At 36.0% G+C, this 144179-nt stretch overlaps 5 protein-coding genes across 9 annotated transcripts in view; 1 reads left to right on the forward strand and 4 right to left on the reverse strand.

Annotated features, from left to right (window-relative positions):
* The window catches only part of LOC113051913 (leucine-rich repeat serine/threonine-protein kinase 1-like), a 79929-nt gene extending 68846 nt beyond the window's left edge, over positions 1–11083 (forward strand). For 3 of the 4 annotated variants that reach the window (XM_026216090.1, XM_026216092.1, XM_026216091.1), the window contains 4 exons: positions 281–397; positions 3005–3900; positions 7070–7171; positions 8921–11083. In XM_026216090.1, coding sequence (XP_026071875.1) covers positions 281–397; positions 3005–3900; positions 7070–7171; positions 8921–9098 — 1293 coding nt within the window. In that variant the 3' untranslated portion in view covers positions 9099–11083. Of the gene's footprint in view, positions 1–280; positions 398–1437; positions 2224–3004; positions 3901–7069; positions 7172–8920 lie in introns of those variants that run through there. The other variant, XM_026216093.1, reaches the window with a different exon arrangement.
* Positions 11084–24191: 13108 nt separating this feature from the next.
* Positions 24192–80685, reverse strand: LOC113051916 (chondroitin sulfate synthase 1-like). The gene is made up of 3 exons (XM_026216097.1): positions 79893–80685; positions 75292–75787; positions 24192–27021 (listed from the first exon to the last, which is right to left on the reverse strand). The coding sequence occupies exons 1-3, from the start codon at positions 80198–80200 to the stop codon at positions 25423–25425; spliced, it is 2403 nt and encodes an 800-aa protein (XP_026071882.1). The 5' UTR covers positions 80201–80685; the 3' UTR covers positions 24192–25422.
* Positions 80686–82965: 2280 nt separating this feature from the next.
* On the reverse strand, positions 82966–86746 carry LOC113051928 (selenoprotein S). 2 transcript variants are annotated; one of them, XM_026216119.1, is made up of 6 exons: positions 86531–86746; positions 85247–85378; positions 85054–85160; positions 84896–84985; positions 84739–84808; positions 82966–83788 (listed from the first exon to the last, which is right to left on the reverse strand). In XM_026216119.1, the coding sequence occupies exons 1-6, from the start codon at positions 86607–86609 to the stop codon at positions 83709–83711; spliced, it is 558 nt and encodes a 185-aa protein (XP_026071904.1). In that variant the 5' UTR covers positions 86610–86746; the 3' UTR covers positions 82966–83708. The 2 variants fall into 2 exon arrangements, with proteins under 2 accessions (XP_026071904.1, XP_026071902.1); XM_026216117.1 differs by having other exon boundaries at positions 84739–84811; positions 86531–86744.
* A 674-nt stretch (positions 86747–87420) lies between these two features.
* LOC113051927 (U2 small nuclear ribonucleoprotein A'-like) lies at positions 87421–92413 on the reverse strand. The gene is made up of 9 exons (XM_026216116.1): positions 92199–92413; positions 91981–92128; positions 91095–91173; positions 90940–90986; positions 90747–90849; positions 89084–89163; positions 88698–88770; positions 87951–88044; positions 87421–87680 (listed from the first exon to the last, which is right to left on the reverse strand). Exons 1-9 carry the CDS (start codon positions 92278–92280, stop codon positions 87547–87549), a joined length of 840 nt encoding a protein of 279 aa, XP_026071901.1. The 5' UTR covers positions 92281–92413; the 3' UTR covers positions 87421–87546.
* A 2652-nt stretch (positions 92414–95065) lies between these two features.
* Positions 95066–144179, reverse strand: part of LOC113051929 (proprotein convertase subtilisin/kexin type 6-like) — a 52008-nt gene continuing 2894 nt past the window's right edge. Inside the window, exons 2-21 of the mRNA XM_026216120.1 lie at positions 143140–143244; positions 140208–140318; positions 137181–137324; positions 135940–136016; positions 133921–134009; positions 129920–130092; positions 128922–129134; positions 125587–125687; positions 124819–124922; positions 123669–123786; positions 115742–115930; positions 110488–110624; positions 109458–109607; positions 108196–108298; positions 106674–106870; positions 104481–104568; positions 102134–102237; positions 100685–100814; positions 97109–97221; positions 95066–95319 (exon numbers count right to left, since the gene is read on the reverse strand). Coding sequence (XP_026071905.1) covers positions 95219–95319; positions 97109–97221; positions 100685–100814; positions 102134–102237; positions 104481–104568; positions 106674–106870; positions 108196–108298; positions 109458–109607; positions 110488–110624; positions 115742–115930; positions 123669–123786; positions 124819–124922; positions 125587–125687; positions 128922–129134; positions 129920–130092; positions 133921–134009; positions 135940–136016; positions 137181–137324; positions 140208–140318; positions 143140–143244 — 2547 coding nt within the window. The 3' untranslated portion in view covers positions 95066–95218. The remainder of the gene's footprint in view (positions 95320–97108; positions 97222–100684; positions 100815–102133; positions 102238–104480; positions 104569–106673; positions 106871–108195; positions 108299–109457; positions 109608–110487; positions 110625–115741; positions 115931–123668; positions 123787–124818; positions 124923–125586; positions 125688–128921; positions 129135–129919; positions 130093–133920; positions 134010–135939; positions 136017–137180; positions 137325–140207; positions 140319–143139; positions 143245–144179) is intronic.

The following is a 144179-nucleotide window of genomic DNA, read 5'->3' on the forward strand; positions in this document are numbered from 1 at the left end:
TTATATTGCAATCCCCATCTTTACACACAAACCACCCGAAGTAGTGCATATACCAAGAAAAGATGCATGCTTTTTAATGCACAGAATGAAAGGGTGTGCAAATGCTTTATTCAGTGAACTTCTGATGGAGCTGAACATCCTGAAATTCACTTGTCCCGATAAGAAGTGAACAAAAATGGTTCTGAATACGGTCTATTTCTCGAGTCCCAACCCTCTTTGTGAGTGAACACAGCAGATGAATGGAGATGTTTATCTTGATACCTTGTTGCTGTTTCTGCAGGAACAGGAAGTCTTTATCTACAGCCTGAAAGAGATGTGTCCCTTGAGTCACCCGCAGAAACTGCTCTCCTGTCCGGCTGTGGTCACCTGTCTCTTTTTACTGCCCGCCAGGAAAGAGGTCAGTGCCCCGGCGTGCAGTCATTGTCATGTGAACTATGCTTATGCTGATCCTGTTCTTGCATGGGTTGTTTTTCTCTCTTGCTTTGGATATACAATGTAAAAACTAAATATAACAAAGGAATCATCTCAAATAGTTCCTCACAAAAATGTCATTTGCTAAAAATGTTCTCACCCTCAAACCATCCAAGATTTTTACATGGGAGCAGATTTTTGGAGAAATGTAGCATTGCATCACTTGTTCACCAGTGAGTGGATCCACTGCAGTGAATGGGTGCCGTCAGAACGAGAGTCCAAGCAGCTGATAAAAACATCACAATAATCCACACCATCAATTAATGTCTTATGAAAAGCTGGATGTTTTTAAGAAATAATTCCATCATAACGGTGTTAAAACAACTTTAAACTGTTGTTTCCAATCAAAATATGAGTCCATAATACACAATAATGCTTCCTCCAGTGAAAAACGTCCATCCCCTGTTGTCTCTCACTTCAAAAACTAGCCACATTTTTGTTTAGAGCCGTTTTGGACTGTTTCTGCATGTAAACGCTGTTTGATCTTTGCAGTTTTCTCCCCTGATTCAGACTTTTCACTGGAGAGGACAATTTTATGAAATAGATTAGCAATGGTTTGAAGTTAAAAACATCTTAATGATGGATTTGTTTCTTACAAACATGCAGCTTTTCCTTTCACAAGATGTTAACTGAAGGACTGGGGTGGTGTGGATTACTTGTGGATTACTGTGATGTTTTTATCAGCTGTTTGGACTCTCATTCTGACGGCACCCATTCACTGCAGAGGATCCACTGGTGAGCAAGTGATGTAATGCTACATTTCTCTAAATCTGGTAAAGAAACAAACTCATCTACATCTTGCACAGCCTGAGAGTTTGCAAAATTTCATTTTTGATAGTCAAACTATTCCCCCGAGTATTAAAAACAGTTAACAAGTGCCAAAACTCTCTAAAACCAGCAAATCAGACTCAATTGTTGGCCAGGTAAGAACAGCAGGCTCTCTCATTTGAAGTCTGTGTTATCCAGGTGTTCCCGCTCTCCCTCTCTTCAGCGGACGTCCCAGTGACAGATTCAGTCCTCAGTGCCTCTCCAAACACACTCTAATACGAGTCTCGCTCCCTTTGAAGTGCCCTCGGTCCATTCCCTGCAGGTCACTGAGGATTTCAGAAGCAGTTGTGCAGATCGGTGAAGGAGCATGCAGCTGGTTGAGGGCTGTCAGGACCGTTTTAGGGAGGAAACGCTTTACATTTGGCACTTGTTCAAAAATGCATGCGAAGGCGGACTGAAATATTCAGAGAATGAGTGTTGTGTATGGTTTGATGGGATGTTGTTTGGGTTTAGTATGACTCTTCGGACAGCAAGGCCGTTTAGAAGTTAACTACATCCGAGCAGTTCACTACAGAATTGCTAATCTGCTTAAATTATTAAACAAAGTTGTTCTTACAGAAGAAACGTGTGATTTCTATATGACTAGTGGCAACTGATGAATCACAGTCTTCTGGTTTTGCTCCAGGCAAAAAGGATAAACCAAAAGATTGCATGTGACAAAAAAGCTAGAGATGATGTGAATCAACCGTTTAAACTAGAGTTCATCCACATGCACATTGTCTGTACAGCTCTCAGAAATCTTGTGCTGAAATATGCACGTTTCGAGTTCATAGCGGCACCAAACTGAATTTCCAAATGTATGCGTTATGTATTATATGACAACTTATTTCTTGTGATCTCCACGTAATGGAAAAGTACAAGTTTCTGGCTAATAGGGGAGCATTATAGATTTTTTTTTTTTTTTTGGTGCCGCTAGTAGTGAAGACCATACAAACTTTTTATTTTATTTTATTTATTTTTTATAAAAACTATTTTATTAATAATCATATTAACGGAAGCAACTATTATATTGAGTAAAAATGTATATAGTATTACTTAAAAATGTATTATTATATATTATTGTATTGGATTATAATATTATCTTGATATATAGATTTACAAATGTTATTAACAAATAACTTTAAATGTAATATTCTATCGAGTAAACATAAAAAAATTATATTAAAATAAGCAGATATTGTATTGTGTAAAAATATCATAACAGAGTAGTGTGTATATATGTATATATGTAAATGTGTATGTATATATATATATATATATATATATATATATATATATATATATATATATGTGTATATGTGTGTGTGTATATGTATGTATATATATATATATATTCGTGTCACATAATATATATATAATACAACCATTAATACAATTATTAGTGTAATATTTTTACATTTATTATATGCAACATATACATATTAATATATGTAAAGAATATTATATTCATAAATAACAATAATGATCAAGTCAATAAGTACAATTTCATAATATAATATATTACATAATATACTTTTATGTTATAATAATGTACATTTATACAAATAAATGTGTTATATTAATGCGAGAAAATATAATTATATATATACATATATTTATAAAAATGCACAAGTAACAAGTATTATTGTTTTAAGGAAAAGAATGTAACCTGATATAATAAAGAGTGATCTAAAACATGTATTTAGAGTATGTCCCTGTGTTTCAGTGTCTCCCGCAGGTGTTTGCCGGCATGTCTGACGGTCTCGTGGTGGTTTATTCCCTGGTGGATGACATCCCTGTAGAAGGTGAGACTTACATCTGCTCGCACACCATTAACAAGCATCTTCTGAACATGGAGGACTCGGACCCTCGGCAGCGACCGTACCCCGTGCGCAGCATCGTCCCGGTGTGCTCCGGATCAGAGGTGTGGTACACCAACGGCCCCGGCGTGCTGGTCATCGACAGCCTGTCGCTTCAGCCCGTCCGCCGCCTCGAGCCATATCTGCCTCCGTCCCGCCTGGTGTCCATGGTCTCGTCCGCCAGCTGCTGGGGCGAGGAGGCCGTCTGGTGTCTGGACGATCACACCAGCACACTTCTGATGTATCACGCCGCCAGCTACCAGATCTGCGCTACATACAGCTGCAGCGACGCTAACCCGCTGCGGGACGTTTTCCCCGTCCAGAGGCCGGCTGGGGCTATGACCCCTGTGACCCCTGATCCTGACATAGAGGAAGAGTCTCTTCCGGCCGCCCTGGAGCCGGTGAAGGTGACGGTCACACACAGCGAGGACGCAGGGACGCAGATCTTGTGCCAGCAGGACTCGCTGGATTACTGCTCCATGACGTCCTCGGGCTTCAGCTCGGAGCAGCTGGATCAGATCGGCCATTTCCCTCACGTGGAGCGCTCCAGTTCGGGAGCCCTGAGCTCTCTGACCAGCTCCAGCAGCATGCCTTTATCCACAGACTTCGAGGAGATGGACAAACCGCCGGACGAGCCGGTTTCACCTGAATCATATCCTTCTGGGAGCGCAACAGATCCAGAACTAGCGGCTCAAAGCCAGACACCAGAGCAGCTGAAGGCCTTGAGCATCATTTCTGTCAACAACACCATCTGGGTGCCCAGGTATGACTCGCACTTCACAAGACCTCTCAGTATTTGCATTAGAAAAAAACATGATTATTACATTTTGAAATACTTGTTTTTTATTTAGATTCTTTTTGATGCCATGCCAAAATCATGTAAGAAAAATAAATAAATAATGTTTGTATTTTTATTCGTAAAACATGCATTGAATTAATCAAAAGTGACTGAAAAGACACAAAGCAGTCTTAAGTCTCTGGGGTATATTTGTAGCAATAGCCAAAAAATACATTTTATGGGTGAAAATTATCGATTTTTCTTCTATGCCAAAAATCATTAGTATATTAAATTTCCTACCGTAAATATATCCAAACTGGTTGTCAAAATATTGTCTGATCCTAACAAACCATATATCAACTTTGAAATGAGATGTATAAATCTCATTTTCGAAAAATTTACCCTTATGACTGGTTTTGTTCTCCGTGGTCACATTTATGATGTTATAGAATATTTATTTTCCAGTAAATGGCTTTCGATCATTCAAAAGTTTGGGGTTGATATGATTTTTTTTTTTGTACGTTTTCAAAATGTTATTTAGAGATCGGCCGATAATTGATTTTACCGATATTTTCCCCAATATTAATCCGATGTTATGGCACTTTACTTTCTTTTTGGTAAATTTAATGAATCCTTTAATGAAAGTATAAATTTCTTGACATAACACACACAGTTTCTGCCAATCTCATGTTAATCTTGAGTAGTGGTCGACCGATATATCGGCAAGACCGATAAGTTTTTCTCCTTGGCCATTGTGTTCAAGGCAGGACTTTTATTTTGACGGCGCGTCAGATACAGTTTTGCTCTTCTCTCTGAAAACAAATAGTAAATATTTGTAATTCAGAGCGGTATGAAATCAACATTAACCATTTGTTTTCTGCACATTACTGCTCTTCTTACAGTAAAATGTAATATATCTTTTAGACCTCGTACTCTTTTCTTGTTTACAAAGACGCTTAATTTGGAAATCCCTCACAATACAGTAGTAAAGTTGGTTGAAGGTTCAGTTTCATGAAAACTGTAAAACTTTAGTGTAGAAGAGGCATTGTAGACAGATTAAAACCCAGCCTAACCTGGTTTTCAGAGGTTGGATATGCTCTTCATGCAACAGTCATCGCTGGTTTTGTAGCAGTGCTTGTGTTAACAGTCCTTTCCTCTCAATAGCAGTTTCTCAGCTGACACAGGCTGCTCTGAACCTAGTTTGGGTCCAAAACTGCGTGATTGGAGTTGTTTGTGTAGAATTAGACTCGGACTATGATAAATGTTTTTCCAGGAGCGACAAAGGGACGTGTCCTGCATCAATTAAACATTTGGTTAAAGAGAGTAGGATCAAGGGCAGAATGGCTATGTTTTATTCATGAATATAAATGCATTATAATGTCAGTTTCGGGCGTCTGACTTTATTCTCTGTAACCCAGACACCGCAGAGCAATCAGGTCACACAGGTGCCTCATGTTGAGCTCAAGGGAAAGGACATGATTTATAAAAGGAGCTTCCTGCTGCTTAAACTAGGTTAGATGTCTTTCATGAGCGCGAGAGTATCAGTGTGAAATGTGTTCATCCAAACAATAAGAGACCGTATTGTTCAGCGTTTATTTTATTATGTATAGCGTGGTTTGGGTTAATGCAGACAAAAATTATTCATGCAGTCCTGACTTAAATGGATTAAGTAGATGTTCGTTTGGGAAATTAAAGTAGATTGAGTGCAATAAAATGATCAAGAATACAATCATTGGTCAGAGACATCTGGGAGCCCTGATTAAAAACTGCTTGGAAGTTTTTGTTCTTGTAATGAACTTTTAGTGGCTTTAAATACATTCACTGTCTGTTCACCGCCACACTCAAGTGAAGCAAACAGCTACTTATTCCTTATCAGTTCATCCTAGTTTTCTCAAATCGTTTTGTTTTGTTGCATCCTGTAACTCCTCCAGGACGAAGGAGAAGATGCAGAGACGTATATCAGAGCATCGGTTTAATTTAGACACTCTTGATAAATCTCTATGAAGCAGCATGCACTGTTACTGTCTGAAATATTCACTTTTTTAATTTCACTTTTGTGACTTGCTACACATAGCATCATTTTAAATAGTTTATTTTAAATTGTAATGTTATGTTATCGATAAATTTGACTAGCTTAATATAGATTTTTGTGTATTAGTTAAATTTAAATATAAAGTTTATCTTAATCTTTAACATTAATTTTAAAATGCGTGTCTGTGTGTGTGTGTGTGTGTGTGTGTATATATATATATATATGTATGTATGTATGTATATATATGTATGTATGTATGTATATATATGTATGTATGTATATATATATATGTATGTATGTATGTATATATATATATATATATATATATATATATATATATATATATATATTTATTATTATTATTATTATTATTATTTTCAAATAAGTTGTTTAATTGTTAACCTTGCTTTTTAACTATTGTGTTAAAAAATGTGATAACATGTTTTTAAATGTATGGTTCATTTATTAAAATTATTAATATTATATTGTTTACAAAAAAAACCTAACTATACATTTTTATTTATTTTTAAAATAAGGTTATTATTAACATTATTAAAAGGTAAATAGTCATTATCTTTAAATAATTTGTTTTATTTAAATTGTTCACGCAGATTTTTAATTTTGTGTCGAACAAAAAAAAAAAATCAGTTATATATAATATTGTAATCTATTTTTAATTTTGTCTCACTTTTAATATTATATTGTCAACAAGAATTTGCCTTATATTAAATTATTTCATTTTAAATATAAGGTTTATATGATTTTAATTAATTACCATTACTTTTAAACTAGCTAGATATAAAATCATATTATTTTTTATATTGGTAAATGGTTTATTTAAATTATAATGTTTACTTGTTATATTGTGTTGGCTGACTAGCTATGTACAATGTTTAGTATATTTTTAAAATATGGTTCATAAAAATATTTTTTCTGTTATACTGTTGACAAAACTTGACTAGCTTAATATTAATATTTAATAAAATAATTAAAAACTTCTACTTCCATTTTTAACCTTTAACTTTTAAAGCAGCTGTATATGAATTAGTGTTTTATTTATTTGTACGTGACTCTGTCTGATTGTGAAGTGTGAATGACGGCGTGTGTCTCTCTCTGTGTCAGGCGTGGAGGAGACATCCTGGTGATCGAGGTGCAGGAGCAGGCCGGTTCGTTCAAGGGTCGTGTGATCGCCGTGTTGACGGTGCCTGGAGTGTCCGAGTACGGGTACGTGTGTCACAAACATGCACATTAATAACCACACCGTGTCCAAACACACCAGAGCTGTCAAACCCAGTTCCTGAAGCCAGCAGCTCTGCAGAGTTTAGATCCAACCCTGCTTCAACACACAGACCCATCTAGTTCCCAAATGAGCCTGAAGGACCTGATGAGCTGGATCAGGTGTGTTTAATTAGGTTTAGAGCTAAACTCTGCAGGGCTGTGTCCCTCCAGGAGCTGAGTTTGACAGCCCTGACGTACACGACTCCACACTGTTCGTGACACCGGTCGCCTGGAGCAAACCAAAAATCAGCGATGCCGTAAACAAGCCCGGACAGATTCAAATCTGCATCGATTACTGAGAAAGAAACTCTCAAAGCACTGTTTCTGCTAGATATTTAAAAACATTTAAAGCTGCATGCATTCACAGCCAAATACAGTAGATGAATGGGATCATCTCAAATCTAAAATCATTAGTTTGAAAAGAGAGATTAGCAGTTGTAGGTCAGTTCTTCATAAACCTGGTATATTTCTCACACACACACACACACAGCAGCCCATCAGCTTTAAGTGAACACACAGTAAAGTGTGCTTGCACCTCATATAGACTGCTGACAAGACCTTTGTACGAACACACACCCTAAAGATCTCATCTGGGTCGAATTAATCGCACTGATTCTTCAGGACACACAGATTTCTTTATATTATATTTATATTATACTTAATATTTTAAGGTTTAAAGTTTATTATTATAAAACCAATCTTTAAATAATTATATGTACATAATATTGTTATTTACTTTTAAATGTTACATTTATTTTATTTTGTAAACATTGATTTTAAACTACCTTATTTATATACACACACACACACACACACACACACACATATATATATATAATGTATCAGTTAATTTTAATCTTCTGTTATTGTATAGAACAGAAATGTCACCAGCTACACATAATCATTTATTTATTTGTTTGTTAAAGGAAATGTTTATTATTACATTACTTTTTTACTAGCTTATTTATTTATATTTAGATAAATAATATATTATTTATTTCATTTATATTTCGGTTGTATTTATTTTAATTTAAATCATTTGTTAAATATTTTATTTATTTTAACACTTTAATTACAAATTTTATTAAACAAAAGTTTAATGACCTGCAATACATGAAATTCTTTTCTTTTCTTCTTCCATTTTCAAGTATGTTTTATTTCAACCCTGCAGGTGAAACATGTCTTAAAACTATAGTGATAGCCGTGAGGAGCATGTGTGCATGTGTCAGGTTTATAACACAGATCTGCACCTGTGCATCTCCTCTGAAGCCTTCCTCACCTTCTCTCGGTGCGATTAGAGAATCGATACGTCCTTCATCATGGCGCTGTCTGATCACTTTCCAGACCACAAGCTGAAGGACAGAGCAGTGAGAAAACAAGGAAGTCATCAATTACAGTATCAGGAAGCATCCAGAACGATAGAAATAAATAATTCAGTTAGTATCAATAAACACCCTGTAGCTTTTTTAGAGAAAGTGCGAATGGCTTGCAGCTTTATTAGAATGTGTTTGAATGTTTTCAGAAGTTAGCGGTGCTATGAAGTGTTGATCATAAACTAGTCTCTGTCCCCGTCAGCTCTCAGCGTAAACACATTCATCACACAGTCGAGGCTTTCAGGCCTGCTTCTGCGTCTCCGCCGCGCGGGTTATTTTCAGCGCAAGCTCTCGCTCACTCTTCCTCTCGTCCGTCTCTCAGGACTCTGGCGGAGGCGGCGCTCGTCGCAAAGGACACCGTTGTGTGCGGCTTCCGTAAAGAAAACATGGCCTGGTGCCTGGCTGTCTGGAGGAGCTGGGGAGGACGCGATCTCGAGCTCTTCTACCAGGGATACGAGGAGCTCGGCCGCTTGGAGAGCAGTCTGAGGAAACGGAGGTAGCTGTGTAAACGTATGTGTGTGTGTGTGACGGAGAATCGACGTTCTGTGCAGCGCACACAGATACAGGTTGAACTGGAGGGAATACACACACACACACACACACACACATGGACTGTTGCTATAAGCAATATAATCCTGCAGGACTTGGCCACATACACATTTCATATATATGCACATAAATAAACACAAACGATTGAATGCCACACGCGATGGATGCATGAACATATTTATTCAGCCCTGGGCATTTGGACGTTTGCTGATATATGAGTACAATTACATTCATGGACCAAGACTGCATCAGAATTCAACGAAACTAATGTTTTTTTTGCATTTATGGGTTTGTGTGTTTAAATGCCAAGAAGAGAGATTTATGAGGTGTGATGCTGGTTACCTGACTTTATCCACTTTGTCTCAAGTTAATCTGCAAACTAGATGTGCCTTTGGATGAAGGATTTTGATTTAGAAATGAAACACAATGAGACGAGGACCAATGAAACGGCAGGCCTTGTGAAGCCCCGCCCACTTAATGAGATCACAACGGAGTGGAAATGTTCCCGTCAGCATTAGTATTTTTCCCATTCATTATTTCCCATAGGGATTAAAAAAATAAAAAATTTAAGAAAAAAAAAAATTACATTCTGTCGATGCCTGAGAATGCGATATAGTTCTGTGCGGTCAACAAATCGCAAAGACTGCGTTGTAATCATACAAATAGGTCATTTAATGTAAAATATCACAAACATCTGCAGGTTTCCACCAAAATAAAAGCTCTGTGGTTCTAAAACATAAGTTTTTTTTGCTGCTGTTTTTGTTGTTATTAACTACAATTATTATTTTACAGTACAGTGGTATTATAATGATATTTCTTTATTGATTTGTTTAAATTATTACATAATACATAAAAATATTCCCCAATTCCTGGTCTGTTTTTTTAATAAAATACTAGTGCACATTCAGTAACCTTTCCAGGAAAATATATTTATGGCTGGTAAAATTCTCATGTCACTGGCCATTGCAGGTGCACCAAAAAGTTTATTAAAACATATAAATAAGCAATATTTTGAATATATGGATATGAAAGTGTTTTATTGCAAATGTGCTTGATGCCATTCTCTGCTGAATCATGGGTAATGTAGTTTTTCACCAGGAAGTCCACTGTTAAAACACGATCTTTTAAAGATACGTTGGAATAGTTCTTCAACAAAAGCATGTTCCATTGATTAACAACCTTGACGTTTATAGTAGGTCTGTTGTTAATGGTTTATAAGTTCATCATTAAAAACCAGTTCCCTATGGAGAAAATGAATGGGATGTTTACTACAGCACTATAGAGCACGGGTTGATGATTGTTGTGACTCAAAGCGGTTCTGTACAGAGGGGAATAAGAGCATACTGAATACTTCTAGCCTTGGTAAGCTATATTTGTCACTTTCAGTATGTGGCATCTGTCAGTCTTTAAAAAAATATGATTGTTTTACAGTTTCAATCCATTTTTTGTTTAAAATCTGTTAACATTTGGCTGTCTGATCATATAATGATTCATCACACAAAAATCACACTGGAAATGAAAGGTTAAGTCGAACGCATTGCATTGTGGGAGGGATTCAGCGTTCCACACAATGTTATTCTGCTCATTTTAGGAAATGCAGAAGGTTGTATTGTGTCTAGTTCGCATCCTAAATAGTGCAGAACTAGTATGCTGCTCTGAACCCAGCCGGAGTGATGGGAATCTCTGATTTGTAAGGAATCCAGAAGGGATTGATCTGATTGTTCAGTGTTTAGAGAACACCAGCATGCCGACTCTTTGCTGTTGTAAATAATATCCAAGCGTTTCTTCTCTATTGGATGAATGTTATTTATTATAAACTGTTTAAATCTCATGCTGCATGTGTACAAAGTTGTTATTGAACTGTAAATATGCTGAACAGAACATGATAAATAGATCAACTGCTTTTTTTATTAAAGAGACTGTGTGCAACCGAAAAGTCTGGATTGTGAGATATGTCACAATTGCCTTTTTTCATGATATTCCACGGTCGAAAACAAACAACCAAAAAAAATAAAAATAAAAAAGAACTGCGAGATCTAAACTCTGAATTCCAAGACAAAAATAAGTCAGAATTTTGAGATGAAGGTGAAAAAGAATTGCGAGATGTTAACTTTGAATTACAAGAAAAAAAAGTTACCTTTTTTTGTATTTTGTAACTTTTTGAGTCTGACTGATTAATGAGGGCCTGTTTTCGTTATCGCAGTGCAACATCTTTGCATTATAATCTCTAGAAGAACCATTAATTGTTCCCCAAAGAACTTTTCAGGGAACAGTATGAAGAACATTTTAAAAGTCCTTTTAAAAAAACCTTTTGCGGAATGCACAGATTCCACGGATGTTAAAGGTACTTCATGGAGTCAGATGCTAATAAAGAAGCTTGTTTTAAGAGACTAAAGTCATGCATAATTATAATATCTGAGCTATAACTTTCAAATGACATTTAGATGTTTTCAAAGGCGATACAGTGTTTGAATGTGCCAAGGCATGCAGTGCTACCTGAGATTTGAGGTTACAGTTGCTTTTGCCTGCTGGCATTGCATAACAACATAAACTTCTCTGGAAATGACTCATGTGGTAAAAGCCCTGAGCTCTTTACAAGCAACAGTTGCTTTGCCCATTCTCATTGTGGCATGCATTGTTGGCAGTATACATGTGCATGTGTTGTTATTCACGTGAGATTAGAGGGGTAAAGGAAGCACACACACAAACGCTGGAGTTTTCACCAGTCATGTATGTACACTCACATTAAGGATTATTAGGAACACCATACTAATACTGTGTTTGACCCCCTTTCATCTTCAGAACTGCCTTAATTCTACGTGGCATTGATTCAACAAGGTGCTGAAAGCATTCTTTAGTAATGTTGGCCCATATTGATAGGACAGCATCTTGCAGTTGATGGAGATTTGTGGGATGCACATCCAGGGCACGAAGCTCCCATTCCACCACATCCCAAAGATGCTCTATTGGGTTGAGATCTGGTGACTGTGGGGGCCATTTTGGTACAGTGAACTCATTGTCATGTCCAAGAAACCAATCTGAAATGATTCGAGCTTTGTGACATGGTGCATTATCCTGCTGGAAGTAGCCATCAGAGGATGGGTACATGGTGGTCATAAAGGGATGGACATGGTCAGAAACAATGCTCAGGAAGGCCGTGGCATTTAAACAATGCCCAATTGGCACTAAGGGGCCTAAAGTGTGCCAAGAAAACATCCCCCACACCATTACACCACCACAACCAGTGGTAACAAGGCATGATGGATCGATGTTCTCATGCTGTTTGCGCCAAATTCTGACTCTACCATCTGAATGTCTCAACAGAAATCATCAGAGACTCATCAGACCAGGCAACATTTTTCCAGTCTTCAACTGTCCAATTTTGGTGAGCTTGTGCAAAGCGTAGCCTCTTTTTCCTATTTGTAGTGGAGATGAGTGGTACACGGTGGGGTCTTCTGCTGTTGTAGCCCATCCGCCTCAAGGTTGTGTGTGTTGTGGCTTCACAAATGCTTTGCTGCATACCTCGGTTGTAACAAGTCGTTATTTCAGTCAAAGTTGCTCTTCTATCAGCTTGAATCAGTCGGCCCATTCTCCTCTGACCTCTAGCATCAACAAGGCATTTTCTCCCACAGGACTGCCACATACTGGATGTTTTTCCCTTTTCACACCATTCTTTATAAACCCTAGAAATGGTTGTGCGTGAAAATCCCAGTAACTGAGCAGATTGTGAAATACTCAGACCGTATCATTCTAATATGCTGATTTGCTGCTCAAGAAACATCTATTATAACCAATGTTGAAAACAGTTGTGCTGCCTGATATTTTTGAAAGAAGTTTTTTTTTTTTTCTGAAGAATGGAAAGTTCAAAAGAAAGCGATGTGTTGCAATCTTTCACAATACAAACAATGGCATCACTGATGTCAAACCTGTCGTAACTCGAGGCCGCAGCTTTTCAATGTGTTTTACGGTGGAAAGGATGATTAACAGTGAATAAGTTCATTCTGTTCCTCAAAAAAAAAGAAAAAAGCTAACATCAAATAGCTTATGAAATCATTATGAAATATAGCGCAAGAGTCATATGAACATGATGCATGTATTTTTTTGATACCCAAGGCTGAAGCATACGAGTAAATTAATTGTAATTGTAACACTTAAAAGTTTAGCCTTGAAGCATCAGAAGTGAGTTGAATTGATGGCGATGCGGTTGTGATCTATTTCGAGTGTTATGAGTGTGTCTTACAGAAACAAAATATATAAATCTTCACTTTTCATTATATTTACTTGATCAGTACAGCGCTTTTCACAAAACAGATTGAAAGCAGCTTCAGTAAAAAATGCATGTTTCAATGTTAGGATCAGGAATTATTATCAGACATGAGTGTGTCAAACTAATCTCCTTCTTGCAATAATATTCACCTATCAACCTTATTTTTAACATAAGAGCACGCACAGCCATTTGTAAGCCTCCCGGTGTCATTTGCCTCTGGTATTTTAACTGTATAAAAACAACCCTTTATCCGGTTTGATTTTGCAAACTGGGATTTGTTATCATATGATTTTAATAAACATAAATTCCAGCACACATAGCACAATTGATTTTACCTATAATAGATCGAAGGAGAGAAGATCAGAAAGGGTTTGGGGTGTGAGACAGTTTTTCAAACCTGCACTGAAACTCCTAGAATCAAATCTTCAATAAGGTCGATGATCTAATATGTAATGTGGTCAGTAAACGTCCTGTATTCAGTAAATATTACAATGTAAGGATACTCTTCGACAGTTTTGGACATGGATCCGAAGTTGGCCTTATCTGAAGGCTTTAATCAAGACCGGTTTCTGAGATCAGCACGGCACCAGTTTACAGGAAAATCTGCTAACATTACAGAAGAATCTGGAGAGGGACTTTTCCTGCACATGGAGTCTGATTCTCTGTAAACACGCCGCTGGATTCGGAGCCAGAGGTTTAGTCAACACCGGACATGGTGCCCTAGAAACTTCAAGCTGGATGAATGTTCCTCTGTTTCTTTTTGCATGATGGGAATTGTTCTATTAATCGATTAATCTTAATTCACTCTCCAAACATCCCTGAAAGTGCGGCGGCGTTTATATTTTTTTGGGGGTTTGATACGGGACAGATGGCTTAAATGGGTCGAAGGGGCGTAAGTGCTGTATTTTTTGACCTCACTCATGCATCGTGATCTTTACTTATATCGTGATGATATAAATACGAGATGTTTGGCTGAAGCAGCGACTTAAGAACTGGTGAAGCTGTAGTAAGACCAATCTGAGACTTTTCATACTTTAAACGTATGTAATTAATGATTTTACATTAGAGTGATGGTGTAAATGACAGTTTAATTACAGTTATAGAGCTGGTCAAGTGGTCTGGGGGGTTTCTGGGATGAAGGCGAGGGTCCGTTAATGCATCTCTGTCCATATAGTAGGTCAAGATTTGGGATGATGTCGCTGAAGTTGTGTACACCACTGTGAAGCTCTACAAACTTTTGGGGTACGATTTTATTTATTTTATATGCTTATATGCATAGTTTGTTAATATCATTGGTTGGACGAGTGCAACATGTGACATGCGTTAATGACAAGTCAATTTCGCCACGAAATATATCAAAAAAGGTGTCTTCATTTGTCTTAAATGGACTGAAATTGGCAGAAATTTAGGACAGAAATTGTCAACCTTGATTTTATATTTCTGTAAGATTATTAAAGTTATTTTGAAAGACATCTCTCATGCTCACCAAGGCTGCATTTATTCGTTTAGAAATACAGTAAAAATACTAAATTTTTAAATTTATTTTTTAAATTTTTTATTTCTGTGATGCACTGCTGGATTTTCATTCCTCCAGTCTTCAGTGTCACATGATCCTTCAGAAATCATTCGAATATGCCGAGTTCATGTTTGTGTAAACTGCAAATGTAAAAAAAAACTGCATTTATTTTAAATTATTATTATTATATATTTTTTTTGTAACAAATCAGTCATTTTGGAGCAATTTAATGCGTCCCTGCTGGATTAAAATATTATGTTTCCTTCAAAAAATTAAAATCTTACTGACCCGAAACCTTTGAAAGTTAGTTTCTTTGATTTTTACAAAACTTTTGAATATTTAAGGACGTTAGCATTCTATCAAAACATTGTTTGGCCCAACAATTTTGTTAACTAATGGCTAAAAAACAGTTGTAACCCACTTTCAGAAATGTGAAACATTGCACATTTCCAATTATAACAAAATTGGTAGATATTATATACTATAATGAAGTATTCTTTAAGTGCAAAAAGCCTTATAAAGTATCACAACGCTAAAATCCAAAATCAGATTCGAAAGCCAAATCAAGTTCTGAGTAATTCCAGTTCAAATCTCCATCCAGCTCCCGCAGCTAATAGTCCCGTCGTTTCCATCTCACCAGGTGTCTGAGATTGACAACATTTGATGTTCATTCCCATTACTCTACCATCTGATCCATTAGCATCAAAAGCAAAACTTCCTGAATGCGGTGATTCCTGCCGGCTGGAGTCCCACTTCCCCACTGACCTGCCACTGCAGCGGAAAACTCATTACCATTCCCTTCACTCAGCGCATTTTCCACTGCTCTTTTCTGTGCTATAACTGCAGCGCAGTGGTTTTTCTCACTGTCGAGCATTAGCAGAGGCCTGCGGGGATCGGGGCGTGCTGAGAGGGGGTAAAGGATCTGAACAGGGCAGTAATGGAGACCAGGTGGCAGCCAGTCAGCCGCTTTTACTGCACTCCTAAAAATATAGGGGTTTTCACAACAATACAATAGATAAAACCTTCCAGAAATCATTAAAACTAATAGTTCACCAAAAATGAGAATTAACCGAAAGATTACTCACTCTCAGGACATCCAGTATGTAGAGAAGACGGTTTCTTCATCAGATTTGGAGAAGTGTAGCATTTCTTCACTTGCTATCCGGTGAATGGGTGCCGTCAGAATGAGAGACCAAACATCTTATAAAAACATATCAATAATTCAAAAGTAATCCACACCACTTCAGTCCACCATGAAAAGTTGTCATAAATCTATCATTAAAGTGTTTTAACTTCAGTCCACTGCTAAAATACAAGTCGTCTATCCATAATATTGCTTTCTCCAGAGAAAAAGTCGTCACGTGTGACTTGGGAGAGAAATATGCACAAATGAAGCAGCGTTTACAAGAGAAAACAACTCTAAACAAAGTACTGTATGCTGGTGGATTTTGATGTGAGAGGACATTGGTTTATAGACTCATATTTGGACCAGAAGCAAGAGTTTGACATTTAAAGGTCCCGTTCTTTTCGTGATCCCATGTTTTAAACTTTAGTTAGTGTGTAATGTTGTTGTTAGAGTATAAATAATATCTGGAAAATTCTAAAGCTCAAAGTTCAATGCCAAGCGAGATATTTTATTTAACAGAATTCGCCTACATCGAACGACCCGTTTGGACTACATCCCTCTAGTTCCTTCATTAATGACGTCACTAGAACTGTTTTTTGACTAACCTCCGCCCACATATATTATATATTATATATTTATATTATATTATATATTTATATATTATTTATATATTATATATTTATATATTTATTCATTTAGCTGACGCTTTTATCCAAAGCGACTTACAATTGTTATATATGTCAGAGGTCGCACGCCTCTGGAGCAACTAGGGGTTAAGTGTCTTGCTCAGGGACACATTGGTGTCTCACAGTGGATTCAAACCCGGGTCTCCCACACCACAGACGTGTGTCTTATCCACTGCGCTAACACCACCCCATGAATACAGAAAAAAGGGGGCGTGGTCTTGTTGCACTCGCACTAAGAAGAGGAAGAGCTGCGTTTGAAGAGTGTGTTTGTCGCCATGTCGTTGAAACGCTGTTATTTTCATCTCGGAGTCCAATCATCTTTGTTTGGCCTTCACAGGGACGCTGTACTTGTAGATTAATGGTTACGATTTATGTCTAACTCGGTTCCGGAAAATTGTAATCCACATGTAAAACTATGTGCAGCACATTTTGCTGAGGACAGCTTCCTCAATCTCAATCAGTTTAATGCTGGATTCGCACAAAGATTATTCTTGAAAGATGGAGCAGTTCCCTCTTTATCTGGAGAAGGCGTTGTTTATGGACCACAACTGGTAAGTGTATTTTATCATTTAAGTTGGTGCGTTTAACAGTTTCTGTAACTTATTACAAAAAGGGCATCGCTGTTTAGCTTTAAGTAGATGTTAGGGCTGTGCAAAAAAATGAATGTAATTTTCATGCACATCTCATCAGTAAAAACGTTCCTGTGATTATAAGTACATCTCCAGCACCTGCGTTCTTTTACTGTCTATGGTTCAGATCAGGATTGCCAGGTTTTCGAAAAACAAATCCTGCCGACTTCTCAAAACTAGCTGATCACGTTTGCAGGAGGTCAGCGCACGCTCAGCTGCTGTCAAATCACAACACAGGAACCGCTGGCCCAATCAGAACCTGTTACGTATTTCTGAAGGAGGGACTTTATACAACAAGGAAGTCATCAGCCCGTTTTTATGACAGTGAAAACAGCGGTATACAGATAGGTGAATTGTGTGAAGAATACTGTTTTTTTTTTACACGTGAAACATGAACACGTTATATAGCACACTGTAAACACAATCAAAGCTTCAAAAAAACACAAAAAACGTGAACTTAAAAAAATCTTGATGATGGATTTGTTTCTTAAAAACATGCAGGTTTTCACTTCACAAGACATTAACTGATGGACTGGAGTGGTGTGTATTACTTGTGGATTATTGTGATGTTTTTATCAGATGTTTGGACTCTCATTCTGACGGCACCCATCCACTGCAGAGGATCCATTCACTGGTGAGCAAGTGATGCAATGCTACATTTCTCCAAATCTGTTCTGATGAAGAAACAAACTCCTCTACATCTGGGATGACCTGAGGGTGAGCAGACTTTAGGCAAATTTACATTTTTTGGGTGAACGGTTTCTTAAAAAGAACATTTTTCTTATTGTGAAGAACATTTTAATAACCTAAAGAACTGTTTCTGCATTTGAAAACATGGAACCTTTTTATTCCACTAAAGAAACTTTATTTCTATAGTGAGAGCTACTTCACTGTGAAACCAGAATTACATTGAGAGGCTAATTTCCAAATTTGAATTGAAAAAGCAAATAATTCCTACTTGAACCCCTTCAGGGTGTAACACAACCCCCTCTGCTTCACGTCAGGGTTCATTTCGCATGAATCAGTTCCATGGAAAAGCTGGGTTTCTTGGTGTTTTCTGGCACACACAACCACAAACAGAGACCATTACGCAAGCTCACATCTCCTCTGAGAAACTTCAGAAACATGCCACACATGCAAACAATCCAGTCTTAATCAACACTTCCCCACAGACGGACCCCCAGCACTAATCGATTGGACGCAGATATCGGAGCAATTACAAACATGTGTCTCACATTAACTCGGCTGATAAGCTTTTTCAGTGCTCTTTAATATATGCATGCCCTGTGTGACTGCAGTTGTGTAACTACTGATTGAAGACGGTGTGTTTTCTTCTGGGATGGGCAACTGGTGGCCCATATTTTGTGTGTGTTTGTGTATTTGCATTTTAACTATTTATTTCTATCCTCAAATCTAAAATTTGCAAAAATGCATTTTTGTGATTTATAACTATGCATTTAGAAACATGGTTCATGATTCAGACCAGTTTGTTGCAAATTTACAAACGATGCATTTGCTTCTTTACATTTTTTGAATTAGCATTATTGCACACAAGTTTTATAGTTAATAAAATGTTTTTATTACATTCATTATACTTAGATTTCATTCAGTAAGACGGAAATCGAGTAAAATGGTTTAGACGTCTATTTACTGAATGTTGCATAGAAAAACTGTACATATTTACAGCCAAACATTTGTTTTTCAAAGCAGTATTTTCATGCATGTGTAAAAAAAAATTAATAATAATAAATAATAAAATTAAAGATGTACATTCTGTAAACTCTCTCTTTATTTTATTTTTCTATAATATTGTTCTGAGAGGAAATAGGCAGCATTTTGTCAGTGCATTGATGAGACCCATATAAACACATGTTGAATATAAAGGTCTAAATACATTCGATTTTTTCGCTTCAGTTGGTTCTTTGTCAGGTTTGATTTGTATTTATCTTCCACTAAATGCTGCACAATCTTCCTTGTAATGGTGAAATGTGCTGTATAATCTCTCGGGACAGAGAAAACAACATTAAAAAGCTTCATGCTACCAAGACAAGCATGAACTCTTTGACAGCATCTGCCGTGGGTTTTGGGGAAGGTGATTAGCATCCATGAAGCGGTCAGCCGGCCGTCCGTGTGCCAGCCAAACTTCCCCCACATTATCCCAGCGAACAACACCGCCATTGTTCCTGGCCAAGGAAATGCAAAGATGTGCTTTATGTGGCTTTAAGCTCCTGCGAATCAGCACTTTTGAGTGTCTCTGTGTGAAACATTTCCTGTTCATTCTCAACCCAAGTCGTAATGCCGAATTAAAGAGATCAGGTCTCCCAGAATTCAATCCTGTGCTTTACTCAGCCTATAGTGCCATTCAAAACCTTTATGACTCCTCATACAATGAAAGTGAACACCGAGTGAATGTTAAATCTATGTCTCACACATATGACTCCACAAAACTTGGACTATACTGGAGCTTGGCCTCTTTTTAATCACTCTTTTATCAATCACAAAGAAATGTAAATCAAAAAAAGGGAGAAAAAAAAAAATCACATTTTATCACTATTTATGATGAGCGAACATCTTACGAATTACATTTCATTTTACAATACTAATTTTATTTTATATTGTACATGTATATATTTGTAAATATTTTATAAAATTATTTGAATTATAAATGTAAAATATAATCTGACAAAAAAAAATATTTGTGCGTGTAAACATGTATATGAGAAAAATAGTCTAAAAAAAGTAAATAAAATATTGAAAAAAAAAGAAGAATAATATTGATATAAAAAAAAAAAAAAAATCACAAAAAAATAGTAACGTTTTATCACTGTATTCAAGATGAGGAAAAAAGCGCTCTAAAGCTATAAATAACTAAACAGATGAAAACATTTAATAGTAATATTATTATTTGATATATTCTAATTTTAGATATTCTGTATATTCTTTTAGAAACTTTATGAAGCTACTTGCACATTATAGCCTACTTATTTACATTTGACCATGTAAAAGTAAAAAATTATTACAAATTAATTTAAAACTTACAAAAAACAATCACAAACAATCTGATAAGGAAATAACTGTTTTCGGCATGCTGTGATTTGCTGATTATACTGTCAGTATGATTAAAAACCCTCCTTTTATGTTCGCGACAGAACAAACTAAATGAGCCAAACTGGAAAAAATAAAAATAAACAAATTAAACGCATATTTGCGACTTTGTATCTTTTTTGTGTTGTATCGCGTTTATTGTGTAAACTTGCAAATCTCAAAAGAGAAGTCAGAACCGTGAGATAAAAAGTCGCAGTTTAAAATACTAATGAAAAAAGTCGATGAAAAGTTGGAAGAAATTCGCAATTATGAGAAATAGCCAGAATTGTGAGGTCACAATAAAAAAAGCAAATAAAAAAAATTGCAAGATAAAATTGCAAAATATTCTGAATTTTTTATTATTATTATTATTATTATTATTATTATTTTATTTTTTATGAGAGTTTATATGTTTGAATCGTGCCGGGTAAATTAATTTATTATTATCATTATATATTTATACATTTATTTATTCCATGGTTGAAAATGGCTTTCATATGTAGAAATTAATGGAGTAATAATTACAGTGTAAACAACAGTGATACTGTAATACAAAAATGATGTACAATGCCTGCACGGTATTGGTCAAAGTACTTTTCAGTCATTACCTTCAGCAAGTATGAAAACAATAGGAAAACAAAGCCAAAACCTGGACGTTTTAGGCAATTTAGAAGCAGAAAACAGGATGTGTGAGGAACATTTGTCATTCACTGAACTAGAACCAGTCCAAAGTAAGAAATCTCTCGGTTTGATACAGATCAGAACCAGTTGCGTCAGTGAAAGACTTCAGAAACCAGTCATTTAGTTGTTCTTTTAAACACATCCACCTCAATAAGCCAAGCCAGAGAGATTCACGCCAAAAGCTGGCAACAAGATGCCAGGAAAAATCATGGCTGGGTAATACTTGGGTCTTTTTGGAAGCCAGGTGATGACACATTAAACCCAACTGCATGCTGTTCATCCAGCCACCATTATTAATCCACATACAGCTCTCAGTTTCACACTGGTCAGCAGCAGAGCTTTCCTTCAGGACGCAAATTCACCTTCATGAAAAAATAAAAGCGAGATGGCAACCTAACAAAGAGGGCATTCAGTTTTGGTCCTGACATGTTTGTTTCCATCTTACTTATCAATAAGCACATCGACTGCTATGCAAAACACAAACTTATTTGCAAAGCAGGAGTTGGTTCCATGAAGTCTAAAGCTTATCAGCTCTGTGACTTCAGGAAAGAAACATCAGAAACTCTCTTATATGAGGTTCGTATGGTTGTGGCTGACGACTTACTTTTGATTGATTCTGTAATGATTAAATGGTTGTTTAGAAGTTAAAGCCTCTGTGGTTAGAATCAAGAATGAAACCAAGTATTTAATACTGGGGGGGTGTAACAATTAAAAAGCCGTGTTGACAACAGTGTTGAATATCTGGGTCTAATATCAGTGTGTATTATGGTTTTGGCTCTGGGTTACAGACAGGAATTTTAGTTTGCTAGATAAACAAGTATTTATTTAGAGTTTTATAATAATTTATAACTAACTTTATATTCATGTGCGTGTGTGTTATTGTAGTATGAAACTAGATGTATTTAAATGAGCATAGCTTACTCACCAAGAAAACCACAGATATTCAAGTACAGACAAGAACTCCAAGCAAAACCTCCAAACCTGCTCATTCCTCAAGTGCCCCGTTACACACACAAGGAATGTTATTTTAAAGGTGTGTGTGTGTGTGTTGATATCAGGAGCAGTGGGTCAGACCGCTCATGTCGAACGCACAGATACCTGCTGAATCATAGTACTGTATTAAAGGGAATTGCACAACCGCACAGGGCTGTCCCCAAAAGGTGCTGTGACTCAGATTTAAGCAGGAAAAAAGAAAACCACAGGGCAGATTAGAATCCACTCTCAGGGCAAGGAACATTTGAGGAAAATGGTAGAGACATGGGCTCCGTTCCAAAACCCAGCGAGCTGCTCACTGCCTACTGAGGCACCGCATTTATGACCTGAAAAGAGATCGTTTCTGTCCTCAGAATGACAACGGGACATTCTTGTATGAAGAAACTTATAATGACAGAGTATAAACTCAAAAAAGCAAATGTCCAAAAAAAATGTCGAGCACTTCTCTGTTCAACTGCCAACTTGCATTGATTTTTCAATAAGTTTAATTTAATTTCGGATACATGCAATGTAAGTTTAAGGTATCTTATAATAATGCAGCCTATATTTTGGCACAGGTTTCATGCCGAAAGCACATGAAAAATGCAGTCCATGTAGGCAGCATACAAGGTTTTGGAACAGAATGGCATGAGATCTCGATGGCACTGATTTTGAAAAAGGTAAAGCTTATTTGTTTCAAACTGAGCAACGGTCAACGGCAGGAAAGGAGAATCGATTCAGGTCTTGGCTTCTGCTTATGTGGGAAGTTTCTCCACACGCGTGTGCACATGAAGACTTCGATTTCATGAAGGTGATGCTTGTTGCCCATTGCAGTTTTGGGGCCTCCTTTAATTACCTGGAATGTTTTTCAGTCACCAATTCCTCGTTTCTGAACTCTTCTACCATGTCTTTAAAAAAACAATTTCATTTTTTTAAATGTAATTTCACTCTGGGTAATTAAACCTGAAGATCCTTATCTAATTTAGTGTTTGGCATTTAAAAAAATGCTTGTCAATATGCTATATTATCACCAGTTCTTGGTTTCAATCTTTTTGTCTTTTAATTTTCATGTTTTTTTTTTTCTCTTTTGGAATTGATTGATTATAGTTCCCACCGATTTGATCTTATGCACCTTAGATTTTGAGAGAAAAAAAAGCAATTATTTGTGGATACATTTGGCAAGTTCACTCATAAACAGAGGTTTATAAGTACAGATCAATGAGGCAAACTATAGAAGTAAAAAAAACCTGCTAATTGAAAGAAAACAAGTTCAATAATTGGTAATAGCATACCATAGTGATAGATTTATGCAATCATTTTTGAATGGGAAACACCACAAGTGTAAAAAGGTTTGGGGGGGGGGGACACCCCAGATTTGGGAAGCTATTATACCGTCTGAGCAAAGTCAGTTTTAGTCCAATGTGATAATTAACTAGCATTTTCAGGAAGAAAATCCTCTCTGGGTCAAAATGTTTGCAACACATCAGATTTAATAGATGCTCTAGTTGTTTTTTTTATAGTTCATGTTCAGGATTTCATGCAAGTTAAGCACAACACTGTAATATCCTACAACGGAAGTCATTGAATCTTAAGTTGTGTGAAAGACTTTAGTAGCCTTCTTTGTGCAAAGTTAAATCCAATCGTTCTGTCTGGTCATAATGTAGAGCCGCTAAACCTGGAAGGTTTCACAATATACTGGCAATGACACTAGCAACAGACTGTTTATATGATGAAAAATACACAGGAACTACACAAATCTGCTCAAATGAGCTCGGCGATTAGATTCCCTGGGAAAATGATTGTATATAAAGTTTCATCCTTGCATAAAAATCGCTTTGGTTAAAAGCACTGAAAAGCGGTTTTAACTGCTAAAAGGATGATTGACTTAACGCAATAACACATTTCTGTACAGAATAATACACGTAGGCACATTAGTGCTTTACTGTAAACATCAGTTACCAACAGATCTTAACTCGTCTTGAATCTGGAATGTTCCTTTGAAAGTGTTTGGATGCTCTGATAAGCAATTTAGTGGTAAACAAAATGAGACGAAACCTAAAGGCAGAAAGAAATCAAAACATGATGCATTTTGATAAACATTTTCTATTTTATTAAATATAAAACTTTTGTCCCAGCTGTATTGGGGCTAACGGAGAACTGAAATATGAAAATGCCCCAGAAAAGAACGCAAAAAGAAAGAAAGAAACCGACTGCTGTGGGAGATCAGTCCTCGTATTAGAAGGCTAGGCGGCAATTTAGGCTGATTCCCCCTGTGGAGTGCATGGCTCAATCACATGAGAAAACGGCCTGTACTTAAATAACAAACAGGAGCAAACGAACTCTGATCGAATGAAACAAGAAAATAGATTGCTAAGTGGCATGTTGTCGACATACGTTCATAGAGCCATGTAGAATAGAAATCTGGTCATCGGTACCACCATCCTACAGTACAATTCATGTTTTCCTGCTCCACCACTTTGTATTCGGACATCCACACACACACATACACAAGCATGCTCGAACAAAAAAAACAAATCACCTACAGCAACTGTGCAAAAAAGTCTTTGGTAATCAAAGCCATTCAAGATAGAGAGAGGAAGATGTAGAGGAACAAAAACACTATCCATGACTGAGATGGTTATACGATCTCTAATATACATAACCTCAGCCGATATCATACGAGACCGAACGTTCAATAAATTAGACAGTGGGAATGAGTTGGAAAGATCTACATCCAGCAGTTTCATTCACAGAAGTCAATAAAAATAAATCAAAATCACTGAAAACAAAACAGTGTTACTATGGATTTCCCAAGACAAATAAACTGGAAAAACAAACCAAAAGCCAAAAATTAGAAACTTTTGATCAATGGCCCTTAATTGTCACAATTAAGATTGTTATTTTATAGATCCCCTTTCCCAAGCATGAATCACTTGTTCGTAGCTCTCTGTAAACATTCACAGATAAACATTTACCAATTGCCAGACACCACATGTCCGTGTCCAAACTCCCTCTCCGATACCATCGCGACGCATTTTCAGGGGAGGTACACAGCAGTTTGTATGAGAGGTGGCATAAATATAATGCTCAATATTGGATTGGTAAAATAGATCTCCTTACGTCAATGATCCTTACACTGCTAAAAAAAAAATAAAGATCAGAGTCTAAAGATGTCACGCTGCTCCTGTACAGTTTACAAAACCAGTTCTTATGTCAAAATATATCCACAGACGTCTTTTCAGTAAAAAATAAATAAGGTAGTTAAAAAACTCCATAGAGAGGAAGACAGACAGTTGGGTGTGCACTTGCCGGGTCTATTCTGTCCTCACTGAATCGTTATTAGAGTTCGAGATCTTTCGGAAACCGTGGTTGTTCTTCTCCAACCACAGCTCCGCGAGTTGCTGCGTGGAGCCGTGCGAGGATGCTTTGGATCCCAGGCACATTTTGTACTGCTTGGGATCGAGGTTGGGGTCGCAAACCACAGGGTGGTGGACGTGCACGATGCCGGTGTCCGTGCTGCGGAACAACTTGATCCCGGACTGGACGAATTTGTTAAAGAGGTCCACGTCTTCCAGTCCCCAGCCTTGGATGGAGACGTCAAAGCCACCCGCTTTGACCAAGTCTCCTTTGTAGATGCAGACGATCCCATAACCGTAGTGTCTCCACAAGCCTGTTTTGGATGTGAACACGTAGTGGTTGTCGCTGGGCACCTTGCCTGCATAGACAACCTTAGGGTCATACTGGCTGAAGATGATGGGAAAGTACGTCTGTTCCCCAAGTATGGTGTTCCCACGACATCTGGTCAAGAAGTCGGGGGTAAACAGTAAGTCCACGTCACAGTAGAAGAGCAAGGAATCATTGGTAAAGTGGGCCGAGCCGACCTCCAGGGCCAGAGCACGGGAGAAGGGTCCAGAAACTGGTTTGATCTCCATGTCGGCTTTGGGATATTTCATGTGATACTCCCTCATGAGCTCGATTTGCTTAATGCGCTCCGTGTTGTTGTCTGTGCTAAAGAGCAGAATCAGCAACTTGACGTTCTGGTTGGGAATCAGGCAAATCTTCTCGAAGTTGGCCATGAAGCGCACAAAGATCTCATAGCGTCCCGCCAGGGGCACAAGGATGTTGATCTTCTTCTCTTTGGGTTCGTGTTGTTCGATGCCAGATTGGCTGCTTAGCTTAAACGGGACGAGCATCTTGAGAGAGTTGGACAGGAAGGACAACGAGTCCGAGTCTTGGTTGATCCTGGCAGCCAGGACTCGGGCGTCCATCTCCTCGTCTTCCAAAAACTGGATCTTACTGAAGGTCTGTTGGAGGTAGGCGTGCCTCCTTACAGGAACCGTCATGGTCTTCCCCTTGTGCTTCTTGTAGAGCAGCAGCAGATCCAGTACGTACTCCGCCCCGTACATGGGGTTGACCCTTCGGTATCCGTACTGGATCTCTTTGAAGTCAATGACTCTTCCTCGCGTCTTGGCATTGGCGTTAATCATCTCCATAACCTGCATGATGATGTCGTCCAGCGCCATCTTCTGCGAGGAGTCGATGCCCCGACGTGGAGGCTGCCCGTCTGAGGACGAGAAAATGTACTTGCCCGTGAGGAACTCCCATTCTAGCACCTCCTCCCGCTGGTGGGGGTGAAAGCGCATGAAGGACGGAGGCATGCCCAGTTGGAGGTCTTCCTTGTTCACCTCGGTGTTGCTGTAGCGGCTCATCTGCACAATCTCGCGGTGGAGCTGGATGGTGCGGTGGCGCAGCTCCGCGATCTTGCGGCTCAACATGTAGCTGTGCAGGCGATACTGGTACGGCGGGTTCTTGTTGGGGTGAAGGGTTATGGCCCGGTGGATCTTGCTGTTGTGGAGATCACGGATGTAGCCCTTTTTGTTTGGCTCGTAATTCTCATAGAACAGCTGCTGCATCTGAAAAAGAGAAAATGGGTATTGATGACTAGCTCAGACATAATAATGGCTTGACATCATAATGACTGAACTGTGCAATAGATCATTAAAAGCTTGGAAACTAAAAACAAAATAGGCAGAAATTTTCCAATTAAAGAGCCAAACTGAAACACAAACAAGCAAGTCTGCCTTAAGACACAGGAGAAGGTTGGAAAGTGGCCCACAGACTAATCGTGGGATTAAAAGTGATAGCATGACATGGGTAAGATTACAGAACAAGGCCTGTCTGACGAATCTGGAAAGTGATACAATCACTAGCACAGAGTCACAAGACACGACTAACCCATTTCTATGCCTGAAAACTACAGTGCTGAGGGGCCAATGTCCAATATATTATCACTCATTTATCTAAAAAATATCTAAAATATCTAAAAATATCACTATACCTAAAGTATGACTTGACATGACTAGGAATAAAAATAATAGATCAGTTGATATTTGCCCATTTTGAGGTAAATAACAGTTGAGTAAATGCTACTTTCATCTCATCCAGTCATTAGACCCAACTATCCCATTTCTAAGCCTGTCCTGTAAACTATATATCATCAAACATAGAATTATTTAATATTATAAGTATTATTATTTTTCTAATACTTGGTTAAAAAAACATTATAAATTAATTTAAATTAAAACGATCTTACTCGTAACTACAGTCCTGGGTGACAAGTATATCCTATATATAAAGCTAGCATTAATGACACCACAAAGAAAATAACAACTCTTCTGACACTCTAGTTACATTCTCAGATACAATATCCTACAAGTCTGATGAATCATTTGTGGACCAAGTAATAACCTGCAATCTTTGAAGGCTAAACCAGGTGCTCCTAACTGCAGCTCTGCTGGCTCTGGCTGAAAGGGTAATAAGGGTGTGAGAGGAACACGGTGCCAATCAGCAGGTTAGATTGACCTGAGAAAGCCTGAGAACGCTTCTCAGCAGCAGTCAGGACTGTGGGAACACTTCATCATTAGCCAGCCCATAATTATCCCCACTTTGGGTCACTTCTTTATTCTTAAGGCACTTTATGACCATTTATAAAAATTCTATGATGGCCACTGATGTGATGAGGCCGTTCATTAAGGTTTGGAGTTAAATACCACTGAGTGGCGTCTACCAAGCAGAATTAGAGAAGTAAAACTGGGAGAGGAACTGAAAGTAAATTTGAACTCAAAATTGTTCTTCCCATGCCAAGACGAGGTGCATCAGTGTTATTAACGAAATTACAAGAGCGTCTCTCTGCCCCAAAGCAACCACTTACATTTAGTCTTTAAGCAGAAGCTCTCAACCAAATCCACTCAGAGCACTTCTTTATTACAGAGGCTTCCCAAGCCTTTCGACCAATGAATTTCAGTAACTTTCCCACTTTGATTACTGGATAACTGAAGCATGTGAATACAGGATTGTAAGATTGCAATCTCAAAGAGCAAGTTAAAGCCAAGAAAAAAATCAATTCTTTATAGAAAGGTCCATGATTTTCAAATCTGACTCACAGAAATTACTCCAACAAAGGTATTTTTTTTATTCACAGATTTTCCAGGTTTTTCATGACTGTGGGCTATAAAAAGGTATATATTTTCAGCCTATTTATCTTTTTAGAAAAAAAACCTATATTTTAATATTTATTTTTTATAACGCATTTTATAATTGCACTTACAAAGACCAATTTATAGCCAAGAAAAATGCATATTAGCATTCAGACAGCAGACGCGTCCCTTTAAATGGAGGATGCCAGAGAAATGAACTCAAGCTGCAATCGTGTCGTCACACAACATCCCCGAGCCTAAACAAATACATTACAACAAGATACAATCACTTCATTCCCACAGATAAATGCAGACGGCCGCATGACAGCATCAGTCTGCTTTCTGTCAGGACTCCACACGTTTCCATTACAGCCCATAACAGGAAGCTCAAGCAAGAAAACCATAAAGGAAATGCTCATCCAAAATTCTGTTATCACCTCAATAGTTCCTGTAAACCACAGCAAAATGCTCAAATTAAATAAACACATTTTACACAATATTTTTAAAGAATATAAAAAATTTCCAATAAATAAACATTACAAATTTTGGAGGAATTAACATTTGTATTAATTGGCCACGCTGCGTTAATTCTAATATTCCTATAATTAATGCACCATAAAAATAAATAAATAAATGAATAAAAAATTATATTATATTTGATATTTAAAAATATAATTACATTTATTAATGCTAAATGAGACACTATGAGAAATTACACACAAATTACAAAATATTTACTCAACAATATATATTTATTCAGTATTGTGTGTTTTATTTATTAGCACATTTATAATTTACAAAAAATAAATAATTTGAAAATAGAAATTTTGGAAGATAAATGGACATTTAATGGATATGTGCCATGCTCAGTTAATTATACACTAATTATATAAACGGTTTCTAATCGGTTTACCATTAACATCATTTTTAAAATAAATATTATGATAATTTAAAATAATATAAATTATTAATGCCAAATGAGACCAAACTGAAATTATGTAAACTATTTACATCATATTTACTACTACTACTACTACTACTACTACTACTACTACTAATAATATTCTTTATTCACAATGATATATATATATTTTTTAGAGAATATTTTAAATATCCCCTCCCCTTTTTTATTCATTTAGTTGAGACCAAGGGAATGAACATTTGTACTAACTGGGCTGCGTAATACATTTTTGTCTAACATTACAAACACATTTTTTTTTTAATGAAAATATAACTAAATTTACAGAAGCTAAATGAAACACTGGTGAAATTAAATAAACACATTTTACACAATATTTACCTTTTTTAGTGTTGTCAATCGATTAAAAAAGAAAATCACTAATCTATCACACATTTTTTTATAAACAAAGTCCATTTCTCGGCCTGCTCTATACTGTAAACCCATTACTGAATTACATTTATCAAATGAGTCCCTGTCATGTGATACACATTGAAAGCAGTCTTTCTTAGCTTGAATTGTTGACAAGCAGCACGAGAAAAAACATTAACAGTGCACAAAAACCTAATGTGGCACACAGATGACGGGATCAGTGTAAAGCAGTGCATCTAAACAGACGAATGTTTGACTTCTCCTGCAGCGGGAGATTTGCTTGGCACTGGAGCCCATGTTAAAGTCAACATGTAGTCAGAACCGACCCTATTTACTCCTAATGAATCGCTTAATTTATTATCCTGTAGGTCAAATGTGCTGTGAATCTTTCATTAAAAGCACTGATTGGTTGTGACGTATTTCTCATGACTGCTTCTCTGTTGTGATGGTGCTGGATTTGTTTGGGATGGTGAAGGGCGAGTGAAACCTGACATGGAGAAGCAGATCCCGGCGCTGGAGCATGTGATGCAAGATTAGAGCTCAGATTCAATCCGTCCACAGCTCAGATAACAGAGTAATGCCACACGCCACGCTTGACTTGCTGGATTCACATTGCACCGGATGAGATAATGTGACCCATTTCTCATTTTCTAACATGTAAAGGCCAAACTGCAGTAAAGGAGTGATCTGCTAATGAGCTGCGTCATCATTTAAAGTCACACAAGGCCCAATTCATGCACATTCACGGTTCATTTAGCTCGTTTATGAGTAAACATGTTTTCAATATTCTTAACATAAGTTTACTGTAGTGCATAATGTATTAAAACTCATTTTCAATTAGACACTGTATTAATCTCCAAGCTGAAAACACAGAAACAACTTTGGATAAATCATTATAGCTACCGCTATATAAATATGCAAATGTGCATTTTAAGATGCATGTCTCTTCTGATAACTTTAACTGTTTAGCCAATTAACTGAAATGTTGCAATACCAAAAAATATGAACAGCCTTGTCATTAAATTTTAAAACCTATTTGCTGTTTTTCAAATAGTGTGTGGTGAACTTGTAATAAATATTGCATCAGATAATGGATGATTTGGATTATATTATTTATATACGCTTTATTTTGTGTATTTAGAGTAAATAATGCATTAAATAAGATCTGCGTCATAAGTTTTAAATAAAAATGTATGTGATTTTGTAAAATGCAATATATATAGTAACAAATTAACAAATCTAGTCAAAAGACTTTTGCTATGCAAAATAAACAATTAAATGTAATCATACCTATGAAATGGTAAATAACAAAATACTTCTAGTATTAAAATAATAATAAATATAATCGCATTGTTTATCTCGGTATTTGACCGGTGTAGTTTCAGTGTCTGTGACGTGATGTGATTTATAAGCACGTGACCGGATAGAGCCTCTTAAACCTGACCACACTAAGATCTCTCTGCTGATGAATACGCAGCATCGCAGCTCATACATGTGTGACTTGTTCACTACAGATCACAGACTGAGAACTGAAACCGTTGTTAGCTCTTAGAAAAGAGTTGTTAACTCAAAGAACTGCAAAGTAAAACATGGGTAATTCTTTCCACTATTTAATGGGAAGCGATTGCTCCTGATGTTAAACACGTGTCAGGGCTGATTTGATGGCCGAGCTCTTCACACTGATGGTGAGCATCAAAAACAGATGGAGCCTCCTTTCTCTCAAATATCTCATGCATGATGGCACAGGACTGGACCGGAACAATATCGGTTTACAAATGCATTGCATTAAAAACTGCAGAAACAATGCATTTCAAGTTTGAAAAATGAGTAAAATGTTCAGATATGAGAAAGACAAGAACATGCACGGTGGTTAACACTAAATGGACTGTTTTCCAGTGCCACTCAATTATAAAAACCTTAAGTAGTTAAATATCCAATAATGAAAGGACTTTTTTCAGTCAGCTTTGAACAGAATAAATGTTTGCATTATTAATGTAAACATATCTAAATCGTAATGTAATCATGGTCAAAGCTTCTTTCTAACATTTCCAAAACATGTGTTGTAAGAAACTAAAAGGCAAGAATCCATAAGTGTAGTACAACTTAATTACTTGCCACTTAACGAATTACATTTCATGGAAAAAGCTAAATCATTTAAATAAATCATTTTTTTTTAATATAAAAATTAAAACAATCATATCTAACCATACAAAATACATTACTATCATCTAAAGCAAACCGAAGAGGGTAGATATTATTAACATTAGGGTTTTATTCCTACTATAACTCTATTATAATATAATATAATAAAACAGTCTCGGTGTGCTTCAGCTGCAGCTTCCAGCACCTTTCTCTTGAGGCTGCTTGTGAGAAGATGTTAATAATGCTGATTTCAGCGCTGCGGTCGCTGTATGATGGACGGCTCTGGTCTGGACGCATGAAAACACTTCAGCGTGCCACAATCAAAATCAGCATTATGCAACACTCCCAATGACGCAGATGAAGCTGCCTCCTCTGCATCCCTGTGAAAAAGCCTTGTTGACTGAGAACAAGAAAGGTCCTTGAAGCAGAATGAGAACGTGTGAGTGAGGAATGAAAGCGTGAGGATGAGCCAAAGTATCGCCCGTCTGCTGTTGGAGGTCATCGGGTCTCATATATTATATTAATTATTTTATATATTAAATTTGCTGAATTTATATTGATGTGATTTATTAAAAAAAAAGAAAAGAAAAAAAAAGTATCCCTCTTAAAATTATGCTTATCAACGGCTTTCCATGCGAAGTACAACATTAAAGTAAATAGCACTGGTTTTCATAAAAATATAATATAATATATTTTTTATAATATTTTTTTTTAAAGGAATAGCACAATTTATTCCTCCATGTATAAATTTTAACAGCACATTTGCCGAAAAGTAGACTGCGTTTTAAAAGATTAATACATTTCTTAAATAAAAAAAAAAGAAAAAAAAAAAAAATGGACCATATAAAAAAAAAAATGAATTGCTAAATTTGTGTTAATTCAATTGAGCAGACATTAATTTTTATGCATTTAAAAGTAATTATAAAAAGGTCTTTATAAAGTGTAAAGGAAAAATAGAATCTAGATATAGAAATATAATTTCTTAAACTTTTAATTAATTTAGGTTAAATTGTATAGTTTTATGATTTCTATTCATTAGACATTATTGCTACATTTTTAAACTAAAACAGAATAAAAAAAACATTAATTAATTAGGAAAAATTTTAATGGAATTTGGGAAAAATAAAACCTCTTTTTTGGAACTTAAGAAATCGTTGCTTATTTAATAATACCAAATTTTATTCAACCATTAAAATGGAATTCAGAAATTTTTTTAAACGGAATCCAGAAAAATGTACAGAATTTGGAATTCATGAAAACTAATTACAAGTCCCAATCTATCCACCATCCTAATACATTTATTCTGAAAAGATTGAGGCAACTCTAATAAATGACTACTTGCTTTTATACAAAATGTATAATAAATAAATGGAAATGTCATTATTTTATCCATTTCATTTACTGCTAAAGTCATCCATAATCTATTCATTGTCCAGTACAACAACAGGAGAATCCATACACTATTCATTCACCTCAATCGTCCCACAGTAACCAAACCTCAAGAGTTTTAATAAAAAGCCAACGATTTGTCCATCAATGCCTGCGGATCGGATCATTTGGCCAATAATCGGCCCCATTGAGTCACAAAGGAGGCTCTCAGCAGGTAATGAAGGCTGAGTGGAGGTGGACGCTTCTGTCACTGCGCTCTTTATTGAATCGATTGATGGAGCTTGACGCAGATATTGAGCTCTGATAATAGACGGCCTCATCCAGCACCTGTCAGCTGAACAGCTCCACGCAGAGAGCCCGGGCGGCCGCTCAAGGTCTCCTCGTTAACATCTGCTGAGACTAATCAAACCTGAGACCTCAAACATCATCCACCGCTGCGGCGAAACAAGCCTCACCACAGAGACCACCCTGGGAAACAGCATGGGACATCCAGAAAATACACACCAAAAGAGCTTCTTTACCGTGCAAAACAAAACAAAAATATATAACTGCACCCGAGAATGCTGAAATACTAAATGATAAAATGATTACAATTAAAAAAAATGGATATATAAATGAAGTAAACAAATATTAGTAAAGTAAATAAAATATTATTGCACCTATGAAATAATAAACAAACAACAAAAAAAAACTAAATCTGTAGCTGAAATCTGAAAAGCATCATGGGATGTCAAAAGATGTTTTCTGAGCAACTTCTACCTAAGTTCAGGCTTCTTTCGTCTGCTCTGCTGTAACCCCAACAGAGACTGAAGGACAGAGCTGAAATCAGTCATCAGCCGTCATATGAAAGCAGATCTCATTACCCGATATAACTCTTCTGATGACAGGAATCCAAGACCAGTGTTTTTCAGTCCGTTCTATTCAAAAGCCACAAGAAAAGGTCCTTCTCTTTCAGAAACGTTGCATGACTTATCACTGATCAGATAAAATAGCTCAATAAAAGATCATAAAATTGCCAGTTTAAGGCATACAGATATTGTATAAAGGACAGTCAGCGTTATGCTGAATCTCAGAACGTGGCTCATCTTATCAGAAATGTTATAAAACACTTTTGTTTTTAACCGAAGCATTACCAATCTGTTTTCTTACGTGAATGTTAACGTTCAGGTAACATGGTGCATCTCTTATATAAACCTTTCCTTCCATTGAATTTCCAGCTCAAATAACCCAATCTACTCCACCGTATTCATACCATCTAAATCGATTCCATTCAGTATTTCTTGCCGCCACTTTCTCACAAACAGGTGTCAATGTTTAAATCTTGCTTGAATCCAGACAACATGAAGCCAATGTCTTTGTGAAACACTTCTGACAATAAAACGGAGCAGACTGGTGTTGAACCGATAGGAAAACAATCCATCAAGCCCTTATCTTGTTCCACAGCACTTATCTAGAGAATACAGTGAATAGAATACAATCAGCGGAGATAAGAGAGAGAGAGAGCTGAGAAGAGCTTGAGCCTGCAGACGCGTGACACACTGCACACCGGCATCTCTAGAGCCGTCACACACACACACACACGCATGGAAACGATCACAGCTGTCGGGTAAAGTGCAACCCGGGGCGATTCAGAGCATTCAGCCTGAGATTCCTGTTAAACACACTGATAAAGTCCGGCTCTGCATCCTGTTCAGATAACAGACCCAAACAGGGCATAATGATGACCAAACATCATCCACAAACCAAGAAAGGTTGCTATCTGAGAGTTTTCACACTTGGTTTAATTGCTTTAGTGTCTTATACAGCAGCAGCGTGAGAATTACAGCAGATGTTTAGTAATAGAGATACTGACTCAAGTCTCCAACAGACTCCAGACCACACTAAAGCTGCAGAGTCAAAATAACTAGTACAGCAATATATAAGAAATTCAACTTCAGAATGATTAATAGACCAATACTCTGTACGGCCAATACATTGTTTCCCATAATGCAAGAACATGTTTTTAATTCATTTTCAGTAAAAAAAAATAAAATAAAATAAAAATAAAAATACAAAAACTGCTTTCATAGCAAATCAAGCTGTGACAAACAAAACTACTCCATCCGGTCCGTCTCAGAGCTTCCTAAATCTGTCTGTACTGTGAGGACGGTCTGTTTCCAACTGCTGCTGGTAAACCATCATTACTGCCGAGGGCCGTCTAGTCACATCGGGCCACTTAAACTCAAGACCTCATCTAATTCAGTCGCAGACCCCGGCGTCTCGGTTCAATTTTCCTCTGCATTACTTTATTATGGAGGCTTTTCATTCTGTGCTTGAAACTGTGTCTGCAGCGACAGTACTATTCCAATCCAACTCCAAATGACTAGAATATGAAGAAAGTTGCTCCCCCGTCTGCTGATAGAAAGTATACTTAGGCTGTCCTTTTAGTTTTTGGGTAATTGAGTTACAAAGCTCTTCAGTTTGTTATAACCAGGCCTGTCCCTTGGTGGGATGGTGCAGTAAGCCACACCCCTACAAAGCCAGATTTCCATCGCTGGCAGTCGCAGAGGGAACAGTAAATCTAACAGACTGCGGGAGTAAAGGGAGATGACACTGAAATTAAGAAAAAGCACAACTTTGGAAAATCTGACTTATGAATAGAGGAAATTCCATATCAACATCATGAGGATAAGATTGAACCGCAAAGTAGGACAGGAAGTAGAGGGAGAAGAGGAGCTACCTGCTTTGTGGCAGCCAACATGGTCCAAAAACTCAAGTCTTTAATTAGAAAATGAATAATGAAAATAAACTGGAAAATAAATCAGGCCAGATTCAGATCAAAACAAAAGGAAAGCAAAACAGCAGAGAAAAATGGTTTATGATGGCTTCAAAATATAAATAAAAGGTTTTAATTTTTTGGTCGCTGTTATTCATTTAGCTTTTTTATCAATTAAATAATATATTACATAATTAAAATAGAATCGTTAAAAATTATGAAATACAAAAATTGAATACATTTTATACTTAATAAAATATTGCCTTCATTGTAAATAGTATTAAAATATAATATTTCATCAATTAATTATATATCACAATAGCCTATTTTATACACACACACACACACACACACACACACACATAAAAGGTATATAATTTATCCATTAATTCTGCATATATATTTATATATATTTCAATAAGAATTGTATTTCATATTTAATACGAATTAATGATTATACTGAAATATTTAAAGTAAATGACAAAAAGAGAGAGAATTGGAGTAATGCCCAAATAATTGGAAGCGTTTCTAGAAAAGCGCTCGTGGTAGACACATCTCAGTGTCTCATCTCTGATATATCTCTATTTGAAGTGGCTTCCATCCATATGCTAATGACAAATAACTCAAACACCAAAGAGCATATATACAATAACATATACAAATATACAACATATACAAATAACCATAAACCTGCACAGACAATGTACAATTATCCCTCGCACAAACCCCGGCGTGAAGAACAAGGGTCTTGTATCAGCCCGGAGTGATATTTCCAGTGATAATGCCCAGATGATTGCACATTTTCACATTTATTTAAATAAATAAATGCATGCATGGACATGAAATGTTGATTTGAGTAGAAATTGAAACACTAGCAACAGTTAATTACACAGTTAAGTGGTTAAATCAGCCGTGTAATATTCATAAATCTAATTGTTCCGGCTCTAAAACATGATCAGATGAGCAGTGTTTAAAGCTTCCACGCTCAAACCATCAAAGCACATCTATCGATCAGGAGACAGGAATAGCTCACCTAAAAATGAACATTTAATGTTTGGACGCTCATTCTGACGGCACCCATTCACTGCAGAGGATCCATTGGTGAGCAAGTGATAAAATACTACATTTCTCCAAATCTGTTCTGATGAAGAAACAAACTCATCTACATCTTTATTGGCCTGAGGGTGAGTCAATTTTCAGCAAACTTTCTACTATTTCTTTAATGAATTTAATAAAAGCATTACACCACAGGAGGCGATGCATTACAGCCGTTTTACTGCCCAACTCGCCCTGAGCCCTGGTAAAACTGCTGTAATGCTTCACCTCCTGCAGCTTATGGTTTCATAAATATCAGAGCCTTGTGTATAAGAGCTCGAGCACAGCTCTGTTTACGCTTTTAATCAGACACTATCTGAAGTCATTCGGTTCCACGCGGTCACACTGAACAGCAAAACCAATATACCAGCTGCCAAGCTCAGTGTGAAAAATGACAAACAAGCGCCGCCGTATTAGTCATAAAACACTGAATAGTCAATGTCCACAGCCAAGCACAGGAGGGAACGGGCCGAGCTGTGGCCATTTTTACATCTGCTGTCCTCTAGAAACTGACAAATCAGATCAAGTTAAAGCTAAGCATTAATTCACTATGTCTTCTAATAATTAACATTGAAAGGAATAGTCTATATAGAATCAGACCACATCTTGCATTGGGAAAAATGCTGCATTTATTAATTTGCACTAATCTTTAGAAAACAAAAGTGATAAAATATCAATATTATATGGCATGACCAAATCATCATATTAGAATGATTTCTGAAGGATCACGTGACACTGAAGACAGGGGTAATGATGCTGAAAACACAGCTTTACATCACAGGAATACATGACATTTTACTATATATTACAGTAAAAATATATTTTACTGTAATCTCCCCTGTGGAGGATTTTTGAATAACTAAGCTATACCTCGATGAAACATTCAGATAGAGACAGAATGTGAGATTTTCTTTGAGAGGATGGGAGCTATGAGCAAAATCTTATCACAGTTAGAGTAATAATGCTTCACATCGCAGAATAGTTATTTTTGCTGGAAACCCAACTTAAAGTTTTGCATTTTACACAATCATGTAGTAATGTCTATTCTTGGAGAATCCAGTGAATACTGAAGTGGTATTGCAGTTATTGCACAGTTTTAATCACTCCCACAAGTTCATTTAAAGTCCCTGCATGCATTACTTTATGGCTAATTCATTTAGAAAAAAAAGAGACGAATTCCTTGAATAATGAAACACTTTTAAGAGCTCTCCAAAACAAGGTTACATTTATAGTAATACTGTCCAGTCCCATTTAAAAAAGGATTGGAGTGAATGAATGAACGAGTGCATCTGACAATGATTAAATGGCCAAAGGAGTGCAAATTAAAGGTGAAATGACAGGGATATTCCTTTTTAAACAGATTAGATCACGTTCAGTCTGCTTGCTAAGAATAATTCAGACATAAATGGCCTATCATTTCCCAGTCAGCACAATATGGACATGTTAAACCACAGAAGGTCGAGGCAGGATATGAGATAACACTGCACCATGGTGCATTACATCTACATTTCATGGTGGGCTGAAGCGCGATGCAATAAACTCAACAGTTCAAACTAGATTAATGAGCGTGCTCAGCAACGACTAACTCTCTCTCTTTTTTTTTTCATCATACAGATGAACTTCCTGCTTGAACGGTGTCTGTGTTTGTCTTTTAGCCTGCAGCATGGTAACTCACGACTGGCAACTCTGCACCAGAGACAACGACGGAGACCAATAAAATCCTTTCACTGACCGCAAGCTGGAGCGTCCCTAAGCCACCACTCCATTCCTGGCTTGTTGGTCATGGAGGCTCGTTTGTGACGAGCAGCAGAATTAATGAAATCTGGTTAGGTGGGGTCTGAGGTTTATAGGCCAGATCACTCATGTGAGATGAGGAAGAATCAACAAGAAACTTTATAATCAAATAAATAACTCAATCCAGATGAAATAACTAGTTTGAATTGAAGTGTTAAGATTATTAGAGGTCAAAAGACAGTGCAAGTCATTCTAATCAGTAATAATGTCCCAACTGGATGCAACAAATGCCTCGTTTATAATGGGTTTTATTGGTTTTGTATCGACTATTGATGTCCGGATCAAGTCCGGATCAACTGGTTCGACCGGTCGAACCAGTTCACCAAATCAAACTGAATAGTTTGAAAATGTTTGCGTCTCCAGTACGCACTAATCCACAAATTACTTTAGTTATTCGATTTATAAACGTGCCTGAGTTATTCAGTTACTCCTAACAGTACATTGACTGAACTGCTATATATATATACACACACACACACACACACATACACACACATACATACATACATACACATACATACACACACACACACACAACTTTTTTCCCCGATATATCATTTATCATACATGAGTTTAATGCTGCTTTATGCAAACAATATCAACTTCATTGAGTTGCTTACAGCTGGTGTTACTTGTGTGGCCTCACATCACCTTTCATTGAAAATGAATGACTTTAGTTCACTAGTGTGAGAACAAAGCTAGTGTGTGCCAAAACAACAAGAAAATGATCTGGTGGCAGAAAAAATCAGCCTGGTAGAGGAAGAGGTACATCTCATATTCAACACCGAATGCTGTGGATTACAGTGAACTCTGCAATAAAGCCAACTTCACAAGCATCTTAAGCTGCATTACAGTTCAATGAACGACTGTACGAGAGCCTTGAACCCACACACCCACGGCACAAAGACACGTTATTCAATAACCTGAAATCCCTTTTGTTCCTCACAGCTCTAAAGAAGTTTAAGTGCTTTAGACAAACAGACAGGGGAAAGATATAGCCATAAACCAGCAGTGTATGACGCATTCATCTTTTATTGTTGCTGCTCTCAAGTGTTTGAACAAGACACACCATCAATTGCTTTGTCCAAATGAACAATGTTGGGTGAGGAACTGTTCGGTTTTGTCTCTTTTGTAATAATTCACAAAAGATCTCGGTCTAAAATGTCAACTAACTTTGTAAAACTCTGATTACTTAAGTATTAAGGTCAAATGTCACAAGCATTCAGTAAACTCATGAACAACCACTCAGTATTGATAGTGCTTTATGTTTCAAAAACCTAAAGTCCCCCCAAAAAATTCAATTTCAGACTGATATCAATGAAAGAAATTATAGCCTGCAGTTCCAGAAAGCGAGTCAGATATCGATTCAATCATTCAACTGGTAACTTGTCAGCTTGTGAGTCCTTTTTTGGGTGATTTAAAAAAATAAGTTCACTAAATAAGTCACTTGTTTTTAAATCAGACTAAACTGGTTAAGCTGTATGCTTCTAATTAACCAATGCAGAAAGAGTCATTTGTTCATGAATTGGACTAAATTAGTTCAGCTCCAGTATATGGTTTTGATTCACTGGAAAGAATCAGCTCATGAAAGTCTAAAATACTTGTGCTGTGTGGTTCTGATTCACTAAAAAGAAGCAGCCCATATGAATCATTTGTTTATGAATCAAACTAAGTTGGTTAAGCTCTATGGTTTTGATTGCCTGAAAATAATCAGTTCATAAGAGTCATTTGTATCAGACTAAACTGGTTGCACTGTCTGGTTCAGATTCCATCAAAAGAACCAGCTCATACGAGTCATTTGTTCATGAATCAGACTACTAGTTTAGCTAGCTCAGATAAAACCGGTTGTCCTGTGTGGGTTTGATTCACTGAAAAGCAGCAGATCATAGGTATCATTTGCTTATGAATCAAACTAAATTGGTTAAGCTTCCATAGTTTTGATTCACTGAAAGAATTAGCTCACAAGAGTCTAATTTGCATCAGACTAAACCCGTTGAACCGTGTGATTCTGATTCACTTAAAATAGATCCGGCTCATGTCGGAGTCATTTGTTTGTGAATCTGACTAAATACATTCTAAACTAGTTAAGCTAGTTCAGACTAAACTGGTTGTGTTGAGTGGTTTTGATCAACTAAAAGTCCCATCTCAAATAATAAAATGTGTTTATGAATTAAAAGAAACCGGTTGCACTGTGTGGTTTGCATTCAGTGAAAAGAATCAGTTCATAAGAATCATTTGCATCAGACTAAACTGGTCTGTCACTGTGTGCATGTGATTCAAAAGAACCGACTCAAATGCTCACAAAATCAATCCAACAGAATGTTGTGGTTTCTTGGTAATTTTAGTACACAGTCTTTTTATCTCATCACACCCAATCATATTGGGATAAATATTTACATGAAAATGTTCATTAAGTGAGATCTTTCCAAAATAAGATTACTTAAGTTAATAGTTGCTGTCTATGGATGTTATGAACGGGTATTGTGACCAATCAAACTATCTGTTATATCATTTCAGACACAACTGAGAAGTCAATTCACGTCGCTTCTCCTTTTAAAGCTGGGCGGCACACACCAATAAAACCTCATTCAAACCTTCCAGCGAAGAGCAGGATTCAAAAGCCACCCTCAAACGACATGTTTAAGCTATAACTGATATTGTCTGTCCTTATTCATTTTATTGAGGGTAGTAATTACAGTCTCCGGGAAAGTTGTGGCAAGCCTGTGGCACACTGGCGCTCTGTTAGCTTTGCTCGAGAGGTGCCGCCCATAGGAAGGAGGGGGAAACGGGGACAGGAACTGGATCGTGGGTGTTTAGACAGCAGTGGCTGGGAGAAGTGAAATGATTAAAGTGAAACAAAGAGGGAAATGGAGTTCAAAAAGAGACCCAATTACATATAATCTGTTAAAGTGCGCCTCTGACCTAAACAACTCCCAAGCTCCCACAATGAGAAAGCCCAGCGTTAAGTTTATAGAATGGAAGTGTAAACCATGGGAGGACCACCACAAATGGAAGCTGGGTTTATTTAAAGCTGAACAAAGCTGGAAGATTATAGCTGTCACTTTCCGACACACATACTGGAGTGTGAAGGGCTGTGGAAAACATGTCAAATACAGCCTCACTTTCAGTTACAGATTCAGTACATGTGTCCTGTGACAACCTCAATCCTTCAATAAAACACGTTTCAGATCCTTGTCTGGTTTAGATAGATGAGAAATTTGTCTGTCCACACCAGATGTGACATGACTTTATGATGAAATCCCAAATCCACAGCCAATGGGAAGAGCGTGTGAAGAGTCTTTACTGTTAACTAAAACTAGCAAGTAAAAAGAAAAGACAAACTAAAATAAAAAGAAAAAAAGAACTAAGTAAAATGGCAAAAGCCTATGAAAATGCTGATGCAAAATAAAAAAATAAAACTAACAATACAAGCTTTGATAAATACTATAATAATACATTACTACTGGCACAGTCTTGTCTTGTACTTGCCATAGTGGCTAAATACATAACAGAAATTAAACATTATTCAAGAAGAAACACTTGTTCTTGTTTTGTGTCATTCATAAATGTAAATTATCCATTGTTGCTTCCATTATGGCTATTGAATCCACACACAATGAAACGTAACTAAAATTACACCATTTTATCCTAAAATTACACCATGAACTCAAAACTCACAATCAGTGAGTATAACTTTTGGTTCCGGTTCCTTGACATTTCAGACCCATCCTGTCGCTTCATCATAGCTATTACAAACCATGCAAAATGGACCAAATTAAACAATTTTTGTATAATACAAAACACATAATCAGCACCTGAGATAATCACTGAGCTGTTAACTGCGACTTCTCAAAAACAGAAATTATATTTATTAAAACCGAATACACTCATTGCGTATTCTTTTTGCATTATGTTTTTTTCTGTGCCACAAAAATAACGACTGTTTTCAAACAGGTTTCAAACAGATAGCCCCGCCCCCAAACTGGCATCAGGTTGATTAAATGCTACAAAAAAGTATTTTAATATAAAATCATTAGACTTTGAACTTCTGTTTAAACACTTCCGCTGTTGCTACATATTACCACCACTGCATATTACTGGCTAGCTGTATAATGAAATGGAAACAGAGGCTTGATTGAAACCATGAACATGTGCTGAGCTGATTCCTCTCACCAGGGCCACATGTCAGGAGATGAAGAGAAAGGTCTGTTTCACAGATCCTGCATCTGCAGCCTGTAACGCTGCCAGTGCTTCTGCTTCATAAGCTTCACACAGAAAACTAACTCGTTTCTGCTACCAAACGGAGTATTTTTATTAATAACAACCATAAATCCCACCACAGTCTTTGGATGGGAGCTACTGAGACCCAGTAAAAAAAAAACTTTATCAATGTAAAGGTTAGTGTGCATACTCCAGTCCTCAAAATACTGAAACTTTTAAGAAAAAATAAATTATTGTACTAAAGATTTCAAAGTTACAAAATTAACCCAAGATATGACATGTGACCCTGGACCACAAAACCAGTCGAAATGGAGATTAATACATAATCTGGAAGGTGAATAAATAAGCTAGGGTTTATTAGGATTGGACAATATTTGGTCAAGATAAAACTATTTGAAAATCTGGAATCTGAGGGTACATAAAAATCTAAATACGGAGAAAATCACTTTTGAAGTTGTCCGAATGAATTCTTAAATTATATTACGAATCAAAATTAAGTTTTGATATATTTACAGTAGGAAATAAATGCATTTCGACATTCTTGCGACATGCAGCAGAACTAACGTTTATTGTGAATGCTGCAACATGTTAATATGGGCAAAATCAATACTTTCAAACGCAAGGGGAATGATCCAGACCTGAATTTTTCTTCTGATACAAAATGACATTCATTCAAAAGCATTAGCTGTGTGTAGCTATGTGAAAAAAAAAACTTTTTTGAAGTTGTAACTGAATAAAAAATGTAAAATTTGTACTGCAGTACGTCTTTTTACTTCAAAAAGTCACATTCAATGTGGCAGGAGTGGGACCGCAGGCCGGAGGTCAGACACGCACAGGAAGATGGGACGTCAAAGGTTTTGCTTTACAAACAGGAGTGTTTTGGCCAGAAACATCGTAATGACAAGCTGCTGTAATCTGACAAAAACAGCTGCAGAGCAACTCAACAGATGTGCAGGGGTCGCTGACGTTGATCTCCATCTGCTGCATAATGACGAGTCTGTTCACAACTCAACAACATCACAAAAGGGTTCAGGATTATGGAAACTCTGATACAAGGAGCACAGAAAATCTAAATCATGATTCACCATTTTGGCATCCAAGTCCAATTGCGTGTACAATGTGATGAGAGAGAAAGACGAGGTGTCGCACAGTAATACAATATAGTCCAACTTGCAAATGAATGATTCCGCAGAGCCAGCTCTAATGAGTCAAACTCAGCAGTTTGAATAAGTCAAAAACTCTTTCTGACTCAGTCAGAGCAGTTCCATTTCAAATAAACGCAGTTCTTGTACTTGTTCATCAAAGAATCCAGGTTTACACAAAAATATGAAGCAGCTGTTTTCAACACTGATAAGTATAGGAAATGCTTCCTATGCAGCAAATCAGCATATTAGAATGATTTCTGAAGATCATGTGACAGTGAAGACTGGAGTAATGATGCTGGAAATCAAAAAGAAAAGTGGCATTTAAAATTATCTAAAAAAAGCCATAAAAATGCATGTGTGAAAATAAGACAATGCATGATATTGTTCTTGGGGAAACAAGGAGGAGTTTCTGGGAAAGGCTGCAGATGGTGGCAGCTGTTTAAAATGCTGATGATAATGGTGGAAGATGAGGACATGGAGGTCTGACTGCCAGAGATGGATTTACATGACTGTCCCTCTCACACAAACACATTCTGTCACCATTTCCTCTACCACAAAAAAATAAATATATAAAAAAATACAATATGCAAACCTACTTTGCATGAACAGCAACATCAGAACCTGACAAACCAGCAAGGCTGCCTGCTCTGCTATTCAGAAGTTATTTTAGGTCTGTATGTTTTAGTTAATCTGTAAGTGACAACAGAAAGACTGGAACACAATAACAGTCATTGTCATTTACTCGTTCCCTTCCCTCACACAGCACAACATCCATCCCATTCTTCTACACTTTTTTATTTATTTTTATATATATAAATAAATGCACACCCGATTCGCGTTGTGACCGCATCACCTCCTCGGGGGTGCATTATTTTGCAAATAATTCAACGGCCCGTCGTCAATTATTCTGCTTCTATTACTTCACCTAAATGCACTTTGTTTTTATGAGAGAACTGTTCATTTTAAAACCTTTCTGTAGGCCAGTAGGCCTGTACATTATTATTAAATATACACATGAGTGGGATAAATGTTTAGTTTGAATTTTATTTTATACTGTGCATTGTTGCAATGTGCTTAATAAATATTTGCATCATTTGTAATTATGTATTTTTATGTTTTTTTTTTAATAAATTATGTAATTGTAATTATCTTTGAAACTTTAATATTAATTTATGCAACTGCAATGTCTTAATTTTAGTAAAGTTAGTACACGGTCATAGCAATAAATGCAATGGTACTAATAATTGGCATAATTTCTTTCGGTGTTTCGGTTTCGGTTTTCGGCCTTGGTTTTCTCTTTTTCGGTTTCGGCCAAGAATTTTCATTTCGGTGCATCCCTAATTTTAAAGCTGTTAACAGAATAACATATGTGTGTGTTTTATTTATATATATACACACACACTACAAGGCCGCTGAATGCTTGAATCTGATTGGCTTACGAATGTTCTGAGGTGTGCAATTATTTTCTGGGAATTGCCAGAGAGCTGCCCTATATATATATATATATATATATATATATATATATATATATATATATATATATATATATATATATACACACACACACACACACACACACACACACACACACATATTATATATATATATACATACATATATATATATATATATATATATATATATATATATATATATATATATACATATACATATATATATATATATATATATATATATATATATATATATATATATATATATATATATATATACACATATACACATATATATATATATACATATATATATATACATATACATACATATATATATATATATATATATATATATATATAAAAAAAAAATTTCTCATCTTCAATATCAACTTTGCAGAAATGCTGGGGTTCTTTCAAAAACACAAGCAAAGCAAAGTTTACTTCACATAAAAATAAAAAGGGAGAATAAATGAGGCTGCACGACTGACTCCACTGGATCCTTCTGGTTGAAAAGCAAAGCCTAATTAACGTGTTTATCAGGATTCATGTGAGCCTCGGCCGTACGCAGCACAATGAGACCCTCGCTGTGCCTGACGCAGGACTGGCAAAGGCCCTGGCATGGCATGAGATAAGCTTCTTTCCTCTCCACGTGCCCTCTTCTGACCTCCCGGGAGGTTAATTGCAAATTTAATTCGTTGTAACAGAGGCCTGTAAATTTTAAGGGGCCACGCAGCGGCAGGCAGCCACATAGTTGGCCAGAGGCACGCTGGGAGATTCGGGCACAGCTGTGTGTTATCACACACCACCGGATGCACGACGACTTATATTTTAAACAGCTCCCGACCTCTTTCCAAACCATTCCCAACCAGTGAACTCTCAGTCCCAGACCACGAGAAAGGAAAACGATCGTTAGCGACTGGAAGTCAGGCATGCTGAAGAAACCGACTGTCACAATGGAAACATGCTGGACTGAGCTCACGGCTTCCTACAGCGGAGGAAAGAAGAGAGATGTGCAGTCAAATCACCATTAACTAGTACAGAGAGAAACAAGGAGCTGACACTTCAACATTTAATCAAACAGACACACTTGCATTTTTTCATAATCTACCATCTGCCATAATTTACCATTACTTTAAATTAATGTTATAACAATTCAACATGGTTGCGTTTTCATCACGTTTTCTGGAGTTGGTTAATGGCCAACCAGGGCATAGTAATTTAGCATGTGTTTGATACCAAAAATACTCTGAAACACATGCTCTGCAAACACTTTTACAAATGCTGGGTTCTCTAGCATATATTTGACACATATTAATGATAATGAATCTTGACTGATGCACTGTGATCTACACTAAACAGCAGTATTGTGAAATATTACTGCACTTTCAAAGAACTGTTTTCAATTTAAATACATTGTAAAATGTCATTTATTTCTGTGATTTGAATTTTCAGCATTACTACTCCAGTCTTCAGTGTCACATGATCTTCAGAAATCATTCTGATAAACTGATTTGCTGCTCAAGAAAGATTTCTGATTATTATCAATGTTAAAAAACTGTTGCCATAATGCATTTGGATTCTTTTATGAATAGAGAATAACTTTTGTAACATTAAAAATGTCTTTAGTCACTTTTAATCAATTTATGGCATCCTTGATTAATAAAACCATTAATCTTGCTTAAAGACATCTATCTCTCTGTAGAGGTTACAGAAAGCACAGACTCTGCAACAGATAAATTGGCTCAGAATCTATTAAATCGCAATAAACTATCAGTTCACACACACACACACACACACACACACACACACACACACACACACACACACACACACACACTAAGCACCAGTACTTCTAATAATGTGGAAATTGCTCCCAGCGGGTGATGTGAAGTCCACCAGTAATTGACTTGTTGAAGGCGGCGGATCCTTTACACACGCGGTGCTTTGATGGCTGCAGCGGCGATGCTTTAAAGACAATGAATTAAGAGATGCAACTTCTCCGAGAGGATTCCAGCGTGCTGTGCTTTGGTGTGTTGTGTCAGCTTGCTAAAACAAGCTTGAAATGTTTCTTTAAACCACAAAAATCTAGATACAAACCAATTTAAAGGTGCAGAATGTAATATTTACAGCTAGCAGAAGAAATTGAGAAGAAATACACTGTAAGTTGATGAGTTTATTTATCAGTGTTTTAATACGCTCTGGTCGTAGATCTTTTTAGATGGATGGCAAAGTTTTTGAAGTCAGGAAGAATCTCTGAGCCAGTTTGTTTGCTGGCTTCCTTGGCTGCAATGTACTGTGTTTTCCACCAACTGGCAAGCTGGAGTGGTGAAATCCTATTGGGTAGAACTGCAGTGGGCGGAGTCACACAGACCAAAACAAAACACAGACATTCCGACAATGAACATAACATTTCACACCATGGATGATAACTATAAAGATAAATAAAGATATAGTTCTAAAAATCGTTCTTAATATTAAAGAATAGCGTGAACGGGGCTTAACTGGCTGTAGCATCGTTTTGTGGCATAACGAGTTTGTGAACTTCGAAAACTAAATATCTGTGAACGTGGTATTTTTATGCTTTAGTACAGTCAAACAAAATTACATACAATGCACATCTAGTCCATCAGTGTCAACTGCCTTTGTAGAACTTTTAAAACGACTGACTTGAAGAGTAGATCAAGAAACAATAGCATTACGAGGCTGGATGAGTGATGAGTAACTGGACTCAAACCAGAGCAGTTATTAGCTCTTTAAACCCTCTCAAACATACTCATGAATCCAGAGAGAGATACAGTAGCAGGATCTGCTTGGCTCGCTTATTTTAGGAAAACTGTTTGCCAATAAGGTGGCGCGATCCAAAAAGCAGCGCTGCCTCTTGGCACGTGCCGTGAATCAGCCGAGGGACACGGCGAGCCTCTCTCAATCTGTCTGGGCCTGCGCTCTCGAACAGAGCAGAAACCCATTTGGATGCGGCCCAGGAGAGGTGGATGGGTACCACGCATCCATCTTGCTGTCAGGAAGCAGACGCCGCAGTCTCTCCGCACGCAGAAATCAAATAACGCGCTTGAGACGTGCACAGAAACAGAGAAAGGCGCTGAGCTCACCTCCGCCAGCTCATGCTAACGTTATTTGACATCAGGTCTGTTGAAAGGAGCTGGAACTTCAAACGCTGAAACTGTCGGCTGAGATGTCAGATAAAACCCACATTTGTCTTCAGAAGACTCCAGGGACTCATTTTGGCTTTTGACACATTAAACATTGACTGTGAGGATCCGGAAAAAAAACAAAACAGACAACAGAAACATCACTCGCTGGATTCAAACAACAGCTCAACATATTCATGCATCTAACATGAATCTAAGATCTAACCAGAAGGTCATGGTCAGACAGACTCTAAAACTGATCTGAAACACGAAGAATACTTATTCAAATCAACATGGAATCAATATGAACCCTAACTTTATTTCTATATGATATATGCTAAAAATGGACAAAACATCTAAAAACAGAGAGAGAGAGACTCTCATTCAGTTACCAGTCATATTGGCCTACTTTTACAGTTTGGCCCAGTCACTTCAACAATGAATCAGAACAGAAAAAGGAAACCAAAGTCTCCATGGTCCAAGAGAGATGAAAATATCATTGGCTATCTGACACTATTAGAGAACAAGAAAAACATACAAAACACAGAGCCTTGCTCTTCCAGCACCTTCTGAACTCAGTGACTTCTGCAAGCTTAAAACACTTGTGTTGTCATTTCTATTGAACACTTCCTTAGCCATATTCCTAAGAAAACTTAGCTTGACTCCATTTCCATTAGGGGAAAATACATAAAGAGGTGAAAAATGATAAAGCAACTGTAATGTCTCTTAATAAAACTGAAAAATATAGAACCGTTTCCTCAAACCAGAGTAGTAAAATCACTTAAAATTCACTCTGTGTTCATTCAGTTGTGATACAAGAAACTCATTTGATTTCCATCTTTAAAAATGCTGAGTTTTATATCTTATTCAATATATTAGAGACATGTACAATAGAGATACGTATGAAAAATGTGCATAGCAGAAATGAGCAGCAAAAAAATTTGATTACACTCCTAAAGAGAAAGCAGCCCGGCCTGAAGAGATAAATATTTGAGTCATCATCAGTTCAACTCAAAGCTGGCGGAACACCCGGAACAGATCAGAAAGTTCCTAAAATCACAAAATGTTAGACTCTCAAAATACCACAGTAAACCCATTCTGTTGGTGAACTTCAGGATTATAGGGGACATGAAAAACGTGCCACTTTTGATGTACGAGCAGATGCATATGACGAATTTGTGTTTTTTCCCTCTCCTTCTTATTTAAAATGCTCCGATAAAGAGGTCAGAAAAAGCCTCATTGGAAACTTTCCCTCATATAGGAGAGGCCTGTTACGAGTCATTGCTCTCTGGTGGGGAACAGGGAAAGTCAAAGGATGCAATCAGGAACGAGACTTAAAAACAGGCTTCCCTCAAGAGTCAAATCTCAAAACGGTTCAAAAAACAAAAGCACCCAGAATTAGAAACGAGTAACCATCAGAACAACCTAAATGCAGTCACACACAGCCCAAAACAGCCCTGTATTGTTTTACATGAAATTATAGGTTGTGTTTTTGAGAACGGTCCATCTGGATCATTCCACACACTTGTCTTCATATATTACGCATCAGTTTTCCAGCATCATATCATGATCAACCAGTGCTGACATTAAATATGATATGATGACCATTTCACATGCATGGTGGGATTTCTTCTGTATTCAATTTTCTGATGAAGTTTATTGTAAATGTTAAAGTTTTTTTAGCTGGAAATTGATAAATTCAGACAAAAGCTTTGTATGAAACAACAACATATGATAAAAGTATGATAAAAAAACTAATAAAAATTAATAAAAATGTATAATTATAATAAATACTTCTTCCATCACATAATCTAGTATAAATGCAAGCTTTTCTTTCTTTCTTTTTTTTTTTTTTTTAAATATGCTGATATTTAAAACTTTCAATTTCAATTCAGCATATCAAAGTAACATCACAGGTTATTAATAAAGTAATTACTAACCCTAAAAAGCCTTCTGTATCATATTTGACACACAAATTTCTAAGGGTTAAATGATCAACATGATGAATAAAAATGGCTGAGAAACCAGTTTACTCACTGGACTGAAGTGTTTTTAGATTTATCAAAAGATTCAATAAATTGTTTCAAAAAATAAATAAAAATAAAATTCTCACTTTTTTTTCATTTCTCTCTATTATTTCATTATACTCTCCATTTTATAATGCAGATTTACAAGCATTATTTCTTAAAGGGAATGTTCACTCAAAACCATAAATTCGGTCTTCATTTTCTTACCCTCTTATGACTGACTTAGATTTTATTTTTGGACAAACTATCCCTTTAAGGAAAACCTGAATAGTCTTTGCCATCTTTACCTCTATAACTTGCTCTCCCACCAGTATATGAAGGAAATTATACTATGGGATGTCCTAAATTCTTAGACGGTTTCGAGTGTCAAGCACTGCTTCATTCCATCCAGTGAGATTTGGTGAGAAAGCACTTTCCAGCGGGGCAGATGAGCAAAGGCTGGAAAGAGTGAGCGAGGCACTGCTGAGGACAGACCAGGCTTTCCCTCTCGGAGCTGTGCTCATCCAGCGCTCGACAGGTGCCATGCTGGCACACCAGACATCACCACACACCGCTTCCAGACTCTCTAATTATTTCAAAACACAGCCACTTTGATGATGTTAATATTTCAGTGCGTCTGAAGTGGCTAGACAGATTTATTTACCTCGCTGAACCCGGAGCGTGAGCATTTTGCAGTCTGGATCAAAATTCAGGCGTTATTCAAGGATGTCTCCTGTGGTAACCGGCAACATGTGACTCGTAGAAAAGGCTCAGCAGACAAAGACGGCTTTTCACTCCGGTGTAAGGTTTTAAAGCAAAGTGTCTTTTGTGGAGAGTGACGGTGAGGAAGTGTGATGAATCGTCCCAGTGTCATTGAAGAGAACCAGAGACAGGCAACATAATGAACATCACTAGTCCGTCAATAAGAAGCACTCCATCACACGCTTTCACATGTCCTTCAGTTGGTTAGCAATAAAACACACAGACGAGAGTCTGAAGCACTCAGTCTTCTGAACGTCAGACACTCAATCTGCCTGAACTCACACAATGTTTCGAGACCCAGCATCTCTTTCATAATGCAAATTCATTTCTGAGTAAATAACATACTCTGCAATATGTTCGTCTGTGGTGCCTATTGAAATAGAATGGTGAATACTGCAAAATGTGGTGAATATTGATCGACAAATGAATAAATAACACACTCTGCAATATTTTAGTTGGTGCCAATATGATCGCATATATTACAAAATGTAGTGCTAAATAAATTAATTTCATTCATAACACTGCTATGTTTCACTCAGTGGTCTAATGCAAGACTATGGTGAATATTGCTAAACAAATTTAATAAAATACTCTGCAATGTTGCAACATGATGGTGAAAACTGCTAAATTAATAAATAATTGAAAATACTCTGCATCCTTTTAGTTCGTAGTGTCTATTGCAATAGAATGGCAAATATTTTTAAATAAATACATGAATAAAATACTTTTTTAGAATTCAACTTGTAATGTCTACAGCAATAAGATGGTGAATATTGCTGAATAAAACAAATAAAATCTTGTGCAATGTTTGTGGTGTTTGTAGCAATATTATGGCAAATTAATTAATTTATATTTATTTTTATAAGTAAATAAAATATAAATGCATAGACACAAAACTGAAAAATAAAAATAGAAGCTTGATATATATATTTAAAGTATTTAAAAATGCCAATTTTAGTCTTGGTGTTACCCTACAATATATTTTTATTCCATATCCTTCAATTTGAGCGAAAGCAGTAATTATTACTTCTGTTCACACTGCAGGTTTTGTTTTATCTGGAAGATGCATCTTTAGCTGCACATCACACACAGGGATGTGTTCAGCCAATACTGCAACACACCATCACTGCTGGAGCTGAACACTGCCCTTTAAAATGGTCCATTTATGACATATGCTTTCAAAATTAAAAGTCCTCAAACTACACATCAGAAATGTTTGTTTTATATAATTAACATAAGCGTGCAGTCGCTTCATGCAGATAAATGATGGCTCCATTATCAGACCCATTAGCACCAATCACAATTAAGAAGGTCAGTGGTGAGTGAGAGAGTGACACCATGCTGTGCCGTCATGCCGCCAGTAACTCCATGCCAAAAACACACACACACCCCAAACAAGGTTATCCCATGTCAGCTCTGATAAGACTGAAGCTAATCTAAAACAGGAACTGAAGGATAAACAGGGACTCCGGGACAGCAGGGATGGCAGCCGTCCGCACAGCTAACAAAAACAGCACTAAGCTGAGGAAGCAATAACGCCGAGTCATTCTGGTGAAATATAATCATAACATTTAGAAGAAGAGTCAATAAAACCACCCACAAACAATGAGACTGTTGTGAAAGTGATTATTCCGTTCACATTTTCATGAAAATTCCCTCAAAGAATAACGACAGCATCTGTTTAAGGTGTTAAACTTAATTTTGAGACAATTATATATATATATATATATATATATATTTTTTTTTATTATTTAATATCAAATATTTGTAAATTAAATTATATTTATAATTTAAATTTACAAGAATAAATTGAGAGATATATATTATATTGTGCACGCAGACCTGCTGAGGAAAGTCCGGCTGGCATTGTCCTCCGACAAGTGAGAAGTGTGAGGTTACAGATGGAAGAGTGGGGTCAAAAGTTAAGAAAACAAAGTGAGCCCTGGGAAGGTACACAACGAGCAGCAGGGCCTTTTTTTCAGCAGTCCCTGTAAACCACCCACAATGACAGCAGACCTACCACATCCTAACATCCCAAACACAGATACAGCTTCAGAATCAGCTGCGGTCAGTATCATGGGCTGATCCTGGGATCCGTCTTGTGTCATACCAGAAATATAGTTTAGATGCAATGTTACTGAGGACAGGACAAAAATATATATACAAATATATCATGACATACTGTGAACAGTTTTTATCAGAAATATATTATACATTTAATATTAACATATTAAACATTATTTAATAAATACTATATTCTAATTAAAATACAAAATGTATATTAGAACAAATATTTTCATAGTAAGTTAAAATTTTTCATAAAAATATTTAATACAAATATAAATAAAATGTATATTTATATAAAACACACACACGCATATATATATATATATATATATATATATATATATATATATATATATATATATATATATATATATATATATATATATATATATATATATATATATATATATATATATATATATATATATATATATATATGACATGACAAAAATTGACAAAGTAAAGCACTTATGTGCCAAAAAATAAAAACTAGGACTAAAACAAAAGCTGCAGAAACAACAACAGCGTGCACAGTCTAAATGTGATAAATCTGTGCTTCCTTCTGTGCATTGACCTGAATCCTAATGAAAAGACAAGGTTGTGTTCACTTTTACATGCTTGAGTGCATGTTTGAAAACAGTCTCGATCTTTCACACTCGTGGATGCTGGACAGACAGCTGAACCCACACGTCGATAAAAAGGTAGAGACCTTTGGAGCGCTGTGCACTACTCTGCTCTCAGACTAATGAGATTGTTTAGGCTGGTTCATGCACGGTGGGTTCACAATCTGTATGGCAGAGACACCTGGTCAACAGGCCCTCATGCTGTAAGACTCTTAGAGCTTAATCCCGTTTAATAGGATAGAGGCTTTAGCCACTCCTCTGTGATCGCTTGTGGTGGCTTGGATGGTGGTCATGAATAAACATGGTGTAGAATGGGTGAAAATGCATGGCAATGACAGCTGATGGCGGTCTAGGGGTCACAAGGTCATTCATTCTACTAGAATGGGGTCATGAGGTGAAATGACCAGTGCCATAAGCTTTGAGTTCAGCCCATCACAGAGGTCATGCTCTCCAATCAGTAAAGCGGACATCATGTGGCTCTGGGCCTACAAAGATTAAGATGTGCAATTAAGCTATAGTATGTGCACGTCATTGAAGAATCATGAGCTGGAATTTGGGAACAGGAAGTAGAAGTGGAATTTAAACTAAATGACAGTAAGAGGAACTTACAGAATTATGTGTTATATTATAACATATATTCTCTATGTCCTGGATCCGTATTCTATTTCCTAGACCTACATCCTTTATCTATCTATATTATATATTTAGTATTCTATAGGCTATATCCTGTATTTAATATCAGTATTCAACATCCAGTATTCTATATGCTATATTCTATTTCATGTATCTATCTAACATCTACGGCCGCGTCAGATTTTTATATTCCATTTCCAAATTTCCATATTTCCATATCTGATATCAGTATTCAACATCCAATATACTATATTCTATATCTTATGTCTATATTCGTTATCTAGATCCTATTTGGTGTTCTCTACATGATGCATGTTATAAACTATATCTTGAATCCAACATCTACATTCCATATCCATGTCCAGTTATCTATATTCTATATGTAATATCATAGACTATAGAATTCCCATGACCTGCTCCATCAAACAAAGCCCCGCCTTCTGAGTAAAAGAGCCAATCACTAATCGGTAAGTCAGCTGCCATTAGAAGCATCCTGGTTGCTATAGAAACAGTCAGCGTTCTCAGACGTGTGCTTAGGACTGTGCATGCGCACTGGCTGCTCTAGCCTGAAAAACGTTGTTTTTACGCTATTTGAACAAAAGAAACAACATTTATGAGACGGCTATTGTCAGATTTCACTGGTGATTTCAAATATGAAATATTTTATCTTAAGCTTGGTGAACAGTTTTGCAGAATTTGATGTTCCCCCATTCAAAGAAACACTTGCATGCCTGAGAAGCATTTCAAAGATGGCCGCCGAGTGACATGACTTGCCCCAAGGGGACTTTGCTAATATACTACATTTTATATTTTAGATCAAATATCTAGATTCAATATCTATGTCCTATAACTTTATATTCTATGTCTTATATCAATACCCTATACTTTCTCTCTATTATCCAATATTTATAAATCAAGTATTGTTAAACTTAATTTCAAAGCTAACGAGCCAACGTTCAGTTCATCCAGACAAACTTGCTTTTCTAGTTCAAATATTGGATTTCAGGCCATTTTTATTGTACTTCCTGATTCAAATTCCAGTTGCAATACTGCATCTAGGTTAATACCACAGTTGAAGTTGAATATTCATTTGATATGCATTCTCGGTTCAGTGCTGAATGACACACAACCTCTGTGCATGTAGAAGTGACAGTCCATTCATCTTCAATGGAAGAATAAAACAGTCATAAAACGGCCTCAGGGGATGCTTTTCCATTCCATATTATCAACAAAAGACCGGCATTCGGGTGAAGCACATTTAGCAGTAAAAAACTGGAGTGCTCATCTGTCCCTGTGCCAAAACAGTCCTCTTCCTCTGCTGCCGCGGGACATGGGATATTCGGCAGAAAGGTGGAACAATGTCACCAACGGCTTGTGTTTGTCCTGTGGCAGGGGCAATTACACTGCTGAGATTCACACGGCAGTGACAGGCCGAGGTGAAACAATGGCAGACGGAGTCATCTGTATGAGGCCGTGCAATTAAGCAGCCAGTCCGTCTGACATCAAGGGAGGGTCCCGCAGTTGAGCTCCATCTGAATGCAGTCTGACCCGCTAGCTGGCCAAACCTGTAAACAGACTGCTGTGGGGGATGATGAGCTGATAAGAGCCGGAGAATTTCCCCTGAATGTTCAATGGGGAGAGAAACACGAGGGCGCAGCCTTTTCCACATGAGACTCATTACAGGCCAGACATCCATCAAAATGGAATTACATGGAATTCTCCATTAGCGTAATTAGAATGCACTGAAATGAACCCGGTTTTAAATCTATGCTAAGATTTTGAAATGGTCAACCCATGCTAAAAACGTCCTACAGCTAGCTCTTTGGAAGAAAAGAGAAAGTTGTAGTTTCTCACCCTCACGTTGTTCTGAACTTATTTGCTTTTATAAGACACAGGAAACATTTGTGCATGGAACAGACTGAAATTAAGCCATTATTTATGGAAAATACTTTATTTTGCTGCATTGCACCATTCAAATTGCTGTGACAAGATGCCATTTTTAATCAGATTCTGAACCCGATTATTAATGAAATTCTAGAGATGAAGATTTCTCTTGGTTTTTCTTACAAAACTATTATATGACTTCAGGTGAATAAATCACAACACTTTTATGTTGGTCATGGTCTTTTTTGCGATTTTGTCACTATTGCTGTATGAAAATGGCTGTGTGAAAATTATTAAATTCTAATAACAGTTTGTTGGTTGGATTGACATGGGGCTGAGTAGACAGGATTTTCATTCCTATGTCAAATATTAATTTATGAGAAATGCAACATGAATTTGACTAATTTCACTAGTCCTCCAATTCCCATTCTTCAAGATTCCAATTGAAACGCATCATTGGGTGAACAAATATTTCTCACATGCCAGTGAATGCGTACTTCAAGGGAGTCCCATCACAGCCACCACAGAGACACTACATCATTCCCACAGGCTGTCCTTCAACCGCTATGACACCAAAAGACAAGCCTCGTCTCTAGCCCCGAGTCCATCTCCCACGGTACAGCAGCCTACACTCTTAAAAATAAAGGATTATTTTCTCTGCATGGGGAAACTTGTACATGTTCTATAGATTTTTAAAATGGTCAAAGGTTTCAAAAAGATTTATTTTTTTTGGGAGGGGGGTTTCACTGTGACGCTAAAGAACAACCATTTTTGGTTTCAGTAAACAGTTCTTAAAAGAAACATTTATTTGAAGATTAAAAAAATCTAAAGAACCCCTTTGAAGTACCTTTTGTGGAATGGGTTCCATGATTGTTCAGGAACCATCAACGCCAATAAAAAACCTTTTTTTTTTTTAGAGTGTAGAAGAATTATATTCACACCCAGAAAAAAAAGGTTCTGGAACTATATTCGTATGTGCAACATCTGCACAACTTCTGTTTGGATCTAGACACCTTCTGACGACTCTGTGGGGATCAGTAACCAGTCCAGTCTTTCAAGACGCTTCTCCAAAACTCCTGAAGAAGCTGCTGTGGAGTAGAAACCCTAAACTTTAAAACTAACTAGCATCATTTGGATGTGTTAGTGACAGATTATAAAACCTGGTTAGATTTTACCAGAACTACCGTCAAACATCCTACCTTTTACTTACTGAAATAAACCTTTTTGAAAGGAAGATTTTCCCAAGATTACAGCATTTCAGAGAACACAAAGTCCTAAGATGAAGTATTCACCAACAATCACGCGGTTTCATGTTCTTCTTTTACATAAATGAATTATGCTCTCTCGTGTTGGTTGCAGACATTCCTGCCTTTATAGTCACCACAAAGCCTCTTGGGATCATGAGAGTGATGGTACAAGCGCTGGCCGGCAGGAAAAACTGTTTATTATTAAAAGAAAATGCTGGAGTCTTCATTCAGTTCCATGAGATGGAAAATAAAAACGTTCATTTCAAGATTTTGAGAAGCCAGTCACAATCTCAATGTCAATGTTAATGAGATTATACGGAAGAATAACATAGCTGATGGTTTACTAAAACTCCTAATGCACAAAGTGTTCCTTTATGGGAGTCTGCTAACATTCAAACCACAAATCAAAGCGTTCTTGTGCACCTAGAGCAAACATACTTGAGCAAACCAGTACGACTAACCAATCAAACAAAGCTTTAGCACTGTAGCCATATTTGAATATGAGAAAAAAAATAAACAAAAAGATTAGCGAAGTATTCATTTCAATTCAATTCAATTCTGAAGAGAAATAGCACAGATATTAGAAAAAGATTTCTAGCTGCTTAGTTTGAGCTGTATGCATATGCTAAGTGTTCGCATCAAAACTGAAAAATACTTTGGGCTTAATTTTAAAGTACAGCACGTAACCTGTCTGTGCTAGAAATGATTCCTCAGATCACGTTGTTAATTGAGGAGAGGTGCATTATTACTTTTGTAAGATATTGGATTTAGCAGACAATAAAATGTGCTAAAACAGCAGCTTATCAAGCGCTGAGTTGTGGGTTCTCAGTCCTTTTCTTTCTTTCTTTCTGCCCTTGCAAAGTGAAAAAAAAAATACACTATTTAAATGAACAATATCCCACTGGACCTCACCAAGAATCTTGTTTCTCCCTCAAATCTACACGCACGTCTCTTTCCCAGTCTATAAAACTTTATTTCCTCCTGGTTTACTTCAAATCCTTATTAGGATCCCTCAACTGTGGGAATGTTCCTGGAGGAGCAAGAAGAAATTGACAAGACCTTGTTTTTTTTTAATCCATCAAAATGACAAGATATCTTTTTCTAAATTGCATCTTCAATTGAATTGATGTGAATAAAATGAATGGGAAATTTATTTTTACAGACAAAAATATATCAAAGCAGGCGGTATGCAGAGCTTCCTCGGTTTTATTCTAATGAGCATCCGGAGTCTCTTTCCACAAGGATCGATCTCTTTCTTGCTTGTCCAACAGCAACACATACAAGTAAAGCAGTGGGAAGAGGGAAAGAAATGAGATTTACAAGAACAAAGGCTCTCAGGGTCGTTCTGGCAAAGCGCAAGCTCACTTTCCCCAACATCCTGAATCTCCACAGGCCCCCTGCATAGTCAGAGATGGAGCACTGCGGTCTCACACCTACAAACAGAGCCCGGAGGCTGAAAGAAACCACGCAGGATGTCACCGCTCTCTAATTCAATCCCCTCCAAGCGTTAGTTTCAATCCAAGGACTGACGTTCCACAGATGAAGGGTAACACAGATGGCTCACACACACAGGACTGATGACACATCCCCTCATCGGCATGTTCGTCTGCCGCCACTAGGCACCAGATGTTGCGTTGGCGTCGTCCCACAGATGTACAGCAGTGGCCCCTCTATCACTGCCTAACGCTCGAGCCGTCATCGGCAGATTTAAACACAACCATCCCTGCCTATTAGATCATGAAGCAGGTGGACGGGCCGCGTAATGCTCCCACAGGGAAGCGGTGGAGATGGAGTGCATTTGCATTTCAGAGCTCTCGCTATTGATGATCTCAGTAAGTGAGTCATTGGCAGTCAGTCGCCATCACAGACGGCAGCGGAAAAAAACACTGGCATTCTGCAATAAATCATCCAATAAACCATCTAAACAGAGAAGCGTAGAAACACATATACAATATACTCATATATTCAGCAAACTATACAAAAAAGGATGAATCGATGATAACATAGCCTGGCTGTTAAAGTTTAGGAAGTGTGACTGACCTTTAAAAGGCATGAAAACAAAAAACAAACAAACTAAATATATATTGTATATACACAGTACAGACCAAAAGTTTGGACACACCTTCTCATTCAAAGAGTTTTCTTTATTTTCATGACTATGAAAATTGTAGAGTCACACTGAAGGCATCAAGGGCTATTTGAGCAAGAAGGAGAGTGATGGGGTGCTGCTCCAGATGACCTGGCCTCCACAGTCACCGGACCTGAACCCAATCGAGATGGTTTAGGGGTGAGCTGGACCGCAGACTGAAGGCAAAAGGGCCAACAAGTGCTAAGCATCTCTCGGAGAACTCCTTCAAGACTGTTGGAAGACCATTTCAGGTGACTACCTCTTGAAGCTCATCAAGAGAATGCCAAGAGTGTGCAAAGCAGTAATCAAAGCTAAAGAAGAACCTACAATATGACATATTTTCAATTGTTTCACACTTTTTTGTTATGTATATAATTCCATATATAATTCCACATGTGTTAATTCATAGTTTTGATGCCTTCAGTGTGAATCTACAATTTTCATAGTCATGAAAATAAAGAAAACTCGTTGAATGAGAAGGTGTGTCCAAACTTTTGGTCTGTACTGTGTATATCTATCATGCACTAATAAACTGCTGGATAATTAGTCAATTAGTCGACCATCATTGAAACGAAGTACTAGACACTTTTAACAAGGGATGGAGATGAATGTCACTCCAATTTGGTTGGAATCTTTGGAGCTTTCTGTGGATGCAGATTCAGGATGGACCAGCAAACTAGCAATTAATAATTCAGTAAACAGACAGGTCAACAATATCATGCCACAGCAGTGCCGAGCATCAGTTACTGAATCAGTGCAGTCAAAGCCACTACTATAGATGCTCAAGCAGATGGTGCACCAAAAGGAACTGGGCCAAAACTCAAACAGCCCTATTTAACACCGTCTACTCGTCAGACCCGAAACAAGCCCACAGGGCTCAGGGTTCATGATGCTGGAATCACCATCTTATAAAATGAGATTTTTCCAACATTGCACAAAGCTAATGAAATCACATGCAAATAAAAGCATTATATGGGGAAGTAGGGCATTTCTTCCTCATATTTCCCTTTCCAATGTGTAATAAGCACAAAATTTGCCAGCTAGACACGGAAAAAAAGGGTGGTGGACAGGATAAATGAGGACATGGCTGGGATGCGTCAGGAATATGTCCATAGAGGTGCCTGGAGGACAGACGCTTTTTTCTGTACCAAAACATACTTTTACCAAGGAAAGAGACAACCATGCAATTCTGAAATGCTGGAGAGGAATCTGAGGCTTTGACAGTGAATCTATCAGTGATATGGGATGGTTTGTCCTTGATTGGACGCTGTTGAAATCATGCATGGTCGTCTGACAGTGCAGCACATCTGAGACATGTGGTTTTGCGAAAAATAAAACGGCAAACCCAAAGTAAACGCTAAACATATTTATCTCCATTCTAGAAAAATACAATTAATACTTTAAGCTGTTTGCAGAGTCACTCAGCCAGTACTGGTAGAGACCGGGCTCCACGGCACAAGACATTTTAATCCCTAACAAATGGATGCTGGTCCGAATTAACTTCGACTGCAACGTGCAGTTTTTTTGCAGGCCACCTCCAGCTGCGAAACTCTCTCTGGAGTCACAACTGTTTGTTGTGCACGAGTGAAAAAAAAAAACAAACAAAAAAAACAACAAGAAAAAGTCAGCCCTCGCCCTGGAATAGCAGGGACCTCGAAGGGAGGGCGAAGCAACAAAGTGGGCGGCGATTAGCAGACCTATAGTTCTGTGATTTTGCTGCGAGCCAAGAGGCACATTAGATTTAGTGGTAATCCGAGTTGGGCTCCTGTTTCCTGAGGCTTTGCTCTCTTGCACATCTAGGCTGTTATAAATGTAGGGAACCTATGATCTCCGAATCACGGAATCCAGTCGTAAAAATGGAATTTATAAAAATGGAAAAGCGGAATTTTACAAATAAAATCAATAAAACGTAGGCCTACTGGAGTAGTGTTAAACTGGAGTAGAGTATTAAACTGAAAAAAGACTATTTAAATATGAAGTCTGCATGTTCTGCGTATCTTTGTGTGAACGAATGGAGCAGTTTCATCTATCAATGTTTTTAGCATATACATAGTCTCACTATATGAAGACATGAACACAAACTTCATCACTTCATGAGCATTTCACTATTTAATTTGAGAAAAACTATCATCAAATATATACAGAATCTAAAATGTCTTCACTAGAGCCTACAAAATAAGAGTTTGGTTTAACTTGAAGAAATTGAGACAGAAATAGATTTTTCCCTTGAAATTGTAATTGCGATTATTAAATAAGATTATCACAATTTACAATGAATGATGTTTATACCATTGTTCCATGCAACTGCATGCCTTATTTTTATATTAAAATAAAAAAAGCTGAAACACCTTTGGTGCATTTCAATAGTATCAAGCTTCAAATGTCAAATATACATCTTATTGTTTTCTTCAATGAATTCTAAAAAAGTAAAAATATGAATGGAATTATAATGTTATACTAAAACAAAAATTCAAATAAATGGGAAAAACCCTAAAGAAAACATGTACAAAGAAAAAATGAATCTTAAGCATGCAGAACATAAGTGGACTTTGAACAATTGTCACTTCGAACGATTACGTAATTGTGGCATCGATAATTGTAATCGCGATTAGAAATTAGATTAATTGTGCAGCCCTACATATTACTTTCATAAAATAGAATGTGCATCTCAAATTCATACCTTTATTATTAACAACAACAACACTGAGATATACATTAAAATTGTGCAAAAACATTATTAATAACTTCAAGATAAACACTTTACTGTAAAAATGTATTACATTACTATTAATGTACATTCACTTATACAATAGTTATATCTCAAAGTATAATAATAATAAAAACATTTAATAAAACATTATTTTTTAAGAGAATATCATACAATAATCAGCCAATTAAAAATTTTAATAAGATAAAAAAAATCTTGGCATCCAGTTAAAAATAAATAAATCCGAAAATTAAATAAAAAATTTGTAAAAAAAAAAGAAAAGAATAAAAAAAGTAAATAAAATAAAAAATAGATTTCATAGGGCCCTAAATCAGCTGCCATAGGAAACCGTGAGAGAACTAACACCTTACAGATCAGGTTCAGAGGAGATACAGCATGAATTTAAACCATCAGTGAGCTTCCTTTCTGCCCTTTAAAACTAATCCAGGCTTTTCCTAATCTCTTCACCAGCTTAAATAGTCCCGGGCAAGATGACACCCGTACGTCCTTTTAACACACATGGGCTACACGGACACAAACGGACACAAACACAGGAAGTTGAGAAGGTCTGATATGAAAGTCAATACAAAGACCTTCTTCACAGCCTGACAGATGTCAATATCCCGATTCCCGATCAACCGTCTCAAGACATGGTGCGCAGACATTTCCATTTCATATTTGGAGCATTTCCTTTTGGAAAACCAGCAGGTGTGAAAGCGCCAGGAAAGCTCACTGCGATATCAAACTGCTTAAATCTTACCATAAACAACGAAATTCAAAAGCAGCACTTCTGCAAGAACACCAAACCGTCATTTCCTTCAGATAAAGAGTCAAACATGCACGATGGACACAATGTCATTTCATCGCGGCTCATGATTATGAATCACATTTTCTTCACTGCTTCAGAAAAATGAAATGGTATATCTGCATATCTTACTTGCCTGAAGGTCTATTCTTTCCCTCTGCTCGCTATAAAAATGTTAGGAAAACTATACATAGAAAATACACAAAGGCTATAAGTGATAGACTTTCATATCTGTCAGGCCAATTAATTGTTAACCATATTTATTATCCATTTTGAGATCAGCTATATTCACTAATAAAAGTTAAAAAGGATTAGTTCACTTCCAGAATAAAAATGTCCTGATAATATTATCACTTCAATTCACTATTATTATTATTATTATTATATAATTTCAGTTATTTTGTATATTTAATTTGGTACCCTGGAAAAAAAGATAAAATAATAAATTGTATTAATAATTTTGTTTTTTCTAATTTGTGTAATTTGCAACCCTACGGTAAAGTAAAATAAAATAGCGTAAAATACACATTTTAAATATTAGATAAGTGCAAATGTAAAATTCTAGTATTATACATTTATATATAAAAACATTATAAAAATTACACTTATAGAGATTGATACATTTCTTAAACTTCGTTTAAATAGATTTACATTTCTTATGTAGTTACTGTAAGACATATGACGCTTTTGCATGCTTTGAGAAGCATGAAAGCATCAATCTGTGATCACTGCAGAAAGAAAGTAGCTAATACTATCTTCAGAAACGCTCCATGTGTTTCATGAAAGAAAGTCATATGGGCATGGAATAATCACTTTCACCAGCTGAATCCACAGACTGGAAACAAATGGAACGGTTCCCATCCGATCCAGCCGCCACAGGCAGGACAGCACAAGGAAAGAACTGCCGGCATTTTGGTGGAGAACGCCGACTTCTAAAAGAGGAAGAGGGTGTGTCTGGGAGCTGTTTGGTCTCACTAAACACGGACAGAGCCCAGACATGTGCTGACATCAGCATCTCCTCCGCCGTGCCCATTTCTTTTCCCTCTCCTGCTTGAAGATCCTTCGCTTACTGCTCCTTTCCAATCTCCTTGATTCTGCTCTTTGTTGCTAATTCTTCTCGAAGATTTCCATAACTTATTTTCCTTCCCTTGAGTTTCTCTAAATGGCCTCATCCTCATTTCATTCACATTCCGCTGTCTGAAAGGAATGACAGATTCTGTCTGGTCCTCAACAAATCAGACGTGATCTAAATATCGACTGCTCAATGAAGCCCATTCACCAAACCAGCAGCATCAGCATCAAACCGGCTCACATCCAGTCTGACTCATTCACAGCTATGAGAACATATGAGGCTTTGAAACAATTGAGGCACACTATAGCACAGAATATCAAATAAGTAAATAAACGTAGTGAACTGTGAATTGTCACAATCTTTAATTGTATGCTGCCACAAAATTAAATAAACTTCACGTAAATGGCAGGTTAAGAAATCAGCACATTTGGTCCCAATAGTGTCTTTTCAGTTGTGTTGTATTTGCAGGTCAACAAACTGCATCCCAGTGTAGCTGCATGACATTAGCTTTGTCACAGTAATGGCCAAAAAAAATCATTCAGTTATGCAACTGGAGAGAAATTGTAATTGAAATGCACTGGTTTTGCGGACAGATGTTTGGAGTTCATTTAGAGCATTCACATTCAAGCCAAAAACCTTGCAAACGGCTCTGAAACCAATCAAAATCCATGCAGGAACCATAATGGAGTGTGAAATGACCCTTCTTGCACAATTTAGGACAACACAAGCAGTGTGAATCTGCTTTTGTTCCACACTAGCGTCATCTTAGCTGCAAGTACGTTCTTTCTGTTCGACCTGCCAGAACATTGCAAAGGCCGCTATGGGAGTCATTTACATGAGGTAAACACTGACCCATCAACTAGTTGACTAGTAAACACACGTAGATGTGCGAGCTCTGAAAGACTGGTCCTCATTCGAACATGGAGGAAACCTAATTGTGCTTGCCGTTTTTGATGAAATGTTCATTTTGAACCAAAAACAGAGGCAGCATCCTTTTCAGATTCAGATACTGTTGGCATGTTGATCAACGGTTCTTTTATCCCATTTAATGAACGCTTTGAAATGAAAAACAGCAGCTTTCAGTGCAATCAAATATTAATAGCCCTCCAGAATCCCTATTGTGAGTTTTAAGTGGTCTGAAATTCTTCGAGTCTCGTTTAGTTGCTTTTGCAGTGACTCACGGCGTTGACCAAACACACTTCAGGCAGGAGAGAACGGCACAAAATAAAAGATCGGCAAATCTGCATCACAGATTACGCTCTTAAAAAGATAGTTTAGCCAGTCTTGGACTGGACAAACCAGCAAAAAAAAAAAAAAAAAAAAAGTGAAAAAGTGTTTGTGCGAATGGGGGGAAAAACAGCCCAAACAGGAAAAGGTAGCTCCTGGATTGCCTTTGAGAGAGCAGAAAAGCTCTTAATAAGCCTGCTGGTGGAAATGAGGGGTTCAAATGGCACGCTAATGGACTTCCTCTAAAAGAAAGTGTCAAACGGCGGTGAACACAGCCAAAATACCACCCACAGAAGCCAGGGAACACAAAGAGTCTGCCAATGAAGCGTTATCTCCTGCTACTGATATCTGACAACACTGCAGTTCCTCTCATTAAGAGAAAACCAGAATCTGAACAACCAGACAAGAACTTCTCAGATCTTAAAAGACCCCAGTTAACTTAAGACCTCAACATCAGAAATAAGGCTTACTGCTTTGATACTAAATCTTACAAATATGATCCTTACAGTTTAACATTAATACAGATTTTCTATATAATTATTTAAATAAGAACAAATATTTTAAAAAATAAATGTTATTAAATATTTCTGAATTTCTGAAATGTTATTAAAAATAACATCTGTATTAACATTATGTATTATGTATTAACAAATACATAATCATTTTAATGTTTTTAAAAATAATAAATACTATCATTAAAAATATAGAAATAGGTTTAATAAAGTCAATTAATATTTTAATAAATATAAATAATTAAAACCAGAACAGAATTTTTAAAGTCAATAATTGAAAAAAAAAATAAAAAAATAAATAACATAGACATTTAGATATTAAAGTGGTTTTCCACATTCCTGCACAAGGTAAAAAATTATATCTATACATGAAGACGACAAAATCGGCAAATACTACAGTATTTCAACAATAAGACCTTCACTGTGGTCGTTTCTGTCAACGACATTACTGACACTTCCTCTTTTAAACAGGTTTTTAGGGAAGTGTCAATTATTGACCGTTTAATACATACAATGTTTCACAACATATGCTTCCCAGTTCCTTACAAACTCAAAACGGCTGTATTACATAAGCACTTCCTAATGTCTGTAGTGACATGAACGCTACATAATCATGTACTAGTTTGGGATGGAAAAAGGAAGGCTGATTTGGTTTCATGCCAATGCCAAGCCATGTTCAAATCTACAGAGAGCCTGTGCTTAATCGTCAATAACAGGCCAGTTTCCTGCAAGGTAGACAAACATCTGAGTGTATAATTGAGGCTGCAAGGTTAAGGGATTTTAAAGCACGAGGCGATCAGTCGGCAGCTAGCAGCGAGACACTCATTCTCTACAGCATTCCTGAAGTGCCACATACAGAGCTCACCGTGGGAGAGAAAAGGACAAGCGGTATGAAGTTTGAGGATTTAAAGGGGCCACGTCTGAAACTTTTGCAGCATCAGCAAGTTTTCTTGCACAAAAACAGCCATAATTTAGTTCATCAAGAACATTTTTCAGCCACTCTGACACTTACAGTTATGAAATTTTCCTGAAATGTGCTCACATTCAGGCCATCCAAGATATAGAGGATATATATTGTTTCTTCATCATAACAGATTCTGAGAAATATAGAATTGCATCACTAGCTCACCAAAGGATCCCATCCAGTGAATGGGTGCCGTCATAATGAGAGAGTTAACAAAAACATCACAATAATCCACATCACTCCAGTCCAACAGTTAACATCGGGTGAAATGAAAAGCTGCGACTTTGCAAGAAACAAATCCGTCACTAATGTGTTTTTGGACTATTTTGTTTAAAGATTTTGGCCAGGAGCAGTGTTTTAAAATTAAAACGCTGTAATGATGGATTGGTCTTTTACAAACACACAGCTTTCACTTCACAAGACATTAACTGATGGACTGGAGTGGTGTGGATTACAGTTATGTTTTTTTCAGGTGTTTTGACTCTCATTCTGATGGCACCCATTCACTGCAGAGGATCCATTGGTGAACAAGTGATGCAATGGTACATTTCTCCAAATGTGCTCTCACAAACTCATCTACGTCTTGGATGACCTCAGTGTGATCACATTTTAGCAAATTTTAATTTTGAGGTGAACTATTCCTTTAAAATATGCTATTTTAACATGTTAAGTTAATATATCAGTTTGTACAAACCTTTGCTGACACTCCTGGATTATTAATCAGTTTTACCGGAATTTGCATCAACAACTGAATTTTAGTATTGCGTCAACACTTGTACGTGCTAATACCAGTGAAAAAAAAACCCTTAAAATGCTCAATGCAACAAGAATGCCAAAGAAATGAAGCACAGAAGTCACTCCTCCAGGCATCCAATCAAAGTGAAACATGACTCACATCAGGCTTCCTCTTCAGTTCAATGTGTCAGCCTCAGGTGCAAAAACTGCCCTTTACAAACAAAAGGCATTTTTTTAACAGCAGCCCATTTACTGCATCACCCGATCACACGTGAAACAGCTGAAGAACAAAAAACACACCGATTTTAAAACCGTCAAACTCACTGAATAAGAGCAGCGGTTGAAAGCGAACTACACTGGGGAGGTAAAAATAGACTCGAAGCTGTTCCACAAAGACGCTCTTGTTCGAGGATTTCTCGATGAAAACACGGAGGCCAAAGAGCGAGAGAGACAGAGAGGCACTTATAAAAGATAGCGCGGGTGCAAGTCAGCATCTCGCGAGTGTGTCAGACCTGTAGGAAACAGATGCTGTGGTTCTCATTCACATTAGCTGTGCTTTGGCATGGAAATGACGCCAAAAACCACAAGACCTCCACTCGAGCCACGCAGAGCCATCCGTGCGCTTAGCTCTGCATGGAAATCCTGCTTTACTCCAACAGAGGGGGTTTTGATGCAGATTTTTTTTTTTTTTATAGATGATAAACAAAAAAAAGGCATAGTGCAAAAGTAATAAGTACATCAAAGTATCACAAAACAATGTGGCGTTTGTCCAAGGGCAACACAGACTTGGAAGCTCTTTGTGTTTATGAATCAGATTGAAACCGTAAGCAATATGACTGATAAAGCACTCTACACAATCAGCAATGACTTGTGCAATCGTATCTGTATGCAAACAGCTGGAGAGATATTTACAGCTGTTACTCCACAGAAGGAGTGTTTCAAGATCGCTGGCTTTTATGCTCCAGCGAAACCCTTTAACCTCTGTTTGCGTGTATTTTTAAATGAAGCTAGTAAACATTTATTTGCTCACTGCCGCTATAATTTTAGCATCCTGCTCGGGAGGGCCGAGGAGCAACAGAATAACACATACAGGAGTCCAGCAGCCACAGGATGTCTGAAAATACACGAGGTTTGCCACATACACAGCAGTCTGCTGCGAAGAACTCAAATAAGTAGTGAAGCAGAGAGACACCTCAATCTTTCAATTCTGAACGTGAAGATCTACACGACGCGTTCAGTCGCTGCTCGTCAGACAGACAAATGAAAAACTAGTGAAGAAAGCTGGAGACAGGGTGAACACATGTCTGGGGAAAGATAGCATAGGAACTGGTGAAACCGGATTTAAGAGTAAAAAAAAAATATATAAAGGTTACGACTTGAAAAAACAACAACAGTGAACCCATTTACTTCTCTAACAGAGCTAAAGAAGAAACCATGTTGGGTTAGTCCACCGCCAAACCCATGAAACAGGTGAGCAAAGCTATGAATTAGGGCCACATGATTACGACAAAAATCATAATCGTCAATTACTCCCTTTAATTGCAATTGCATGCCATATTTTTATATGAAAATAAACAAGCTGAAAACACTCTAACTGAAAAACCTTTAGTGCTTTTCTATAAAATGAAGTCTCAAATGTCAAATATACATCAGATTGGTTTCTTCTCCAAATTATAAAAAGGTTAACATATTATGAATGGTAGAAAAAAAGCATCTTAAGCATGCAGAATAACATAAGTGGACTTTGAATGATTAATTGCCACTTTTAACAATTACGTATTGTAATTGCGATTAGAAATTCAATTAATTGTGCAGCCCTACTATGAATAGCTAATACTGAAACAAGCCCAGAGTTCAAATCATGAACAAACCCAAACATGAACAATCAAGTGTTTCAAACGATGCCTACTGCTATCTAAAGTGAAATAAATGGCCAATTTGGAGCAACTTCACATGGATTTCAATACATGCATACACAGCGATACACAATAATGTTGGGTAAAATAGATCATATTAATTCATTTGGTAATATAAAGACACTAGGATTCAAAAGTTTGGAGTCAGAAAGATTTAACGTTTTTGTAAAAAGTCTAATTTATTCAAAATATTATACAGCAAATAAATAGTTTTTACAATGCATTCTGGGATTGTCTAAATCAATTAAAAGATCCAATGTTACCATTGAAGTGGATAGAATATTTTGGGAGTGCATCTATTATGTCTACCAGTAGCTAGATTTTGGCATAGATATACGATATAATGAAAAACAAAAATCCACCCATTGTTACAATGCCACAGCAATGCATGAAAATGCATAATAACCCAAGAATTGTTTTATTATAATGGTGCACAAACATTGCGGGAGAAGTTCCAGCACAAACTGTTTGTTCTTTTCAGAAAAGCTTCACATATTCTGCGCTCCGCCGCCAATTTTCAAAACACTATAACTGAGTGCAATAATGATCCATCTCGCATAGATCTCCAAAACAGATTGCATGAAAATGGCCACAAAATACAGGACTGCATGGCAGTATAATACTGGCCTTCACTGAGTGGCAAGAAATAGACACGACTACAGGCGTTTGTTTGTTAGAGCTCGAAGAACAGTATATGCGTGTGGGAGGCTGACTTCCTGTGGATGTCTGAGCAGAGAAAGAAACCAAAGTCTTCTTGACACACTGTGCGACACATAGAAGAAGGTGAGAGAACGGGGTCTGGATCTTGAATGAGAAATCAAACATTCAAAAGCCAAAATGAAAACTAAACTGACCGTAGTTCCTAAAAGGTTCTCATAGTGAAGACTTAATTTCTCCAAATCAATTCATTGCTCCAAAATGGTTCCATATTTAAAGAGTTGATCAAAATGATATTGGATAACATCAACCAATAGCCAAACAGCAACTCGACCTCAACGACCTTTCTGATACAGATCTGTGGGCACACTGACACAACAGATGTGTGGAAATATGTGTTTGAAAAGACAAGTTTGAATTCTGCGGAGTTCACACGGCGAGCTGAATCATGCGTGATCGCTCCTCTAATTGAGATCTCACAGATAGATGCAATCATCATCACACGGAAACAGGAAGCGGATAATGTGAGGAGAGATGTCAAAATGACTCGAGATGTCAAGGAGAAAAGACTCACACCCAGTTGATCAAAAAATGGCTCTGGTCTTATTGTGTAAAATAAAGACTGGTTAAAAAAAGAACAGGGATAGTAAGATTTTTCTTTTTTAGTAGTCTGCATTTATTTGACCAAAAAAAAAAAAAAAAAAACTACATTTAACAATGTGAACTATTATTACAATTTAAAATAACGGATACATTTTTTATTTTTGATACACTCCAATTCATTTTTTTTTAGGATTCTTTGAGGAAAAGAAAGATGTCTTTTAGTGTCACTTTTGATCAATTTCATGCATCCTTCCTGAATAAAAGTATTAAATCGTTTTTTGCAATTTACTTGATTGATAAAAATGTCCCTGGCCTTATTGTGCACGATTCTTAGATGGTCTATCTATTCTAACAAGACAACAGACTGAGCAAATAAATGCGCTGACATGCTATTGACAACAGAGTCATAAATCAAGGGCGCAGATGGAAAAAAATGTGGAGCCCAATATTGGCTTTCAGTTTTCATTCTTTGTGTTGCCATTTACGGCTGTTTTCAGAGCAAACAGATGGACTGACAACTAAATAATGGGTGAAGAAGAGCTTGTCAACATCAGTCAGAATGTGAGCGATCACTCAGAGTCACGTGACAGGAGACGAAACGTGTACGACGTGACAAGCGAGGAGCGTCTTGCATAGTTCTTGCACTGTTCGCCATTTTCAACGGAACAAACCACCACTTTCCAACGCTCCTAATTGGCACATTTGTTTGGAATAACCAAGACTGCTCTTCGTTCGGTTTTAATTTGTGAGCTGAAGTCCCACACTTCAGTCAGGCAGAACATCCGTGACAATATAATTGGTGTAAAGATTAGCCAAACTGCTCTACTGAACAAGACACCTTCACTTCTGCGTTTAAGGGGTCTACATTCAATAACACTGCTCAGAAAAAGCTTTTTAAGGACTTTCCCTGACAGTGTGTTACACAGCTTTCTATGTTTTACTAAAAAGCACAAAGATGCTAACTTTTTAATATGCATCACAACAGTAAGCTAAGGAAGGACATCATTATATATTTAAAATGTTATTAATAAATAAATATTTATTTCTAACTTATAACGTATATTTAATATTGAATACACTTCATATGTATTATTATTATCAACAAGAAGAAAAACAATACTGATTTTACTGTATTTTTTAACAAATGAATAGAGCTTTAGCAAGCTTAAGAATCTTCTTCCAAACACATAAAACATATCTTACAGATTCCAAACTTTAGAATGGTAGGGTTTATCACCAAATAAGTAATTCTATACATCTTCCATCAAACACACACATCAGCAGCAGTGGCAAAGACAGGACAGTTTTGTTTAGACCCTGAAATGTGAAAGTCCTCGATGAGGGCAGGACAAGGTCAGCATGAGAGATACCAGATCACCTGAGAGACACGACCCAGATCGACAGCTTTAATATGACACCGGTGACAGCTAAGGTTTGATATCACTGGTGAAGTGGAAAAGATTAGATAAAACACCCACACGTCTCCATGATATCCTGGCCTCTGGATATGGTTCGAGTCCTGCGTGCATTCGAGGAATCATCTGTGTAACTGTACAGTCAAAGTGACCAAGCAAATGCACTGAAATCAGATGAAAACCTGTCAGTTTCGTTACAGCTACTTAAATTGCGCACAGGAATCATCTCAGGTAGCTGCAAGTCCAAAGCGGAGGTCAGATGAGACCGTTTGTGCTCTGGCCATAAACAAACAGAAGTTGAGCGGCGGCACAGACAGATACACATCTGAAGAGCTCCAAACAGACAAAGATGCTTAATATCAGTATTTAAGGGAGTTACAGGCTGCCATTTTGAGCCGTGAGGTCTTTGAGGTCACTTTACAAGGGGGCCGTCCCATAAAAAAACCAGAGGCCGAACGCTCCGACATTAATAGCAGGTTGCCCAGCTGTGCCGTCTCTAACTAATCCTGCATGGCTGTAATTAAAGCACACATCAAATGCGCATTAAAATCCCAGCGGCCCCAGTCACGAGGGAGACTCGTTAAGACTCAGAGGTTCCAATTCCGCCCCATTCCACAAGCCGAAAAAGATCCATCTGAGCACCTCTGATAGCTTTCCAACCCTTTCATTTTTCCATTTTGCAAATTTGTGAGAAGCGATGTCACATTTACGGTGACGGATTTTGCAACTCCTTCATTGGGAGCAGATGGAAAAAAGGTAATCTCACCTTGACAGAAGGTCTTGGTAGACTAGACGATACGCAGAGACTTAATCGAGATGTTGGAGAAAAATGCAAAGGGCTTGACTCAAAACTAGCAGAAAACCTGCAGTCACCTGACTGCATTCAAAGCATATTTGTGATAAAAAAAAGAAGGAAATCCAAACAAAACATTATAGAGCCACACTAAATATCAGTTTCCTTTCACTACACAGAGCCGCGTTTAACTGAGAAGATGTGCAAATAAACGCTGAAAATGAACGTTTATTTGCGCATCTTCTCAGTTAACAACGGCTCTGTGTAGTAACAGCTGCTCTATGTGAAATCACGCACGTGAGGGAATTTACCGCTGATTATAGAACCGGTTTTACTGACGAGATGCGCATAACGATCGGCCGATCGTGATCGGAGCAGCCCTAACATTAATGTGAACTAACAATGACAACATTTATAAATTTTAGATGATATTACTGTAAGTTAAATTAAAATTAACATTTACTAATACATTGTTAAAACCAGTCAATATCATTTAATGGTCCTGAACTAACAATAAAAGCTGGAATAGCATACTGATTATTGTTAGTCATTGCATTTACTAATGTTAAATAATGGAACTTTATTATATATATATATATATATATATATTTTTTTTTTTTTTTTTTTTTTTTTACCATGTAAGGAAATTGATTAAAAAAAAATCTAAAGTTACTGCAATCACAAGAGAAACTCAAAATGAAAGCATCATGGTAATGAGAACTGGGTTTTCTGGAACATCTGGAAAATTATGTCAGATTTGTAATGGTTTTAAAATAGGCTCCAATTTCTTTATACAAAAAAAAAAAAAAAAAAAGATAAAAAAAAGGAAAGGCAAATGTTTAGTTTTTGTGTAAAATCTGACCGAAATGTTCTCTGAACGGTGCATGAGATTCGCCTTGATGCAAATTACTTCTTTTTACAAAGCATTTCTCAGTCTTTTGATGTGCACAAAAAGAAAAGGCAGAGGAAGGAGCCGTCACAGCAGATTATAAACTCCATCCGCTGAAGAGACAATGACTCATCTCATCTCTTCAAGGTCAGAGGTCACACTTTCAAAAAGTCACCCACCGTCCAAAGCTTAATTTCCTATGAGTCACCCTATAACAGCTCTGATAAAACAGCTGATGTAGCCCAAGCATCCCTGGACAGCAGAGACGCTGCACTCCTGTTTGACAGCCATCCACTATTGTCCAGCTCGCTCTGTAATACCTGGTCAGGTATCAGCAAAACCCTTTGAAGGATCAAAGCTGTCTGGGCCTTTTCTGATTTGCTACAACCTATAATTTCTAGTACCTGAAAATTACAGCTCTGGGAGTTCAATGAAGAGGCTGATTTCAAACAATATGCATTAGAAACCTTGAGCCTGAACCGCATTAAATATAGGACACTAATAATTATGCAAATGGTACCTTGTTGGCCACGTGACTGCTGTGGTTTGGCCCTGTAATTATTATCCAGGTGTATTGCAGGTTCTTACCTCATAGGACCAGACGCATTGGACGCCGGCGAATCTGCGCACGCAGCGACCCACCTCCACGTCCTCGTGGGTGGTGTACATCTCCTGCAGGCACTGGCGGATGTGGGGCACCATCCTGCGCAGCACCTCACGGCTCATGATCACACCAGGGCCGCCCATGCAGAAGTTCTCGCCCGGTTCCAGGGCCAGCTTGCCCAGTTCATCGCGGGCACCCATGCCCGTCTGGCCAAGGAAGATGGCCTCGCTGCTGTTGAGACTCCTTAGGAAGCTCTCCAGCTTCTCGCTTTTGATGTAGACGTCATCATCGGCTCGCATGAACCACTCGAACTGGTCCAGGTAGTGGTCATGCATGTACTTGAGCATCATGAAGGACTTCTTCTGCGGAGGGTACGAATCGTCCACATTCTGCAGAGCCACGATGGGGATGGGGATCGTCGTGTCTGAACCCTCGCTGGAGAAAAACTCCACTTTGCCCGGGATGGTCTTGGCCCAGGTCCTACATGATGCAAAAACAGGATAAATGTGTGTGAACACCATAACACGAAGGAGATGATTCACTAAACAGTTCTCAGTTAGTGGTCATCCAATGTAACCATAATAATGTTAACAATATATCTCAATATAGTTACTTGTGCTGCGCATTCCACCCCAAAATGTTTCATATAGTACCAAACAAAACAATTGTCAATTTTTCAGTACTCCAGTGATTTAAATACTTCTTGAAAGAGTCTTTAATAGGTACATTACCCCTCTTAACCAATGTCAAAATCTGCTGAAACCATATTTTAAAATGTCAAAAAGTAATTTTTGCGGGTATACATTATACATTTTTTGTGTATAAAAAAATTAATTTATTCATTATAAAATAATACTATTTCATAAATTTTGTGCACAAATTCTAACATTATTAATATGCATTATCAGGCATGTGAAGGAAACCCTGTTTTTTGCCACGGAATATGACTGAACAACAATAAATAATGATTGTAATCTAAATTATTATTGTCATGTAAATTGTTTTTTTTATTTGATCATAAAAAGATAAGAGAAATATATAACTCTTGCAATAAAACTATTGTGCTATAAAATAAAAAAATAACAATAATAATAATTAAGTAAAATTGCAATACTTATGTTTATAGCAGTCTTAATATCTTTGCTTTCAAATTCAAACATTGGAGTAGAGCTTTTATTTGGAGGAAACCATAGGGAGATCCTACAGGTTTTCTTTTAGTGGCAACAGATTTATAACCTATTCTCAATGAAAATTTGTGAAGATGGTCGGTGCATGTTTAACCCAATCATGTACTGCTCACGTGTAAATGAACACAGTGCCATGCATCACTAGGAGAATTGGTCATACCTCAGGCCAGAAAATATGAAAATCCATATAAACACAGACATAAATACAGAAATAATACCACAAGATATTATCAGAAAGATAAAGCAACGAGTAGCATGATTCAGATGGTTTAAAAACAAAAGTCCCAAGCTGATTCACTATAAGCATGTGGAAAGAAAACCGATAAACTAAATGTGGCACTCGACACAAGGATAAAATGCCAAAAGCTTTATTCTGCCATGACCCTGTAGGAGGACGCTTACAACAACTAAATCAACTCAGCAGAGCCTCAGAGTCTCTGAAATGCACTCAGTGTCCCACATGTCAGCACGTGGAAAAGCTGCACTGTTTTCCTTCAGATAATATCCACTCTTATTCACGCCAACATCTAATTTTAACAAAACCCAACTTCCTGTTCTCAGAAACTGAAAAGGAACCCAGAGATACCAATCTTAACCTTTCGCACACTTCTGTCGTGCAGATATTGTGTCAGTCTGTCATTCAGCTCTCAAATCAGGAGAAACAGCCCAGATCTGCTTTAAAACACTGTTCATTTTTGTGCATGAAATATGCAGGCATCTTAATGCAATTAAATAACAGAGACTGCAGACCAGGGGAACTAATGTGGTTTTGTCTTGCAGTCCTTTGTGAACATCTTCAAGTAACTCCTGTGTAGCACTATAAGCACCTAACTGTAGGAAATACAGCAACAAGAGAGTCATAAATACTCCCATGATGCTCTGGCTTTTCCACCAAGGCCAACCAATTCATCATGAAAAACCTCTCCGGCGAGGACTTACTGCTGATTAAATGTAGGTTATGACATAAATGCTTGTTTCAGCACATCTCTATCCTCTACTATCCTTATACAAATTAACATGGTAACCACCACGGTTCCTGCCAAATACCACACAAATACTATTCCTATAATAATAATAATAATAATAATAATAATAATAATAATAGTAGTGGTAAATTGGCATTAGTCAAAAGTGGCATTAAAAAAAAAAAAAAAAAAAAAACACACTGTGGAGGCTAGAGAATACGTTTTATAAAGTTTTAAATATGGATATTTTTCCTACACAAACACAGCGATTGGTTTCAGGAGTCCTTTATTAACCCTCCGGAGTCATGTGGAGCACTTTTTATGATGGATGGATGCACTTTATTGGACTTCTATTGGACTATAAAATATCACCACCCATTCACTGCCATTATGAAGCTTGGAAGAGCCAGGAGATTTTATTTTTATATAATTCATCTGGAAGAAGAAAGTCTTATACACAAATCATGGGGTAATTTTAGGGGTGCACAATAAATATCGTCCGATAATTAATGCGCATCTCGTCAGTAAAGCCGGTTCTCTAATCAGCGGTAAATTCCCTCTGGTGCGTGATTTCACATAGAGCAGCTGTTACTACACAGAGCTGTTGTTTACTGACAAGCTGCACAAATCCACTTCATTATCAGCGTTTATTTGCGCAGTTTGTCAGTTAACAACGGCTCTGTGTAGTAACAGCTGCTCTATGTGAAATCACGCACCAGAGGGAATTTACCGCTGATTAGAGAACCGGCTTTACTGACGAGATGCGCATTAATTATCGGACGATATTCATCACGCACCTCTAGGTAATTTCCATTTTTGGTGAACTATCCCTTTAAAGTATTAGGATTATGACACTTTGGAGTAAATGATTGCTACTATGGTGGTTCTTCATAAATAAAGGTTTAATTATAGTGCTGAAATAATCTGATTTAGCATAACCGCTCTCCATTCTTACAATAATTTACCATGGTATCCATTGTCTCTGACACAAAAAAAAACAACTACAATACTGTTACAACTAATTATTTATTTATCAAAATATTTTAAAAATAAGATCCTGTAAATTAATTCGACCTTACAGAAGTAAAAGAAAAGAGAAAAACCTAAGATATTAGGAAAGAAACTACAGTTAGCATGGTGATCTCTCATATGGACATATTTAATTTAGTGGTCAACCGATATATCGGCCGATATTTGTAATTTTGTAAATATCCCATTGGCTGAAAAGTCCTTCCGTGTGGTTGATGTTTTTCAAAAAGGATTATGACACAATAATGTGCATTTATGCTTCCTCTTTAAGACAAGACGCTCAGATGTGAAGCCAGCACCTGACACAGTTAAAATGACCAATCGTCATCCACTTTCTAACATGACAGTATGCACGTTGTGTTACATACAATAACACTCCGGCATGCAGCAAAGTCTTATTCAAACATACAATGCACATACATGGAATTGCTCATACAATTTTGGACATTAATTTATGGATATTAATTTGTTCATTATTGTATGAATGTTAGAAATTCTGCACTAAACCATGTTCATTTAAGTGTTTCCTCTATGTATTTATTTATTTTTTATAAATAAATAAATACAAATTATATATGTTATGTTTCACCAAAACTAAAATGAATGTATTTACATGTATTACATTGTCCAATCGCCCAGACTGTCTCAGTATCGGCATCGGCCATTAAAAATCCCACATCGGTGGACCACTAATTTAGTTACTTATATTTCCCTTGCACCAAAAAATAATAATATAACAATTAAATAAATAAATAAAAAACACTGAAATAAAATGTTTCAGAGTGAAATTAATCTTGCCTCTCTCCATCCTCGCCATAATTTACCATGCCATCCACTGTTTCCACTAAAATATCAAAATGTTACTGTTACTACAATAAAAAAGTGGTCATTTTTATAAAATATTTAGACTTTACAGAAGTAAAAAAATATATATATATATATACTATGACATTTCTGCAGTTTACGTGGTGACCTCTCATATGCTGAATTAAGTTTTGAACTAAATGTTTTTCCCACATGTAAGTTGCTCTTACTGTGACAGTAAAACGTTTTTTAAACAAATATATTTTAAAGAAGATGCTGTTTTCAATTATTCCGACTTTACGAAAGTAAAAATGTACTGATATTTTGGTAGAAACCACGGTTATCGTATTTCATATCGAATATTTCCCCCGCCCACACATATACGTTCGTGCTTTTTACACAAACAAGCTTAAATAAAATATCTCCAGCACAGCCCAGACTTCTCTCCATCCTTACCAAGATTATTGAAACCACCGTCTCCGGGGAAATAATAATAATATTAACAATAGCGTCTCTATTTAACGTTACTAACATACTAGAACTACAGCGCACAGTGTTTACTGCGGTTACCATGGTGATTGTGCGCACGCGCTGGATTACCTGTACGCCGCCACGGCGCGGTTGTTAAGGTACTTCTGCGCGGTCATGACGCCCACGAACAAGAAACTGCTGGACCGGGGCACCGCGGGCTTCTCCGTGCTGGGCATCAGCGGCGCTCCGTACTCCTTCATCATCATCATCATCCCCGCTCCTCCTCCGCAGCCGCCCGCGCCGCCGCTTGCGCGCCGCTTGTGACCCGCTCTCTTGAGCTCGGTGGCCCGGGGCAGGATGAGCCTGGACGCCAGCGTGAACCCGACCACCAGCCCCAGCAGCACGCTGAACCACGACCTGCGGCTTCTGCCTGCCATCTCAGAGAACACTCACAGGGCTATCGTTTCTTAACGCCTTCGGTTTGTTTGTTTTGTTTTCAAACGCCGCCCGCTGCTGCAGTCCCGTCCAGAGCGCTGGGTTTGGGTCCGAGCATGGTCACCGTGTGCCGCCAATGGGCTCCAGTCCCCGTGTTTTACCAGCCGCTGCCATCTAACCACCAACTCTCCCGCGAGCCACGATCGGGTTCGTAAAGGTAACGTTACCTCCGTCGTTTCGAGTCTGAATCGGTAATCGGTCAGTGGACATTAACGGTCTGCTGACTCGAGGAGCGCGGCTGTATCCTCATCCTCGCGACGGTCTCGCCATTGTGAGTGAACGCGAGTGCTTGAAACGCGTCTGCGGCGACGCGGCTCAACCGTCAAGGGTTTTTGACACGCAGGAGGCGCCGTAGCTCGTCGCTGATTGGCTGCGCACAGCTAGCTGGTGACGTTTCTTTGACTGTCTATGGACGTCTCATACATGGGGAAAAGCGTTGCGTCTTCTTTTTTTTTTTTCGCGTGAACTGATCTTTTGTAAGATTCAGCAGGAAACTGTGGCCAAGTTTCATTGATTTAGAAAACAAAATACGTTGCTTATTTACACAAGTTTAAATGCAGTTTTATTTAATAAATGGTTAGTAACGGTACATTTTCAAACCAGAAGCCAGTTTTGATTCCTTTTACATTATTATAGAGTTTTAAAAGTAGATTTACACTGCTGTTCAACAGTTTGGGATCAGTAAGATTTTGAATGTGTTTTAAAGAAGTCTCTTCTGCTCATCAAGGTTGCATTTATTTGTTTAGAAATATAGAAGAAGAAAACAGTTATATTGTAAAATATAACCATTTAAAATAACTGTTTTCTATTTGAATATATATTATAAAATGTAATTTATTCCTGTGATCAAAGCTGTATTTTCAGCATCATTACTCCGGTCTGTGTCACATGATCTTCAGAAATCATTATAATATGCTGATTTATTATCAATGTTGTACTGTTTAAGATTTTTTGGAACCTGTGATACTTCTTTCAGAATTATCTTTCATGAACAAAGTAAAAAAAAAAAAAGTGTTTATTTAAAAAAGAAATCGTTTCTAACAATATAAGTATTTATTATTTTAACACATCCTTGCTGAATAAAAGCATTAATTTCTTAAAAAAAAAATAAAAATAAAATTATAATAATTACTGACCCCAAACTTTTGAACAGTAGTGTATATGGTTACACTTATCTTATCATAAGAAATAAGATAAATCAACTATTTTCAGACAAAACTGGACAAAAGAAAAGTTTATGTATCTAGGAATTAACCTGTTCAACATTTTCAGAGGTAACATATTCATCTGTTTTTAAGTGTAACCTGCTTTTTCCATTTTCTAAATTTATTTATGTTATCTCCTAGTAAGGTATTACATTTACATTTATTCATTTAGCAGACGCTTTTATCCATGAGTGTGATGTGTATTCTTTTTGGCTCATTAAAAATTAATCTTGCTGCCGCGTTCTGGATTAATTGTAAAGGTTTGATAGAATTGGCTGGAAGATCTGCCAAGAGAGCATTGCAGTAGTCCAGTCTGGACAGAACAAGAGCTGGAACAAGGAGTTGTGCAGCATGTTCCGAAAGAAAGGGTCTGATCTTCCTCATGTTGAATAAAGCAAATCTGCAGGATCGGACAGTTTTAGCAATGTGGTCTGAGAAAGTCAGCTGATCATCAATCACAACTCCACTTCAATTGTGATGAAACTATGGGTTTGCTGGAATCACAACCAGTTCTGTCTTGGCAAGGTTGAGTTGAAGGTAATGGTCCATCATCCAGCAAGAAATGTCTGTTAGACAAGCTGAGATGTTAAGGTATACTAAACAATTTAATATATTTATTTTAAATATAAACAAAATCTAGTAATCACTTTCGTGTGGCTTCTTTAAATATTTTCAAAAACATTTTATCTAGTAAAATGCAGTTTATTTTATATAGAAAATCCAGTGTAATAATTATATATTTATGTCACATTCAAATGATTATTTCCTAATCCTATAATTTAGAACTTTGACGGAGACGTTCCAAATCACGTGCTCATCTTGCCACCTAGTGGATGAAGTGAGTCCTCGCGAGATTAGAGTGTGTAGTTTACTCGGGTCTTATGTCGCAGCGTACATGAATGAAATACTAAACACAAGATGGGCTCATTACATGATTTTTTATCAAAATATCATAAGGACATAAGGATGAATTTGAATAATATCACTACACTGCATGGATGTTATTTTTACCAGGTCTCTACGAACTAACTTCTATAAAAAAATATTTAAATATCAAGATAATATTGCTTATATTAATTTCATTTTTGTTTTTTTTTATGTCTATATAGATTTGTATTCATTTTTTTTTATCACATCATTATTACAGGTAATGAAAATGTTATAAATATATATATATATATATATATATATATATATATATATATATATATATATATAAACACACACACATGTATATATATATATATATATATAGACAGAGAGAGAGAGAGAGTTTTAGTTAATTATGATGACCTTGCTATCAGGAAATACTAGCTATCTATCTATCTATCTATCTATCTATCTATCTATCTATCTATCTATCTATCTATCTATATATATATATATATATATATATATAAAATAGTTTCCACTTTCTCTGTTTCCTATAAATCCATCTTATTAAAAAACTAAAACTGAGGACGAGACAGTGAAATCTTGGGTCCTGACAAATAAGACAGACATGCATTGAGTATGCAGTTTAATTCAGAGAAACTATAAAGCAAAAACAATAATTCCTAAAGAAATGCTTTTTAGAGAACAGCAGAGACGTCATACCACTATTATCCATCATTAACCACTGCAAGGAGGATGGATCTGTCATGGAACAGCAATCCCTACATTTACAACAGAACACAAACACAGCTAATGATATGAACAAAACATTCTGCGTTTGTATTTACTCTCTACGTGTTTATTTAGCACAGCCTTCATAAGTGCAAAAAGCTAAAAACAGAACCACGATTATTACTGAAAAACATCAGCCTGCCCCAGGAGTATTAATACCTTTGATGAGGAGGCGTCATTAGAGGCTGTCAATCATACAAACAGTGCATGAAAGTAAAAAAAAGAAAAAAAAGAAAATTTTGTTATTCTTGACTCACTCTCATGTCATTCTGACTGCAAATGCACCAAAAAATAAATAAAAGAACTAGAAAACTATCCAATCCAGCTGTGCACCATACGATATTCAGAAATCTTCTAATTCATATGATAGTACTACTGCATTGAAAAAATAACAGCATACACGATTGCAATGACATGAGTGTGGAAAAAGACAATGCAAAAAAAATAATAGTGTGCATGAAGACCCTTATATGATATAACCATAATTCTATTGTCCTGTGATGAGTGCTGACAGCTTCCTTCAGATAATATTTCTGTGTTCCAGCGGAGGGTCAGAGGTCAGTCTGACCGTCCTTTAACCTCATCCACCGGCGGACGGCCCTCTCCTGCCGGGTCTCCAGGAGCACGTTCCTCCTCCGTCTCCAGACAGAGGACTGTATCCTACAACACACACAGACAACAACATTATTAACACAAGACTGTGTGAGAACTGTACAGAGTCATGAAAGACCAATTAACAACCTCTGAACACAAATACTGGGGAGTAAATAATCACGGTTTTTCATATATTATATATTAATTTATTATATTATTTGGCACCATTTATTTAATTTTGTATTTTAATTTATTAACAACCAGTATAATTTTCGCCTGTGAAATATTGGCCTATTCTGAAAAATGGGTTATTATTTGGGTTAGTGTCCTTAAAATGCTTGCATCTTTTAGAAAGTCATGCATGACAATTTTAACTTGAATAGAGTTTTTCTATTTACTAACATATGCATTAAAATTAAGTGTAAAATATGCTTTTTTTTCATGTTTGAATTTATTTTTTACTGTATTTTCCTTATTTAATTTTCTATAGTTATAGAATTTAACAACCAAAAGTGTTTTATGTACGTGTGTGTGTGTGTATGTGTGTTAATATTTCTTAAATATATATTGTGTGTGTATTTATATATACCGGTACACATTTAAAAACACAGTACGCACAAATATTGTGTAAACAAACTCAAATAATCCCAATTGATTTGACAGCATTTTACATTTTTTATAGCTATATAAATAAAGAATAAAAATGTTTTAATAAAGTTAACTATTATTTTAATCAAAAGAGAAAATGTTGGCAACACTTTAGATTAGGGAACTCTATTCACTTATTGCATATTAGCATGCATATTACCAGCACATTGGCTGTTAATTAATACTTATAAAGCACATATTAATGCTGTTTTCTGCATGACCATATTCTAGATCCCTCCATTTCTGAAGTACTACAACAACTACCATACTTACCATATAATCAATAAGCAGCAAATTAGCATTTATTGAAAGAAAACTCTTTTTTTGTGAATGTGCATTATGTAATCTGAAACGTAATGCTTGCGTACCACTGTTGCGAAGGGGCTTTTTGTCTGTCTTCGGTCTCAGCGAGCTGGAGGAAGTGGCATCTTCTGTGTTCTGCTGGAAATGAGAAATAATAATAATAATATGTAAATGCAGGACCTGAAGTCTGAGGCCTGGAGACATTAGTCCCAGCAGACTTACTTGTGCAACTTTGGCATTTCCCTTGTAACTCTTTCCCTCCTTCATGCTTTCCCACATCTCGATTTTCTGTCTTCTCTTCTCCTCCTCGAGCTGAGCAGATGAGAGGAAGCAGGATGAACACAGTGAAGGTGTGAGACGATGTGCTGCGTGACACTCACCCTCTGCTGCCTCTCTCTGAACTCTGCCGCTCGGGCGTCCTGCTCCTCCTGCATTCTCCGGCGGGACGCCTCCAGAGCCGACTGAGACCTCACCACAGACTCAGGGTCTGGAGACAGGACACACACACACACACACCTCTTAAAATCGCTAATACTTCTCAAATTGCAGACGCCACTCATGGTTTGTCCTGACCTTGGCTGGCGGCTGAGACAGACGAGCTCTGACTGTCTGTGGATCTGTTCTTGCGGAGATGCTGGATGAGCAGATACACTCCCACACACACGAACACCACATACCAGCCATAGTCTGACAGGAGAGCTGTAACTGATCAAAGACATCCAGACACTCGAGAGTTTGTATACACTTTACCAAAGCATGATAGATAGAGAAATAAATAACTGCATCAGTAACAAATAAAACAAATAACATATTACATTTTGTGACATTCAAATATATATATGATGTATATCATTTTCATGATCATTTTGACTATATAAATGTCACATGATATATAAATAAATAAATGCATGCATATGTATGTATATATATATATATATATATATATATATATATATATATATATATATATATATATATATATATATTATGAATTTTAACAGATGTGAAAATTAGCTGAGCAATCCAATAATAAAACAATAAAAATAAAAACAACAAAAAGTATATTAAAAATACACATTAATAATAGACAAATAATAAGAAAAATAATCTAGTCATTAATCATTACTGTATTTCTCATAACATTGTATGTTTAACAACTTTTATGAACACAGTTAAAAATAATTATAGTGTCAAGAAACTTCATCTTATATAAAATGTACTTTACTAAATAAATACTATGTAAAGTATATATATTTTTATAAACTAATAAATGTTTTCAAATTAGAAGTATACAATGTGCTTTATTTTTTATATTTTGTTTTCATATGTTATGGAAATTAAAAATCCAAAATGATTTAAAAATGTAGCTGCAAGCAGCAATTATCAGGGTTCAAGTGCTTTAAGGCATTGAAGCACATATGAGAAAATATATTAACGTTACGTATTATTAATCAAGCCTGTATCCATCTAAATCAATGATTTAAAAAGCATTTTTGGCAACTCCAGGTAATTAACCATTGAAATATGATGATTTAACGTTTATGACTGCATTTGACAATATAACAATTTAAGTCTTTATTATCACTTCTCTATCCATTCAACACATCCGTACTGAATATACAGCATTAATTTATTTTTAAAATAATTTTTAAATATGTGTATTGTTACAAAAATATTTCTGTTGTATTCAGAAAATAACAGATGCTAATTTTTAAAACATTCTACTCATCAAAGAATCCTGAAAAAAAGTATCACGGGTTCCCAAAAAAATTAAATTAAATTAATTAGGCGGCAATCGAATAAAATCTCTGATCAGACATCAGTCCTGATGAGCTCGAGCTCTGTTTGTTTACATACCAGAAGGCAGAAGAAAACTCAGATCCTGGTTCTGAGGAACTTCTTCATCTCGGACACGCGCGCCACCCTCCGCCTCCATATTAAAACGCCTATCGGGTGTCTTATATAAGAGAATATAATAATTACCGCATGTTTATTCCTTCGATCTTCACGCAAGCTAACTTACACCGCGATACACACAGAACACGAACTCACTTCCGGAGCCACAACTCCGCCAATCAGCTTCGAGATGACGTGGAGGCCCTGCTGCAGAGAACACACGTTTTGGACTCAAAGTGAAATAAGCAAATTAAAAGGAGTAGAATTAGTAAATTAGTAGATATAAAAAAAAATTAACAGTGCTGTGTGTGTATAAACATTTTTGTGTACATATGTGCATTTTAAATCGATTTTTTTTATTTGATTGGAAAACGTTATTAACAAATGTAACAGTAAGAGTAGGAAAGAACAATGCATCTTAATTTGAACTAAATATTTTCAGACATTTAAAGTTTAATTTTTAAGTTTAACTCATTTTAAATTAGGTAATTTGACTAAATGTATAGGATTTGATTACAAAAACTATTTGAGAAAATATATAGATGTTGTTTTTATTATTTAGGATTGGGTTCATCACAAGGATGGTCATATTTAGGGCTCAGTGGCATCTAAATAAAATTGCCTATTTTCTAACGGTTTACAAATGAACTATACAGGAAATGTGCCATGCATTTATAATTTAAGTTCATTAGTTAAGTTCTTAAAATAATGAGCGAACTGTAAATAATCAGTATTAATATTTTAATTTCTAATCTTTGGCAGTGGACATAGGCTTCAGTTCACAAAATATTAGAAAATAATCAAGAAATTCATGACCACGTTCAGATGCACAAAGAACAAAAACATTCACATCAATGTTAATAAAAAAAAGTTTAATGTACTTTACAAAAAAAAACAACACTTATTGAAAGAAGTGCTGTCAAACACGGCATCAAAAAGCATTGACGATTCTTAAAAACATCAACCAGCGAACATATCTATGATCCATTCATGTGCACATCTTCCTGCATGTCATCAGCGTCTCCGTTTTCTCCCTCTGCTCCCTGCGTCTCTTCACACATGGCCTCGGACTCCTGCATCTCCTCCTCTTCCTCCACCATGTTAGGTGCTCCTAAAAGAGACAAACAAAAGACCTGTGAGAAGCTCGATCATTGGCCGTGCTTAACTTGCTTTTATTGCACACAAACAAACCAGGTTTTCAGAAAAGCCTCAGTCTGAGACTTGAGCTACTCGCACTTAGAGCAGCAATCATCAACCGCAGCGATGTCAAAACTTTCCCAGCAACACACAGAGTTCCCGCTTTTTCCACCAATGAATTCATGACTTTTCTCATCATTTGTGGTTAATGTGTTTATGTATAAGTGCGAATTAAAACCAATACCTGATCGCAGCTCTCGTCCAGGGATCTGTCCGGACTGCAGGAGTCCCTTCAGCCGCTCGACTTCAGCCAGTGATGTGGCATTAGCAATAGCATTCTTCACATAAACAACACAAGTGAGACAGATTACACCAGGACATCAACCTATATGTTTCCATGTATGAATACATTAAACTGACATTTGAGGAGAGCAAGAAATCAATCCTGTTACTCGGCAAGGATTCATTAAATAGATCAGGAGTGACAGTAAAGACTTTTATAAAATAAATAATTAAATAAATATCTCTGTATATATATATATATATATATATATATATATATATATATATATATATATAAATCCGTATCAAATACATATTATATTGTAGAAATACATAAAAAACCTAAAGTGTGTAGAATACACATAAACGTTTGTTTTTCTGAAAAATTGTGTTCATCCCAAAGGTGTAATGGTTTTTATTCTGTATAAACTGTATATACTATGGCCCTACACCTAACCCTAACCCTCACAGGAAACTTTGTGCATTTTTACTTTCTCAAAAAAACTCTTTCTGTGTGATTTAGAAGCGTTTTGAAAAATGGGGACATGGGTTATGTCCTCATTAGTCACCCTCTCCTTGTAATACCTGTGTCATACCCATGTCATCATACACAGTTGTGTCCTGATGTGTCACAAAAACACGCGCACACACTTTTTTAATATTAAAAACATGCAATAAGCATCTTCTTGAGTGATCAGTTCTTCCGTACCTTGATGGCTTCAACATCTGCAGCTGACGGCCCTGTTTTGATCTCAGTCTGAAGTGCTGCTCCTGGAGTGAACCTGAGAGTAACATCAAGAGGACATGCGGTGTTCAGACAACCTCACCATGTTTATGTGCCTCTGCAGCCTTTCAACCACTGTTTCCACAACCAGAGTGTAGTATCTGGAGCATCTTATCAATGTGAATAAACTGATATGAGACAGCAAAGCCTTGAGCCAGCTCCCCTGAGTAGCACTGCTGAAGTCTGACATGGACATCAAGGTTTAAACGGCCAATTCAGAGTCGGTTTTCATTCTCGGAGATGTCGGGTTCAGGACTTCCACAGTCCGGTACATCGGGGGAGCTTTGCTTGATCAAGGACTTTCATCTTACGTTTTGGTTTGCTTGGCAATATCCTTTGCAAGCTGGGCACCTCGTTTGCCTTTGAACATTTTGTCAGCCTCCTGCCGTTCCTGCGTTGATAGATCAGAGTTAAAGCAGAGGTTCACAACAGACCACGAGCCTGTTCTTCACACATGCATTACTGAATGATCTCAATCGAACAACCACACAAATTCAGTCTGAATGTGCGCTTAAAAAATAATGATCCAAAGGGGAATTATCACTATAATGACGGATAAACTACACAAAGCATGAAGAACAGGGTGAGGCTACATCATAAACAGAAAACAGAAACAATCTGTCTAAAGGAAGCAGTATCAAATAGTCTGCATTAGTAAACAACCACACCAGTATTTAACACAATCGCATTTCAGGAGTATTTGCATCACAGATCACATTTAACAAGATTAAAGTCTCCCTCAAGTTATTCTTCTAAATAGAGAACACCTAGAAATCTGCGTAGAAATAATCTGTTAAAAACAAAGTCTTAAAATTGAACGAAAACAAACACGAACAGCACAAATAAACATTTTGACACCTGACATATTATTTAAAGGGGACATGAACCGCATAATGTTTCCTAAGGTGCACTTTCACACCAAAAACTGCCATAATTTAGAAATAAAAGGAAATTTGATTCATTTGATGAGCATTGTAGCCGATGACAGACTGTTGAGCGCATTAATCGAGTTTTGCACTTTCACAAATGCTTATATCAAAACTAACAGTGCAAACTCAACGGAACTGCGACTGATTTACCAAAGAACCCACAGGGAGGTGTACTGAACAAACTAACAATGCTCTACTTAGACAAATAATCACTTTCCTATAATTAGGATCCTTTGGAAGGTAATTTTTTTTAGTCCAGTGATCCTGTACTGCTCTTCTCTCCTTCTCATCGTACTAACACTTTAGTAGGCGGGGCTAAACAGGCAGTGATTACAATTGGTGGGCGGGGCTACACAGGCAGTTATGCAGAGGGCGGCGTTGATCTTCTGTGTAGGCGGGGTTTAGTCACACTATTACATCATAAAGTGGCACATTCCACAAGCCCATGTTTTGGCAGATTGGCTTCAATATAAGCTGTTTTTAGAGTAATGAGTACGTTTTGAGTCCTGAAGGTTGCAGGATGTTGTGTTAGTACAATAACCTTTATATGTCAAAAGATCGAGGGATCTTTGGTTTATCAGTTCATGACCCCTTTAAAGCGTGATGTACACTACTGTTCCAAATTTTGGGGTCCAAACTATTTTTGAAAGTCTCTTCTGCTCACCGAGGGTGCATTTATTTGATCAACAATACAGTAAAAACTGTAATATTATGGAATATGACAATTTAGAACTACTATGCGAGTACATTTTAAATTTTAATTTATTCCTGTGATGTTAAGCTGAATTTTCAGTGTCACATGATCCTTAAGAAATCACTCTAATATGCCGATTTACTGCTCCAGAAAAATTTCTAATCAGCAATGTTGAAAACATTTTGAATAATCAGCTTTTCTGTAACATTATAAATATCTTTACTGTAATTTTTGATCAATTTAATGCATCCTTGCTGGATAAAAGTATTAATTTCTTAAAAAATATATATATTCTGAATGATAGTGTAGTTAAAAAATAAAAATAAATAATGTGTTATGGTTTAATCATACCTTCATTTTCACCTTCTGGAAGTCCAGAACTCGGATCTGTGGTATTTTATTGATGACATATAATCTGTAATGTTTCTTGTTAGTAACTGGATTCCTGAGGAGACTACAGAACAGAAAAACAGCTCAAATTAGCTGAAGTTAAAACCTCAAAGCTTAATAAAAGGTGTCAAACAGCAGTTTGTTCAGCAGGTACCTGAGGAGGGACAATGATTTGACTGATGCAAGAGGATCCAAATCACCCTGTTGAGAACCAGAAACAACCACTTGACGACAATCCAGTGACACCAGTTTCAGAGCTCACAGAGCGACTGGTTCATGTGATAACAGCACATCTATGGTTGGACTCACCAGTTCTTGAATGTTGTTGCTTGTGAGAATGAGCTCTTTCAGGTCTGGTAAAGACTGCTCCAGGTTCTCTCCAATTCGGCTGCAGTAAGACAGACCATAAACTCTACTTCATACTGCTGAAGAGTAATTAACTCAAACAGCTGATTAAAACACCACAATAATCCACACAACTCAGGGTTGTTTTTTATTCAAACCACTGCTTATGGCTATAAATACAAGTATATGCATAAAATTGCTTTCTCCAGTGAAAAAGTAATCTCATCTGAATCAGAAGAGAAATATGCACAGATCAAGCACCATTTACGGTCCAAAAAAAAACAAATGCTGGTGGATTGTGATGTTATAAACTATAAACTAGTTATAAAATATAAACTTGTACTTTGGTCAGAAACAATGGTTTGTAGTTAAATGTATTAATGAAGGATTTGCTTATAACAAACACACAGCGTTTGGGTTTCCAAGACATTAACTGATGGACTGGAGTGATGTAGATTTACTTGTGGATTATTGTGATCTCTCAATCTGACGGCACCCATTCACTGCAGTGTATCAACTGGTGAGCAAGTGATACCATGCGAAAATTCATCAAATAATAAAAAAACTAATTTACATCTTGGGTGGCTTGAAGGTGTGTAATCCATTTTTTTTATTAACTATTATTCTGCTAAGCATTCCCTGTAATAAAACCCTAAATCTTAGCACTGCTTCCAACATTTCTGCATTTGTCTGCTAGATGCGGTCCCATTTTGGTTGCACAAAATTCATCGTTTTTTAACATCGTTTCATAAGCGGACAGTATAACAGCGCTGAGCAGAATGTTATGACATCGTTCATTAGAGATATTGAGATAAACAGTGCAGAAAATGTTGATGTCTGACTCTCTCACCAGATCCGGTTGTTGTTCATCAGCAGTGTTTTGAGTCTCTTCAGCAGCGGGAATCCGTCCAGCTTTCTGATCTCATTATCGGACAGATCAATGGTGTCAAACTGATCGAGTGTGGCGCCCAGATTCTCCAGCACGGGGATCTTATAGCCTGTAAACACAGGAGCGTGAGTTATTCCCCGCAGTTAGGCAGATAAACGAGTGTTTGTGTCTCGACTCACCGCGCAGCTCGAGCTCTCTGTCCCGCACAGGGTTCGTGTACTGCGCCGCCTGCTCGATCAGCTCCGCCGTCAACTTCACCATGTCAGCCGCTGAGAGGAACGACTCAGACTTTAGATCACAACTTTATTACAAATATTTGATTCGCACACGCGCTGCCGCCGAACGGAAGCGTCTGTTTTGTTCTTCTCGAAACGAGCGACACGACTGCGCGAGAACTGCAGCGCACCCTAGCGGACGGGAGGAGAAACGCGCTACAGCCGCAATACATCGTTCAGACAGATTTTTATATACATACCGTAAAAGAGAAACGGGTTTTTTAAACCCTCCTGTAATGTGCAAATTCTAACCATGTTTTTAATGTGTTACCCCAAATATTTAAATATGTAAATAAATTACAGAAATTGTCAAAATAATTTAAATTTCATTCAATACAAAATACAATACAAAAATTGCTCTAATACAAAATGATTTTAATGCGCATGAAAACTCAGATGATGCGTACAGGGCATGGTAATAAAAACATTCAGCCTTAAGCCACCAGCTCTGTGAGCACACGAACAACCGGAAGAGTCCCGTCGTGCGTCCGCCAGAGCGCAGCACTCAGTTTCAGAACGCAGTTTCTCCTGATCCTGTTTAAGATGTGTTGAGGTTGTATAAAATAAACTAAAACCGTGTAAAAGAAAACCACAGATGGTGTGATGAACATATCCTTCACTCCCCTGCCGAAACATGTTTATTTTCTAACTATATGCAAAGCTGCAACTGATTTTCTGTTCAGATGTGGAGGGGTCGTTTTGTTTTCGGAGATTTTAAACGGATTATTATGCATTCATAAACCTCATCAGAGCAATCAAATGCACGATTTTAATCTTTAAATAGTACCATAATACCTAACACTTTAGATTAGGGAACACATATTCCCTATGAACTAAGAGTTTTCCCTCAACAATCTCCTAATTTGCTGCTTATTGATAGTAAGGTAGTTGTAGTAGTGGTTAGAATATGATAATATTAGGCTACTAGAATACTGGCTAATAAACAACTATTAATGTATTCTATTAATATGCATGCTACTAACCAACCAGTTAACAGTGAATGGTGTTCCATAATCCAAACTGTTAATGAAATGCAAAGATAATGAAGAATAATGATCAAACTGCAGGATCATCATAGTTCAGGACTCAGTAGTAAAGCACAATGTTATGCACACACTTATGCATATCAGTCCTGTGTTGTTGTTTTTCACACAAAGTGAGTCCAGAATCATTAAAGAGATTTACTGAAGCTTCAGTTCAGTAACATCACGATGAGGAACGTGTCATGGGTTCATCTGTGTGTGGATGGTATTAAGAGCAGCTGTGAACCTCCACTGCATTAATCATTGTTTGTGTGTGTGTGTGTGTGTGTGTGTGTGTTCATCTAATGCCCTTCAGGACGTTACAGTCAAAGCATCACTGGGTCACTGCGGGTCAGACTCTGACAGTTCACCAAAATGCATTGCAAATAGTTGAGCCCCATCTAAATATTTACAAGCTCTGATTTCAGAACATGGAAACACTGGAAAACCCAAACAAACAAATGATCATTAGCACATAACCTGGACCACCAGCACAGGCATCCTCACTGTGGGGAAAAAAGAGACTCCACCACACATTTTCATCAAGGAAAGGTTTATATTTCAGACCTTTGATGGAGATATTCCACCTTCAGATATTTAAAATACCATTAGATGCGTAGTTTAAAATGTACAGTGTCATTGTTCTCGATCCTTCTTGTGATTTAAAAGCTTTATGTCTCTCTTAACATTGCAGTTTCACTCCAAACGTTATCTGGCATTCACCAACGTAATCATTTTCACTGGAAATCACATGATCATTTATGAAAACGGCATCTCTCATATACAATTATATCATAATTCAGAGTGATGTCGTTGAATAAAAAAAAAAGGAAGCAATTTATACATGTACTGCATGTTTAAAAAAAATATATCTTGTTGAAATCAAACCGGGTTTCTTGAAATGAGGAGTACTATGTATTTCATTAAAGGAAGAGTTCACCTAAAAACAAATATAAGCTGAAAATGCACTCAACTACAGGTCATCCAAGATCTAGATGAGTTTGTTTCTTCATCAAAACAGATTTGGAGAAAAGTAGCATTGCATCAGTTGCTCACCAGTGGATCCTCTGCAGTGAATGGGTGCCGTCAGAATGAGAGACTAAACAGCTGATAAATACATCACAATCCACATAATGATCAATTAGCATCTTGTGAAGAGAAAAACAGAAAAACAAATCCATCAAGATGATTTTAGCAATAATTTCTGGTCAAAACATGAGTCCATGATCCATAATAACGTTTCCTCCAGTAAAAAAAAACATCTCCTGAAAAGCAAGATTATGGATAGACGACTCATATTTTAGCAGGAAGTGATGTTTTAAAGTTAAAACTCCTTAATGATGGATTTGTTTCTAAGAAACATGCAGCTTTTCGCTTCACTAGATGTTTACTGATGGACTGGAGTGGTGTGGAATACTCATGGTTTATTGTGATGTTTTTATCAGCTGTATGGACTCTCATTTCTGACGGCACCCATCCACTGCAGAGGATCCACTGGTGAGCAAGTGATGCAATGTCTCCAAATCTGTTCTGATGAAAAAAAAGTGAAAGTCGTGACATTTGCGAAGTATGGTAACCCATACTCAGCATTGGTGCTCTGCATTTAACCCATCCAAGTGCACACACACAGCAGTGAGAAGTGAACACACCGTGAACACACACCCGGAGCAGTGGAGAGCTATATATCCAGCACCTGGGGAGCAACTGGGGGTTCAGTGCCTTGCTCAAGGGCACTTCAGCTGTGGGCATTCAGGGTGGAAGAGAGCACTGTTCATTCTGTGCAAATTTTCATTATTGGCTGAACTGTTCCTTTAATAATCACAGTATAACTAGTTTAAAATGTACATTAGATAACACAACCAAAGAAATAGTAGGTCAGTCCATTAGTCTCTTTCCTTGCTGTCATCCAGCCGTCATCGAACACGTCCGGCAGCAGAACTGACGGAAGAGCTTCTTCTCACACAGTCGGTTCGACTTGACCATCTCGCAGAATACTTCATCCGCTGGAAGAGAGAAAGAGAGGGTTCAGACTTCAGTCGTGTCTGTGTCTCTTTATCAAACACATCACACATCTGAATGATCCTGCACGTCACGTCCCAAAGTTTCTTAAAAAAAAAAAAAATTCTCAAACACACTTTTAAAAATTTAATGTTTCTATAGTGATGCCACAGAAGAACCATAGTTGGTTCCCCAAAAAAGCTTTCAGTGAACAGTGCTTAAATGAACCTTTTTCTGCATTTGAAAGGTTCCATGAATGTTCAAGGTTCCAATGGAACCACCAAAACCAATAAAGACCCTTTAGTTTTAAGAGTCTAGGATGAAACCCAAATGCCCTACACCTGAATGAGAGGTGCCACTAACAAAAGTGGACCGTCTTCTGTCTCTCTTTCTCCTCTCTGGGTGATCTGAAGCTCATGTTATGTAAGTTTGGACAGACAGGAGGTTCCAGGGAAATGAGGAGCAGCGGATCCTGGTGAAAGCATTGTTGCTGTCCTGCCAGTGCTCTGCCTCGCTCTGATCCTTCCAGCCTTTCACTCACGCACGACCCTCTTCCCTTTAATCTTCCCTCCATACGTCATTCTCTTCTGAAATCTTTTGTGTCCCTCTTTCTCCTCTCTCTAATGTCAGCGTTTATAGCTGTGCAAAAACAAACTTTGAGAAGCTTTGACGTCTGAGAGCCTCGTAAACACCCGAGTCAGGTCAGTTTGACACAACGTCATCCATATGAATTACTCCATGAGACTGTGATAACAGAAAGCTCCTTAAAACTTTGTGAAAAAATACATAAATGAAGAAATAAACAAGGTAAGGCAATTATATATCTTTTTTAACAATTATTTTATAATTGTTTAAAATGTATTTTTTAATTAAATATTAGCCTGATTCAGAAACAAAATTCTATTCAATGCATCAGTCACAGTAACTCACGAATCAGTCCTAAACTCACGTTGTCGTATGTTATTTAATGCTCAATGCCCCCGATTTGCAAATCAGTGCAATGATTGAATAGATAAAACATAATTAAATAGATTATCTAAATTCATTTTGATTAATCAATTATCAAGATGAAATCTCTTTTGTCAAACACAAAAATTAGATGTTTGACAGAATGTCCCAGTGACTCTTTTCCATGCAACAAGGGTGGATTTGAAAAAAAAAAAAAAAAGGATAATAAAGCACCTCTTTTAAAGTCAAACAGTTTGAGTGAACAGACCAAAACTGAAGTGCCGAACACCCCCCCCCCCAACAGAATAAAGAAAATCCTTCATGTTTGGAAGATGAGGGACAAAATGATGACAGATTTTGTATTGTGTTTTCACAGAGAAGCAACTGAAGACTTGAAGCACTGCCCTTGTTCTATGCAACAATACAGAAGAATGAAGGAAAATTACTTATGCACACACACACACACACACACACAACTGTGGGAATCCAATCATTCTCATAATGTTCAAATCTGTTAACAGATCTACGCACGTCCGTCACTGGATCTACAGTGCCATGGATGAATTGATGCGAGTTGTGAGTTTGCACTCTGAATTGTGTTATATTGTGTTGAGATGAGTGAAAGTGTGGGTGCTGCAAAATAATACAAATATTGTCTTTGTCACACAGTGCAGTAAATATGCAGCGCGACCAGTGTAGCCTAATTCACAAATTAATGACTCTTATGAACAGGAATGGAGAAGGTGGGCACGTCAGAAGGTGGCAGGTTTGAGTCTCGGTACCAGCAGGGGTCTCTTTCTGACACATGTGGAGAAAAGCGGAGCACAACAAACTGAAGGTACGTACCGTTGTTACAGGTGGCGTTCATGACGCAGGTCCGGCTGACGAGGCTGTATCCGTCCTTACACTGTGTGCAGCTCGCTCCAGGACCCTGACAGCTCAAACAGTGCTCCTCACACCTGAAAACACAACCAGAACCACACACCAGCTTCTGCTATTAATGTCTATAAAGACTGGGTTTGATAAATGACACTGACAGATTTCCAGAGAGCGACCGCCATCAACAGAGCCACGCTCTTAAAAATAAAAGTGCTTCACGATGCCATAGAAGAACCTTTTCGTCTAGATGGTTCCATGAAGAACCAAACCAAATTCTGTTTCACAAAAGGTTCCTTGTGGTGAAAGAAGGTTCTTCAGATTATTAGAAGGTAAGAAAGAGATGGTTCTTTAAAGAATCTTTGACGGAATGGTTTTTTGTGGAACCAAAAATGGATCTTCTATTGCATCGCTGTGAAGAACCTTTGGAAGCAACTTTATTTTTAAGAGTGCAGTGCAATGAATCATAAAGTGCTGCTTTAGTACAGGGTTTCTGGAGGGTTTTACCTTTTATGAAGGTGAATGTTAGACCTTTTTAAAGATCAAGAAAAGACAATTTAAGGAATCCACTAAATGAAACAAAATATGCTCTCTATACATAAATGTCCTGTACTAGCAAAGTTTGTCTTGTCTTGAAAATGTCTAAAGATCATTTACTTGAGAAGCAAAACAAGAACAAAATCTGCCAGAGGGCTCCGAAAAGTACATGAGGTTTTAACACCTTTTTAAAACTGGCACAAACTCTGTAGTACTTTTTAGTATAACTGATACGAGTCAAACTGTGCCATAAAACTGATTCTGGAGGAGAAACATTGAACTAATATGTATATTAGTGAGTGAATCCCCTAAATTCTAGTTTTGTGTGCATACAGAACAAAACTCACTCTTGAAACTGTGATGGATGATGCTGTTGTAGCACCGTTTTGCCATCTTACACGTTTGGGATCACTTATTTTTGACCAGAGTAATATAACAGCGGCCACTGACTCGTTATGTCTTGCAATTTTAACTTAACCACCGTCGACAAAGCTGTTGTGTTTTGTTTTTGTGTAGAAGGCTGCTTTGCAGCGCACACACTTGCAGGGTTGCCATGTCCATTTATTTTAATTGCTTATTATTTGGACTCAGCTAAAAAAAACATTCCAGTTTATAGAGTTAATAGAGTATGCGCAGGTCGTTATATTTTAGTATTTGGCATATTTAAGTTTGGATTTATTATGACCGTTTTCTTGTTTGCTGTTTTTTATAGCAAGATCTGGCAACATTGTGAGTCAAAATATACCTTGTTTACTGTGATTTCTTGTGTTGCAACTTTGATATGTAGTTAAATAATTTCAATAACAACAACTTGTCATGTGGTCTAAACATAAGCGTAACAAAATTGAAATTTCTGAGTGAACTGTCTTTTAATGTGGCATCAAAAATTGTGACGTTTTACTGGTATTGCAGTCAACTGAAATTTAAGTTTGTTTTTGAAAGTCTATTATGCTCACCAAGGCTGCATTTATTTGATAAAAAATACAGTAAAAACAGTAATATTGTACAATATTTTTACAATTTAAAATAACTGCTTGCTATTTGAATGCATGTTAAAATGTAATTTATTCCTGTGATGAAAAGCTGAATTTTCAGCTTCATTACTCCAGTCTTCAGTCACGTGATCCTTCAGAAATCATTCTAAAATGCTGCTTCGCTGCTCAAGAAATAAAGAAATAAATAAATAAATGCAATTATTAATATCAATGTTTAAAATAGTTGTGGTGAATACAAATGAATAGAAAGTTAAAAAGAAAAGCATTTATTTAAAAAAGAAACCTTCTGTAACATTATAAATGTCTTCACTGTCACTTTTGATTATTTTAATGCATCTTTGTTCAATTAAAAAAGCTTCAACAAAATCTTACTGACCACAAAGTTTTGATCAGTACTGTAAGTGTACAGGAAATAACCCGTATTCAGTGTTTATGCATCTTCATATGAGGATAAATATCTTTATACAGGCCTAGGCCCATTATGATTTGAAGGGGCTAATTAATCATTATAAAATACACACGCTCTGACTGACCTCAAAATGACAGGCTTTAAACCTGTCCTTGGCACTTTGTGTGTGACCTCGGTGCTCTTATGCAGTATTTAATATATGCACTTTGTCATTTGCTGTATATGAGTTCAAAGCGAATGTTTTCCAGTGTGGGTTGGTTACCTCAGGGCCACACTTTACTTCTGTTTAACGGCTGTCTGATCTATTTGCCTGCAGTGAAGCTCAACCGGACTCAGAGTCGGAGAAGAACCCGTTTCCACTGCAATCACCATCTGTGACCTTCATAAAAGCCTCTATTTGCTTGAGACAGCATTCATAAAGCAAAAGACTGTTGATTTATAAACTGTGGAGTGTCCCACTGCCCTTATGCTGCACATTACAAGAATCGAGCTGTAAATCTCAGCCATACACGAAAGATACGCTTTCTTCTACCCTTTCTCTCTGGTATTATCTGAAAAACAGATTGCTATTAGATCATTATGCAGATACAAAAAAGCATAAACTAAAAAATAACTTAAAATATAATTTATACGGACAATATATATATTTATAGATTTCAATAATATAAGAATATATAACTTGCATATGAATACAAAGTAAATATATTTATTTAATATTTGTATATAATTTATATGAACAGTAAATACAATACACATATATAAAATTCTAATGTGTGTGCATATATATTATATACAATACATATTTATAGAATGTAAGAATATATAATAAGAATATATAAGAAATCTATAAATATTTATTGTGCATTTAAGCAAATAAAATAAATGTGTATAAATATAAAATATTTTTTATATTTGTATGTAAATACTATATATCTTATATATGAAAAAATATTTAAATAATTATATATATATATATATATATATATATATATATATATATATATATATATATATATATAATTAAATGCATAAATTTAATTGTATAAAATTTTATACACAAAATGAATTCTTTATTAAATAAATACAATAAGTTAGTTTTATATATCGTGTGTGTGTGTGTGTGTGTGTGTGCGTGCGTGTGTGTGCGTGTGTTTGTGTCTGTGTGTGTGTCTGTGTGTGTGCGCTTGTGTGTGTATGTGTGTGTTCACATTTCTGCCAGAGAGCAATAAGAAAGAATTCCAATGTAAAAAGTACACAATCCTTTACCAAGGCTACAATTTCAACAACTGCAATTTCAATGAGACGGATAATCAGCCTTGATGACATTACAGTCGGAAACAAAGACAAAGAGGATGACCTGACAGAAAAATGTTAGATTGGTTGTCATAGAACTTGAAACTGTGCTTTGCAAGAATTTTAATTGTAACATTGTTTTTTTTTTTAAATATGAAACATCTTGAAAATGTTTAGCATTTTAAAGCATCATAGGTGTGCTCCAGCTGTCACTTTCAAAACTTCATTTAATGCACATTCATAAAGCACGAGCCCTGCTGGTCACATGAATGCAGCTGTACAGAGGTCATGTGAGACGTGTGGAGGACTCACTTGCGGCACATCCTCTGTGTGAATCCCGCCGCCTCTCCTCTGTAGTATCCAGGAGCACAGGTTCGGACGCACCTCCACTCCTGCTGTAGATAGTCTGGTGCACACTGAATACACTCCTCCAGTCCTGGACCTGCAAACACAAGCACACCGTTAGCTCAGTTCTCCGTTATTTACTGTCAATTTATTTCCCTCTGCCCCGCTGTGTCTATAACAGCTCTCCACATTTCAGCGAACTTGGAAAGCAAACAACTCGGGGCTTATCAGGCGTCTCTGGTGATTTGGTTTAATGAAGTAAGTTAATTAAGTTCAATAGCTGAGCAGCGACTCGTTCACTCCTGCGGTCCTCAAAACAATACACACACTTTCCTCTTCAGTTTCTCACTGTGAAAAAAGAAGACCTCATTTGTGTTCAGTTGATTTCATATTCTGTGAGTGTTATTGGAGTCTGCTCACATCGGTGATGTCCTGTGAGAGTACTGCACTGATTCTGAATGAGACTTTTGATAATAAATGGATGTAAATGGGGTTTCTCGACTCGTTCCTCAAGGTCTGCTATAGTCTAGCAGAATGTTATTTTCTAGTAATCCTGATGACCTTGATCAGCTTGTTCAGCTGAGTTTGACCAGGACTGGATTCAATTTCACCAGACCTTGAGTGGAGAAACTCTGATGTAAATAATAAAACCGGGACATTATCAATTCATCTGTATTGAGCTTTAAGATACTAAACTACAGTTTCTCCAACAGATGGCAACAAAACCTGAACAGGCAAAATTTTGTCTGAAATATAAGTTGGTCAATCTGAAATTCTTGTTTATAACGCTGCTGTATAAGTTTGTGCTGTTCTGAATATAATGACTGCCTACATTTACGTACACCTTTTGATTAATGCAAAACAAAATAATTAATAATGTATGAAATGTATGAAAAATGACCTAACTGTTTAAACATATAGGGATTCGAATAGGGATGAGATGGCAATAGAATAGAATAAAATAGAATAGAATAGAATGGGATGGGATAGAGTAGAATAGAATAGAATAGAATAGAATGGGATAGGAAAGGATAGCACAGGATAGAATAGAATAGAATAGAATAGAATAGAATAGAATAGAATAGAATAGAATGGGATGGGATGAAATAGGACAGGACAGAATTAAATAATATAATATAATATAATATAATATAATATAATATAATATAATATAATATAATATAATATAATATAATATAATATAATATAATATAATATAATATAATATAATATGATGGGATGAAACAGGACAGGATTGAATAACATAACATAACATAACATAATATGATGGGATGAAATAGAATAGAACAGAACAGAATAGAATCGAATCGAATAGAATCGAATCGAATCGAATCGAATCGAATAGAATAGAATAGAATAGAATAGAATAGAATAGAATAGAATAGAATAGGTTACCTGTGCATGTGGAGCAGGAGACATGGCAGGGGCTGCACTTCATTTCTTCCAGGTTAAAAAACGTTCCATTGGCACATTCTGGAACACAGGTCATTCCTGCCAGACTTTAATCAGGAAAAAGAGAAGAAGAAGAAGAACAGAATAAACCAGTTCAGCAGTTCACTGCAATATTTCCACAGCTTTAAAGAGAAAACATCATGAAAAGCAAAAAAAAAAAAATCTCTCAGCACATTAACATATGACTGATGACATTTACTTGACTTTTATGAACCTAAAGGTTTACTGACACCAAGAGCAAAACAAAAAATGCAATAATAATAATAATAATAATAATAAAAACAACAATAAAATTTGCAAAAAATATAAATCATCTATAGTAATTGTTGGTATTACTGTAACAACAGTGGACTTTTCATCATTTTAAATAAATAAATAACATAATGGCAATAAGAACTAAATAGTAAAGTCTGTGAATATGTGGAATAGTATATATATATATATTACTTAATGATGTGCCATATTTACCAAATTATACCTTATTTCCAACTTCTGACTTTACCAACATGCACAAAAACAGGTAAATCAGATAAATAATCAACAATCAAAATGTCATAATTCCCAATCGTAGACTCTAACTTCAAACTATTCACACCAAGACTAAAACAAATTATATATTAGTAAAACAATAAGAATAGTTAATAATAATGATTTTATTTTCAATTTTATAATATGATAATAAACCAAGTATTTTAATATTTAGAATAGTATTGTTATGTCACTTTAATGTGTTCATTATATTATTAACCCTTAAACGGCATCATTTATTATATTTCAATTATGTTTATAATACTGTAACAAACATGTACAAAATAGACAATTAAATAATTGTAATTATTTTTTGTTGAACAGTTAAAAAACATAAATATCATAACTGTGACGGCCCTATTTCCAAAAGTGCAGCTCCTTTAAGCTTTTAATGGTCTAAATGAGGGACAGATTGAAACTATCGTCAAGCTAAATCATATTTTCAAACAAATCAGTTCCCAGTGATTCTCAATCCAAGATGAGGCTTAATGTGTGTCTGAGAAAACAACTCTACAGTCTTCTTCACGGTGGTTTGATCTAGTCTTGGCTAAAAGAGCGGGTTTGTTATGGAAGTGGGGTATTGTGGGTCAGTGGTTGAAAATGACTTGCATTTCAATAATCATCTGAGCGAGTGTGACGCACATTTGCCCTCGATCTGCTCTTTAAAAAACACAGCAAATCACGATATATAACCCTGACAGATTAAATGCCGTCGAGAGGTCATGGCGCAAAGTGTCCTGTGTTTTACCCTTCACAAGACCAGACTGCCTTTCAAGAACTAAAGCCTGGTCTGTCCGGCTCATCTAAACCACAGCAAAGACAGCATGCATAAAGATGAGCAGATGTTCCCTAGATGTCCTGAACCCACACAAGACCCCAAAGCCTGACTTCTTACACTATTTCGTCCGCACCAGCATGAGGCTACAGATGTCATGGGAAATCAGAAATCCATATATATTATGAATCGAGTGCATAGAGGGGTCACAGCTCTGCCTTTTAAACTCAAATGGCTGCAAGAGACTTTTAAATGCTCATTTGGTTTATGCTCATTTATGCTGCAACCAAGCAGCAATCTAGTGACGATTAGATGATGCATCTCGACTGCCACACTATGAGAGCAGCAGTTCAACACGGGAAATGAAGCTGTGCATGTTTTACTCATCAGGATTTTAGAGCAATTGCAAAGCAGCTCTCATTTTCCAATCCTGTGCCACGTTGTTTAAATAGCAAATGCATTGGCGCTCATTTGTGGTCTAAAAAAGAGGTGTGTTCAGGAGCATTGTTGGTGGGTAGATTGTTGCGCCAAACCCAAACCTGGTCTAAAGTCTGGTTCAATATTTTTTCTTTGTTATTTAAAGAGCGCGTTAATTATATGCACCTATAGGCAGTTATACTACGCACGTACACTTTGCTTATTACACACACAGGGACGTGCAGCATCACACAAACATATTTACAAATTAAAATTTACATTCTGCCATGCAAATAGCAAGACCACCATGGTTCGAGCACATCTGGTTCTTTAAGGGGACGGTAAATGAGACTCTAATTGGTTTATTGCATGTTATGCACAAAAAACATCCATTACTCATTAAGAGAACAGGGACAGCCCATTTAGACCATGCGCCCGGGCGCTGACCACTTTCCCTTCGTTAAATTAACCAAAGTGGATTCAGACACGCCTTGAGTGCATCTGCACCGTGTGCTTTAGACCATGAGCTTAGATCGTTAAAACAGGGCCCTTGATGTTTATTAGTATTACCTGAAGCCATCTTTACAGGCCGTGCATCTGTCTGCATCTCGCAAGCATTTCAAACAGTTCTCGTGACACTTCAGACAACGTCTCTGGCCTGGAAAGAAAGAAGATGTGATGTGAAGCTCACACAGACGATCAAAGAAAGTTCTGTCAGGAGCACTATAGTCAAAGATAATTGACAGTCAGACTACGGTTTGGATTGGCAAAAACTCCCCATCAATGTAGCTTAGCATGGCTAAGAGCAGGGAGAGCAGTGATAACCCCATTAAGAAAACAGAACAGAACCAACATAAATGTAGCACATATCATTAATGTTCTTAATGGCAATTTAAAGTATCAACATCATTAAAAATAAAGGAGGCTGATTCAAAAAGGAATATCAGAAAGCCAAGTCCTGACTGTGGACGAAAGGAGGAGCTGGGGATGGAGGAGGTTAATCAGCTCCTGAGCAAAGAGATAAGCTGCTGAATGATACTGAATGGACCTTATAATGATGCTGTCACAGGAGTATTCTGAGAGGTAGACCTGGACCATGCTACTAACACTTGATTTCAATTAAATGAATAAGTCTAATTTTTATTATTTGATGAACAGATAAAACGTGTAAACTAACTATAAACTATTCACATCAAGAGTAAAATACAATAGTAATATTTAACAATAGCAATAACAACAAAAACTATAAGTTGATTTTTTTATTATTACAAAATGAATTTCCCGATACATATTATAAAAATAAATAATTAAGTATTTTCGGAATAGTACTGTCATTTTACCAGGTGAATTATTTTATTATCACTTAAAAAAAAAAACATGTTTTCACATCTGTTAGGCTTCATAAATGACAAAAAAACATTGTAAATAATTACAATATTTTTATATTTAAATGAACTACTTGAGGCATCATTTGCATGTTTTCAATGTTCTTTAGCCAAATTCAAAGGCAGAATCTTATGCATCCTTCACAGAGAAGACAATCCCATAATGCACTTTTAAAAAAGGAAAGTATAAGAAAAGCTGCTCATAAATATTATTGTTTATTACTGGAATATATATATATATATACACACATACATACATTCATACGTACACACACACACACACACACACACACACACACACACACACACACACACACACGTTTGTTTTTGTGAAAAGTGTGTTCATCCCATAGGTGTAATGGTTTTTATACTGTAGAAACTGTATATTCTATGGCCCTTCACCAACCCTACACCTAACCCTAACCCTCAAAGGAAACTTTGTGCATTTTTACTTTCTCAAAAAAAAAAAAATCATTCTGTATGATTTATAAGCGTTTTGAAAAATGGGGACATGGGTTATGTCCTCATAAGTCACCCTCTCCTTGTAATACCTGTGTCATACCCATGTCATTATACAGTTGTGTCCTGATATGACACAAGAACAAGAGCGAGCACACACACACACATACACACATTATATTGTAATTTTTTTTGCTTAATATTATAAAAGATGTATTATTAAAGTTATATGAGATTGAACATGTGGGTGAGTAAATATCGATTTAATTTACATGTTTGGATAATCTACTCTAGTAAAGCATGGTAAACACAACACCACATGTAGGTAGCATAATTATATTGCCTTTTTAGGGACTTTATTTTGCAGAAATTCAAAGGCAAAATTGTGCGTCCTTTTAATCCTTTAAAAAGAATGCAATCCCATGATGCACTTTAAAAAGAAGATTATAAATGTAATTTATTTGGATTACTAAATTAAAAAATTAACAAAAAAAAAACAAACAAACAATATGTGTTATTAGAATATCACATCATTAGCTTAGAAATATCTGGATAATTTATGCATAATTTACAAATTTACTTTAACTGGTTCACTATTCTTATAGCTTCGTATTGCTGGTGTTTATGACGTTCCTCATTTGTAAGTTGCTTTGGTTAACAGCGCCTTTTAAATGAGTAATTGTAAATAAACAATTATATTTTACTGCATTTTTTTTGAATGTTAAAAATATAATAAATGTAAAAATCTATATATTACTCCTCAATATAAGTTTATTTCTGACACCATTAGAGAATCTTTCCTAAATGACAGACCGCTGTATTCTGGGAGGTGTTCACTAGCTGCATGTGGTGCTATGGAAGCTTCAGCTTAGTAAAGTGAAGTGTGCATCAGTGGACGTCCCGTCTCCGCTGGACTCACCGCTGTCGGGGAAGCAGCCGGCAGGACATGTCTCCACACAGGTGCTCTCCTTCGAGTAGAAGTAAAGCCCTCTCCGGCAGGACCGGCACTCGTTCGGCCCACGAGCCACACACTTCTCACAGCCGCGGTGACAGCGGCGACATCTGCGGACCTCTCCGTCCTCAAAATAACCCAGAGGACAGTGACTAACACACGTCCTGTGAGGAGGACAAGAGATAAGTGTAAAGAGAAGCTGAAGAATAAATCTGTTTGACAATGAGGAAAACTAAACAGACTTTACTATACTGTATATGTTCAATATACTGTACTACAATATGTAATGATTAACCGCGAGTCGGTTGAAAATCGATTCAAATATGTGATGCACAAATATGTAACCACAAAACCAGTCATAAACGAAATTGTCTTTTCGAAGATTTATACATTGTCTGAAAGCCGAATAAATCCACTGGTGTATGGTTTGTTAGGATCAGACAATATTTGGCCGAGATACAACTATTTGAAAATCTGGAATCTGAGGGGGCACAAAAATGATTGTCTTTGAAGTTGTCCAGATGAATTCTTAGCAATGCATATTACTAATCAAAAATTACGTTTCGATATATTTATGGTAGGACATTTACAAAATATCTTCATGGAACATGATCTTTACTTAATATCCTAATGATTTTTGGCATAAAAGAAAAATACAATGTATTTTTTATCATTTTTTGGCTATTGCTAAAAATATACCCCAGAGACTTAAGACTGGTTTTGTAGTCCAGGGTTAGTTTAAGTATTTGCTACTGAATGTTCAAATGCGGAGTTTTGCGTGTCACGAGTGTGTGTGTGTGTGTGTGTGTGTGTATGGAGAGAGATGTGGATGCTTCATCACTGCGTCTGTCACACCACTCTGTTCCTCTTTCAGGCTTGAACTGATGGTAAAACTAAGGACATTATTAACTGTCTTTACATTTATTTTAAAAGATGAAACTCATGATTATGGAAAGGGGCATTACATTTCCTACGAGTGCTTGCGGTGTTCGGCCAATCACAATGCACTGGGTCAGTTGGCCAATCAGAGCAGACTGTGCTTGTCAGAAGGAGGGACTTTATAGAAAACGACTCGTTAGATAGAGGCGGGGCATAGAGGACCTACAATAATATACAGTATTTGAAAAATAATGTTTTTTTTAATTATTAAATATGCCCCAAATAATGATCTTTAAAAAAGCATCATATTACCCTTTTAAGTATGTCTATATTTTATTAATTTTTATTTTAGTTTTAGTTTGACTTGATGAATAAATGTAAAATTCTTCCATTAAAAATGTAGTGTAATTCAATTGTATTTATTTCTTTTTATTTCAAATAATGAAAATGTTTGTTTTTTTTCCCCCATGATTTTAGTTTTAGTCAACTATAATAATCCTACAGGGCAAAACTGAAAAAACAAACAAAAACAAAAACCCCTCATACTTTGATTTTGGACACACTATCTGTAACACTAAACCAATTCAGAGTAGAAATGTCCTTCTGGCACCTGCCGGTCTTGAGGCTGCCCAGACTGAAGTGAATGCAGTTGAGGCAGTGATCGGCGTCCGGCCCGTCGCAGCCCTGATCTCCACATTCAGGATGACACGGACCTGAAATACAGTCACAAACCAGCAGGGGATAATATAACATCTATAGTTATTCATTTAACATACACTCTGACTCAAAGCCACTTGCAAATGACTTGCATGAAGTCTTCAGAGAGTCAACAATATTCATCGTAAACAACGATGTCAGGTTTATAATAATAAATCTCATAAGGTTGATAAAGAGGATCAAATATAAGAAGTCAAGTCAAGACAGCTTTGTTTATATAGAGCTTTACACAGTACAGATTGAGTCAAAGCAGCTGACAGTGTTAAACAGGATAATAGTGTTTCAATAATGCAAGAGTAATATACGTCTTATCTACATTTATGTTTTAAGTTGTTTACATGGTTTCTAGGTTGAAGACATCATTTATTTTACACTATCAACAAGCAACAGGTACCATCACATTTATATATAAAATACATACAGTATTCATTTTATCATACTATTCATTAAAACTGAGACACATCAAAATCCTATCAAGAGTTTTTTTTTATATTTTGCTTCAATATTAGGACAGTACCAATATATATATATTTCTGTAGCTCATATTTGTTTGGCTTTTATTTTGAACATTAATAAAAAAATTTTTAGACCATTAATAAATAAAGTGTCCAGGATACATCACCTGATCCTTGTGCGTGTTTAAAATACATTTTTATATATACACTACCATTCAGAAATTTGGGGTGAGTACGATTTTTATTAAAATAAAAACTTTAATTTAGCATTAAATTGATCAAAAGCGACAGTAAAAACATTTAAAATGATTTCTATTTCAAATGCATCCTGTTTTTAAACTTTCTATTGATCAAAAAATCATGAAAAAATTATGTTTACACTAAAATATGAAGCAGCTCAACTGTTTTCATTATTGATTATAATCAGAAATGTGTCTTTAGCAGCAAATCAGCATATTAGAGTGATTTCTGAAGGATCATGTGACACTGAAGACTGGAGGAACGATGCTGAAAATACAGCTTTGATCACAGGAATAAATTATATTTTATCATATATTACAACAGAAAACTGTTATTTTAAATCATAATAATATTTCACTGTTTTTACTGTATTTTTGATCAAATAAATGCAGCCCTGATGAGCAGAGGATTAAAAGATGTCCCCGAACTTTTGAACTTGTCTAGGTATTTCTGTGAGTACCATTATATTCCTCCTCTTCCTCGTCTTCATGCTCAGGGGCTCCTGTGTTTTTCAGCTCCTTGCCTGCTGTGCTCGAGTGCTGGGGACTCTGGGATTGGTAGGGGTGCTCAGCCGTGCCGTAAAGGGTGAGTGTCCACTCCTTCAGCTTACCTGACAGAGAAGAAAGAAAGAGCAAGACAGCAAGCCATGAAGTGGACAGAGAAAGTTCTGCTATGCATTCAAATTAAACACATCAAATCCTGACGAGAAAGAGGATGTGCATACATCCAGATCTGCACCATAGCTCAAAGGTACTCAAAAGTACTGAGAGTCAAAAAAATATTAATAATAACGAAAAATAAAGTAAATTATAAAGTTTATATTTTTAATCATAGTTTTAATAAAATAAAATATATAATAATATAATATATTAAATAATATAATTAATTAAATATAATATAATTTATTAAATATTATATGAAATAATTGTAATTGAAAAAAATACATTTAATTTAATTAGATAAATATTATTTTATATAAAAAAATACATTTTAAATAATTAAGATAATCATTAACAAGATAATTATGAAATATAAATACAAATAAATTGTAACTTAATTAAAACAAAATACATAAATAGTAAAATAAAATAATAAAATATAAAATTCAAGTAAAAATAAAAATTATTCAATTAAAAATTATGAAATAATACAATGAAAAACAATATTAGAAAGCACAATAAAATAATTCTAACAATGTAATGACTTGAAATGAAATTATTTATAAAATTATATAAAAAAATACTGAAGTTGGAAGTATTACACATCTGCACAATGGTGAGAAACAACATAATACAGTGTGAAAGCAAACTAGTACTGAAGGGAAAATCAAATTCAGCTGCATATTAGCTTTATATTGAATATGATTAGTCTCTGAATTTGGGAATACAGTCAGATATGTGAGTCAGATGTTTATATTGTGTCTAGACTGAACATGATTAGCAGCGCAGCACCCTGACGTTAGATACTGAGCCTCGTTCCTCGTTCCTTACCCAACACCTCAGGGTTACGCCGCTGAGACGGCGAGTCTGAGACCTCCAGCGTCCACGTGCCCTCCGCTCTCTCCCCCCAGCAGTGAACCGTCATGAACTCCCAGTTCCTGAAGCCCTCGTGGGAGTTATCAAACAATCTGGAAGACGGAAGAAACACAGGTCAACGTTACAGAGAGAATAACGAAAATAAGGAGATCAGACCAAGTCATGTGTTACGCTGCATCACTAATAACTGCTCGTTATTCACAGTGAAGAAGATCACTCAAAAGAACCTGAACCTCCTCAATAACAGATGAGAAATTAACCATCTAAAGTGTAAACCTTTACTAACAAGCTAAAGATTAAACTGTTTCTAACTAATGTGGTTTGGAAGGACATGAGGGTGAGAAAATGATGAATTAACCATTTAAAGTATTTCAGAGTGAAACAAAATATTTAATGAGAATAAAAGGGGTGGGTTTTTATCAACAACAGAACCATATATATGTTTTATCATTCATAGATCTTTAACCATACAGATTTGCCTTAAAGAAAAAAATGTATATACTAATTATACTAATAATGTTTTTTTAATGTAATTAATTAAATAATTCAAGATAAATGTATAAAAATCAAGCAAATTGATACACACACACACCTACACACACACACACACACACTGATCTATTAAAATGATCAGATTTTCCTTCAAACAAATAAACAAACAAGCAAATAAATGATACAATTCAATTAAAAATAAAAATAATTCAACTAAGAATATTGAAATAATAAAATAAAAAACAATGTTAAAAAGTACAATAAAATAATAAATGAAAATAAAACAGATAGAATAAAAAAAATTAGAAAGCTAGTGTTATTTTTTTTTTTAAGAAAACAAGCAGCAAATGAATAGAGTGTAAGTCTAAAAGGGACCATTTTTTGTTGTTGTTGTTTTTCAGAACAGAATTAGAGAGTGCTATTATTATTGTGTTTTAAAACAACAAAAGAGCAATACCAAAATAAATTCATAACACTGTCTGTCTATGATCATTTAGTCATTAATGACTAAATGCTGCATTTGGTTTAACATTAGCTAATAGCCTTTGGTTCTTGCTGCTTATGAGCAGTATGAACAAAACACAGTTCTCCCCGTCCACAATCACACTACTGATGAGAGCTTTGCAAAGCCGCACTTTCTGAACTCGGCCCTCTCACAGCCCGCGTTAACAGACTTTGATGGTATTTTGCACCACCAGTGAGGTCCTGACCACAGCATCCCTCTCCATAGTTCAAGGCAAATGTCTTTCCTGTTGATTCGCAGGCGTTATACAGCTAACGCTCCATCGACTCCACGATTTGACTCTCAGCACTGAAAGGCTGGGGTGAGAGAGCAGCACTCGGGGCGATCGCTGGCCGTTAATAAATGCTCTCCGAAGCCGGGAAGCACCATGAGACTGTCACATCTGTTATTACAAAAGCAGACGCGCGGTGGGAGATGTTTGTGCAGGGGAGGATATTGACAGCTCTTCTGTCTCCACGCGCTAAATAAGACACAGAACGTCAAAACAATACGCTTTCTGTGGAGGAGTGAGAATGGAAACACGTTCACGAAGACAAAAGAGAGTGACGAACATTGTTATGGACAGAAGACGGCTCTGGCATTTAATGTTTGAAGAGACATGTTTCCTTCAAAAAAAATAAATAATTGTGTGACTTCCTCAAAAACTATAATTTTTATAAATCAATTAATTAATTAAAATGCAGTGTATACAAAATATTCAGACTTTTCAGATTTTATGTTGCAGACTTATGCTAAAATACTTTATTATGTACATTTAGTGATATTTTTGCAATTTAAATGTCTAAAGAGCCACATTCCTGCCAATGTAATATCCTCCAAAACCGAGGAACAAAAATATTTACAAATTAAAATAATAATTACTGTAATAAAAGAAAAAAATGAACATGAAACAAATGAACACGAAAATATAAAATAACAGTGCATTCAGAAATGTTTATATTTTATATTGTAGATTTATGCTTAAAATACTTAAGTTTTCTTTACACATTTGATTTGAGTTTTTTTTCTGACATATAAATGTCTGAAGAGCCATATTTCCCCCAAAATTTGAATAAAACTATGCAAGATTTTCAGATATAAACAGGTAAATAACTTGTAAATATATTTTTTTCTTTTTCTTTTTCACTGCAGCCTAATGCTAAAATTCGTATAATTATTTTACATATTTTTTATTGACTTTTTAGTCACACAGGAAGGATTTTTCACACAATTAAATTTGTGAACTATCCTCCGAAATCAAGAACAAAACTATGCCAGATTTCAAATAATAATACCTGTAATAACAAAAAAATGTGTATTACGTTTTATAGATTTGATTTCTGTGACATTTTTCTCATTCAAATGTCTAAAGAGACACAGTTCTCCCATTAAAAGCTGTGTAAAATTAAACATAATTAAATGACTAGTGCATTCAGAAATTATTCAGACAACATTATTTATGTTGCAGCCTTATGCCAAAATACTTGAAATTATTTTAGATATTTCATTTTGTTGACATTTTTTTTTGCTTATGTCCTCTGTAAGATTTGGGTGCTGAGGCAGGAGCAGAGTGATTTGGAGCGTGTGAGAGTTTTATTCATGAGGGTTATAAGAATGATGCTCAGGATCTCTCAGTGCTCATAATCGTGCAGGAAAAACTGCTGAGCGAATACTAAACCATACACAAACCTAGAGGAGAGAGATTTAGGAGAGAGCATAGCGTCGAGACCAGCAGAGAGGATATCAAACCGCTGCGTGATTGACAGCACGAAGCTCCCAGTGTGACAGAAACCAGAGAAGCACGTGTGGACTCCTCTAGAATACACTACGGGAAAAGCAGCATATTACCACATTAGTGTGTGTATGAGGGAAACCTAAGGTCTTGAACACTACAAGTGTCTTTAGAAGAGACAGAGCACAAGCTTTTATTTGTTTTGTAGCACATACATTTTTGCAATAAAAATTTCATATAACAACAGTTGTATCAATGGCTGATCAAGCTCCAAAAAAGCACCATAAACGACAACCTAAACAACCCGTGTGCTATATTAGAAGATTTCTGAAGTCATATGTTTGTGTGAGAAAACAAAACGGATTTGTATGACATCAATCACTGCACACTACACACAAATATTTATATTTTTGTGCACAAAGAAAACAAAAAATACCGACTTTATTCAACAATTCTTCTCCTCCGTGTCACTGTCCACTGGCTCTCGTGAGTGCGCATCAAAGATTGAGACGAATGTGAAGAAATTGTTGAATAAAGTTGTTGTTTTTTACAGTCAAAAATCTGGGTGTTATATTAGACAGCAACTTGTCTTTTGAAAATCATATTTCCCATGTTACAAAAACTGCATTCTTCCATCTTAGAAACATTGCCAAGCTACGAAACATGTTATCTGTTTCTGATGCAGAAAAGCTAGTTCATGCATTCATGACCTCTAGACTGGACAATTGTAATGCACTTCTAGGTGGTTGTCCTGCTTCGTCATTAAACAAGCTACAGGTCGTCCAAAATGCAGCAGCTAGAGTCCTTACCAGGTCAAGAAAATATTACAGTCTCTGCACTGGCTACCTATTAAGTTCTGTATCAGTTACAAATTATCATTACTTACCTATAAGACCCTAAATGGTTTAGCTCCAGCGTACCTAACTAGCCTTCTACCACGCTACAACCCATCACGCACCCTAAGGTCACAAAACGCTGGACTTTTGGTAGTTCCTAAGATAGCAAAGTCCACTAAAGGAGGTAGAGCTTTCTCACATTTGGCTCCCAAACTCTGGAATAGCCTTCCTGATAATGTTCGGGGTTCAGACACAATCTCTCTGTTTAAATCTAGATTAAAAACACATCTCTTTCGCCAAGCATACGAATAATGCATCTCATAATTTGTGATCTGATCAAAAGCACATTATTATTCATTAGCTTGGGTTAAACTAATTAATTTTACATGGTTGGATCAGCAGCTATGCTAATGATGTCTCTATTTGTTTCTATGTTTTGCTTCAGGATTTAAATCCCGTGGTAACTAGGATTTACACAAGCTCCAAACTAACAAATATTGCTATTTACTATGCCATCACATTATAATTGCAGTTAATAATGATTGTCTGATTGACTATGTCTCATATACATTTTTCCAAAAATTTCTGCAATATGCACATTACCTGACAGTCACCGCTGCTTAGCTACTACTAAGTATTGTAGAAACTGAATTTTCTATAAAATTGCTTTGCAATGATTTGTATCGTAAAAAGCGCTATACAAATAAACTTGAATTGAATTTAATAATGTTCTTACAATCTTTCTGGGCCTGGTAACATTTCAGTTGCATTGCTGTCTATGGAGGACCAGAAAGCTCTCGGATTTCATCAAAAATATCTTCATTTGTGTTCTGGAGATGAACAAAGGTCTTATGGGTTTGGAACAACATGATGGTGTGTAATTAATGACAGAATTTTAATTTTTAGATGAATTATCCCTTTAATGTATTACATTGTACTGTTTTTATTAGTGCAGTCAAATGATTAATCACGATTAATCGCATCCAAAATAACAGTTTTTGTTTACATATCATATGTGTGTATACTGTGCACATTTATTATGTATATATAAATACAAACACGTTCATGTATATATTTAAGAAAAATATGTTATGTTTACATCTTTAATATATTTATATAAATATTAAATAACATAACATTAGAATAAACATGTATATACATGTAAATATTTTCTAAAAATATACTGTATGTGTGTGTATTTATATATAGATAATAAATATACACGGTACACACACGTACGTTATGTAAACGAAATGTTTTATTTTGGATGCGATTAATCGGTCTTATTTTATATCTTAAAAACATTTAATACAATTATTTAACATAAATATTTACAGACGGACAGATTGACGGGTAGATCGTTTTTGTTGTTGCAGTCACTGTGTAGTGCGTAATAAAAAAAATTTCCTTTAATGCATTTTCTTCGAAGAACATGATTTTTTTAATGTACTTTCCTAAAAACAGATATAAATCTAAAGAAACACGCTGGTGCTTCGCACACTTTCTTCTCTATCGCAATGAGTTGTAGAGCTCAAACAGATGACGCAAGATCAAACTCTTTCATCACTTCCTGTCCCCTCTCCACAATCCAGCCGATAAAAGGCAGAAACCACTGAATCTATAAAGTGGTTGTTTGTAATGTATCACCTCTGAGCCAGCAGCGTTGATCGCGTCCCTGATGGGGATACGAGGCTGATCTCCAGGTCTCCTCTGCGTGGGTGGATGATGAGGACGCGCACCACCACGTGCTCCAGAAACACCACCCGCTGATCCGGCTGATCGCTGCAGCCGTTGCTCGAGATGCTGGCGTTCAGCTTCTGATCTGCTCGAATATACCTGCAGGAGGATCCAAGGGGGTCAGCAGAGAACAGGTCAGAATGTAAAACACAGCCCTGCATTCACTGACACAATATTAGACTGTCAAGATGTGTGTATATCATACGAAACACGGATTAAAAACACTTCAGGTTATGTGTGCCATAAGTAGCACTGGCAAATTTGTAGCAATAGCCAACAATACATTGTATGGGTCAAAAGTATAGATTTTTCTTTTATGACAAAAATCATGAAGATATTAAGTAAAGATCATGTTCCATGAAGATATTTTGTAAATTTCTTACCATAAAATGTATTATCATCAGCAATATGCCCTATTTGTCCAAGTGAATTGACAACTTTAAAGGCAATATTCTCAATATTTTTTGCAACCTCTGATTCCCGATTTTCTAACACACCACACATTAATGGAAAGCTTATTTATTCAGCTTTCAGGTGATGTATAAATCTCAGTTTCAAAAAATGTATTCATATGAGAGCATAGATAATAAATAGTTACTGATTTTGAAAACATTGTAAAAAGCTTTCAGACACTTGATGTCTCCTGAATAACATAAACAATAAATGTTTAACATTTTTAAAGGGAAGCATAATTTTTTTTTTAAAGGAAAGCATGAATTACATAAGTGGATGGTAATTTTTACTGTCAAAAATTTTAAAATAGGTAAAAAAATAACTCCATAAATGTACAATAAACCAGGGATATTACAGGTAAATAAAACTTGAAACTAAAACTTGAAATAAACTTGAAATAATACTTGATATAATACTTGAAATACATTTTGTTAAATTAAATTAAATTAAATTAAATTAAATTAAATTAAATTAAATTAAATTAAATTAAATTAAATTAAATTAAATTTAATTTAATTTAATTTAATTTAATTTAATTTAATTTAACCAGGGGTTTAATAGTGAAGTAAAACTAAAACCACGTTAAAAATATATAAAACAAACTAAAAATTAAAATGAAAACATATGAAAACTATAAAACTATCTCAACTACACATTGAAATAATAATTATTATTATTATTATATAAAATAACACTGGCATAAAAATAGGCTTTAAAACTCATGCGCTCTATTTCATGTATTCTGAAGTCAAATGATAGCTTTGTGTGAGATGTGAAATTAAATTTATGTTCATTAATCTCCATATAAACTCCATTATAGCTGCTTGATGACTTTTATGCTGCCTTTTTGCTATTTTATACAGCTTGGCAATGAACATCAACATCCACGTTCAATGTAATGAAAAAGAACAGATCAGTATTACACTTTACGTTTAACAAAAGGAAAAATATAATCTGAATTACATGAGGATGAATAAATGATAAGTTGCAAACGCATTATGCATTTTTACATAATTTTAATATGTTATAGTTGTAAAATCCTTAAGTATATATCTTAAAAACATTGAATACAAATAATAAAATATAAATATGTATATAGATTTAATACATTTTGTGTAGTTTTCATGACGGATAGCAATAAATCTGGAAAAACAACACTAGTGGTTTATGATGTGCAGGACTAAACTACATTTCCCATAATCCTTTGTGCAGCTAGAGCATCAATCATACCCCTAATGAGGATTGTTAAGATAAAAAAAAAAAATTAATAAAGTATTAAATTGCTTGACCCTTTCAGTTTACTCCAACCCAAATCATTTAAATCACATTTCCCCTTAATAGTGTGAAAAATAATAAAACCAAGCACACAAATTGTAATATGTACTCTTCCACAATGCTGTTTCATGGCTCAATAAGCTGTGGGATCGTCTATTCATTCAGTCTGGAAGCTCGTTTTGGATATTTAAGACTTTTTTTCTTGGGAGTGACACTGTTTCAACGGTTTTATAATGCCGGCTTCACCGTTTTATGGCTGTGCTGATAAACAACAGCGCACAGATGGCAGCAAAATTAGTCACTTGAGGTCTGAACCATTATTTAGCACACGTTCAGAAGCAGCATCACCCAGAAATACGCTAGCTGGAGATTACACTACAGCCTCGTTTCAATCTTGAGACTGACATCCAAAGGAAAACATGCTTGAAATGGGAGGCTGCACCTCTTCAGTTTAACATGACAGCTTGCAGTGACACTTTCAGCTGAAACACGGGGGAAACGGCATCCATATGGAGACCAGGACTTCACACAGAAAAAAATAAAAAACTAAGTTGTTAGATATATATATATATTTTTTTATATTTCTAAATATACATATAAATGTACTAATATTTATTTAATAATATACAAAAATATTTGCTAAAATATATTAACATTAAAATGTATAAATAAATATATTAAAATATTATTAATTTATTAATGAAAGTATATTTAAATTTAAATAAATTAAAAATAAATTAAAATAAATTAACTTATTAAAATGAAATGTAAATAATAATACTGAATTGAATAAAAAATATGAAATAATTATAAATTAAAGCTCTCTCTCTCTCTCTCTCTCTCTCTCTCTCTCTCTATATATATATATATATATATATATATGTATATAGAATAAGAATCACAATACAATTCTGTTTTAGTAACAAAATTATAAAAACTAAAAAATTATAAAAAAATTATATAAAAAATTATAAAAACTACTAAAATAAAGATTATAAGGCAATAAGGCAAAAACAATGTAATAAAATACTAAAACAACACAGATTTTAAATATATTTTGTGCTGGTCTTTATGCCATATCATCATACTTTATATGAAGATGCTTCAGAAAGTCTGTGGAAGAGACGGACACTGAGAAAAGTGCATGCTATGCATCTAATCATGGACAACTGTTTATGGCATTCAGCCATTACATTTTTCACTTCACAAAGCCAAAGGAATGAGATTGTAAATCGATAAATGGCAGCCAAGCTAATGAGATTGTGAAGCACGGCCAAAGCGCAGGCTAGCTCCCTCTAAATATCCACCCGAGCACGAGATGCTATAAATAAAACCTAATCTATGACTAATATCAGTGGCCACAGCAGTCATGCACACAGCCAACACCAAACACACACTCGTGGAGTTTCGATGGTATCTCAGTCCGCAAATAAAACAAAGATCCTCCACCCCATCATTCCCTCCCATGACATTCGGTTTTCTGATAAACAAAATCAAAGGACAGTAAGGACATTTTACTGCATTAAGTCACATTTTAAAGCACTAAATGCAATAAAACAATGGCTATTGTGAATTAGTTTTTTTATTTTTATCATGGTCATCTGTCACCCTTGTCTAACCCAAATATTCATGCCAACCAAACTTCTTCCTACCATTCAAACTGAGACTTTTCTTCCAGTTTTACATGCAAGCCTGTGTTTAATGTTCTTCAGCACAAGTGCATTCTGGTAAGCACATTCTGCTGAAACGTTTTCTATTTTAGTTAATTTAATATGAAAAGTAAATATTTTTAAAGTAGGAGGCTAGTTAACTCAAAGGAAAAGTTCACCAAGAAATGCATATTTCTAAAAAAAATCGACCATCATTAATGTGGACAGTTTTGTGGAACTGAGACTAAAATGTAAAGTTCCTGTTGTTCTTCCTCAGGCATTAGGATGAGTAAAATAGCAGATGCATTCATACACAGCAATTCATCGCCTCCAGCAAGATTCAACCCAAACCAGAACTTTAAACACCTCGAGCATCAACCAGCGATTAAAAACAACTCCCTGTCTAACCCAAGCCAATTCTTGACAAATGTCCAAATTCTTGACATGTGTCTAAAGAGTTTATTAAGAGATGCACCGACAGGTCTTTAATCCCATCAGCTGGCTCAGACACCAGGCTCAGAAAGAATCAATACAGAGGAAAAGAAATCCAGTCATGTTGCATCCTTGATAGAGGACAGATGTCATCGCCACAAAACATTAAAGATGCACATCTAAATGAGCAGGCAACAGTTACAGCCCGAGCTTGAATGCAAGTCTAAATGTGTTGATATTAATGCACAAGATTAATGCACCAATTAACCACTGTGAAATGCTGATCTATACAGCAGTATATTCAGCATCCGGAATGTTCTGATGATTAATAGCAGTGTTTTCATATTGCATCGTGTGACATAATACTTTAGTTTTCAGTGTAGACTGTGTTTAATCAAAATTTGAAATGAAAACAAATAAAATCAACGATCCAGAATGGCACAGATATTATAAAACTATCAAATCACTATCATAGAGACTAGATCAGAAGTGCCCAAACTTTTTCATACAAAGTGCCAAAAATATCACTTTATTGTAAATGTTGCATTACTGTATATCAAATATATTTTATTAAAATGTATTCAATTATTATTGTATTATTTTCAAATAATTTATAATCAAATGTACTTTTAGTTTTTATTATATTATTAGGATTTTTTTTATTTTTACATAGATGAAACTTCTGATTAGTTCAACTACAAAAACTTCTGTATTAGTGCTTATATATATTTTATATATATATATATATATATATATATATATATATATATATATATATATATATATATCTCACATTAATATTACACACATACACACACACACACACACACACACATATATTTAAGGAATTAATAATCTTCATAAGCAAGGATGTGATCACAAAGACATGTATAATGTTATTTCTATTTCAAATAAATGCTGTTTTTTCTTCCATTTTATATTCATTAAAGAATCCAGAAAAATGTAATGTACGACGGTTTCAGCAAATCAGTAAATTAGAATAATTTCTGAAGAATCATGTGACGCTCAAGACTGAAGACTTTGGGGTCAAACTCTGCACTGCACTTAATTACCATTTGGATGTAAAAGTTTAAATAACATATCATGAATAATCAAGTTTGTATGTTGATGAGGATGAATCACTCCAGATAACCAATTCAGGTTTCCATATGTCATTAAAGGCAATACGAAATGCAAAAAAGGCAGCTTATATTGTCTCTAAAACTGTACTAAAACTAACAGTATAAAGCTTTAAGGTCAGAGTGTTTCATCATGCCCTTCAACAGATCACCATCGTAATCTGCCTTTCAATGCAGTGACAGCACATCCTCTGAGGCCAGATATGAAAGGAGAGAAAATCCCTTTCAATATCAATCAGTAGTTGGACATGGCAGCATTATATATCACAGTTCAAATCAGGCCACACAGAACAGTCGTGCATTCAAACTCTATTTCGGAACAATGCTGCAGGAAACGGTGCCAAACATTCCGTGTGAGTGACACAGTGCCACTCGGGCTGTTATGTGTGCCGACACGGTGATGGTGTTGTGTCGATGTGACACGGTTGTGTTTGCATGAAGGAATGCAACCATCCAAGACCCAGAGAAACCAAAGAGGTTCATGCAACAACAACAAAAAAAGCTCCCTAATGTGCAAAACGCACTACATAGCAACTAACTGAAATACTGATGTATTAAAATTACTAAAACTAAAACTGAAATAAAAAAATAATTAAAGAAATAATAATTCATAAACATTATAAATTAATAAAATTTAATAATAAAAAAACAAAAAAAAAACAAGTATTGAAAAATAAATGTTTTTGTTCACTAAAACTATTAAAACACATTTCCACTGGCTGAAATAAAGCTACAATAAAATAAAATATAAATATTAGAATAAAAACTTAAACATTTGAAATTGCACATTGGCATCTAACTGAAATAAAATAAGTATTTAAATTATTAAAACTAAAACAAAAAAAATATTAAAGCCTAGATAGAAATATTTTGTGTTTGCCTTTCTCGTTATTTACACTGCATGTGTGAACTTGTGGGTGGTGCTTAACAGGCAATGATGTAGAAACAGTAGGCGGGGCTAAACGGGTAGTGATACAGAATCGGTGGGCGGGGCTAAACAGATAGTGATACAGAATCGGTGGGAGGGGCTAAACAGGCAGTGATACAGAATCGGTGGGCGGGGCTAAACAGGCAGTGATACAGAATCGGTGGGCGGGGCTAAACAGGCAGTGATACAGAATAGGTGGGCGGGGCTAAACAGGCAGTGATACAGAATAGGTGGGCGGGTCTAAACAGGCAGTGATACAGAATCGGTGGGCGGGGCTAAACAGGCAGTGATACAGAATCGGTGGGCGGGGCTAAACAGGTATTGATGTAGAAGCAGGGGTTGATCTTCTGCAGAGGTGGTTTTTAGCCACTTAATTACAAAATAAAGACATAGACTGACTACAGTATACGCTTTTTTTAGACTAACGAGAAAGATTTGAGTTCTGAAACTTACAGGACGTAAATACAGTGACCTCTTATACAGTATGTCAAAAGATCAAGGGAACTTTGCTTTCTCAATTTAAAAAAAACAAAAAAACAATTGAGTCAGTTACTCCTCTAAACTGATATACAACCTGTGCTGGATCATACAAAAATGAAGAATGTTTTGCAGCATCTCCTAATTCCTTTGTATGCAGGAAGTGTCTTCTCAATATCCAAAAGCACAGCGGCGCAGCTGACAAATTGAGATACTCCCGGAAATATAGAGACTTTGTCATAAAGCCTAGTAGCTTGCCACAATATCTCAGTAATTCAGAGCTCTTAGAGGTTATACGGAGGGGATTTGAATTGAGAACTGAAATGTTGTACTGAATGTGCATGTGATTCATCTCGACATGTCTGCTGAATGTACGGCGCTCTTCAAAGCAGCGCGACACGCCATCCCTCTCAAGACCCGATGATGATTCACATTATGAGTTAATAATACTTAGACATGCTCCAGTTCCCACCCCTGCCCTCCTGAATCCCATCACAATCAGGCAGAATTTGTTACAGAGACCTCACTCGGGTCACATACAGTATGAGGATGGGTGTCTGGAAACCGATCAGAAGATTAGGGATGTTTTCCACATTATTAAAGTTGTTTTCAACAAATGAGATAAAACAGTAACTCTGGCATGATAGTATATATACGGTTTTATAATGTTGTGTCTTTTGTTTAACACACGTTTTAAAGTATTACTGATGGATTATTCATTTGTGTTTCTACAGGTTTTCTGAAGGTCAGTTCAAGAAAATAAAAGTAGAGAAATATATTCTCCAAATGTAAATGTGTAGAGAGCAGAAAATGAGTTGACTTAGCAACAGTATGAAAATACAACATTCAGCAGATCTCCAATTATGCTTTCGTTCATAACATTTAACTAGAATATGGAAATAACTGATACTGTAAATTCTGATCATACTGAAAAAAAAAAATTAAAAAAAAAATTAAAAAAAAATTCAGTATTTCCAGTGCAAAAAGTTTCTTAAATCAAGATACATTGAGAAGCAAAATGACAAGATATGACTTTTTAAGACCCGCAGAAGACCTGGTCATGTTTAAATGCCTTTAAGTTTGCACAAATAGCGAGAAGAAAATATTTAAATGAGATGAAGAACATTTCATTTATTAAATATTAAATTCACTGGAATATTCAGATTAGAAAAACTGTAAAATATTATTACAATTTAAAATAATTGTTTTCTATTTGAATAGGTTTTAAAATGCAGTTTATTCCTGTGATGCAGCGCTGAATCAGCATCATTTCTTCAGTCTTCAGTATCAATGTCGAAAACAGTTGTGCTTTATAAATATATGCTGGAAATAAGATACTTTTTTTTTTTTTTACATTATAAATGTTGTCACTTTTGTTGTCACTTTTGCATCCTTGATGAATATAATAATTCATTTCTTTCAATGTATTTGAGTAAATCATTGAGTAGAAGCGAGTTATATATATATATATAGTTTCTCCTCACCGGGTTCTGCGGTCAGAGGTTTTGCTGCAGGTGTGCTGAGGAGGAACGTTTCTCCAATTCTTGGCTTCCACCACCATGGCCTCAGCATCCACCAAACCAAAGCCATACAGATGACTGACTACACCCACAAACACACACACACACACACACACACCAAAAGTTAACCAGGTACGGATGTCAAAGACAGCAGAATGTCCAGACTGTCTGAACCAATCTAGATGACATTCATGCTGAAACTGTATTTACTAATAGTGTCACCAGTGTGGTTTTAATGCTGTTGTTGATATCGAGTCCAGGGCTGATATTGCTGATAGGTTATGAATATATGAAGAACTCATTTTAAGGACAGCAAATAAGAAAAGAACAATCATTTCACATAAGTAAACTTGCAGCATTTTTTTTTTAAATATATCTTAAAGGAACAGTCCACTATTTTTAAAATAGGCTCATTTTCCAACTCCCCTAGAGTTAAAGAGAATAGTTTTTGTACACAGTTTTTTAATCCATTCAGCCGATCTCTGGGTCTGGCACTTTTAGCTTAGCTTAGCATAGATCATTAAATCTAGTTAGACCATTAGCATCTTGCTCAGAAATGACCAAAGAGTTAAGATATTTTTCCTGTTTAAATCTTGACTCTTCTGTACATTGTTTACTAAGACTGATGGCAAATGAAAAGTTGCAATTTTCGAAAACGGTAAAACTAAGCTGTGTTACTCTAGGGGAGTTGAAAAATTAGCCTATGTTCAAAAAAAGTGGGGTGCTCCTTTAAATTAAGTTTACTTTTCTTAAGCTACTGGCACAGTTTTTCAACATTTTTAACTAAATTTATTCTTGCACAATTTTCCAACGAAGAAGGAAATAATAAAATATTAAAGATACATTCTATGAAATGAAAGGGATACCTCACCAAAAACTGACAATCCTTCCATTATCTACTGTCCATTAACCTCAAGCTCTTCGATTGGAAAACAAGAAAATATATATATGTGTGTGTGTGTGTGTATACACACACACAATTTATGTATTTTATGCCATGTAAATTAGTGAATCACTCTCATGTATTCTAAAAAACATGACTTATTCTACAAAAATACTAAAAAATGTGTCAGAAATGTGTGTTTATTTGTTTGTTTTTGTTTGTTCTGTTCACCTTTGTGTCCGGCTGCATTAGTTTTCCAGTCACTGGCTTTCAGATGAGCTTGTCTTGACGTCTTCACGAGGAGATGCTGGACATCTCTCCATGTTATCAGAGGACTGAAAGATAACAAGAGAAAGAAAAGAGAGAACTGTTAGCTATTTTATTTGGTTTTGGGAATTGAATAACATTTCTGGTTTGCTTCCTATCTGAGAGGCTCTGTTTGCTAGGGCTTTTGGGACACTAATTCAATTTAGTGCAACAACTGCATCCTGGCAGGTGAGGTAACTTTATCCAAGCTCTGTATGCTTCACGTCGCTTTATTCCACTTCTGCTGTCAGCCGTCTCATGCACAGACAAATACGTGGAAAGATCACGTCAGGACGTTCAACAGAAGCACTAATGTGTGTGTGCTACTGCTTAAACAGATGAGTGGTTTTCAAAGTCTGTGGCTAACATTACATCACGTTTTGTTCAACAGTATTAAATACACACATCATGCCTCAAATGTAAATATAATTTAATTTCGAGAGTTGAAACCACAATATACACATACATGATTACGCCAAATTAAATTACAGTCCTAAAAGCCTTTACAAGCAGAGAATCTCAGACAGAAAGCAAAACAGAGAAACTGCTTTCAATTTTGATTTCCTTTGTTTTACTGATAAAAAAAAAGCTTAGCAAAAATGAACATAAAGAAGCAGTGCAGCTTCCTGCATCTGTTTTATGGAAAAATGATGTCAAACTGTGGAAAGTGATGTAGAGGAGCAGAAAACTGACTTTGCCTCCAGAGCGAGAGCGATGACACCCGCCACCATCGGTGCAGACACGGAGGTGCCTGTGTGTCCTTCTGTACATCTCTGACGCAGATCCGTGGTCACCTGGAGCCAGAAACACACAAATACAGAGCGCTCGAGTTAATAACTTCAGTTTACTGTACATGCAGCAGAGTGAACAAATGGTACGGCAGGTCTGCTAGGTTTGTCTGTCTTCTGTTTAGGCAAAGTCCTCCTCAATAAAATTACAATTTCTTCACCCTTAGGCCATCAAAGATGTTAATGACATTTGGAGAAATGTAATGTGAATGGGTGCCGCCAGAAAGAGTCCAAACAGCTGATAAAAACATCACAATAATCCACAAGTAATCCACATCACTGCAGTCCATCAGTTAATGTCTTGAAGCAAAAGGCTGTGTGTTTGTAAGAAACAAAATCCATCATAAAGATGTTTTAAATGTCTATAATCAATAACAACGCTTCCTCCATTAAAAAAGTCCATCCCCTATCGTCCTCTCATGTCAAAACCCATCCACATATTTGCGTTTGAACTGTTTTGGCTTATAAAAGGTGCTCGATCTGTGCCTATTTCTCTCCCGATTCAGATAAGATAACTTTTCACTGGAAAAAGGCTATATTAATTAATGATAAAGAACTCCAATTTAGCCAGAATCAAGTGTTTGGACTCTCATTCTGACGGCACCCATTCACTGCAGAGGATCCATTGGTGAGCAAGTGATGCATTGCTACATTTCTCCAAATCTGATGAAGAAACAAACTCATCTACATCTTGGATGATCTGAGGGTGGGCAAATTATGGGTGAACTATTCCTTCAGTAAATGCCTCTAGCTGTAGGGATCATCCAGTTTCAAAACCTGTGAGCATGCAAGTATATGCTTCTGTTTTTTTTTGGGAAACAGTGGGTCACCCATAGAGCTGCTCTGGTAGCTGCAGGCAGAGAGATCGAGCACTCGAGTGTGTCTTCAGTCAAACATGAGCTTGATTACACTGGCGTTTCTCAAAAGGACAAACACGAATGGGGTCAGTGCCACCGAAGGGGGCCCGAGGAAGATGCTGGGATTGGAGACACATGCTTTCGTCCAAAATGTGTTTATGTGTTCGTTAGGAAATAAACAAGACAATACTAGAATTTTTAAATGAAGACGTGAGAAAAATATTAACAGACTTCTCATTAACCACTTCATCTGTATGTTTAAGGGAATTTAAGAGGTTTTTAAGAAAGCAAAAAAAAAAAAAAAAGAAATTTAAACTTAGAAATTTTTTATTTCTTTATTTCTTAATCACTTGTTATGATAATTGTATATATATATATATATATATATATATATATATATATATATATATATATATATATATATATATATATTGCTTATCTAACAAAAACATTACATTTAAAAAAAACAGTAACATGCATTAAGAGTATATATATAAATAGGAACAGTTCTCATTTCAAGCCAACTTAAAAGGTTTTCATTTTCCGAGATGAACCATCATTTGGATCAAATAGCAATTGTTTTATTGTGTGTTAAATATGTTTCATGCACAAACTAAATAAGTCATGGCAAAATTACATTCTTACCATTTTTCAAAGTGAATTTGAGAAATACATAACAGACACAACAGAACTTAACATTTCAGTCAAGGTGGTGTGAGGTGATTTCCATACTTAAGTTTTACTTAAAACATTTTTAATCTGTGCAATAGCAATAAAAAATACTTATTATTAATACTTACATCAAAATATTTATTATTACTAAAAAGTGTTTTGACACTGAACAAATTGTATGTGTCAGAAGAGAAAAAGAATCCTGTCATATGTAAATCAGCCACTGTATTAAGCCCTCAACTATTATCCAAACACTGTAAAAAAGTGAAACCCGCTGTAGTCTTTCTTAAGAATAATGTCATAATCTGCACTAATGGAAGAGAAAGCAAAAAAAAACCTTGTGATTGCACCCTGCGGTTTTCTCAATGTCTGGGTGCCAGACCAAATATTTAGCCCCAGTCTTTTTTCCAACCGTCTCATTTCATCAATAGATATTTTAACAACAAGAGCTCAGCTGTGTTTGCAGGATGAGCAACAGGATCTACAGGAGCTACAGAAGAGTTTTGGCAGATGGCTATTTCCCAACCCTTTTTACACCCATAAGGCAAAGAAAACCCATTTGAATGCTTATAAATCTAATAGCACATCTATTGGACAAATACTTAGGGTTAAAAAGGGACGAGTGAAGAAATGAAGGACAATGTGTCACAGAAATAACTGAGATGGTTTGTAGGACACAGTAGGTGGCATCAGATGACCCAATAAAGCAGAGAACATACTAAGACGAGGACAAAAGGTTGAGTAGATGACAGATGGAGAAGACAAATGGAGTACACAGAGATACACGCTTATAGGGGACATATCTTGGAAAACGAGATTTTCCTTTGCTCTTTCGAAATGAGAAAATCTCAATCTGTTCTGATGCATCTCAACCGGTTTTGCTCCAGGGCGCAGGAAGCATCACAATAGAGCAGCAAAATATAATTGAGTTGCAATGTTTTACTGATAGCCATGAGATGCACAAGCCCAAGTGAAATACTAACGTGAAAGAGGCTAAATGTGACCCTGGAGCACAAAACCCGTCTTAAATTGCTGGGGTATATTTGTAGCAATAGCCAAAAAAACATTGTTATGGGTCAAAAATATACTTTTTTTGTTTTAATTCCAAAAGTCATTAGGATATGAAGTAAAGATCATATTCCATGAAGATCCATGTAAATGTCCTACCGTAAATATATCAAAACTTAATTTTTGATTAGTAATATGCATTGCTAAGAATTCATTTGAACAACTTTAAAGGCGATTTTCTCAGTATTTAGATTTTTTTGCAAACTCAAGATTGCAGATTTTCAAATAGTTGTATCTCGGCCAAATATTGTCCGATCCTAACAAACAATACATTAATGAAAAGTTTAATTATTTAGCTTTCAGATGATGTATAAATTTCAATATTAAAAAATTGACACTTAAGACTGGTTTTTTTACTTTCCATTCATTAAAAAGATTTGTCATGGTATCCACAAAAATATGAAGCAGCACGACTGTTTTCAACATTGATAATGATCAGAAATGTTTCTTGAGCAGCAAACCAGTTTATCAGAATGATTTCTGAAGATCATGAGACTCTGAAGACTGAATTAATGATGCTGAAAATTCAGAATAAATTACATTTTACAATATATTCATATAGAAAACTTCAGTGACATTACAAGAGGACTCCAGGAACAAAGTCTTTCTTGTGCTGGTGTAACAGACGTCTATGTGACTTAACTATTTTGCGGTCGTAGACCTCTCCGCTGCTGTACGTGGTGGCGAGGGTGGAGGAACACACCTCCAGGTACCAGGGCTTGTTGCCGTTTTCAGTGCTGCTGCTGACGGAGATGGTGTAGATGCTGTTGGTGTAGCCGTCGCAGGAGCAGTGATCGCCCTGCCGGCCCCCGTTACCAGACGCCCAAACAAAGATGGAGCCCAGACCCTTCCGGCCCTGCAGACACACATGAAGGAAATATGAAGCTATACAAATATAAATGAAAACATGCAATTGTGTATACAGCGTTAATTTTGTATTTTTATTTACTATTAATATTTTGAAATAGTTTGTATTTTTCTATTTCCAGTTTTCATTTTAATTTCAAATAAAATTTTATGTTTTTGTAATTTTATTATTATCATTGTTTTTAAATGTTATTAATTTAGTTTTTAATATTTCTATTTAAATTTTTTTATATATTTTAGTTTTAGTAAATGTATCACTTCCATTTGATCTAAATGTATTTTTTTTCATCGTAAAATTTTTAAAAACATTAAAATATCAACCAAAAAAAAATAAATACAAATTGTTCTTATTACTGAAAATAACAACACTGCCTCTAGCAGACAGATCACTTTTGCAAAAAAAAAAAAAAAGAGGAAGACACAAATAACTAGTAGATATTCAGACAAAACTTGTTTTGAATTAATTTTCTAAATATTTAAGCAACTACATTTTGGGAAAACAAACATTAAAACATGGTTAGATTACATTTTACAACATTTCATGTTGAATTTCATACAAAAACAACAATATTATGATTTTTCACTGTTACAGTGATAAAAAAAGACCATAGAGACCAGACCTAGACAAAACCATCATAACATACTAGTCCAGATCAGCTTTAGGCAGCATCTTTGAACTTCCCTTCAAATGTCATGATTTCAATTTAGTCTTAAATTTAACAGCCCTGACAACGATGAGAAATTCATGTTCATGTGTGAGTTTGAGACAGCAACCTTTTTAATTCCCAGCTCAAAGGCTTGTTTGGCCAGAGGCCCCGGCCCGTCCACGGTCTTCCCGTCATCGTCCGGGCCCCAGCTGGCACTGTAAATGTCGATGTAGTCTGGCCTTATTCCCAGAGACTTGGCCTCTACCACATCAGTCACGTCTCCATCAAGCATTCGGACACCTTCGAGAAATAGTTCATCCAAAAAAAAAAAAAAAAAAAAAAAAAAATACAGTCATTGTATAATCAACCCAATGTCGTTCCAAACCTGTATTATTTTCTTTTCTCTGAAACTCAAATTTTAGGAATAATGTCCAGGCTTGCATGCAGCGTAAACAGATGGTGGTTTGCACTGCCAAGACACAAAATGCACAAGGAAAGTGTCATGAAAGTAGTCTCTTGGACTATATTTCAAGTGTCAGTTAGCCATATGAAAATTTTGTGTGAGCTGAATTTTTTAACAGTTTTTATGCAACGGAGCAAATGGAGAGTGACACACAAAGCCAGACAGAATCATATGCCATATGTTTGTTAACACAAGTATTCAATGCTGATAGTATTTCAAATTAGTAAATTATGTCCATAATACTTATCTGTATAGTTATTGTACATATTGTAGACCTTGTATATTCTGTACTTACTGCTTATTGCTCTTCTGGTTAGATGCTAACTGCATTTTGTTGCCTCGTACCTTACATGTGCAGTGACAATAAAGTTGAATCTAATCTATTCTAATAACTTCAGAGAATAGTTGGTACAAAACCGGTGATATCTATGCAAGTCATTAAGCTGAAAATGATTTATTATACTTGTAAGGTTTATTTTGAAACTATTTTCATTCAGAAATTGCTAGTCAATTTCTCAAATACCTACAAAAAATGGAAAGTAACTACCGAAGCTTGTTTCCACCATGGGATAATTCTTTTTTTTTTTTTAGTTTAGAAGTTTAATGTTTTAAAGTTTTTTTTTTACTTGCAATTCTAATCTAAGTTTTATTTATCAATTCAGACTTCCTTTCTTGCAATTCTAAGAAAAAAACAACAACAACTGTGAGATATAAATGAAGAATTAAGAAACATTAACTTGAAACTGTGGGGTTATAACTATCAATTCTAAAAAATAAACTCACAATTCTAAGAAGAAATTTAAAATTACATTTTTATATTTATTAATCAGTAAATAAAAACAATAAAAGAAATACTCGGAATTCTGCCTTTTTTTCTTGGGAATTGAAAAAGATTTGTGAAATATATATAAAAACAATTGCAAGGAAAAATTTGAATTGTGAGATTAAAAAAAGAGTCACAATTAATTTTTTATTTTATTTTTATTTCATGGCAGAAACTGGCTTCCATAAGTAACACATTAAAATTAATGTGAAGAAGATCCTATGGGTGAAGCACCAGTGGGCGGAGTCAAAAACAGAAAAACAAAACAAAACAGACATTCAGACACAGAATACACATTTCAAAGTAAAACAATGTTTTTAAGTGAAACAACAATGTGAACTTAGCACGTTTTCTAAATATCTGCAAAAAATGTTATGGTATGTTTATGCTTTATCACAATCCAAAAAATAAATAAAAAATTACATACAGCAACTTCACAACTTTTTAAGACTTTCTAAGCACCCGCTGAAACCCTGTTAAGGGCACAATGATGAAAGTTAGGGTTCAGCTAAAGGAAATGAGCAGGCAAAATGAATCAGCTTAATTCAGAAAGTCCATAAGAGGTTCCTGCCATAATATAATAACAAACATGTGTGTGTTTGTTTTCCTGTGTGCTCATATTAAGACTAGAATAGATCCTGACTGTATAGTGTCAGACGCTGTGTGCGTGTTTTATTATTTCTAACACCATATGCTCAGTATCACTCAGTACGTGACAGAGTTTTCCTTCCTTGAAACACCTCTGAGGAGGTTCAACACTTCTCTATCATTCCTCTCACTTCTAACAAGCTGCGTTACACCTCAAACTGATTTCTCGACTTCTCATACATCGCAGAGTAAACACTTTTCTGAAGCGCAGAGCAGAAGAACTAATCATTTCTACATTTCTAATTATGGTTGAGGGACGTGAAGTTTTACATAGCAGCCAAAGCCAGGCCGCTTAGATTAGAAATGTCATTAGAAGGCGATGAAGTCATTGGCTTGAATCTGACACGTATTAGCTTTGGCGGCGTTTCAGTGATTAGGCAGGGGGGAGAAAACATCAACTGTTGAGCCAAAAGACCTAAAGCATGTCTTTCGTTGTGCTAATCTGTCTGTATCAGGTTTGGGAAAATTACCAACTCTCTTTCAAACATAACTCCGCAGATCTTAAAAGGAATATCTCGCTGACTGGACTTTACAGTTGAGATATATAACGAGATGTGCAGCCAACATTTCGATTGAGGAACAAGTCTCCTTGTATTCTTCAAAATGTGGTTATTATTGGCGTTTAACCCTTTAATCCTCAGGTCATGCAGAGAACAGACTTCAGGTGATGCCAAAAAGTTTCTAATCCAGTCAACAAACACTATCCCTGTATACAATAAACACAACTAATGATTATTTTATTTGATTAATAAAAAAAAAAAAAAAATGCATCTCCAGTGTTGTCCCCCAAACAATGTGTAAATTTAATATTATATCCATGTAGACTATATTTATATATATAGCCTTACATTACCAAAAACAACATCTGGTCTGAAGCTTAAATGAATATTAAAAATTATACTTTTTTGCACTGAGGAATACATGTCTTAAGCACTATAAAAACAGATGTATCTGTCAACTGCAAGCTTGTTTTTAGCTATAAATATAAAGCATGTCTCTTGTTCACGATAACTTGATTCATGCATCTTTCTGCTATTTTTTTTTTTAGATCATCTTCATCCATAAAAATGTGTTATTCTGTAAATCAAATGGTAGATTTTTTTTTTATCACAGAGCACGAAGATCTTATTAATTGCTAAGCAAATTCATTGTGTTATCAGTTTAATGGAGTACATTTGACAAGAAAATACAATTTCAGTCTTGCTACTTCAAAATTGTGCATTTAATTATTTGTGTTACTTGACGTTTCTTTTGTAATTCTGAAACTTACTAGCAATTCCTGAGTGAAAATTTGTTGTACAGTTTTTTTAGTGTAGTAAATAAACACCGCTGTCCTGTTCTATTTTATGAGAAACAATAGGACAGTTTTAAAGCTTTAAAAATGTAAACAAATCAAATACGTATTTATGCAAGCAGCATTAAGAAGCAAGATACAGAAGGGGTTTAATGCACTTCGCTAAAGTGGGATGTTATGGATGTGGGATTGTTGTGGATTTAAAAAAATGTTGAAGTAGTGGGTTATGAAATCATTCAAGTCTTTCAAAACTTTCCTTCAGACTGCTGCCACAGGCTCCAGTGCGTAAATGAATGCAAGCAAATGAATTCAACTCTTGCTTGGCTCCTAATAAACAGACTTGCATTTGCAGCCCTATCCTCACGGTTGCTAAACTTTATGCATTTGGCATATGGTGCAACTGGAACAAAACTGACAGAAACCCCCTGCCAAGTCTGAGCAAAGGATGCATTTGTCAGTCCTGCCACCTGTGTGTACAATAAATAAATATTCACATCCTTCAGCGCAGCTGCGGGCCTGAACAAAACGGACCCAGATGGCTGATGGCATATCATGAAATCCGCTTTTTGATTAAAAATGATCGGCCTTTTCATTGGATTAATTGCTTACGAGCACATGAATGTCGGGCGGTTCGCTGTCCACTAAATGAATGACCTCTCCAAGCAGAGGCAGACAGGAGCGCAGGCATCTCGTCACTTTAATCCTGTGCACACATGCAGAATAATCCTGTTTTATCTGCTCCGACTGTGTCTGAAACCTGTTGCTTAATCAGGGTTTATTCACTTGCGGCAATTGGTCTGTTTCGCTGATCTGTGTGTGTGTTGAGTGTCAGGGGTGGCGGGTCTCAAACTGAAATAGCATCTGACATTTCTGAAAGAAAGCTGACCGTAAACAGACTACCTCCTATGCGGGCGTTGTAGGCTATACCCACAATGCAGTGCGAGTTGTTGGCTACAGCCGCGACTTCACCTGCGCATCGTGTCCCGTGCCTGAAAAGAAAAGAAAATGCAATTATAATTCAAACAAAGATCTAATATTTGAGATATTTTAGTGTGTCTGACTCTGAGCCTGAGTTTGAGTCTTTCTTTTCTATTAGCTGCTTATTTTATTCTGACCTCTTCACACGGTTAATTAAAACTGTAAAAAATCTAAAAAAAGAAAAGTAAGAAACTGCCTCTGATTCAAGCCATAGTGATTTGCCTCATTGTGTACGGCTTACGGTTGGTAAGATCTTTTATGTTTTTTGAAAATATCTTATGCTCACCAAGCCTGCACTTATTTGATTAAAAATACACACTGTATCCTTAATAATACAATATTCTAACAATTTACAGTCAGGGTTTTTATAGTTAAGTAAAACTTAAACCATAATTTTTTTTTTTTTCTTTAAAGTGACAAGGCAACAAAAACTGAAACTGAACTACAAAGTAGTAAAAGCTATACAGAAATATTAAAACTAATTAAAAAGAGAAAAAAGAAAATGGAAAATACAAAAAATAAAAAACAAACTACAAATATTAGATATTATAAATATATCTCAAGGATACTAAATGACGTTGTTTGAAATATTGTGAAACAATTTGATATCACTAATAAATATATACATATATGCTCATAATGACTGATTTTTAAAAAATGCATTCGATTAAAAATACAGTAAAAAAAAAAAGTTTAAAAACAGTTTAAAATAACCGTTTTCTATTTTAACAGTGTAAAATGTAATTTATTACTTTGATACAAAGCTGATTTTTGTCTCAGTGTCACATGATCTTGTATTAACAAAGTAAAGAAGGTGAACTTTGTTTCCTTTTCAGAAACCAAAAGCGAAAACTGTTTCTGAAGACACATTTTAAAGCTCATGCGAGTCAATCCTCTGTCCACCCGTCACTGTGGATCCAGGAGCACAGGAGCGCTGCCAGCTGCTTTAGAAATGCATTGCTTACTCATTCTCTCTCATTCAAGTGACTTCTTCACTAAAGTCTCTTTCAATGTTCCCCCCCCCTGTCCTCACTCAGATAAGTTTCTGCTCCGGGAGGCACGTTCCACACTTCACTGTTTTCCAGTTTCAAATGTCCTGACGAGTATTAACAAAACAGCACTTTGAAGTTTTTCCTGAGCTCTTGGCAGAGTTCATTGGTAAACATGCAGAGAACAAGCATTAAATCAAGTTCTTATCAAAGACAGAGACGTTTTCAATTAAATCCACGCCCACAGGATTGGATTGGATTCAGTGCTTCGCCACAAAAGAAAGCTCTTCATTCTTTGACATGCAGAGTCCAGCGTCACGACTTAATTTGCATCGCTCCAAATATCACAGTCCTTGAAGATGCCAGAGTTTCAAAACATTGCTCTGTTTGTCATAGATCTATTGTGGTCCAAAATAGCCAATGCATTGTAATATTGCATTAATCTCAAAAATGTTTGCATTACTTGGTTACTTTTTGAGTGCTTCTTAATTGAAAAAGTGATCCTTTTTCTTGTAAATTAAAAAGTAATGCGTTAATTTATGAGTAATCTGATTAATTGATAACAACTACGTATAACACTAGTCTCTAGCAACTAAAATCTCTCTTCAAACTAACCAGCTATTTAACTACACAAAGCTTATGACCTTCAATATTCAAATCAATCTTCACATTTTTTCAGCTTGCAGATAAGACTCTGTGAGGTCAACGTTTCCAGCTTCTGCTGGCACTGAAATGAAGCGCATCTTCACCTTTACAGATCAAAAATAACGCTGAGACGTTCAGAACTCGCTTCCTTCCACACCAGATCATTATGAAATCCCACTGGGTTTATTAGATAATCTCACTGCTTACAGGATGTGACGGCTTTCCCTCTGCATGATCACACACAGCCAGACACGAACCTGTTTGCAGCAAGTGAGGTGCGTTTAGTTTTGAGGACTTCAGGACTCACTTGTTCTCATTGCTGAAGTCGTATCGTGGGGTTGGGTCGTAGTCATTTCCGTTCACATCGTAGCTCGCCAGCTGGTCCTAAATAACGCACAAAACACAAATATATCACCTGAGGAATTTAGAGTGAATTAACATTATGTTTTCCACTTTAATTTGTGTTAAAATATGTAACAAACAATTATTTTATAAAACATACTCTGTTGAGCAGTATTAACTAAAACCAAAAGTATTAAAATAATTTACATGAAGTGAAAAAAAAAACTAAAATGTTATCTGAAATAAAATAAAAGCTTTCAGTTATACTGTCAGTAAATATTATATTGAATAAAAAATGGTGTAAAAATAGCTAGTACATTTCACCAATAATAAAAAAATGGTAATTAAAACATAAAATTAAATGCGAAAATCTTAAATATAGTAAATAATTGGTGTAAAACTTGCTAGTAAATTTTACTAACAATTCCAAGAAAACAGCAAGTAATGCATTTAATTAATTTAATTGAAATTTTGAAGTAAAAATAGTGAAATAGTATAAATTAGTCTCATTTACAACTTCGCGCAATTTTTTCTTATAGTGTAGTTGCAGAGGAAATTGTACGTTTGCTTTGTTTAATTTAAAGCTGAAACAGAAAATAACAAATATAAACCTGAAATAAAATGTAAAAAATAGACATTTAAAAATGGAAAATACGGCATAACAATATTAAGAAATAATAAGACTATCATACTATATTGATGATACAAAAATAATACTCAAGACACCCCAGGTGAATAGAGTAAAACAAAAAAATCATTAAATAAATAAATGTTAACTAATCATTAAATAATAAATTAATGAACTTAACCACAATCTTATTTCCACATCTGACTGACTTCCTTAAGATTAGCAACAAAAAAAAAGCAATTTCAAGTTTTTTATTTCTATTTAAATATGCATGTATTTGCATACATCTCCAGAACAAAAAAAAAGCTGAACTTTGGATAAATCCAGATTTTAAATTCTTTTATAACATGGATTTTAATGATATCTATATAATTGAAATCTACGCATTTATAAAGTATAATAAAATGAACACATAAAAGTGTATTTTTGGTGTTTTCATTCTTCTAGTCTGAAAGAAGACAATTTATGAAAAGCCCAAAATCTCAACAATGTTTCTACCTGTAGTGTCTGTCTTGCCTTAAAAAATGTATTTACAGCAATAATGCATGACCTGCACCAGGAGATAAAGATAATCTCACATAATTCTGCACCAGATCTGGATGGTTTCTCTCAATACCGTCGTCCAAGATGGTGACGACCACATTTCGACCTGTGTAGCCTCTCTGCCAGGCCGCAAGGATATTCATTTCTGAACGGCAGTGGCTGTTTGTATCATTACAGTGCTGCAAAACAACAGGAAGTCATTAACAACAACGTACCTTCGCCTGCTATCAGTTTCAGGCACATGCATTTGACTTTGAAAAGAGGAAGCATTGGAAGACAATTAAGCTGTTTCTCAGCTCTCCAGAAACATAAGCCTTCAGTGAAATGATGTCTCAATCCGTCTGAGAGGAAATATGATTAAATGAAACGGGTAGATTCATGTTTATTCAGCAGCAGAGGTTTGCGTGTCCTTGAGGGGCTCGTTTATGATTCTTTTCAACGTCGTCTTTGAGGACACGATCAACAAAGACGTCCCAGTGCGAAGTCAACATCAGAGGACGGATTGAAAACAGTCTCAGATTCCTTTGTGCCGGAATATTAATCAGACAAGAGCAAATAAACACAGAATATGCTTTAATAATGTCTGAAAACATCGGCTCTAATGGATTAACCATTAATCGTCTGGTGTCTGGTACTGATATATGGAGAACAAAAGGATTTGCATAACATTGACAAGGTCTACAGTTCTTCAAAGGCATTTTAGAAAGAGTAAAAATGATAAAAGAGCGACAGTTTACAAGGATCAAGACGTCTCTTCGATCAGTAATCAATGGAAAGCAGAAGTACAATGCAAACAATCATTATAGAAAGGCAATTCATTTAGCTACTTTTTACCTGTGTCTGTATTTATTTATTTGTTCAATTCAATTCAAGTTTATTTGTATTGCGCTTTTAAATCGCGATAAAAATTGTTGCAAAGCAACTTTACAGAAAATTAAGTTTCTAGAATATTTAGTAGTAGCTTATCAGAGGTGACTGTCAGTTTATGTGCAGAAATGTACGGAAAAATCAATTAAAGACATAATCAAACAGACAATGAACACTATTTACAGCAATTATTATATGATTCAATCAAACTTATAGCAAACATTGGTAGATTTGGTGTCCTAAAAGGACAAAATTTGTCCTTTTAGGGCTTGACTTTGAAAGCTCAGATTAAAAGAGAAATGATTTATATTCAGTAAACTGCTTTCTGATTTTATCAATCGTTTAACCCTCATCTTGCTCCATAATCATCATACAGCAGATGCTATTTAAAATATGACATAAACAAACCACTGAATCTGAGTTTGAGTCGATTCACTGAATCAGAACTGATTCATTTATTTTTTACCTGTTTGCTCTCAGTAAACCAGACGAATAAAGACTAAACAGCACAAAATGAAGACGAGCAACAGAAAAGGGAGGATTTCAGGGGCTTTGTTGAACTAATTCTAATTATACAGCAATCAATCAGTGTCAACTATAGGTCAATGACAGACAGAGATGTTATACAAACAAAATACTGACATCTAAAGTTACTAATGTGTATTGTCTATAGCAGGGGTGTCAAACTCACACATAACATGTAGTTTCAAATTAGCCTGAAGGACTTGATTAGTTGGATCAGATGTGTTTATTTAGGGTTGAACCCCCAGGCTCTCCAGGAATTGAGTGTGACACCCCGCTCTGTAGAGTCCTAACACCTGGATGTAAAATGCATCAGTAATACTTCCTTGTGATTTTTCGAAGCTTGTACTTGCCAGTTGCTAACAGGAGTTTAAATGGACTGCAGAGGTTGTCTGGGACATTAAATGTCCTCACGCTGAACAGATAAACTCACTCGTCCGCTGTTACAGAGTTCCTGGAGGCACATTTATCAACAAATATTAATTTTTTAAAATTTCAAGACCAAAATAATGCAACGTAATAGTGCAATCAGAATCATCCACGATAGCACAAAAAGAGCACAGTGGATCCTATGAAAGTCAGTTTCCACACTAAATAAACTCTTAAGGTTCATTAGTTAACATTAGTCAACTGCTATACTTTTTATCTCACAATTCTGACTTTTTGTCTCAAGAGTTTATGTCTCACAATTGTGAGAATTTTTCTCCGATTTCTGTTTATATCTTTGAATTCTGCTTTTTTTTTTTTTGTTTCCACCTCAGAATAAAAAACAATTAAAAAGTTAGGTGCAACTTTATCCCACTATTATATTTTTTTCACAATTGCAATTCTCACAAATCTGTTTAAATTTAAGACATTTTCCAAAGATATAAATTTAGAACTGCGAATATTTTTTTTTTATTTTAAAAGAGAACGTTGCAAGTAAATTTTTGAATATTTGGTGAAAACATCTTTATATTATATTATATTATATTATATTATATTATATTATATTATATTATATTATATTATATTATATTATATTATATTATATTATATTATATTATATTATATTATATTATATTATATTTATAACATATTTATATTTATTTTCCTAAAGATTGAAACTGTTATCAGAAGCTATTGTCTAATGATGTATATATAACCTAACTTTAACTTTTTACTTCTAACGGTTTCTTCAAAATTGTTCATTTATAAAGATTTTCTTGATGAACAAATCTTTAAAGAATCATAAACTGTGGTTGGTCACAGAGCTTATTTTCTGAAGAAACATTGACATTCTTGATTCTTGAACAACTATATAAAATTATGCTTATGACTTTAATTTGGCCTGATGGATGCCAGCGTTAGTGTTACTGTTCGTTAATTTTCTCCCCACCATCACTGAACCTACAATAAACTCATTTGCTTCTTAGGGAAACAAACTGGTGCACACTCACTGCTTTCACACAGTTTGGTTTTTATGAGGCAAGAGCACTGGAAACAGCCCTGCTATAAAACATCAGGAGCTACACAAACAAGCTGGTTTAATGAAGAGCAAATCAGTGACCCTTTTCTCTAGAAGTCATTGGAAACAGCAATGATTCATTTGCTAAATATCGTCATTAAAAAAAATGGTAAAAAGACAGCGCAGATATGAAATAGAGGACTGAATGTGTGAAATATCTACTAACAATGTACCACATGTTGGACCATTCGGGATCGTTGAAGTGGATGTAGTTCGGGTCGCTCCTGGTGTGGCGTTTGACTCTCGTCTTCACCAGCTGCTGCTGCGCCCAGTCAACCTGCAGAAAGAGCATCACAGACTAAACAGTTTCAGCTCACCTTCACGCACATAAACACGTCTGTGGAACGCGTGCCCTGTATTTAGTCACGCTCTAGCTTTTCCATTACATGAGGTTAATGAAGTCATTGGATTTTGAGGAGAAATAAATGGGAACACAGTACTCCGAGGCATGCTTCCCCAAATCCAGCCTGAGGAAAAAATAAAGTCACATCATCCAAAATATTTAGAGATTTTCTTAATAATTAAATTTCATAAAACATATGAGTTTTGAAAGGAGTTTCTTACGCTCATTTATTTTATTAAAAATACAGTAAAGATTATGAAATATTATTACAATTTAATATAACTATTTTCTTTTTGAACATATTTTAAAATGCATTTTTTTTCTTGTGATTCAAAGCTGAATTTTCAGCATCATTCAGTGTCACATGATCCTTCAGAAATCATTCTAATACGCTGATTTGCTGCTCAAGAAACATTTCTATTATTATTATCATCAGTGTTGAAACAGTTTTGCTGCTTCATATTTTTATGGAAATTATGACTTTTTTTATTCTTTTATTATTAGAAAGTTCAAAAGAACCGTATTTAATTTAAATACATTTTTGTAACAATGTAAAAGTCACTTTTGAACAATTTTTTCAAATGCATTGCAGAAATAAAAGTATTCCCTTCAACCAAATCTTACAAACCTCAAACTTTTTAATAGTAGTGTAGGATGATTACTTTAGTGTGTTTGCTCTAAGTATGAACTATTTCAATCATTATCGTTACATTTTGGTAGTGCAATCATATTTCATCCTGAATACTTAACATAAAACCTACAATGAATGCTAGTGTGCTAATCTAAAAAAATACATATTGAACACTGGTGTCTTGTATCTCTATGCAACAACCGCAGGTTGAACATGGCATGTCAGATATGAAAGATAAAAAAATCAGTGTCCTTTTGCGGAACACCAACACATCTATTGGAAGAGCTTTTTTTTACATTCTTTTCAGGCTTGACAGCTCTTTGCTTGCGGTTACAAAATATTTCGCGTTGTCTTGCATGGCCTCTGCCTGTGGCCTGACACTGATGAAATGGGTTATTGAGCTTCTGCCATGCCGCACCATTTGTACACATGGCCCGGGGCAGGGTGTGACCAGAGGCCCTCCGTCAGATGCCCTCCAACAGACCTGAACTGTTTTATTACTCCCAAGTTGCCGGCTGTCACGAGGAGATAATCTTAGCAGGAGAGGGCCTGGAAACAGCTTGAGTTTGAATGCCTGGTTGCTCTGTCAAATGAAGTCTTGGACAAACACGGCTGCCTGTCATACTGATGCGATGTGATTTAACGTGCAGGATGGAGAGGCTCAACGGCCATGAGAAAAGTAGGGAGGGCACAATTGTTGCAGAACTTAACAGCTTGGCTCATGAATATTCTTATAATTGGGTAGTCATCATTAATATTCAACAGGAATATTCCTACCTGATATGCTGAAAGGCATACAGTTCAATGATAAATTGCACTAGATGTAGTAAGATCGTAAAATACTTTAGATTTATAAAAATAGTTTGCATATGTGACTAACATAAATTTGTCCTTTCGTAAGGTCAAAAAAAAATTATTACGTAAAAATTGTCCCCCTATAATGGTTGCTAAACCTCCTAAGAAAATTTTATTATAGTTTTGAAAGTTTTACTAGTTTAATTCTATTTTGGATTTTTAGTTTCAGTTTAGTTTTAGATGATTTTGATGATGCATAATGCAGTCCATCCAGGTTTTTGCGATCTTGTGAATGCTATGCATTGACCAATTCCATTTATGCATTCAGCAGACGCTTTTACTAAAGATGAATAGAGCAAGTACTCAAAAAGTAATATTTATTAAACAAAACGGCAGATTTATTAGACAACTACATTATGACTGCAGCATTATCTTGCATTTTTTGTTATTTAATTTTATATATTTGTGTTATTCGGGGGGAGCAATATTGGCTAAATAAAAATCCAAAATCCACAAACAAACTGATTAATAGGTGTTCAGCTGCACATTTGAAATATTTTGAATCAATGCAACTGAAGACAGTATTCATGAAAAATAAACAATAAAGAATAATATTACATTTACATTGTAATATTACTCTGCAGAGGATCCATTGGTGAGCAAGTGATGTAATGCTGAATTTCTCCAAATCTGTTCTCATGAAGAAACAAACTCATCTACATCTTATAATATAACTGGCATATTGCCAAACATGAAAGAATAATATAAAAACCTTTAAAATACATATGTATTCAGTGACAGTATACAAGCATCTGTGTCTAAAACCATTCTGTATTTTCAGTGAAGCAGAATTATGAATATGTATATACTTGTGCCACCATTTACTTATGCAAATCCACACACAAAAAAAATCCAACAAATATCAAATTTCTTTCATAAGTTGCAGCCAATTTAAATAATTTTGAGCCTGCAAAATTCTGTTGTTGACTGCAAGATACCATTAAAAATGATACATGAATGACATGACATGAAAGATTATGCCATAACTCAACCCCAAAATGACAAATGAGTCCTCTTCGATAATAGGTGAACTGAAGAGGACTACTTGAATACATATCCACATCTTTAGTTTAAGTCCTTATGACACGTTGTGACTTCTATCCATGATGATGCATCAGAAACGACTCCATACTAAAAATAACACCACTAAAGTCAAAGTTAAAGTTTCCTTTTTTATTGAACACTTTCACTACAACACAGCACAGGTGCCATACAGCCCGCCAAATGTTTGTCTAGTGCTTGCATGTGGTCACCGGAGGGAAGGCTTACCTTCGGGTCCATGTGAATGAAGATGTGAGTGCCTCTGGTGACAAAGGTGGATCTGCGGACCACCCTGCTGTGATGGAAATGGTAATGGTGCTCCAGTCCTCCGATCTACAGAACAAACAACCATGAAAAACAGCAAGAGAAATCACGGTCACACATTTGAGAAAGGCATTTTATCAGACAGCTTTGGTGGACAGAAATTGCATCTTGGCAGGGACTAGCCTACCCAAAAAGAACCAATATCAACACAGACTCCAGTATGAAACCTTCATGCACATGGTTTGTTATTCAAACCTCATAAAACGCCAAAGTGAATCTCAGTAGAATGGACATATGGTACACAGTGGGTGGTGCCATGAAAGGCAAAATCTAACTGGCACATGTCTACTGCCCTCAAGATCTGACTGGGATTCACAGCACATCTATCACACACACCGCTACTTCTGAGAAATAGTTACAGGGATAGTCTTTACTCACTCTCATGTTGCTCCAAACCTGCTTGCTTGTCAATGAAAGCCATTTTATTTTGATGGCTTTGCATGAGGAACAGATACAAATGTGCAGTAATTGCTTAAAAGTCCTCTCCTTCCAACATATTTAAACTCTCACCTCATGATTGCAATGTTCCAAAAGCATTTTAGTGTCCATGACATCAAACTTGGAATGATGTCATTTCTGAATCAGAATTTTGGAACTCTGGTGGAACATTCTGATGAATAAAGACAACTTGTGTGTACTACTTGTAAGCAACTGTGTGTAATTCTTTTATTTATTTTTTTACCTTGAATTATCAATTTCAACATCATTCTAATAAAGCAAATGACTACCGTTTCTTTCCACGCTCCCACCAAAATGTCTGTTCTGTGTCTGGGAGTATATGAGTTTAATGAAATGGTGCAAAAATAGTCGATTATTTTTTAGAAGCAACAAATGCAATTGTAAAGCCAAAGCTGCTTGAAGAGAAGTCTCCAAAGTCAGCAAAAAAAAAAGTGTCATGCTTCAGTACACAGGAAAGGAGACCAGAAGCCTTTTTATCGGATTTC

Source organism: Carassius auratus, chromosome 32 (assembly GCF_003368295.1).
Source record: "Carassius auratus strain Wakin chromosome 32, ASM336829v1, whole genome shotgun sequence".
Lineage (NCBI taxonomy): Eukaryota > Metazoa > Chordata > Actinopteri > Cypriniformes > Cyprinidae > Carassius > Carassius auratus.

What these genes read in the sequence shown, in the direction of transcription:
- LOC113051916 (XM_026216097.1), bottom strand. Translation starts at nt 80,200, where the DNA reads ATGGCAGGCAGAAGCCGCAGGTCGTGGTTCAGCGTGCTGCTGGGGCTG. An exon ending in CGCGCCGTGGCGGCGTACAG is followed by an intron (nt 75,788 to 79,892) that starts GTAATCCAGCGC and finishes TGCATCATGTAG; the next exon opens with GACCTGGGCCAAGACCATCC. An exon ending in AATGCGTCTGGTCCTATGAG is followed by an intron (nt 27,022 to 75,291) that starts GTAAGAACCTGC and finishes TCTCTTTTTCAG; the next exon opens with ATGCAGCAGCTGTTCTATGA.
- LOC113051928 (XM_026216117.1), bottom strand. Translation starts at nt 86,609, where the DNA reads ATGGAGGCGGAGGGTGGCGCGCGTGTCCGAGATGAAGAAGTTCCTCAG. An exon ending in TCAGAGAGAGGCAGCAGAGG is followed by an intron (nt 84,986 to 85,053) that starts GTGAGTGTCACG and finishes TCATCTGCTCAG; the next exon opens with CTCGAGGAGGAGAAGAGAAG. An exon ending in GAAATGCCAAAGTTGCACAA is followed by an intron (nt 84,812 to 84,895) that starts GTAAGTCTGCTG and finishes TCTCATTTCCAG; the next exon opens with CAGAACACAGAAGATGCCAC.
- LOC113051927 (XM_026216116.1), bottom strand. Translation starts at nt 92,280, where the DNA reads ATGGTGAAGTTGACGGCGGAGCTGATCGAGCAGGCGGCGCAGTACACG. An exon ending in TCCAGAAGGTGAAAATGAAG is followed by an intron (nt 89,164 to 90,746) that starts GTATGATTAAAC and finishes CTATCAACGCAG; the next exon opens with GAACGGCAGGAGGCTGACAA. An exon ending in TGGACGAGAGCTGCGATCAG is followed by an intron (nt 87,681 to 87,950) that starts GTATTGGTTTTA and finishes TGTCTCTTTTAG; the next exon opens with GAGCACCTAACATGGTGGAG.